Source organism: Physella acuta, unplaced genomic scaffold (assembly GCF_028476545.2).
Source record: "Physella acuta isolate Inbredline_101_S28 unplaced genomic scaffold, ASM2847654v3 ptg000575l, whole genome shotgun sequence".
NCBI lineage: Eukaryota > Metazoa > Mollusca > Gastropoda > Physidae > Physella > Physella acuta.
In genome coordinates, this window is record NW_026732094.1 from 269,847 (window position 1) to 405,135 (window position 135,289).

Genomic DNA, 135,289 nt, shown 5'->3' on the forward strand with positions numbered 1-135,289 from the left:
AAGGGACTAGATATTTACAAATTTTTTTTAAAACAAGTATGGCAATCCATGTTTTTCGGTTTTTTTTATCAACAAGTAGAGCACTATGTCTACAGATTACAAATTATTTAACTAAAAGTAGAATTGCTGTAAAAACCAATAGCAAATATCTGTGTGAGTAGCTTTCTTTTTCAACTATTGCTTCATGTTATGGCATCAAAATAACATGGCAACTTCATAATGAAAAAAGTTTTGTAAAAAATATTTTGCTAAATAGCATGGTTAAGTCTATGTGCATGAGACAATCAGATTAACAATGTAAGCAAGTGAAATAAAGAAATAAAAACAAACTGGAAATAAGGGACGTTTTATTGCACATGTACTTCAATATGAATGATCTTAGCAATAAGATACAATTATCTATAGAACTCTAGCTGTAAAAACAAAACAGTAGCTTAGACAAATGTATCCAATTACATCAAATATGTATAAGTCCGACTACAAATAAGATAAAACATCAAATACTTAAACTAGAAGTGATAATTTTAACTACCATGATAAGCAATCTTTAAGTACAGCCACATAGTGAAACAAATGCACTTCAAATATACAGTTATCACAAAAATTACTTTTACTTAACCAATACTATTTTCTTTCCTTTTGTACCAATGATAAGTTTTCAAAACACAACATGGACCAAACATAGAAGAAATTAAATATAGCAGATTAAGATATGAATAGAGCCTTACTAACAATTTATTCATTTAAATGAGTGTGGTGTATGTGTATACATAAATTACTTTATATATATATATATATATATATATATATATATATATATATATATATATATATATATATATATATATATATATATATATATATATATATATATATATATATATATATATATATATATATATATATATATATACATCCACCTGTTTAAACTAGGTAAGATCAACTTTACCACAAGTTTTATATGATAGTTTAAAATATAGCAAGCAGTAGTAGTAAAAATAACTTGAGCTAGCTAAGGGAGATAACCTTAGTTGTCCCCCTTTATTTTCAGTCAACCCTGAGATACACATCTAGCTAAAACTAAAAGAGCCAACACACTTTAAAAAATTATTTTTTTAAAAGACAAAAAGAAAATTCTCATATCATTTTATCAACCAAGAGAAGTATTTTGTTTAAAACAAAGAGAAACCTAAGTTATAAAACATATTTTCTGAATACCCTGTTAACTCTTGTGTCAATAGCAGAATGAGCTGAGGGTTATTTCTCTGATGATATAAAAACTGAAGCCAATCTAAACTGCAGCCACACTAACTTGGGGTGGCAGAGTAAGGGAAATAACCAATGTTGAATACACTGTGTAATCAGCTGTTTCAAAGTTGACAAGACAAGCAAAGAAAATTATCATCATCATCATCAGTGTAGAGCAAAAATGGAAAACCTGTAAAATCCGTGGATTGAATAAACAAAAACATCAGAAAACAAAAACATGGATTCAATCACTGGTCAAGCTGGATGTCTGAAGTAATGATTGTGCTACTGGATGTCTGAAGTAATGATTGTGCTACTGGATGTCTGAAGTAATGATTGTGCTACTGGATGTCTGAAGTAATGATTGTGCTACTGAATATTGGTAGATCCAGCGTGGGATAGGAAGATGTTCATGGGAACTATTGGCACAGATCACAGAAACATTCACAAGAAAAAAAAATGTGTAGAAAAAATATAATAAAAATAAAATAAGAGACTGACAGTTAAATTGTTTCTGGAGAGTGAAAATTAACACATTTCAAGTCTGGTATAAGATGAAAAGACACTTGGTGCAGTTCATTGTAGCTCAATTTTTGGACAAGAGAGTTTAATTTATTGCATGCTTATACTTTAGAAGCAGTTCACTATTTACTATTTAATAAGCCAAATTAAATAATTTACAATTACTTTTAAATTGGGTAGACGAATAATTTAAGACATTTTAAAATAGTTGGCAACAGATTGAGTCCATTTTTAATATATTTCCTTGAATTGTTAGCGCGAAATATATTTGAAGCAAGTGTAAAATGTGGGTGGAATGTACAGATATGGCATATACGGGATTAAGGAAAAAACAAAAAAAAATAGATCAAACAATTAGGCCATACTTTGAAAATGTTTTTAAATGAATTAAATCTAAAAATGGAATGCAAAACATTTAAAGTCTCTTCCTATTAACTCTTGTCTTAAGAAATTAAAAATCTGAAATTTTAAGAAATAATTTCTGAATATTTTATCAAATAAACAAATATAAAACCAAATCACTAATCACTCATTTATCACACAAATATAGGGAGAAAAAAAATTAGGACAAAAAAAATTATTTCTAAGTGTTTTTCCAAAATAATTATATTGATGTATACATTTTTCTTCAGTAAGTAAAAATTGATTTCTCAACGAGGTGAAGATTGTACACTGATTGCTAATGAGTTCGGCAGGCAAGCTTGAATTGATGAGTTCAAATTTAATTATGGGATCTACACAAGTTAACATAACCTGACATTTGAAGCAGAATACAACATTACAATTGATTTACCACTAAAGCTATGCACAGAATGTCAGTATTTGTAAACCTCTAGACAAAGTGGTTTTTTATGAACAAACAACTGAGAAAATAATACTGACATTGAATATAGATATTAATGTATAAAACTATAAAGTACTAAATACAAACTTGATGTTTCACCTGCATGAGCAGGCATTGGCCTAACTAACATTTAAACATTTTTATTATGGAACAACTGCACAGTCCACTGATCCGTTATTTCTTAACACAAAATTCGTGTTAAAGGGTTGTGTATCCTATCACCATCAAACAGCTGACACTTTTCTGTACCTGCATTCAACATTGTCAATCAGATGTAAGCCCACAGTGCAGGCCATATTTTATGTGGATTCTCATTGAATACATTCAAGTAATGACATAAAAATACCATCATTCAAAAACAACAAATGTCTAATTTAGTGGGATGTTTGGGGACTATATATTTTGATAACTGAAGTACCTTAAAATATTATTTTCTTGACAATTCATCAGCTAAATTAATTTTGTACTTTAATATAATTATTGTATTTATTGTGGCCATAATGTTCAAGCAATGATCATTATGGCTACCCAGCACCCCTAAAAACAATCAGAAGATTTTTAAAATTTAGGAATGAGAAATTTGAAGCTGTTGATTTTGTTGGATAATTTAAAAAATATATAATAAATAAGCCATGTCAATAATTTAACAATATAATTATGCACAAAATTAATACAAATAATATATTAAAATATGAACATATATACACACATTAATAACATTTCCTAAACACACCTTGCAATGAGATTTTTCTCTAAATATCAATAAATATTTAATCTCACTAAAAGTTAACCTTACCAAAGAGGGAATTATTGATTACATTTGTCAAACTCTACTTGACATAAAAATCTTCATATTATGAGAAAACACAATATTATGAGAGAATATATTTTACAAGGATTATGAAAAACGAACATAAAATAAATTGTTATAACTTACAAAGACAAAATTATCATGGAAATTAACGATCTCATAAAAGAAATTCCTGTCTTTTAATTCTATATCAGGATTTAAGGTAACAAAAACAATTACAAAAACTAAATATAAAGAATAAGAAAATAAATATAAAAAATAAGAAAACCTTCCATCCTCAGTGGGTAAGTCACCTTTATAAATTTTGATTAATACACACGTTCTGACTAATAAAGTGTGTTATATAGACAAACTAAAATATATATGTTACATTTCTCAGTTTTAATCAAGGGTTAGTTATATTAAAAAGGGATAAAATACAAACATAAGTTTAGGATATTAATACTGAGTTAGTGATACAGGGAATGTAAATAAAGATTTGATTAAAAATGACTAGAAAGAACAATTCATTAGAATTGCTACCTACTCTTTTAGAAAGACTTAATTTTTACCTGCAAATATCCTCAAGCAATTCTTGCTACATGTAAATAGAACAGATCCAGAACACTTACTTTCTACATGTAAGTAAAAACACCCAGAACATTTCTTTGCTACATGTAAGTAGAACATATTCAGAACATTTTTTGCTACATGTAAGTAGAACATATCCAGAACATTTTTTGCTACATGTAAGTAGAACATATCCAGAACATTTTTTTCGCTACATGTAAGTAGAACATATTCAGAATATAAATCTTGCTACAGGTCAATATATAGCTATACCAGTCCATGTTTTCAATTCTTCCCACTAGGGGCACATTTATAACAAACACATCGTTGTGAGTTGATTCAAGGGGAAGTACCTTGTTCTCAAATATATATGCGAGAACATACACTTTATAGATGAATATCAAAGCATTAAAAAAATTGTTTTTTCAACGAACACTGACTCTGCCTGCAATCAACTGGAATTATAGAACAGTTTAAAATCAATAGCTACAGGCAAACGCTCTCATCATCAACTAGCACACACAAGCAAACATTTTTTTACTTCTAACAAGGGTGTGTTAAAACAATCTGGTGCAGCTCTAAACAGTGACTAAACAGGATACAAAACTGGTCTACTGTTGTCTATTGGGCTGTGATATTTTCAGAGGCTTGATTGACAATGTTATAACACCAAGGCTTGATGGACTTTGACTATGTTATAACATTGAGGCTTGTTGGGCTTTGACAATGTTATAACATTGAGGCTTGTTGGGCTTTGACAATGTTGTAGCATGCCTGACACACTCGCACAGGTTTTAATATCCTCAGCCTTTTGATCTCTGTCTCAAAGCAACTGCACCTGGAGATCATTCAAAACATCAGATCATATTTCACATCAGTCTAAGAAAACATCAAAACATCAGATCATATTTCACACCAGTCTAAGAAAACATCAAAACATTTGTCAAACAAAAGTGCTACTGACCACCTATACAGAAATGAACAAAATTTCAGACATAAATCATTAGGGAGAGGGAGGGGGTGCTTCAAGCTTCATTGATGAGTGAAGAGGTGCAGTGGGATAAAATTTACTATGAACAACACTATAGAGATTTCCATGAAATCAGTTATAACATGATAATTCAAAAATTGAAATTTAGATTTTGGTCAGTCTTAAAAAATAAGAAATCAACTTGGAGAAACCGAGCAAACAGAAATATGCGCAAATACAAACTAACTATTAATAATACACATTTCTTTTGTCATATTTCATTGAAAAATGTTTTATAATGCTACATTTGTCGAGTGGTCATTCTTTGCAAATGTTTATAAAAGCTCAATTTTAGAAAAACCAAAAATGTTCTTTCGCACTTTTTTGTGATGCGAATTTTCCGTTGAGCTGTTTTCCATTACATATCATTTCAGTCACCTACAGTCCCACAGTTCCTAAACAGGGCAGATACTCACTCTGAGCAAAAAGACACCCCAAAGTTCCTAAACAGAGCAGATACTCACTTGGAGCAAAAGACAACCCTAGTTTCTAAACAGAGCAGATACTCACTTGGAGCAAAAGACACCCCCCCCCCCCAAAGTTCCTAAACAGAGCAGATACTCACTTGGAACAAAAGACATTCCCACAGTTCCTACAGTGATGTTTTCTCTCAGAGAATGAAAACTTGACCCCACAAGTTGGACATGATTCAGCTCCATCATCCTTGATCCAGTGGTCAGCAACAACTCTTCCAGGCTGGCTAGTGACGGTCCAGTTCCAGATTCTCCCCTTGATGTCGCCCACATACACTGTTTTATGATCTCTGGGGAAATCAGTTTAAACATGTTAAATCTTACTAAATATTTCTGGCCAAAAATAAAATACATCCAGCATAATACGAAACTATTCATGTTAATCCTAAGTATGATGGCCATCCACTTGCACAAACCTGGACAGTGCAATAGCAGTGACCGCTGCTGGTTCTTTATTGTCCTTTCTCTCAAAAGCTGTGTGCATGGTCAGTTTACTGCGGAACACAAGCTGTCTCTGCCAGCAAAAACCTGGACATTGAAAAAAAATTAAAATAAAATAAAAAGAAGTCCAACATATGCTAGTGTTTTAGTCAGTTCTATATAGTTCATTGTTATAGAACAGGGGTCTCCAAATTTTTCAGCCTGAAGGCTGCATTAACTATCAAATATCAGTTCAGGGGGCCAGAATTTCTTCCAGAGAAGAGCCCCCCCCCCCCCCCCCAACAAAATTTAATTTATATAGAAAAATATACAAATTTCAAGTGCAGCAGGCCGTTGTTTGGGGACCCCTGTTATAGAACAACCAGAATCAGATAATTTAAATATTTTATGTAATGAAATGGCTCCATATCCTGTTTGTATCAGTATTGTATTTCTTAGAAGACTGTATTTTACTGTAAAATTAACAATCAACTACAAAATATTTTAACATCCAAAAACTTCAAACTCTCCTCACCTTCTCTGAGTGAATGTTTTCCAATTGGTTTGTATTTCTTCATGTCCTCTATGGCAGTGTTTGTGGTTTTCTTGGCGTTTGTCTCACTGGTCTCCACCTCAGAGGACTCGCTGTGGCTGAAAACTTTGTCCCCCTCTGTAGAAGCTGTTGAAGGTTTGGGATCTGTAACCTGAAATGTGAAACAAATCCATGACAAATATATCCCTGATGAGGGGACATGGTCAAGCAGGAGAGCATCTGATTGCTTGTTAGCTAGGGGCAGTTCTTTCAGCTTGTCTAATGATCATTTAGTTCTGTGTCTATCATTTTAAAAAGCTCTAGTTTAAATACAATGAACCCAGTCGTCTTCTTAAAAAATATTTTAGGTGACTGGAATTATAAGTCTGATGCATGATACATAACAGGCATTAAAACAAAAAATAACTAAAACTTCAGACACTAGCCTCTAACTAGAAGTCTACTAAACAAAAGACTAAAACTTTAGACACTAACCTCTAACCCAGCCTCACTCTAAACAAAAGACAAAAACTTCAGACACTAACCTCTAACCCAGCCTCACTACAAGTCTAAACAAAAGACTAAAACTTCAGACACTAACCTCTAACCCAGCCTCACTACAAGTCTAAACAAAAGACAAAAACTTCAGACACTAACCTCTAACCCAGCATAACTTTAGACACTAACCTCTAACCCAGCATAACTTAGACACTAACCTCTAACCCAGCATAACTTAGACACTAACCTCTAACCCAGCATAACTTAGACACTAACCTCTAACCCAGCATAACTTAGACACTAACCTCTAACCCAGCATAACTTAGACACTAACCTCTAACCCAGCCTCACTACAAGTCTCATCATAGCCAGAAGTCTGTGACATGAGTTCCCTCCTGCCTTGGTCAGCCATATCAGAATCTGTGTCCACTGAATGGGAGCCAGGTTTAACACAAGAGCTGTCAGTCTCCGCTCTATCACTCACATCCTCCGACCCCTTGTAAAGTTCACTGGAACTACTTGTTGCACTCATAGTAAAGTCAAACCCACTTTTTCGCTTGTCCCATGATGCATCACTGTCCTCATCCCTCAACCGTTTAGCAAAAGGACTGTCCTGTTCCTCAGACGAGCCCAAGTCGCAGTCTCTAGTGGCAAGAAAATCTGGGTCTTTGAAATCTTTGAGCATGTCAACAGCAGGTTTACCATCACTGTAGCTATCACAGGACTCGTGCCTTGAGAGTTTTCTCCTACCCATGTAACCTTCATACGAGCTGTGGCGAGACTTTTTGTTGGAGGCCCTTGAGTTGGGGGAAACAGATTCATCTTTTGAACCATCTGTGGAATCTTTAGCAAACGTGGTGGGTTCTTTTGGAACTTGAACATACTCGACACTCCACATCTAAAGAAAACAATTGTAATGGAATATATGTTATACTGTCCTCTAGAGTCAAATGTAAATGTTAATGATCATCACTGTAACAACTAACTTTAACAATGCATATAAAACATGAACTCACCCTGACTACCCCATCACTGCTTCCGGTTAAAACAACATTTTGGATGTCCCATTCATTCATCTGGAATTTTAAAACATTTTTATCAAATCTTTATTTAAACAGCTAGAAATGTATCTTGGACTTAAGTGTTTTAGGGATTGAAACACTGGCATGCTGAACTTAAAAGGATTGTTATTTTTTAAGAACAATTTTAACTGAAAATAATTTTCAAAGTAAAATGTTCAAAAAGCTGCTGTAAAAGTCTTAAAATTCATTTACATGCAGGTGACCTTGATTTACCTGTGAAAAACAGACACAAAAGATCTGCTGGTTCCTGCCTGTGGATGTGTTGACACTGGCTATAGCCTCCCCATTGACATTCCACACATGGAGAAATGTACCGGCACAAGTTGCGATATCACCCTGGGTTAAACAGACATATTTTTAGCTTTTCAACTAGTCCACATACATGTATTAAACAGAAATTAATAAAAACTGTTTTTTCAGATAAATTAATTTAAAACTAACACAACTTTTTATTTAATGTTGGTCTGAGTCTTTTTACTATATGCAGATTTCCAGCCGAGTTTGAATTTTTCTTTTTCAATTTTTTTTTTTATAAGTACTCACATAACTGCATTTTTTAAACCACATTCAGAGCCTTCTAAACAGTATTTTTTTTATTGCTTGTCTAATTCATAATTTGAGTAGTAAAACTCATGACTTTTCAATGAAAAAAAGTTACTTTCTGCTAACCACAATTTAGAGTATTTTTTTCTTTTGATTAATGAAGCATTACTTTAAAAATTAACCATATTGTTCCATAACTTATGTTACATAAGCTTTCATTTACAATTATTTTCTATATTAAAAGAGGTGAGTCTTTTCACAGCATGGAAACTAAAATTATTCCAGCCAGTAAGTAGCACTTCTTGTGTTGTCATGTTGTGTCTAACAAAGCTAGAACAAGACAGCTGTAATCTTACTGTGAGTTCATTGATTGCCACCGCAGCAACAGGCGCAACGTGTCCCCGCAGCTGGTGCACATACACCAGCCTGCTCAGGTCCCACAGGATGCAGGTCTTGTCACGCGAGCCACTCACAATCAAGCTGTAGGCAGCTGATGATGTCAGGCAGGTCACTGGTTCTGTATGGCCGTACAGCGGCTGCTTCAGTGTGGCTTTACGTTCTTTGTTGGAATACTCCCACACATTGACCACCTGAAAAGTAAACCATTTCAAATGCAAGTCAGACAAAACATAGGAACTCTCCTTGATGTATCTACAGATCATAAGGTGTGAACGAAAAGTTCTTACACAGCTGGTTCCTCCAGTAATAAAAATTTTATCATTGGGACAAGAAGCACATAGAATTTCTCCATTGTCCAGACCTTCAAACACCAGAATTGTCTAAATTTGACAAAAGAAGAAATGTTTTGTTACATTTTGTTTATTTATCAAAAAGAATAATCAGTATGCATTGTATTGACCTTTAAAGGAACTTTGAAAATTTAAATTTTACATAACAATATACAAGTCCTTTTTTTTTTAGAAATAAGAGCAGGTGGATATAATACTAATAAGCAAAACCACAAGGCAAATTAGCTTTGAAACAAATATCTAATTGAAAATCTCACCTTCTCAGATTCATAGGATCCAATTCTAATGCTGAGATCAGAGAAGCCCCACGCCAGGTAGCGGGTGTGGCCAGGTGATATGAGAACTTTATTTTGTTCCACAGCTAACAGGTATTTGTCCAGGTGGTGAATCTGTCCTACTGCACCCTTCAGTTCTAGGTGAAAGAAGAAATTCATGTTTAGTACCTACAGTTCTAGATAAAATATTTACATAAATTAATTTTTATGGCATGGGAGATTGCTTAAGCTCGTTAAAGTAAAATGTTACACAGAAAATACAAACCTTTAATTGGTTGCATTGTTGGTTTGAGGTTGTCAACATGATGGAAGAATAAGGTGTTGATCGGAATGTTATTTCTCTTTTGTGGATGTGGTCGCTTGAACAACTTTAAAGAAAATAATTGTTGGAATTCCAAATTATAAAAATGTTAATCAACAAATTACATCTTAAAAATGTAAATATAAAGACCTAATTTTATTTATTTAGTCCTTTTAAAAACTCAAGTATATGTTCATAACTCTTTTTAAGTGTCAGAAATTAATATAAAAAACTAACCTGTTTTGGAATCTGACCAAAATTATTGATGAATCCAATGGTGGCATTTTTCTTGAGTGGGTCATCAATGCTGTAGATATCAACATTGCCTTCATAGAACAAATGATGGAAAACATTGACAGCTTCCACGGCAGGCTGGCCACATTGCTTGTATCCAAATATAAGGTCAATCCACTCATGGAGGTGTGCACTGACGTAGTCACACTCTAAAGCCTGAATACATGGGAGATTTTTATTGGATTGGAATATCAAGAACACTCTAAAGCCTGAATACATGGGAGATTTTTATTGGATTGGAATATCAAGAACACTCTAAAGCCTGAATACATGGGAGATTTTTTTGTATTGGAATATCAAGAACATTCTAAATCCTGAATACATGGGAGATTTTTATTGGATTGGAATATCAAGAACACTCTAAAGCCTGAATACATGGGAGATTTTTTTGTATTGGAATATCAAGAACATTCTAAAGCCTTAATATATGGGATATTTTTCTTTTATTGGTGCTAATCGCAAGAACATTTTAAAGCTTGAATTTGTGAGATTTTTATTCTAATCTAAAAAAAGTTATTGTTTTAAAAAGGTAATAAAAATTTGCTTGAGTTAATTTGGAAGTTTCCATAGAATGGCAAGCAGTGGGTGATTTTTATCAGAATTTACTATACTTAATTTTTCCTGACATTTTTTTCTTTTTGTGTATAAAGCACACTATACCTGTCTATGGACTCTGATGAATTCTCTTGGATCCCCTTTTGCCCAAGGAGGAAGTAAAACATCACCCAGAGAAACTCCATTTTGTTTTACTCCTGGACACAAAACAAAGACATGAAAAGTTAACAAACGATATATTACACCAAAATAACAATTTCTAAACATCTTTAGGATTGTAAATAGAATGTTGTTTTCTTTAACTAACCTAAATCAAAATTGTTTTTGTTTAGGAGAAAATCTGGAAGATAAAAAAATTCTGGGATCAATTCTTTCACATCTGCCATGTTATTTTTAGATGCTGATAACCAGTTTTCTTTGACACTGTGAAACATTCTGTCAGCCAAATCAAAGTGTCCACCCTGAAAATAAATCACAGTTACAATATTAAAATATTTAGAATATTCAATAGAATACCAAAATGCTAATTGTTTTGCAATAAAATGTATCTGTTCACTTAGTACCTTTTTAAGGTGACAAACTAATCAAAGAGTAAATAAAATAGACTTGCCTGGAGTTTGAGAAAATGCTGAGTGAAAGGTTCCATGCGTACAAGATAAGATGCAACAATCATAGCAGATGAGTAGTGTGTTCCATAGTGGTATGGTGGTGTTTCACCTGAGATAATCATTTTACATTAAAACTCTGCACACTCAAAGAGATTCAAAAGTTTTTTTTATCTTATCATTTTGCTTTTCATTGATACATTAATGTAAGTAAACATCACAAGTATCAAGCATGGCTAACAGAAGTATTTGTTTATAATTAATATTTAGAAACAGTAATATATGATGAAGATATTGCACGCATCTAATGCTACTTTAAAATAATATTAATTGTAAACATTTCTTACTTGTATATTTATATATCCATTAAATACTTATTTATCCATAAATTTTAATTTACTTATAAAATTCAACTTTTAGAAACTACAGAATTCATACATCACTTGTAAAAATAAAATAGAAAGAGTTAACTGAATTAATTTACTGCTGTTGTTAAATAGTAGTTGCTTGAATTAAACACAAATATTTAATTCCTCAACCACATATTTTAAAAAATAAACAGTAAACATAAAATTGCTGTACCTTGAGGATCATCCCATTCATTGTATCTCTTCTGAAACTGCTGCAGCCGTACAGGAGTTTGAGCTCCCATTGGTTTAGAAAGGTCACGAAAGTTTGAAGCTTTTGACAGGTCAAGTTCCTGAACAAGTTGGATACACATCAACATTTGAAAGCTTCAAATGGATTTTTTTAATATAATCCAAAACTAGACAAAGTTTCTAAATTATTATTTGGTCAAGTTTATGTTGATGTAGACCATATGTTGAACAAGAAATGTTTAAAAATTTGCTTTTAAATAATAAAGTGTTAAAATTTGTTTACAAAATTACCTCTGCATCATAGTTAGCAATAATCCAAGGAAAAACAGGATACTGCATAAGGTCATTGTAAGATCTGCCTGCTAATGTGTTTAAATGCATCAGGTACTGGAAATTGCTTATTTCTCCTTTCTGGATGTCAGGAAATAAAATAATTATGAAAATAATTAATAAAACTAAGTTAAAAAAGAGCAACAGGAAGAAAAATACTGCTAATATTGTAATTTTATTTTTATTAAAAAAAAAGAAAAATGTTCATGTGTCCTTACTTCCCATCTCTGTGTGACTGATTTCTCTCCAATTAAATTGCTGATGATTCCACCTCTATAAAGAGACAAATGTAGTTTGTAATCAAGTTCTAGATAGGTATGTAATTCAGTTCTACATATACAATAAATCAATCAGTTACTTAAGATATGTCAATGATTTTATAATTATAGGTGCATTAGCCACTGGATGTTTAATTTTTCTAGCTGAAATTATACAAACTGGTGTAGCCAAAAAAGGGTTAAATCACTTATATGAAGCAAAGTTGGCAAATGATGAAAGTGCTTAGAAAAACAAGAAAATAAATGCTATCAAAGTGAAATAATCTATAAGTTTTGAAGAGCAACCAAAATATAGAATATGCCATGGTTGTCAATAATTCATATTTGTGAAATGAATTTTGTGAGCCATCAAAAAGTTGAACCAGTTCATAAAACTGAAGCCAACCTGGCATTCATAAACTAACATTTGTAGCCCCAGCTGCTCTGGCTAATGTGCCCAAAACAATATAAAGCAAATAAATTGTATTCACCCAGTTTCAACTTTAGCATTTTGTCTTTGGCCAGACACTGAGTGCTGGGCATTATCCGTCATAGCTGTGGCAACAGACAGAAATCTGAAACAATAGAAATTTTTATGAATAAAAATAATTCACGCATGCAGTCTACTACAAGAATCTAAAAAAATTACTTTAGCCAATATCATATAATACTATAAAAGTAAAAAAAAGTAAATGAATTGAACATGTTCAGCATGATGCGGAACAAATCCTTACTTGGTCATGACTTTATTTCTGATTTTCCTAGGGAATGCCAGCAGGTGGTTTCTGCCATCACCAGAGAAAACCTCTATAGCTATGGGCTGTAACAGGTAGCGTCTCTTATGGACTTCTCTGATGTCATCATAGGCAAATCTGCTGTACCTATTATAATAAAAAGGAAAATGTTGCCTTAAATAATCATTTCTTAAAGAAAAAGAAAAACTTACACCCACTTAGGGGCAACATAGATCTACTTTAATAAAAAGAAAATGTATTTATATAAAATGAAATTAGTGGAAGAAAAATACCATACAAAGAATCAGAACTTACATTCGCTTTAGATAACTTCCTGTGCCCATTGTAGATTTTGGAATAATTGGATCATGAATTCTGTTTAAAAAAAATCAAATATTTCCATTTTGTTCAGATTTTTTTAAAGACAAAAAAACATTTACTGAATAGCTTAAATTAGCAGTAACAATGTAGAGAGCATTTAAGAACTCATTTCTAAGGAATTATTCATAGCAGGTTTATCTAATATAACATCAAACTTTCTGCAAAAAGATAGAAATTGTTAGATAAATATGAAACTATTATAATCATAAATCTTAAGTTTTGACGTACTCGTATGGCAATGAGTCTATATCTTTTATTTCTTTGGTTCTGAGAAGGGTAAAGCCATCTATGACATAGAAATGTTCTTTGCCAAACAACAACAATCCCTCTGCAGTATCTAGTCCTTGAATCCTTGCACACCTGAACATATGACTGATCTGAAATGATGATCAACAAATAGAAATTAGTTAATGAATTACGAAAGCAATACATAAATATAAATAAATTTTAAAAACAAATGAGAAACTTTGAAGCTCTTAGCCTAAATATTTTATTTTAAATATTTTCTAGTTTAGCCTAAGTGTTTCTGGAGTTCCAAATAGCTACATTCCTATGTTAGAATATTTGTGTAGGTTTTTTAACATTGTTTCCGTTTATGCAAACTTCCTTTAAATTATTAACTTTATGTAATTAATATTACATTTTATGATGTTCACATTACAAGCTGAGGTGAGTTTGTTTTGGTCGGATAAAACACAACAAAAAGGGAATTGTTACTTACAAAATATTTTTAATTTAAGTTTTTAATTTTACTTAGAACTAATGAAAAAAAAAAGGACACTGGAAGCCAGTAAAAATATAGATGGACAGAAAAACAAAAGATAACTCAGACAAAAAAGTATTTACCCTTTCTTTTTCACCAATAAAGTGGAGAATGGTTTGGTTGTCAGCTTTAGTAGTGGGTGAAGATGGAACATCCAAGCTGGTATCATTCTGGCTGTCACCTTGACCTTCACTCTCTGAATGCTCCACTGTGTTCTCTGATCTTTCAGCAGTTTCCTCCAACCTTTCCAGATCAGGATTGTTCAAGTCATCTGTGTCATCATCATCACCAACACTTTTAAAACCTTTTGCCTTTGGAAGTAACTTTTTAAGGCTGTTCACATCTGTAAAGGAAAGAAAATAAATTAATACAAGTGTCTTTATGTGAAGTTGTTGCGATTTACATTTTAAATAAAATAATTTATGACCAAATCTCCTAATGACAATCATAGTATCATAATTTATCAACGTATTTTTAGTTCATCAAATAATTAAACATGGTTTTTTTTCAAGATCTGAAATTATAGAATACATTTATTAAAAGAAATTTGCAGATGTAATTAAATTCTCCCATTTGATGTTCATTTATAATTAATCTAATTTAAGCCTTTCCAGATGTTATTTATTTATTATGAATTTACTTCTCTAGAAATCTGATAAAATAACGTAAACTTCCTTTTCTAACCGTGTGATACCTAATGTGGATATTGCCAGTTCATAGTATTAGCAAATTCTTAACCTTTCATAAAGTAAAGTATAAAAAAGACTAACCATCAGGTGAGCTGTTGCTGTAGTCTGTGCAGTTATTCATTAAATCCACATCTGATGTTTTCTGAATGGGTACTTCCTCCTTACACAAAATACCTTGAGGCCAAAAATGTTCATAATACTTTTTGCTGTCATTGCTTATAGCAACCTTGTATTTCAATGGCTGTAAAAATAGTGCAGTACAATTAGTTTAACAAACACCCTTTGATGATAATTTAAATCCTAACGATCCCCTTTTGTAAAACAATATTTTTTAAACATTGATCAGTCCATTTCAATTATTGTACAGTAGTGTAGAGCTGAATGGCAACATGTGATGTAATCCCATCTTATTCAGTGAGTTTAATGAATTAATTGATGTTTTCTTGAATGACCAAGATTTGAGCTCATGTTAATTGCAGCAACTTTTCTGTGTGTTTCTAGGCAGTAGGTTAGTGTTATATCATTTTTGTGATTTAATATTTTTAAATTTTATAAACAATCTAAGCTCTTATTTACAACAAAAAAACAACAACATAAAACTTACACTGTCTTCCAGATTTGGTCTGTATGGATAGTGAACATAAAACACATCATTTTTCATCATCTTTTTGCGCATTCTAAATGGACCTGTAGTAACACAAAGTATGTTGGTTAAACACAGAAAGAGATGAACAGTTGTTACTTTCTTATGTCTTTTTTATATGCCATACACAATTGTAAAAATGTTTTCTTGTAATATCCAGCCAGCAAAACCCACAAAGCAAGTCTTACCTTCTGTGACGTCCAGCACCATTTTGTCAAGCTTTGACCCAGTCTGGGGTCCCCACAAACTTCTAACTCTGAGCAGCTCTTTCTCAACTTGCTTCCAGTCATCCAGTAAATATTTTTCAAAGTGCTTTTGGGTCTGCAATAAATCAAGTTCCAGTTTACTTATTTTTATTTCAATATTATTTACATATTATTGTGACATATTATCAAGTTTTTATACCAGAAACAAATCTGATCATATTCAGCTTACCACAGAATAGGAAGTGGTTTTTAAACTTCTCTTGTATTACATTTCATTAGGATAACTTAAAAAATTACAACTACATGAATTTGAATTGAGTTTTGCATATAGAAAGTTTTTACCTGTAAATATTGCTCATGCTGGAATAGCACAACATTTTTTACAAGGACCACATGGCTAATGGTGGCTTGAAGGAAGTCCTGCATTAAAAGTCAAAGGTTATATTTTTAAAGTTTTATAATGGCATCCACTTGTTCATCCAACAAACAGACCAGATAACATACAAAGATACAAAGACATATTAACTACAAACCTTCAGATCTTCAAACATACCATAAAACAGTCTATATTTAATGCTCTTAGATTAAAATAGGAAACAATATATATGAAAGTATTATAGAGGTCCACAATTTATTGTATTTATTTTGGGATAAGTAAATTAGTTCCATATTTTGTGGTTTTAATTTTGTTCTGAAAAATACTGCAAATACCAACATCATATGTACATTTTCAATTAAAAATGGACTTACATTAACATGAACATTGGAAATTGGTGATGACTTCAAAGGCAAATCCTTCTTACTTTTCCTGGATGCTAAACGCAAAACTCCGCTGACTCCACTTCCAACTTTTTGAAGTTTCTTCAAAAAAATTTAAGATTATATTTTCAGCCCACTTTTTGTGCTGGATTCTATTTTGATACAACAGGTACCACTTTACACAAAATCAATGTTAAGTCTTTACGTATTTTCTATGGTTTAGCTAAAAAAAAAAACTTTAACTAGAATTTTAGAATATTTTCTCTTTATACTCCATTGTTTTGCTGAATCCAAGTTTTTATTCATATATCTATATCTAGGTCAGGATATTGCCAGAGCTGCTATTTTTAGTTGTGTTGTAAAAAGCCTAGGCATCAGAGTTAAAAAAAGCAAAAAAATAGTGGCTTGTAAAACAGCCTTTTCTAAAATTAAGGAACACCATTCAGTGGCTGCATTAAACAATAGCATCAGCAATTGAAAGAATTGTGGTTGAATGTAATAATAATTCTTGACTTGAGTTAAACAAATATGCAACAAGTACTTACAGACTGAATTTGGTTCTGTAGTTTTTCTATCTGGAGGAAAGAGGATTTACGCTCATTTTCAGCATAACTAACCCAAATCTTTGATGCACTCTCTTGGATTAACAACCTGAAATATAAGTTTCAAAGCTTTTACTCTAATGCATAAGTAACAAATCTTAATAACAGTTAATTTATCAACAATTATTTTGAAATATTTTTTTTATAAAAACAAAATTTCTCACTAGTATCTAGTATTTATGAATTTACATAACTTCCCAAATATTTAATATTTTAAATAATATGATTAAATTCCTGATTTTTTTTTCTATTGCAGGTTAGGAATTTAATATAAATATTATAATGATAATTTTTTAATTTAATATAGCTTAGGAATAAGAATTTTAAAAATGTTTTCTTCAAAGTAATAAAAACATTTTTAAGAAAAAAACTTAGTAAGCTGCTGAAAGCAGTTTAATTTTCAAATAAAATTAAGTTATAATTGTTGTCTAAAAAAATCTGCCCTTAATGTTAGCTTAGTAAAGTAATTGACTATTACTTTCGTACATCAAAACTAATTGTAAAATAAAAAAACAGAGGACTCAATAAAAAAGATGATTAAAACTAGAGCTATTTACCACTGCACACATTAGGCTAGATTAAACATGCTTGTCTTTACATGTGACTACAGTCCAATAACTTATTTTTTATCTTGTATATTATTAAATTAAAATCATGATACATGATAATTTGGTTTAATGATTGCTCCAAAAAAATAGTGTTGCCTGTCAAATTACTTGAAGTAGCTATTTCTTTCACAAAAGATTAAATTCTTTCCAGGTTTACCTGACAGCATTGATATCAGGTGACACAATGGTTTTTGAAGGGGCACTGTTGTTGAGCTGAGTTCTAAACAGTTCTTCCAAAGCCTGGAAAAGACAAAGAAAAAAATAACAGTATACTGTAACTATTAATAAATAACACATAACATCAAATAAACATGAACATTTTTTTTTTCTCATCAAAAACAGCAATTGTCCTTTTAATGAAACAAAAAAAAAGTTTTAGAAAAAAATACAAACCGGTTTCTTGAAAACGTAGAGCTCATCCCACACTCTTTTAGCAGCAGAAGAAACCAGATGCATACCCTGCTTGAGATCAGGGTTGAATGTGCCAGATTTGCTATCTAGTCCCTCACTCTGAGTGCCTAAGATGTCTATTCCTTGGGTCATTTCTGGATTGACATGCCAGGTTGTGGTCCTTGGCTTGGTTTCACTCAAGTTAGCACCACTGTATAAAGGTTTGAGAAAAATAAAATGCCTTCAATGTATATGGAAAGAATATAGTATTAAGTCAAGATGAAGTTACAACTATGTTAAGGAATCATACCTTGATTCAGGATCCTCTGTCAACTGAAGCAAGCAATAGCATAGGCATCCTAAAAACTCATTGTCGTGGTTACCAGGACCAAAGATCAAATTTCTATTATTTGTGAGTAAGTGGAGTGCATCAAGAACACTTGCTTGGCTTGCTAGAGAATCTATGGGTCGGGACAACTGGAACAGAATGGTCCGATTCAAGCATTTGTAGATTGGATCTAATGAGATGCCTGTAGCTGATAAAGAAAGAAAAAGAATTCATTGAATGGTCATCAAAATATAAAGCGATAATGAAAATTTTAAAAAATTGTTATAGAAATCTAAACTGCAGTTTAAGTTTACTTTCATTTACTTCTAATTTCAACTTGAGACTAAAATAAATAACCTGCTAATCTTGTGTAATTTTTAAGAATTAGAAAATTGGGAATAAAAATTGACATTTCAAACTATAACAAAATTTTGGTTTATAAGGATGCTTACATTTTCTCTTTGCTTGAGAAATCAGTTTGCTTAAGAAATCAAACACATCCTGTGGTTCTCTTGTAAATACACCTGGAAATAAAGCATGCTCGAAGTGAAATAAAAATGTACAATAAAGTTTTTTACCAATATACGTGACCATATTATCTGTTTAACAAATAAAAGACTTAACTTGGCAGTGAAATCTGTTTAAAGGTCAGGACTGGTAAAACATGGCAATCTGAAAGCAAATCTTACCATGCCACATCTTGTCAACAACACGACTAGCAAAGTAAAAGACATTTGTAGCCATGTGGCTGTAGCTGCTCCCAGACATCAAAGGCAGTGCTGCTTGGTCACCTAACAGAATGTCTGCAGCAAGCAGGTGATCCATCAAAATTTTTAGCATTTCAGTTTGAAATTCTTTCTGCTGGGCTCGACTGGCATGTTCTGGAGTAGCCTGGAGAAAATCAATAAAAAATGTTACTTGTAAATTGAAACATGTTCCCTTATCTTATACAAAGATATTTTCTAAAAATACTTAACTTTTTTAAGGGATTGTTAAACTTATTTAATAAATAAATCTATTAAATGGAAAGCGTTATGTTAATATCACTTTGATTAAGGTTTTGATATTTAAATTAAATGAACAGTGTTATTATTATGTTTCCATTTGCTTTCTTTATTCATTTTTTTATAAATTTGATATAACAAAATTTATGCTTAAAAAATACTATGAAAAATATAATTTTCTATGTGCTCCAATAATAAATTGTAGGAATTAGAAGATGTAAAAAAAAGTTTGACTAACATCCAACACAAGATCAAGGACAGAGGCAGATTTTCCACTTGGCATTTGAGACAAGCTGTCAATGACTATGGTACGGATAAAGTCAATAATGAGCCTGCGAACAGGGTGGCCAGTAAGGAAGCCTGTAAGATTGAAAAAAAATTTATTATAATACTGTATCATTGCATTATTTTTTATCACATTTTTTTACACCATGCACTTTTCAGCATAGCTACTACCGGCATTTAATTTTACATACTACCTATATACTGATAAATTAATTAGCTTTTGTTTTAATTGTAAAATGCACATGAACAAATGTTTAAAAATACCTGAACATTCTTTGTTAGGAAGCTTGACAACCACTAAGGAGTCAGATTCAGGGAATGGCTAAAATAAATAAATGAAACAATAACTTAATTAACGTTACTAAAGTTCATTTTTTAAAGAATACTTAAATTAATGTATCTACCTATTGAGGGAACAACAAACACAGCTACCTTGAACTCTTCATTAGGTGTGGTGACATCACTGTCAATGTCCCCTATGGAGGTAGGAAACAGAGTGGCCACCAAAGCTGTGACAAAGTCAGAGGAGGAGCATACAGACTGGAACTCAGATAAGTTGTGGTACAAAAACATCAGGAACTGGATCACTGTCACTGGGTAATCATTCTCTATGCTGGAAGGTAGGCTTGAAGAATCCATCTAAACAGTTTAATAGATAAATAATTTAAAGATTGGGAGAAAATTATATATATATTTTGATTAAAATTAAATTTCTACTTAAAAGATTTTTAAAATCACACTTTAAATACTTCTTTTTAATTTTAACATATATATATATTGAGTTTAGTGCAAGTAATCAACTTTTAAAGTACAAAAAAAAACAATACTTGTAATAATAAGTGAAAATGTGTTTAGCGATTCTGAAGGGTTAAGATGAACCTCTGGTAATAGCCTATGAGCTGTGTGGCTATTTTTTTCATGTTTTTTTACTAGATTTATGAGTAAACTTAGGCAACACTAGCAGTTTTTGTCATTTATTCTATACAAGCCATTATTTGTTTAGAAAAACTATTGTTACTGAAACAAACCTCATTGATCATGCATCTGATCATTGCCAAAAGCACCAGAGCAGCATCTGGACACAAGTCTATTGCCTCTCTAGACAAAATATGCATTGGTTTACTTGATGACACTCCAAATATCACAGTCCAAACAGCATCTACGTTTAGTGGCTGAAATATTTCCATGAAGATTGTCCTTACATTGTTTTTTTGAAAAAATGTAATTGTAAAACCACAATATTAACAATAATTCACAGCCTAATTTTAAGTTTAAGCTTAAAGAACTCACAACACAAAACTTTAAAATGAAAAATGTTTTTGCTATTTTGGGAGCCTATTTTTCTTGCAGAACCACATTTTTTAAAGTCTTTGGTGTTTGCAGAAAACTGAAATCTGTAAGTCAATCTGCTAATGCATAATAAAGAATAAAAGACTACCTGTATAATAACTGCAGTAATGATTGTATAATATAAATTTTCAAAAACAACCCAAAGACTTGAAAATACAGATCCTCAAATTATTTTGCATGTTTAAAGAGTAGTGTAAATAAAGTCTTGTATAATAACAACATGAACAAACCTGTCCATTCATCATGAGAGACCTGTTCTGTTGCCCCAGCAGTAAAGCCATTAAAAGATAGTACACATCAGGAACATCATTGTGCTTAGACAGCAGCCACTGGAGTGCCTGGAATCCTGGCACATGACACACTTCATGGTTTATTTCATTCTCATTGCGTGTGTGAGCACCAACATTGAAGCCTACCAAAAAGAAATAAAAGCTTGAGGTTGTTTTTTTTTAAATAAGTTCAGTACAAATAATGTAACGGCGAAATTGGTACAATATTTGGTATTAAAACATTAATACATTTAAAAGATTTGTTTTATTTTCAATATTAAAGCTATATCTAGAACATCTTTATACTGCTAACACTAAAAATATACTAGCTTTACAAGGATTTGAAGTAAAAGCAAGCGTGTAGCCTGATTTGTTCTTACCTAACATCACAGACATTTGATTTTTCAAAACCAGCTCAGTTCCTCCCATCCATCCTCCTCCGTAACTCCCTTCTCGAAATCTCTTCACATTGTCATTGTTGCGAAACATGACCAGCAGAATTCTTAAAGCCAACACCACAGAGCTTGAGTGAATATGGCTTTGCATGAACAGAAGCAGCCAGTCATAGCCCAAACGTTTTGCAATGTCATCACATGTCCTAAAAAATAGTTTTCTTTGCAACATTACTAAGAAAATCCAGAAATTATTTAATCTAGATTTATAGCACTGAATGACCTACCAAAAAAGACCTACACTAACTGAAAACTGTTTATAATTTGTTAAAATTTGTAATTATGGTAAACTTCTACTCACTGCAAATTAACCCCAGCACAGTTATTTTGTGGTTTGACCAACTTTAGAATAACATCCAGCAGGATGTTGCGCATGTTGATATTGTGTACCATCTGGGGAAGGCTACAATCAGCTGAAATGTTTGAAAAGTTCATGTTTTATGCAACTAACTACACACAAAAACTGATTAGAAAATAATAATTTTGTATAAGAAATAAGAATCTTCTAGTTTTATTTTTGAATTACAACTTACTTAATCCATTTGACTGTTCTGATTCTGTAGTTCCATCCATTTTTTGGTTCTGTATATCCACATTTTTCTCACTAAATGATGCTACTGGAAATGTTGAAACTAAATGCTGGCCAAATCTAAAATAACATTGAAAACTCACTTAATATACATACAGATATTTATATATATATATATATAAATACAACATCAAATTATTTGGATATAATATAAGGTTATTTGGAGCCTCTTACCTCAGTAAACCAGAATGGTCTGATGGCCCAGCCAAAATCTCTCCCAGCACATTTCCCACTGACTGGACTGTGGGTATGGGTAGTCTTGGATCTTTTAAAATGTGGAGCAGTTTTGTGGTCAGGTCCATGCTTTTCATAATACTTTGATTGGTCTTTAATTCACTGTTTGAAAAGGTTTGACAATAATACAAATTGAATCATTCTTTACACAATGAGCATATATTATATTTTAAAATTTAAAATGCATATTAAAATTCATAACTAATTTTAAAGTAGAATTTTTAAAAAAGCATAAATAATTAAATGCCTAAAGAAGTTTCTTTATGTTAGAACTAAATAAAATATTGTATTTCTCCTTTTACAAATGTTATGTTCAAATAATTGCATGAATGGATGCTGTTTTAAAAATTGTTTAGATTAGCACACTATTTTATTAAATGGAATAGAAAACTACAAAATTTTATTGAAAAACATACAACTAACCTGGAATCAGTAAGGAGCTCATAGAAGTGCTCATACAATGAGCGCTGCAAATCACCAGGAGCTTCATGCCAGATCTAAATAAACAACACATTAAAATTATATCACTATTAATAGTACAGCTACATAAAGAAAAAAAATATTAAAATTTACTAAAAAATGGGATGTATTTCATCATAAGAACTTATTTTAAGGTTACAAATGTATCAACAATTTCAGATCAAAATAATCTTTATTCCTTTTTTTATTTGTGTTCGTAATTACCTCTAAATCACAAAGGAGATCTTGGAATGCAGAGATGTTTGGAATGGTTGAAGATTCTCTCCCGCTATCCAAGGTACCAACAAGAGAGAATGTCAAGTGAAGGATATGACTGTTAAGAAGATTGCGCTTTTTCTTGTAGAGCATGGCAAGCAGCTATGGAGGACAAATACACCATGAATAAATCCAGGGTTATAAAAAAGTTTGTTATGTATACAAACAATATAAAAAATAGTGTATCTTACCTGATATCCATGAATTCTGTCCATATCCCACTTTGATGAGTTATTGCTCCTTACAACACATACCAGTGCCTTTACAGCAGCATACAAACTTTCCACATCTTTAGCCATAGCAATAAGTCCAAGCAACACAGAAGTGCCTCCAACATTATCCAGCATCCGTGCTACAGGCTGTGGGCAGAAGGTACGGACACCTGAAAAGAAGTTCCTCAAGATTTTAAACTGCAAGATTTTAACAAAAACAATTAATTTAAATTGAGTTCAGGACAAGCAAACAAAACCTTAATATTTCTAGTTAGAATAAGGAAATGTTACCTAGGTAACCCATCAGAACAGCACCAAGACTTCTGGCTGAGCCTGCCAAATGAGCAGCTGAGTTGTGGATTATTCTAATGGGGGTGGCATTTTCATGTGCTGACATTGCTAACTGGAAAAGTTGTTTAAGTTGCTTAAAAATATACTGTTGTTTTTATTTTTAATACTAACAAATGATACAGTGTTTAAAACATACAAAGTCATATGAGAAAGAGGAAAATAGCAGATCGTAATAAATATCAAATATGACAGTTTTGTTTTAAACGTTTTCTATAACAACAAATACAACAAATCATAATGATATATCATCTTTTAAAAAAGGAAACCTACCTGTTTAGCAATGGACTTGCTGTCCACTTTGTTGTAGACTTTCCTAATCTTTGCAATGGTCATCTGTGACATGGCATGTGCAAATACCCCAAACATGACTCTCTCTTCCCCAATGTATGGTGCACTCACTTCTCCATCCTCTGAAATTTAAAATTTTATTTTTACAATTTAATAATTATCCCATATTGTATTGTTAACCCTACAGAATTATAAATATGTCCATCTATTAAGTTAAGTGAATGTTACTGATTCAACTTGACTTCTAAATACCAACTGCACAAAAAAATATGATTCATTTTTTAGTTAACAAAGTTCAGCTTGACTTGAATTTTAAAATGAGCATTACATTATAAACAAATATATCAGTACCTGCAATAGGAGCTTGCAAACTTCCAACATAAGTAGGTCCAAGCTGGTACAAATTTTTGACAATGGAGGCTGTAACTATATCTTCAAGCATAAAACATGGTCCTTGCCTCCACAGTAAACGTGACTGTCTGCGTAGCTGTGGTGGTGTTCCAATATAGGCAAATACTGATGTAAAGGCAGTTGGACTGGCAGTGCCTCCACCACCAAGATTGGGAGATATGTAGTGAAGCTGAAATGTTTTTTAATTGTAAGTTTTTAGCTTAGTGTTATATTGATTTAGTACTCTTAAATAGCTGTGTGGGATTATGTGAATTGTGGATCTGAGATTAAAAAATTAAATACCTGTATTTTTAAAAAAAAGTACATAAATTTTATGTAATTTTATAAATGTTTTTTCTTATTTCTTCAACCAGCACTACATTTAATTGACTCATTTAAACTGTAAAAACCAACCTTTTGAGGGGACATCAACTCTCCATCAACAAAAAGGCTGATGTTACTGTTTTTCATGATGCCAGCTCTGTGGAGCACCAAAACCAGGTGATGCCACTGGCCTTCCTGGGTTAGCTCAGGACACCAGAAGCGCACAGTGTTGTCATTTAGAGGGGGCTCTTGTTCTATTTCACAGCCATTCCCTAAATTATAAAATTTAAAGTTTTACACATTTCCTAGTTTGGTTCCTATCGAACTTGTTGATTAAACTATTACTTATCTTATTCTATGAAGTATGAAATGTTTTATTTTTTACATAAGGTAACTGAAAACTAAAGTCTTTTCACAAGTCTAATTTTTTTTTTAAATGGGGATTTCTAATTTAATGTCATTGGGACAAAAAAAGATAAAGGGGGAAAAAATCCAACCTGTAGAAGGAACATATAGGTCCTCACCAGCATTTGGCATGTAGTTCTCCTGGGTTGTAACAATCAGGGCCCTGTCTTTTGACATGATGGAAACACTTAAGCAAATGAGATTTTCCTCGCGCCCCTGCAGGTTGCGAACTATAGTCAGTAGTCTCACAGGATGGGCATCTAGACCAAATGTACTGAATTTGTCTACACAAAACCAAGTGGAGTATGTCAAACCAGATTGTGGTGGGAACACACGTTCTCCTTTGACAAAAACAAAATGGCAAATTTTACTTTCAGGATATGTTACCTTCCTAACTATATTATTAATCAATTGAGAATGTCAAATATTTAGGTGTAAAACAAAAAAAGACATCACTTTTTCAAAACCAAGTTATTTTTAAGTTAGGTACCTGTTCCTATTCCACCAATTACAACAGGCTCTGAGGTTCCAACAACACCACCCACTACTGATGGGGTTGGTGGGCCTTGAGGTGCTATACTGGGCAAATATAAACAAGAAAAGCCCTCTGCACTCATGTCAAATTCAACAAAAGCTGGAGTAACTGATGATCCATGCATTCGACTATCACGAGGAGTTGTCATTGAGACTAAACACTTGACTCGTGTAAGAGGAACTGTACCACCTAAAGACAATTATAAAAGTACACATTGATATTCATTGAAATAGAACTCCAAGATAAGCTTACAAAAAATAAAGATATAAATACACTTACAAAACCTGTACAAAAAAGATGATTCACTAATATTTTAATAAATATAAGTAAATGATGAATCAATGCGTTTGAAAATTTAAATTGCAGCTTGTAAATTACTAATGTTGGCGAGAGCAGAAACACTACAATAATAAACCGGTAGTGATCTCCCCTAAACTTTCTCGAATATTCTTATATAAAACAACAGGGGATGGTAACTGGGGATATAGTTATGATTTTTAATCCATTTTAAATACTTAAACTTTTAAAAATAGAATAGAATCTCATAAAAAAAACATTGCGCACCAAGCAAACGCCGAATAAAAACGCGTATAATAGTGCGCAATATTATTAGTACTTTAAAAATTTACATTAGTTTTTTGAGAAATCGGAAGTAGCGTAAATTACTACTTCCAGTCAACGGAAATTACTCAAAATTTAACAGAAGGTAGAGAATTAGATCTTTTACTTACATGTGAAATTTCATTTATCTATCTGAAATAGTACTCAAGTTATAGGCTTTTAAAAAATTCAAAGTAGGAAAAGTACCACTTCCGGTTATCGGAAATCGCTCAAAAGTTGATACGGATCTACGATTTTGATAAAATACTTATATATGAAATTTCATCAACCTAGCTGTAACGGTACTCAAGTTATCGTGTTTACACACGGACAGACACACACACACACAGACACACACACACACAGACATACGGACAAGATTGCAAAATTATGTTTTTCCGTATCAGTGAGGTGTAAAACGTCGAGATTTGTAAAAATCTCGATTTTTTTTTTTTGCACGATTACAATACTTTCTCTATACTACGTATATACGAGAAAGAAAAAATGATGTATACAGGGTAACTGAATGATAAGACCAACACAACATTCTTCTAAATAATGAAAACCCACACTTTAGTAATAAAATGGGAACTCAAAACAAATCTGCATGTAAACATGTGAAGTCAAACCAGATGAATCAGTAAAGCCTTAATGAACAATAAAATAAAAATAATTTCCAACCTAAGATAATAAAACTCTTCTAATGTTAAATACTCTACCTGCTGAGTTTAGCTTCTTTTCTGTTTCCACTGTTGCTGGTTTTTCTTCCAAATCCAAAGATGAGGACATACCATCTGGGTCAGTAATGGCTAAAGACTGGTCTTCAATGTCTTCTTCTTCAACAGATCGACAGCTCAGTGGAGAGCCAAGACGAAGAAAATCCCTTAAGAACGAAATTAAATTAAATCCTGTAATGTAAAAAGGTTTAAAACAATACAATTAAGTTGTCAATAAAAGTTTATAAATGTACCTTAAATCCCTAGAGGTCAAAGATTGGGATGCAAGCCTCTCAAACATGTACTGCATGTATGTGTGAAGTGGATGAGATTCATCTGCTAGTGCAGCACTACCATGGCTAAGCAATTCATGTGGAAATCTGAATATAATTCAAAAAAATATACTTTTAGTGAGAAAGAATTTAAAGATTCAAATATCTCTTTTAAGATTATATACTTAATCATCTAATATTATCTAATGTCTTATCTAATTTTTTTTTACCTAGCATCACACATAATTTGTTGATTCCTTTCATTTCTCACAAGAGATTTTAACAGATCAGCAATGAATATCTTAAGATCCCAGGAAGCCTATTTAAAGAAAAAATGTATTGTCAATTAAAAAAAATTTGAGAGCCAAAAAGGATTCAAAGTACTTCCATGTCATCAAAGATTTAATAATATTCTCACATTGCACAAGCGTACAGTGTAAATAGTAAAACAAAAGATTTTCATATTTTTTTTTATTATTAGGATTTTTTTTAGTCACTGTGTTATGAAAATAAAAAAAGTGTTTTACTTTCTATAAAATATAACCGTGATGTTTTGAATAGTAATAAGTAAGTTTACCACTAATTAAAGTTAGGTTAAAAAACATGTGCCAAAAGAGTTTAGGCAAATACCTGAAGGTAATCCTCAACTTCAATTGCAGGTAACAAGTGAAATATGGATAAAATTGCCCCAGAATGAATAATGATGGAATCGGATCCTCCACTGCTGAAGTTGATTAACAGACTGCCAGTACTTCCACTTTTTGGTCGCATATTAGAGGAATGTGCTTGTGGTGATGCTTGGCTCTCCTCAATCACAGATGTGTGTTTTTTTAAACAGGGTGAATCTGCTGGTTTAATCTGATTTGGCCTGAAACATTTTTAATTACATTGTTTGGAATCATTTATTGTGCTTGTATGCATTATGAAATATCATGAAAGTTATATACAATAAAACATTTAATATGATAACAGATTCCGCAGCATTATTTTTTAAGAACAACAGAACCAGCACCACTTACTTGTCAAAAGCATCCAAAGCCATGTCGTATAAATATCTCAGAATAATGCATGCAGACAACAAAATCTTTGGAATTGATGCAGGGGCCCTGAAGAAATGCAAAGAGTTACTATTCGGAATTTCATTGCTAAATTAAAAAAAACATTATTTTACATGTAGTTTTAAGGACGTTGGTAAAGTCTTTGTAAAATACTTACTTTTCCTCCTTACTGTGGATAAAAACTGCTCCAAAACACTCCAGCAAATCAGAAAGAACAACTCCATCTGAAGCAGTGGGAATGTCAACTGTGTTTGAAAAACAGCCCAACAGTCTCACGGCTTCGGTCAAGCTATCATAACGTACCTAGTCAGCAAAGAAAATATTTTTATATATTGCTTCAGATGGATATTTTGACAAGTGTTATTACTTGTAATGGAGAAAACGAAAGGTAGATCAATATTAATAACTGTATTTATAAGCAATAAATATTTATGCATCATTAAGAATGATCATAAACTAATGTTTATTGTTTAAGCATTACATTAAACATAATCATTAGGTAGACCTATACAGTGGTTAACTCTAAACCTGTTTTTAAGATTGATAATTATACTGTTTTAAAAATTAATAATTATATTTATTAGAATTTAATAACAAGCTGCTTGGTAAAAGATACTAGATGAGGAAAGTACGAATGTTGTTGCTGATGATCTTTCTTAGGAGTAAACTGAGCAGGATATTATGAACATTATTTTGTATGCAAACCTCTGTAGCAAAAAATTTAGCGTTGGCTGGTTCATATCTCATGGCAACAGTCAAGGTGCTGAACACTGTTTTCAGCATTACTAAAACCTCTTTTTTCTCAACTGAAATAATTTAACAAAAATTGTTTGCATTAAGAACAGAGATTATACATCAAACATTGACAAAATTATAGTAGGATTAAATATAGGAATCTGCATACATTTGTACCCTGCCCACTTATAAATAAGTCTACCAGTAGGTGCTACCTGCATATCTATTGTCACAGCTAGGGTGAAAAAGAAGATGGATACTACAGCCTTTGTACTGCTGTTACAAATATTTTAGTTTTTATGCTAACAAGAACAAAAAATAAATATACCTGAATCCCATGGGGCTTTAGGAGGGTCTGACAAACATCCTTCCATAGAAACTAATACGGACATGACGTACACAAAACCTCCAACTTTTCTAAACACTGTTCTGGTGCGGTGGCTTTCCCGAAGCACATTAAGTAAGGACTGAAATGAAAGTAACATTTTTCAACTTTATTCACCGTGAAGTGCAGAGAAACTTAATTTTATTTGGAAAATTACAAAACAATATAAATGTAATGTGTAATTTCAAATACCAACTATAAGTTTTAAGTGGACAATTGAAAATAATGACAAGTCACAGAAAATTATACAGTGCTAAATGTTTATCACACATTAGTAACAAATATAACTAAGGCATAAATCTGCTGGAAAATCAAAAAAGTTGGTAAAATTTTCCATGTACTCACTTTCAGTATGTGAGTTTTTAGTTCCAAATCAGTGACAGATGCAGTGGGCATAAGTCCTAACAGTGTGCCCATGTCATCGTCACCTCCAGGTGACAAAACCAGCTGTTGAACAATGTGCAGAGACTGTTGTCTACACTCTGGAAATGGTACCATATTATGGGCACAGCGAGCACCTCCACATTCCCTAAATACACCTGTATATCATAAAATTTATAATTAATACTCAAGTTTCAGAGAAATGACCTTTTTTTAAATAATTGCAACTAATTTTTTTTTTTAATTTTTTTATTTCTAGATAATGAATTTCAAAACAAACCAACCTGCATTAGCACCATTACCAGACAGCAGAACTGATAAAGCTTCCATTACCAGTAAACCAAGTTCTTGCTGTTCTTCTTCAATTGGAACTGATTCTGTTAAATCAAAGAGGATCAAGATCTTAAATTTTAGCCAAACATTTTTAACAAATGGAAAAAATTTATAAGGGGTAATAACAAACACAAATTATTTTTAAGATGGTCTTATTATTTAAATAAAAATGATCAATAGTCCATAAATATTATGTATAAATAGATGGGTTTTTTTATACTTAATTTTCTTTTATTTTTTACAAATTTACTTTATTACTAATTTACTTTAACACTATTACCACAAATTAGAATCTTAAATCATTTCAGAAGGATTCAAACCTGTGCTGCTGCTCTGTTCTTTTAAAAGAGCAGCATATCTATGGAGACAAGTTACCATTACTTCCAACATCCCAACTTCTCTGAAAACATCCCTGTAAACACTGTGATACCGCAGAATTCGCAGCATGGATTTCATACACAAAATACTGCATTCGATGGAACTAGACAAAAGAAAAGTTCCCTATCAAAACCTAAAATTACATTAAACAATAAATATTTTATAAATATTACAAAAAAATTATGATTTAGAATAAGAAAGTATGAATAACTAAATCAATAAATTAATAAATCATCAATAATACTGATTCAGGTGTAAAATGTACTTACTGTTGAGATTTAATGAGTATACTGACACTAATCAGTTCTTTACATGGCACAAAGTTAAGATTGAAGACTAGAAACTCCAACATCTCAAAAAATTTGATCTAAACAAAAAATTGAAACAATTTAGAATTAGCTGTTTTTTTTTTCTTAATATGTGTATGAAATATGGTTTAAAACATTATTAATACCTGAATATCTTCAGGTTTAAGATAAATCTTTTCAGCAAATTGAGATAGAGTGTGCTGTGTTTCTAGAATGAAGTAATTAGCATTGTCTTGATGATATATGCTGCTGATGACATCAAGAATAGTACTGCAAAGGTGACTTGTACTAGACTGAAATTATAAGAAAGTTATGAACACATTAAATTTTTAAAAATAACAAAGATATTTATCTAAACCTAACTATAAATACTCTCTATAACTTACTTTCAGAAAGACTGATTGCAACACCTGAAAAGCTTGTAAGTTTCTAACACTAACACCTAAAAGAAAGAAATGAGCACCACAATGTGTAAATAGCATAAAACAAATAGCTTAAATGTGTTAGAAACAAGACTTACTAAAAAGAAAAGCATAATTAAGTATTTGGGAAGCTTTTCAAACAATAATTAAAGAATGTAGTCATTAAGTTAAACATGGACAGAAATTTACTTTGAAGTTTTACATCTTTTTTTTTAAAAAGTAACCTTATACTTATAAAGAAAATAAATGTTGAATCTACCAGTGAAGTCAAGAGTTAGCTACCAACCTTTTCCAGAAGGACTTGGAATGATGAACCCTGGCATTTGAAATAAAGAACCTGTGTTGCTGTAACTTGGTTTCATTTCTGAAAACCCACAGGTGGTAAGAGAGCCCACTAGGAGAACTAAATTTCTTAATGCTTGAATAGATTCTTCAGCCAAATCCAGCTCTAGCCTGTAAGATTGCAAGTTGAAAAATAAGGCACTTTTTTTAATAGAAATTTGTAAAACTTGCAGAATACAAAAAAAAAAAACTTTGTATAAAACAAAAAAGATATTGCCTTCACACAATAACTTACTTCAATAAAAACTCTGAAAGAAAAACATAGCCTTGGCAAGAACGAAAATCATCCAGTAGTAACTGAGATACTTCACTTGAGTCTTTTAAGAAACAAAATACTGTAACAAACATTTCTACTAGTTCTAGTGGAGACAGGTCTTGTGCCCGTTGCATATTTTCAATACAATGCCGAACACATCCTTTTTCTGAAAAAAATGTAATATTTTTCAAATTTTATTTATCATGTCCTAAAATTGTTTTTGTATTTAAAAAAAAATACAAAATTGATAACATGTCATATCTAAAAAAAAATGTTATGGTTGATCTATAACTTACCATGAATGTAGTTGACCACGTGTGGTGTAAGCCCATGACGTGACAAAGTTACCAGTACTTCTCCGGCACTTTGTCTCCACATTATATTATGTTTTGGGCACCAGCTAGTTATAGCACTGAATAAAAGACTCAAATCATCTTTCCTGGCAAGTTCTTCTGCAGGTGATGTGTGATTACACAATCTGACCAAAACCTAAAAAAATAAGATTGATTCTTTTAGAAAATTAAAAGTATTAGCAAAATAATTCACTTTCAGCTTGAAAGTAAATAACATTTAATGTAATCCAAATAACTACATTAAAAATTATGTATTATTAAAAATTAATTTTAAAAAATTAAGAAATAAAAAAATTAAAAATATAAATTATCCTTTGTTATAGCGTGTAAATTAACTATTTTTGCTAATCTCTTTTAAGGATATTTTTCCCTTTAACTCAGAATTTCTTCAGACTTCCACCAATAGGACTCTAAATAATTTCTAGTAGTGCATGAGGTTTATAAGTAACACTTTTTCAGTAATTTACTGCATACTACTTTTTTCACTGTGGCTTAATTTACCTGAACAAATATCTTCTGCAATAATATTCTTTTTTCTTTAGGAGTAAACTGGCAACCAGGCAGCAACTTATCATCATTTTCTATTGGTGGTAGGTCAAAGAATAGGTACAAACACTTTACAAGAGTAGATGGCAGTGAGGCAGCAGTCATACAGTCAATAAGTGTATTGCCACCCAGCGATAGAAGATTGATGGCTGTTAGCAGCATCCAACCGTTTTCATTTTCTACTTGTGATTCCATTTCAAGCAGTTGAACAATAGCACAGCTTGCTGCCTCTGTATCAAATAGCAACCATAGTAACTCAAATCATAATAATTCTCTCTTGGTATGATAAATTACTTATATTTTTCCTAGCTTTTGCTTATGTTATAAACATATTATTAAAGGACAACTTTTGAAAGTTAAAGCTCTATCAAGGGTCAGTCAAATTTTCACTCTGAACATTATTTAAAGAAGAATTTAGTTTAATCACACAATCACTAAACTTAACCAAAAATTAAAGTCAGATTGTCTATGATATCAGACTTATTCAACAATTAGTGAACAGCCATATATACCACCAGCAGTAATATGAAATTTTCCAAATATGATTTTAATGATTTACCAGTAGATTGATTTGATGCTCTTCTCCTTATCTCTGTCACCATTAATTTAGACACATGACTGCAGAACTGAAGAATATCACTCCATTTATCTGTCATTTCACTGGACTGAGTGTTCTCAAAAACCTTTACAATATAAAAATATTGTGTCAAATAAAACACAGTGATGTGTAAAGCAAGATGATATACAACAATGTACGGTAAACTTGGTAAAGATGTTCTGAAAGTTAAGTCAATTTAAAATACTAAAATACTTAAAAATACTAAAATACATAACTTTATAAAATGCTGTTCAAATTATATAGAACGAGCCAACCCGCAGCATCTATTTAGTTGTTTTATTTTCTACTTTTCAGTAATTCATAATTTGTGAATTCGATAGTACCAACGCTGCCAGTGAAAATATTTGCTTTAAAACACTATCAGTAGCTCGTTAAGGACGATAACCCCCCCCCCCCCCCCCCCCCCAATGAAAGCAGCCTACTCTTAGTTACCTCCCCTAAGTTTAAAATAGTTTCAACCTAAATTATCTGCCCCTAATAGCCGTCACTAAACCCGGCTCTACGATTGTAAACATTTAGCGTGAACCACAGCTCACCAGACCATGGAGGGTTGGGGGGGGGGGGTCGTAGGGAGCGCGCTTACAGCTTGGTGTTTTCTATTGTCTCCAAGAAGAGAATTATATAATATATATATAGATAATTTATTTCAAACTATCGAAGTAATAAATATATCTTAATAATAATTGATATCTACAATCTTTTAGATATGTGAGAATCTTATGTAGTCTGCTCTTCCTGCATAGATTTTAGGGAATTTTGTATTAATTAGTTGACTGAAATAATTAACATTGATAGAGAGATACAGTAGCCTGAAAATTGAAAAAAAAATATTAAAATTATGTTATGTGCATATTGTTTGATTCTCTATTATCAAAATTTTAAAAATTATTTTTTTAGGTTTCTGCAATTTTATTAATACTAGGTTAAACCAGCAGATTATAAAGTGCTCAAAAGCAGAAAGCATGATACTAGAAGTCTAAGGGCTTTTTTTAGTTTTAGAAGCTCTCTAGGATATTATGGAATTTCCTGAGGATGCATGAACTCTATCTTTTAAATGCAGTTTATTATTTGGTTCAAGAAAATTTAAATTAACCATTTTTTGTAAATTTGTCAATACAACATGAGTTTCTATAACACTTTAACAGTTAGGCCTAATAAACAAAATAGGTTTTGATTAGTTTACTTCCAGTAAGATAAAAGATTAAGATTATTATTTTGACTTTACATTTACCTTAATGAAAAGAGGAAGCATACTGTACAACTTCTCTTCCTGATTCTTCTGGGAAGGTTTTAATTGCGGGTGTCTAAACTCTGTAAAAAGTTTCCGCAAATGCATAAGACCTAAGTTGCTGTCCTGGGAAGACTGAGATGAATCACTAATGGCCCGCTGGCCAAGCATTTTCTTGACAAAGCTCATGATGCTTTTACTCTGAAAACAATACATAGTTTTATTAAATTTCATTAAAAAAAATTTAAAATCATTTTTAAATTTATAAATATGTAAGGTTAGCTATGAATGAAAAATCTTTTAAATTTTAAATACAGTTGAGTACACTCAATGATCCCATGACTATGTAACAGATTTATAATAATGTATATAGATCTAGACCTATACACACATTCAGTTATTTCATAATTTTATGAGAGTATGGTTAGTACAGTTTATACATTAATTGAAGAAATTTTTTTCCTACCTAATTTGATTGCTCCTCTAATGAATCATGAGCTCATTAGTTTCTTTTAAAAAGCTTCTGTTAGCTTAAAAGTGTAGGCTAATAGAGCCTTTCAGTATCCTCGAGGTCTTGCATTGCTATTATTTTTGTCTTTAAAGAATGGTAGTTACTAGTAGTTAGGTCTTTTGTCCCTGGTATTTTTAACTAGTAATTAATGATATTTTTATTAGACATAGAACCTAGATCTAGGCCCTATTGATATTGTTGTGGCTATTCAACTTATTCAAAGTATTCATTATTCATAGACCTACTACTAGATCTACTACTGACTACTACTACTATTAAATAAAAATTTATTAAGAAAGTAGGGCCTAGAGACTTAAATTTTTAAGTAAGCCTACAAAAAAGTTGGGTATTCCATAATTTTAAAGAAATAGGCCTAGTTTAGGACTCTATTAAGACTATTATTATATCTACATATTTGCCACGGCTTATTATTATTTACACTAGTAACTAACTGAACTGTGACTAACAGACTGAGACTGAACACAAGCAGTAAAACAATACAGCTGAACTCAGTCAGAACTGGTGTTTTTGATTGACAGACTGTGACTGGCAACTTGCAGTTACATTGTAATGAAAAGCTTTCTACAGAAAATGCATTTTAGAATAGTATGGTTAAGAATTAAGAAAATCTTAGAGCTTAATACATATTTTACTATTTAATCATTGTCTTAGCAACAAAAGTAAAGTAAAATCATTGAATCACTTTACATTAAAACACTACGGATTATATTAATCGATTACATCCTCCATTGAACTTCCTGTGTAGATGGGTTTCCTAAACGTAAAAAGCGTAAAGGCGATTTTGTTCAAAGCAACCAGGGTAATGGTTAAAATAATAAAAATAAACAGTAGGCCTAAAGTTAAAAGAAAACAAGAAATAAATTAGTTATCAGTTATAGAGGAGAACTATATTTAGAATCTATATTTATTGAGACAAGAATTTTCTAAATATATAGGGCCTGTCTAAGTCGATATATGCATGTGTTTCTTTAGTTTGCGTGTTATTTTTATTGTAGTTAGTATGAGATCAGCCGAATGAGATCTGCAAATCTAGATTCCAATGTGAATGTAATAAAGGTCTAGATCTAGATCTACATATATATCTAGTCTATAATATCATAATATGCTTACATATTTTCCCTGTCCGGGGTGGGGGGGGGGACAGTAATGCATAATTTTTATTTTCCGTATAGAGAAAATATTGTAATCGTGCTAAAATTGAGACCGAGATTTTCACAAATCTCAACGTTTCGATCAAGACATAGCCCAAGCCAATGTTCAGTAGAACGTTCCAACTAAGATGTTTAAAACATGATGATGACGTGATGCGCTTTTTTCTGTTTGCGCTTTTTTCCGTTAGCGCTTTTTTCCGTTGCGCTTCTTTCTGGTCACCGTTTGTAAGCGAGGATTACAAAGGAAAAGAACGAAAAATTAACGATACTTGATGGGAATGATGGATTTAAGTGTTAGATTATTAAAGTGCTCATGGTCTAAATTTATGATTTAAAAAATTACTATTGAAAGTCTTTCAAAACAATTTTCATTTTATATACTTAGAATAATAATTTTCAATTACGAACATTACATTAAAAAAAAAATTTAAAGTGTATCAACGTTTATAAACTTTCTAAAATTGTGTCTGAAATGTTTTTGCATTTTGTCCTTTAGTTCTCATAACGTCCCTTGATTTGGAAAACACAGTCACTTCCCTTTTAAAAAAAACATTAAGTTAAATCGGGGGAAGAAAGAATTTACTTTTTATTACTTTGTTTTGGTGTTAGGGAAAAAAATAATTACATAATTAGCGGGGATTGATTAAGTGCAATGTCGTTGGTATTTTTAATACTGCCTTTTATTTATTCTATACATTGAACATACTGTTTACTAATTATTTTTTTTAATCAATAACATTTAATAAGCCAGGTCCTACAAATCCTATATGTTTATTTCTTTCCATTTACGGATAAGCTTGGAGTATTATAATTTTGTTCACTAAATTGAAACAGGCGCTTCCACCGGCGCACATGCACGGTTCGATTTGGCGCCCTGGGCTATCATGTGAGCGCTATGCTGCATAATTTCGTTTTAAACAGTGCACTAGACTCACTAGACTATGGGTAAGAAAGGTTATTATAGTCTTTAAGTTAATCAAATCCGGGCGTCCTCCGGCATCCCGACAGGGTGCTATTTGGCGCCCCGGGTCTTCCCGTGTTCGCTATTGTACCTACGTTCGCATAGTCGAGTTCAAAAGACTATGAATAAGTTGGGTACTATAGTCGTTTACTAAGTTGAATCAGGCGGTTACGTCGCACGTCGTCATGGTGCGATTTGGCGCCCTGGGCTAGACTGTGGATACTTTGAGTTTATCTTTGCGTTTGTGTTTTCTTTGTGTTTGAGTTTGGGTTTGTGGTTGTGTTTGCGTTTGGATTTGGGTTTGTTTTCGTTCGCTTTTTTTCTTTGCGTTTGTGTTTTTGTTTGCTTTTTTTGCGTTTGTGTTTTCTTTGTGTTTGTGGTTGTGTTTCTGTTTGTGTTTGTATTTGTGTTATGTTTGCGATGTTTTTTATGTGTTTTGGTTTTGTTTGGTTGTGGTTGGGTTTGTGTTTGCGTTTGGATTTGTTTTCGTTTGCTCTTTTGTTTGCGTTAGTGTTTGTGTTTTCTGTGTGTTTGTGTTTGTGGTTGGGTTTGTCTTTGCGTTTGTTTTTGTGTTTTCGTTTGTGTTTGTTTTGTTTTAGTGTTATGTTTGCGTTTTTTGTGTGTTTTGGTTGGTTGTGGTTAGGGTGGGCAATGCCGGGTAAATGCTGATTACTTAATTTAACACACAAGTTATGGTCCTTTACAGATACGTTTTTCAGATGCCAGTGCAGGGCCTGGCCGGCTAGTGTATATATATATATATATATATATATATATATATATATATATATATATATATATATATATATATATATATATATATATATATATATATATATATATATCAGTGTTTCTTCGAGGTATCTCATTGGTAGAAAGTCTACCGCCCCCCCCCCCCCCCCCCCCCCGAACGAAATGGAATTTTTATATAAAACATATACTTTTACCAGTGTCCGCCTCCCCCCCCCCCCTCCCGAAAATATCAAGCACCCCCCTTGCATGGAGAAAAAAAGTCTGGAAGAAACACACACACAACTATATATATATATATATATATATATATATATATATATATATATATATATATATATATATATATATCTTCGGGAGGGGGGAGGTGAAGGAAATATCTCCCCCCCCCTTCCCGCGGACGAAATGGAATTTATAAAGAAAATATATACTTTTAACAGTGTCCGACCCCCCCCCCCCCCCCCCCGTCATAAAATTAGTCTATGTGAACATTTGCTAGTGTCCATTATAACATTTACAAGTCCTTTATTATCTGTAAGATTACACTTACAAACTAGGAAATTTTCCCGTGTTTTATTTTTTATCGTTATCATAGTAGCGAACACATAACGGAAGTTTAGTACAATATTAAAAATCGTAACTAAGATCTACATGCAATTCTCATCACAGTGGTATACATTTCTAGAGGCTTAAGTGTTACGTGTTTAAGCCCTGAATGATAGGGATACAAGTCAGTATTTGGGGGGGGGGTATAAATAAAGCCCCCCCCCCCCTCTAAACTGCTTCACAACAGCCTTTTCTAAACATGGCATCAAATGGGCCAGTCAGAAAGGTCTTTGGTGCAAGTACAGTATCGATACAGCTCTCTGCTATAGGTCCCCAATCCAATGGCATGCGGCATAATGAATGATAATGGCTTCAACTTGACTACCGACATAATTCACATTAACCGTCCCGAAAGGGTTTTCGACAAAAGCTGTCGTCGCTCACTAATCTCGGGACGCAGAGTAATCAAACCGTCGTTGTTCAATAAGCGCTCATCAATAATCGCCCGCCGAAAATTAAGCTCCTTTCCAAATTAAATCAAGCTCTTCTTTTCTTATTAGACTCACTTTTCAAGTTTGTTTTATTTTAACTTCACGTTGATGTCAGTGGCCACCACGAGCGGGAGGGGGGGGGGGGAAGAAACAAGTCTGGCAGAAACACTGGTCGAGTTGAGTGCGGTATCAACGTACTCAGGGTTTTCATACAGCACATCCTTTGGCGTCAAGGCAATGTGGACAAACCCTAGCCCCAACAAATAAGATCATGATGCATTGCCGACATTGTTCATTTTTAATAACTTTGTAATCAGCCGAAAATGTTGATTTGTTATATGTAGTTGATCGTGCAAAAAATTGACTAATCCGAATGTTATCAAATTCAATTTTGATAACTGCCACATTTCTTACAGCACATAGATCTAGATCTAATATTAAATGAGTCTAATTTAGGATATTTTGCCCTGATGCCACAGGAATTTTACTAATCCTGAATCTATACTTTGTAAATTGCTAATCAGGTTTATCAAATTTTAAAAAAAAAAAAAACCTGTTCTCAGTATATGATCAAGGGTAATCTATTAAGTTTGAGAGCTTTCATGTAAAGCATAAATAGGTGTTAAATACCAATGAAGACCTGGATATTCTAGATAATCTAGATATTAAAACCTTTTGCGAATAGCCAAGTACCACTACTGTACAAATGTTAGTTTAAAGTGTAGGACCACTATTTTTAAAAATATAAAATATAGCAAAGTGTCACATATTACTCTGTTTATTGCATGATTTTAAGTAGAAAAAATATTCTCGAAGTAGACATTCATTCTCAAGCACCCAAAATAATAAAGACAACTTTACACTGGGGGAAAAATTTTTTAAAAATAAATGCCAGCTGGAATAAACATATTCAATGGACAGTAAATGCAGTGGAGATTCAAAAAGGCTAAAATGTACGTACAAAAATGTAAACAAAAATATTTTAATTTATTAACAGCTAAAACTCATTCTTTTAAAAATTTTACTGCACTGAAACAGACCACTTGCATTTTCACTTAACACATGCACTGGTTTCCAGGTTACTCAAAAAGCCATTTGTACACTTTAAAAAAAATCTCCAGTAAATGCTAATCTAGAAACAATTATCAGAAATATTTTCAATATAATACTACTGTGAATTGTACCCATGGGCATGGTATTGATCTGTACTAATTTATTGAAAGCTTCAAATTAAAATTACAATTTAAAGCAACAACACAATGTAAACATTATAAAAGTATATAAAATATGCAGAAATAAACCTTAAAGTGGCTGACTAAGTAGCAAATAAACATTTGCTATCTTACAATTTATACAAGGGAATGTTTCAAAAATCTTACATGTATACAATTTCAAGTGTAGGATAAAATTAAAACAGCAATGAAATTTTAACTTTACAACAAAGGATGGTCATGATTTATTTCCTGCATAGCTGTTACCTTGTATTTTAGATAGCACTTTACACTAATCAATGCCGACCAAAACACTGAGCATGTCAATGCATCTTATACTAAACTTTTGACCCAAAATAGTTGTAGAATTTTTAAGGGGGAGTAGTAGTTCAGGATAATTTTAGACCTAAAGATGACTAGACCATAGAAATTTACAATGAAAACAAACTTGAGATTCAATTATGCTTGAATAATGATAGCTAGAAAGAAAAAATCTGAGCAGGTCGACAAATATAAATCATTGACAATAAACAATTCATACGGGTATACACTGACTGCCCTCTGTAAATTAGGAGTATATCTGGAGCTAATTATTTAAAAAATTTAAGAACATGGAAACAAAGTCCCAACAGGCAAAACTTGTCCGAATGCTCCATGTGGTGAAAGCACAAATTAGTAATCACAATTTCTTATGAACAATCAGAAAATTTCAGTGAAAAATTGGTAAATTGTTGTGAAAATAGTAAAAAACCAGACCATGAATTCTTTCAGCAGGATGCAGCTAATGGTGAACAGACAAGTTAAAGCCCTAGTTTTCAAAGAAATTTTTAGATGTCTTAATGGACAGGATAGCTTATAATTAACATCTGACAGAAATTAAGTTTAGTTTTGTGCAAATGTACATTTTAAGACAATCTAATACCAAACATCCACAGAAGTTCACAAAAATTTGGTAAGGCTAAAAACACTAAAAAGCATAGCAGCTGTTAAGGACACAGAAAGTGGCAAGCTGTCTGCCTTGTTGCATACTTCATCAGTTTCACTTTTGCAGTGGCAGTACCATGATTTATAACGATATGTTCCAGTTCGTTCCAGACAATCTCCTAAACTTCCAAGAGTGGCACACTGACGAAAGACCCTTGTCTGATCAGCACCGTTGTAGTAAACTGTAAAAATAAAAAATTTAATTTCAAGTCTTCTAAAGGCTGAAATTTCAAGTCTTCTAAAGACTGAAATTTCAAGTCTTCTAAAGACTGAAATTTCAAGTCTTCTAAAGACTGAAATTTCAAGTCTTCTAAAGACTAAAATTTCAAGTCTTCTAAAGACTAAAATTTCAAGTTTTCTAAAGACTAAAATTTCAAGTCTTCTAAAGACAGAAATTTCAAGTCTTCTAAAGACAGAAATTTCAAGTCTTCTAAAGACAGAAATTTCAAGTCTTCTAAAGACAGAAATTTCAAGTCTTCTAAAGACAGAAATTTCAAGTCTTCTAAAGACAGAAATTTCAAGTCTTCTAAAGACAGAAATTTCAAGTCTTCTAAAGACAGAAATTTCAAGTCTTCTAAAGACAGAAATTTCAAGTTTTCTAAAGACAGAAATTTCAAGTTTTCTAAAGACAGAAATTACAAATTTTCTAAAGACTAAAATTTCAAGTTTTCTATAGACTGAAATTTCAAGTTTTCTAAAGACTAAAATTTCAAGGTTTCTAAAGACTTGAAATTTCAAGGTTTCTAAAGTTTTAACTATTATGATCAGCCCAAAATACAAACAGCACATATGTTGCTTACTCTGTTGCTCAATTTTCCTGCACATAGTTTGATTAGCCTCACATTCTACTATAGGTGTGGTTGGCCCAGGTGTGATACAAGATTGTGTTTTATTGAAACTGTTACAGCTGTAACATTTCAAAGATGCACCTAAAAAAAGAAATTTGTGAATGAAACCAAAATTAAAATATATCAATTGCACTAACTCCAACATCACTGCTAGGGTCATAATGGATTGGTTAAATGTCAGAAATCTGAAGTGTGATAGATTAATACAAAAGCAATCAAAGTAACAATTTATACAATTTCAGTACTAACCCTATATGTATATTGGTCCTAGATCTAATAAATTTAGAGACTAACTCGTTATTCATAAACAATTAAGGCTTAAAGACTACTTGAATTTAAAATGTGAATCAAGTCCAATCCGAACAAATTATACACCAATACATGGTTACCTAACTTTGACATAGCTAGACAGGGTCATAATTCACTAAACCATGTACAGTAATTGAAGGATATGCTTATGACTTTGAAAAAGGTGATGCTGTCCTTGAACAGAAAGTATAGACCACCTGTATAGTTTGATTGACTGCAACAGGAAACAGCTAATTTAATTAGCTTATTTTGGTGTTTGCCCTACCCTTTAGTACTATTTGTTGGTCCTTTATGAAATTAGTGAAGGTCTAGACAATGCTGAAGTAATACTTTAATGTTGAACTGAAAACTCAACATAGGTGAACAAAACTAAACATCTAGCCTACCATACATAATTTTTTAAGATCTAGATCTAGTTGTGTGTAGTGTGGTGTGTGTGTGTACAGCTCAATACTCAACAAACTTTGGAGTGGAAGCATTTTATTTAAAGGGCTGTTACTGTTAGTTATTTAAAAAGTGAATTCTAAAAATTGGTTTAGCATTTTTAGTGTTTAAGTGTTTAACAAATCCATCAATAATTGGATTAATTTGTCGGTGCTGGATGTTCTACACAACTGTTACTAAGCACTGAAGCAGCACTAAAATGATAAAATCATACGAGAAGTCTAAAATGTGTATGATATGCCTAGGCCTATAGATTTATAAATTGTTATAACTAAATCTATGTTGTATGGCTTGGATCTAATTTCTACATTCTAGATATTAGTCTATGAGTAGATATTAAGGACTAGAATAGTAGAGCTTAACAAAAGCACAACTTCTCACTTACTTTCACTACTCATCACAAGGGTAACAAGTTAGGATTAGACCTCTAGGTTACGAGGGTAAACGAGGGCTGATAAGTGAAGATACTTACATTCACCGACCATTAAAACAACCACGAGCAGCGTGGAAAGAACAAGTTGCTGTAGTTTCATGGTTAGGCCTGGGTCTTCTACACGTTCCACTACTTGTTGAAGTCCGGATTGACACTAAAAAGGGCCTAATGGAGAAGATAGGTCACCTTCAGTTGGTTATTCTTTCCTGCCAGGAGCGCCGTCTAAAGATCCTATTTATAGTCCGTTTTATGTTATTTTAACTGGGTTAGAAAGGTTGTTAGGCTGGAAACTAAAAATTGTAAAACATCTGAATCCAAAAAATAATATTTATCTATAAAATATTTCATTAAGCTTACTGATTACTGATTGTATAGTAAGTCAGATGGGTTTAATAATATAAGAATATAAACTGATTTACATTTTATAAAATCATTCGTTAAACAGGCTATAGCTAAATATGTCCTTCACCTACTTACCTAATCTCCTCCTCATTGGGTAAGCGCCGGGTAACAGTTTTTGTTGTAGCCTAGGAGAAAGAAGTTCGGTAGGATTAGGCTTGTCATCATAGTCAACAACCTGGGACTGACTTGATAGTGCATTGCTCAGACGAGAATCTGAAAATTGCGCATCATTGAAAGTGGCATTTCTTAAGTCATTAATGGGAGCAAGACATGCGCCATTCAACTACGGGCTACCCAGAGTTTCTTCAAGGCATCCCTTCGGGGGGGGGGGGGGGGGGGGGGGGGGGGGGGAGAAGCCGGGAGGGAGGAAAGCCCCCCCACCCCCCAAGAAAGTCTACAGCCCCCCCCCCAGTGCCGGCGCCAGGTTATTTAGCGCCCTAGGCAAAACTTATTAAAAACGCCCCCCCCCCCATACCCACCCCCGCAATTGGTTTTCGGGCCCCCTTATATATATATATATATATATATATATATATATATATATATATATATATATATATATATATATATATGTGTGTGTGTGTGTGTGTGTATGCTACTTTGTCGTTTATGTATTACTTCAAAATTCATCCGATTGCCACGAAACTTCCACGAAGTACACAACGACATATTTTAATTTTAAAAATCTGAGCGTCAGCGCCCTTGAAGTAGCGTGCAGTTGGGCGCCCCGAGTTGCCCCGCGGCTACTTTACTATCTGTGATCCGCTGACGGAGCGTCCTTCCCAGATGCTCAGGGGTAGTCTACTACTTGAATCAACGGTCAAATTGAACTATGGCAATGGCATTCGCTTTAAGAAGCGATCTACACTAGGGACTGTGTGGGCTACTACATTCAGTGACCAAACTTAAACAGAGGCGGTGCGTGATGTCTCCGCGGTAGTAAGTTAAACTGTTGGCTCCCACGAGCACAACGCCCCTGAACCAATTCAAGGCGGTCGCCGAGGGGTGTTCTTCATCAATGGCCGATGGGGGTGACACCAAGTTGAAAAGGTACTAAAATGTACTAAAAAACAATGCTATTTATAGTTCGATTAGAGTTTAACTATATATCCAATCCGTTCATACCCCAGACAAGGGAATGGGGGGTGACACAAAGACGAAAAGCCTAAATTCCTAAATACAACGAAGACACTGTACATTTCGTTGGATTGTGTGAAAACACAAAATTATTGTTTGTGTCCTCTTTTTGTGAGTGACCAGCTGATTAGGATCCTCATTTTACAGAGAGAGAGAGAGAATAATTGTTTTCAATACGCGGGTTGTTGTTGTTTGTTTCTTTTAAACTAATACGCATTTTGGTTTCATCAAAATAAAATAAACGTATCTAGCGAGCTGTGTTGCTAACAGTTTGTACTAGTCTGCTATAAAATACATCAGTGACGTCAACATTTTTGGACGCTATTCAGCGAACGCAGTCAAGCATCGCGGACTGGCAAAGGATGTGTGGCCTATACTTTGTTTCCTCCAAGGTTCTTTTTAATATTGACGTCAATAGAAATCTCCTCAGACTCAGTGTTTAAAAAACGTATTTCACAAAACTCTTATAACTAGGTCAGTGATAAAAAAAAAAAAAAATTTTCCACTCTAGAAACAGTGCATCTCAAAATGTAGGCTATGCGGTAGGCCTTTTGATAGAAATTTCATCGACTTTTCATCTTAGGGGGTTGTCGTCCATAAATGACGGGGGGGGGGGGGGGGGGGGGGGGGGGGGGGGAGAAGAGGGAGGGGGGGAGGGGTGACGGTGTGTTTCTTCCAGACTTTTTTATCGGGGGGGGGGGGGGCACTTGATATTTTCGGGGGGGGGGGGGTCAACATTTTTCGGGGTGGGGGGCGGACACTAGTAAAATTATATGTTTACTATATAAATCCCATCTCGTTCGCCCCCCCCCCCCCCGAAGAGATGCCTGAAAGAAACTCTGGTTGGGTGTGTGAGGAGGGGAGGGAAGTTCAGATGGTGTGACGTCACTTTTTTTTGCTGCATTATAAAAAAAAACAAGTTTTAGACGTTATTTCGCGTTTTAGAAAACGGTTTTAATAAATTGTAAGTGGTCATCTATAAATGACGTCACGCTTTTTTGACAATTTTTACCTCCCCTTGGGGGAAAATGCACGAGCAGTGTTTCTTCAAGGCCTCTCTTCGGGGGGGGGGGGGGGGGGGAAGGACGGGGGGGACACACGCACCTCTACCGTCCCCTTGCCCCCCCCCCCCCCCCGAACGAAATAGAATTTATACAGAAAATATGTACTTTTACCACTGTCCCCACCCTCCGAAAATTTAAAGCCCCCCCCCCCCCCCCGGGGGAAAAAGTCTGGCAGAAACAATGTGTACGAGGTGGTAGATAATCTAAGCGAGACAAGATCTTCAACTCTTCTACGTTAAAAGAGAAAAAAAACCAAATAAATAATATGTTGAAAATTACACGATGTTGGCGTTAATGAAAAGACACCCGCGATTTTTGAAGCTGGTTAATAACGTGCAATTTCAATTATCGCATTTATGTAAAATATATTTAAATAAAACAAAACTAAACTCTATTTTGTCGTTGTTTTTTCCTTTATTAAAATGTTTTTTTATTGGGGGGGGGGGGGGGGTGTCCCAAGTAACTTGACCAATAAAAAGGGTCACCATTCGAAAAAGTTTGAGAATCTGTTACCTAGACAAACCCACCAGATAAATATTGGGACGGCTGCTCTGATTGGTCTTACGAGTGTGTGAAATATGATCGCTGCGTATGTTGCTGGTGCTGTTCTTTATAAATTATATTGACATTTCCAATCGTTTATTGACATTTCCAATAGTTTATTTTCTACACACTACTAACGAAGCCAATTTATAATATGTTTATACTGACGAATGAATGACATCACTAAGCTGGTTATAAAGACAATACTACAACTGCAAACTGATAACATTAAATACACCCTAAACAGTTTAAACAACATAAACATCTGTAGTAGTTCAGCAATGTAGATCGCAACGACGTAAAAAGCGTCTGTGTTGTGGAAGAATTGCAGGCTATCATAGACAGTGTGAGATCTTCGCCAACAGATCATTGAACCGTTGAAGATCCTATGTCGACCTTTCAGTTTTAACTGTGGCGTCCTAGCTTCTAGATTATATGTGGTTTCAAGTTCAAGAAAGAAGTAATAGCTTACGCTATACACTAGATATATTGAAAGTCTAATTTAGAAAGTAAATTAGTTTTATTTTCTTACTTTTTAGTGCATTTAACAGCTTGTTGCTATGAAGGTTTTTAATGTTTGTTTTATTTTCTACTTTTTAGTGGTTCCTAATTTATGATGTCGACACGACTAAACAAAAATAATTGCTTTAAAACATCAATAGCTCGCGATATCTAAAAGACGATTATCTGCCCCGTGAAAAGGATATTTCTTAATCTTGTTACCTCAAGTTAGTTTCAAATCATTTAAAAACTATACTATCTCTGCCCCTAATAGCCTTCACTAGATCGACGGGGTCTACCACTGTAAACACTCTCGTGAACCACAGCTCAACAGACTATTAGGGTGATCGCCTCTTGCCTGTTATCTCCCCTACTGTTATTGAACATAGTAATCTATCAAGTGATTTAATTTGGTTACATCCAGAGGCGTAGCTAGGGGAGGGCGGGTGGAGCGGTAGCCGACCTTAAGGGGGCGCCAAAAGGGGTAGAGAAATTAATTTGGAAGCTCATTTTAAGCTGAAGCATCGAAGTATACACTGTCAAAGCTACGAAAAATAAACGACTACAAGGCTTCACACACTGATTTAGCAACTTTGTGACACCGAAATAGAAATTGTTTCAGGATTGTAACTGGTAAAAAGCGCCACAAATCTTTTCAACTAGGGGGGGGGGGGGCTTTTTCACAGATAGGAATAACTATATATAGATATGAGGTGGGGTGTGAAATTGATAGTCCGCCCGGGCGCCGTATTAGGTCGCTACGCCTCTGGTTATATCCCCTTAGTTTCGAAACTGTTTATCTAATTTTTAAAGATACCTGGAAAGAAACTGCAGTTCAATCGAACAACTGCTTTAAAATAAATTGTGCAGAGTTAAAGTCACGATGTTCATCAATAAAAGGTTATTAATACTAATAGTACAGATTTAGCATGGTTTTCAGTTTCTTATAGTCATTATCAGAGTTTCTTTCCAAGCATCTCGTCTGGAAGAAACACTGGTCACTATGTCACCTACCCCGTCAAGATTTGTCAGTTTGTAGTTGTAGGCCTACTTAATAGACTAATTAACCCTAATTAATCATTAATTGAACTGGTATAAAGCATGTTGTTCTTTATATTGCTTGTTGTCGCAGCTATAGACCTAAACGACATTACCTGCCCCTTACCTTTCGCAGATTTTAAAAAATTACTTTTAAGCGAAGAACGGCCGGACAGATGTCACATGGATGATTGAGAGATCGTGTGTAGCTTAGTTTGTCGTCTTCTCTCACTTTAGTTATTAAAAAGTTTAATTGCATTTTTAGTTTACTCACAAGTTTAATAATTAGAAGAACAATTGCGGTGTCATCGGGAATTTAGTTTTAGCAGCTTATTTAGAATGTAATTATTGTAATGTGAATCCAGGGTTTTCTTTCAATTTCGAAGTGGTTTTATAAGCAGTTAGGTAAATCATATTGCCTCTTCATGAATAGGAAGCTTCTTTCTGCTTATTGGGCAAGTGGTCATCGCCTACTCAGAAATTAATCTGGCATTGTAAGTTTGATTTATCATGCTCTTCTGGTATTTTTTTTTACAAGTGTAAGCCTTCATTAGCATACTATCTGCAACGTTAGTGTGCTTACATAGCATCTCTTTTAATGTAACTTACCTTCAGTTACAACTAGGTCTATACTTTTCTAAAAGCAAAATTAGCTTGGGTAGTCAATATTACCATGCCAGGATATGTTATTCCAATCAGTGTGTAAAAGATAAAACAACCTTCAAGATACTTCTACCAGCTTTAGTAGCTGTTCCAGGCTAAAACTAGTTAAAGAAAGATTTAAGTATACATTAATGGAAGAGAAATATACAGCATGACAGTTTGTCGCACAATGACTGTTAGCACTGGTTACATAGCCAACTTGTTCTTAAAAATTGCAACATTGCATTATTTGTATGGGCCTGACTTGTTAGCAGCACTGTCGTGACTAACCTGTAGATTTTTTAAAAATTTAAACTCTTTATACAACACTTGATTTTCTATTATAGTATAGTGTGTAAGTGCAACACAGACTTTATACAGCAGCTGTCCAGGAGTTTTTAAAATTAGTTTTACTTGGTCATTTAAGTAAATAAATTATAGGCCAGCTTTTAAAAAAATAAATTGTAGTCATAATATAAAAACAAACCTGAATAAACCGGGAGTGATCTCCCCTAAACTTTCTCGAATATTCTTATATAAAATAACAGGGAATGGGAACTCGGGCTATAGACATGATTTTTAATCCATTTTAAATACTTAAAGTTTTAAAAATAGAATAAAATCTCGTAGACAAATTAATTGCACACCAAGTGAACGCGAAATAAAAAAGCGCATAATAGTGCGCAATATTATTATTACTTTTAAAATTTACATTAGTTTTTTGAGAAATCGGAAGTAGCGTAAAGTACTACTTCCAGTCAACGGAAATGACTCAAAATTTAATAGAAGGTAGAGAATTAGATCTTTTACTTACGTATGAAATTTCATTTATCTATCTGAAATAGTACTCAAGTTATAGGCTTTTGAAAAATTCAAAGTAGGAAAAGTACCACTTCCGGTTATCGGAAATCGCTCAAAAGTTGATACGGATCTACGATTTTGATTAAATACTTATATATGAAATTTCATCAACCTAGCTGTAACGGTACTCAAGTTATCGTGTTTACACACGGACACACACACAGACATACGGACAAGATTGCAAAATTATGTTTTTCCGTATCAGTGAGATGCAAAACGTCGAGATTTGCAAAAATCTCGATTTTTTTTTTTGCACGATTACAAGACTTTCTCTATACTTCGTATATACGAGAAAGTAAAAATGTGAGTCCTTCTGTTAGCTAATATTTAGCTCTAATACTAAATTAGCACCCAATCACAAGTTGAACACATATGATACTAGATCTAAGCATAGATAGAGCTTTACCAGGTAGTTTCCTTTAAATAAATTAGATTTATAAATCAGACAGAAGATTAACTTTGAAAAAAATGTACACAAAACAGTTGCAAATTTCAAGGTATTAGTTTTACTTAAACACATGGATAAAGAAAAGAAGGCTGAGACAGTAAGGGAGAAGTCTCAGTGAATATATTTTTACTGTAAGTAGATAATACATAGAAATTTCAAGATGAGCAATGTCCATTAAAAAAATATTAAATGACAGAACTGTCAAATACTGAAACTGAGTGAATTACTAAATCCTATTTCAATGGTTAAAATTACTAGAATCAGTTTATAAAATAAAAAGTAAGTTATACCCTGAAGGCAAAACAACACTTTAGTTTACTTTCTGGAAATGAAATTCTTTTTAACAGTGCATCATTAGCATCCATCCTTACAAAAATAAGGTCAAGTGACTAAGCAAAAGAAATGTGATTTAATAAATTTTTAACACAAAATTTACAATTATGGATACATGCATGATATACAACAATGTTAGACATCTGACAAAATGATGGAAAAAGGTCAATTATTGAATAATTTCAGGGGGAAAATAAATAAAAAGAAAATCTATACAAGGCCAATATGACATAATGGTGCATTAACTACAATAAATCTGTACACAAAGCAGGTGCTTTTAATGACAGTTAACCCTTTTTTTTAATTATTTGAATATTAAATATAACTTTGGGAAAATAAAAAAAGCATTCACACTCACACATCCATTAAGGTCCAAGGGGGTGAAAAATTTAGGTATGGAGGAAATAAATGCAAATATTGAACTTTGAACATTACAAATATTTGAAGACCATGTTGGTTGTTGAAAAAAAAGTAGATCAACCCAAATTTTATTTATTTATTGAAAGAATGTATATATTTACACAATTTTTAATAAAGGCTATATTTTTGCAAGTATCTTATATTCTGGTTCTGAACTTGTATAGAATATTACAAAACTGTCATAAACAGCAAAAGTAATTGTTTTAAAAACTGTTAGCAAAACTGATGGCATATTAAGAAGTATTTTTATTAAAAGCATTTTCTAAATGTAAGTCTTAGATTGAAGAAAAACTTCAAGAATATTTTTTAAAAACTAATTATCATAAGCATAATGCAATTTATTTATTTATAAATTTTTTAACTTTATAAAAGCAAGCAAATTTTGAAACAGGTTTAGGCAACCTTCTTTATGAAGTATGATTAATATCACCAGTTTTGCATAAATATTTGTTCTCTACACAACAGGCTATTTTTTTGTTAGAACAAGCCATCCTCAATTAAGAAAAGCATTTCTTTAAAAAGTATCCTGAGATTTTCAAAAGCCTTTTTCTCCATTGTGCTGTACAAAGAAAACACTTAATTTATGAACCAAAACACATTCTCATCTTAATGACTTCAAATATGAATAAACACAAGTACAAGGGAATGTAGTGTATGATTAAAAATAAATACAGGTATTAAAATTGCACTCAAATTGTGTCTTACCAACTTTCACTTTGTAATTTAATATTGGTGAAGTTTTCTGATTAAAAAATGTATTTATACATGTCCACTTGTATTATAAAAAATAAAATGATCACTGTTCTGTATTTGTAATCTAACTAGTAGGTAAATAGTAATAAATAGTTACAAATACAATTTATTTAAAATTATATCAACATACACAATTGTAAAATATTTTGTAGCATTCCTCCATATTCTTTTACAAGAATATGTTAAAAATGTATGTGGTTGTCCATTATTTAAAATTGTACTCAACATTTGCTTTATTCCTAACTTAAACACTAGAAAATTAAAACAGGGAACAACATACTGTTATGGTATACATTGTATGTTCAGGAAAAACATTTATAAAAACTATAAGATGAATGTATTAATTTGTAATAGGGAGAGAAAAAGTTAAATAAAACACTACCGCTGACTATAAAAACGTATATTATAGGAAAAAGTGAACAAGAAAAATTTGGTTTACACAAGTGTAAGAGTAGAAGTACTAGCCACTGAAATAAAATGTAGTATGAAAATTGGAGGAAAAAAGGGGAGAGCAATACAACAGCACATGAGGTATATCACATTAGAAAATAAAAGCTAGATTGATTATGCATTAGCAATTCTATTGTTAAGATGCATTGTGTCTGTGTGTTTAAAAAAAAATACAACACAAGATATAGCAACAAGTTTTTCCCATTTATAAATATTTTAAACATGGACAGGTGAGGAGATACAACAGGAGTGCATAATTGTAAAAAGAAGAAATGGAGAATATCACATAATAACGCCTTCATAGGCAGAAAATCTGCTATTACATTAACAATACTTGCACACATAAGTTTTAAGATGGAAAATGTATTTTTAAAAAAACCAATCAACAACCATTTTATGCATGTAAAATCAATTACTTCTTCTGAAACAATGGTGATATCAGCAAAGATAATCAGCTTTCTGAAGCTACAATGGCATAAATAATTTTCTTTGCAATAGAAAAATGTGTGACATGAACTTTAAAAAGAAATTATTTTAAAAATAATTCCTGTCAACTCATATATTCTTAGATCACACTAAGCATTTAGTTTCATACCTTCAGTAGCCCCTCTACTAACTGTAAACTCTTTTTAAGATAAAATAGTTCAATTGGTTGATTGAAAATTATAGTGATGTTATAACTTTGTTTATAGTTTTACCAATGGATATTATCACATGAGATCATTTAATTTAATATCTTAAAAAAATAAATACCTATTGCCTAGACCCACCAACTTGCACATTGAAAAAAACAAAGAATCTTGAAGAGACAAGAATAGATAATGTAATCTCATTTATATCTGTAAAGTAATTTAAACATTTCAAGCAGAGAGAATTTAAAACTTAATAAAACAGATACAGTTAGAAAAGGGACTACTTCAAAACACTATTACAATTAAAGAAAAGAAAAACAGCTGACAAAAAATAAAAAGAAAAGAACCTTATGTTTACAACTGACTAGATTAAAAAATGCAAAATAATCTATTTATATATTGCTAATTACATGATCAGATCTAAATTATGTAAAACAAAACCAATTCATAAAACTTCAAAGATACCTTAGAACTTTAATTCCTCAATTTGTTTTCTTAGATAAGTTGTTTAATAGTAAACTAATCACTTACAGAAAGGGAAAGAAGTAATAGTTTTTAAAATTTGCTTAAGACTCCTACTGTATCGGACACTTAAAACTCTTTGCAATATAGAAAAATGGATATAAAAATAATTCCACACAAATAAAGCGATAGCAACTGACAAAAATATCTTTACACCACGTTAAAATAGTTACATTTTATTCACACATTTTTTGTAACTCTTCAACAATCATAGAAAATTATCTGCTTTTCTTTTACTTTAGCATAAAATATAATGTGAGAATCACCAAGAAATTGTAACACATAATTTAGTAACATGATTAGTTGGATAGGCCTACTTCATTGATAAAAGTTCATTATACTGCTTATACAAAACCTATTTGAAAAACCAAGATGCAGCTTCATTTACAGATGCAAATTAATTTTTGTTACTGAACAAAAGTAGGAGATGATGACAAAATGGAAATAATTTCTATTAAATGTTGACCTTCATTTTCAAGCTAAAATAGTCATGCACCATTAGTGTGATAGTAATACTTAACTTTTCATACCTTTGAAACTACTTTTCACCATTGAACTAATAAAACAGCTACATTTCTTTTTGACAAAATGTAACTGTTTTCAACTATCACACATTATAAATGTGCATGGAACCTTTCTATGATCACCAAAAGTATTCTTTAAATTGTAACTTTTAAGGCTTAAAATACTTTTATATAAAAGCCAGATCTTAGTGCAAACAATCATTTCATTTTATCATTGCAGTTAAATGACAAGTTAAGAAAACACTCATTCTTTCACAATATCATGATCAAGCAGAACAAAAACATCACAATAATTATTTAAAAAGATAAATTTGAGGGTGTAAAACAGTAGTTAAGACTTTGAATGTTCTTTGTTATTTGAATTGACAGCATCTTTTCTAGGGGGCATTCTTTCATTCATCTTATCTAGGCATTTAGCTTCCTCAAAACCACTAATTTTGTGATTGGGTGAAAATCCACTCAGTGCTGAAAAGACAAACATGTAGAATGCAGATTTGTATAACAAAACTGAACAGTTCTTAAAATTACTAACACCAGAGGTGAAAACACATTTTAGGAAGATAGTTTTAAATTGTCACTACCATTTTTAAAATCTAAGAAACACAAGCTTACCACTGCTAAGTGTATCTTTGCCACCAGACAAAGCTCCTAAAGGAAGAAGTCCATTGGGAGTCAAACCTTTTAGCTGCAGTACACTTTCACTTTCCTCTCTAATTTGTGGTAGAGAGCAAAAACAAAGTAAATTAACTTCATGTACAAAAAGAAAGAAAACCTATTTGGGATAAGAAAACCCTGAAAACAAAAAACCTATTGCAAAGTAAAATGCTTTTCAGTTGATTGGAAAATATTCTAAAATGTTCAATGCAATATAATAGTTTAAATAAAGATTAAAAACAAGTTAATAAAAAGTCTAGTGACAATTTAAGCGTAATTTCCTTAATTTTTTGTGACCGAACGAAAGGATATGTTTGAAAACTTTCTTCGGCAATATTGTTCTAAATTATGGCAGGAATCGATTGGTAAATGTTTCAAGTCGCTAAGTGGTCTGGTTGCCGAGATATGGGCCAAAAACTGCATTTTTTTCGAGGTTTTTTGGCTTTTCCGGGAAATTCAGGAAGGAATTCCGGGAATTTTTTTGGCCCACAATCATCCTCGGAACTTGCTTAACATATTTGCTTTAGGAACTAGTCCTCGATATTGCTTCGTTGAGGAGGAGATACGACTTAAAGCTGCGGACACACATCCATACATCCAGAAATAACGAATTAATAATAGCAATTGTCAGTATGGAAATTGCGCTAAAAAACGGGAGTCACATTTTAGAAATGTTATACGGTTGTCTATTAACCCAACTTCAACTTATTTCCCATTTTATAATTAGTAAAAGCTTAGTGTAAATTTCATCAGTCAATAGTATAGTTATCATATTTCCTTTCAATTCCTCATATTTAGTAATCTGGTATACTTTTTTTTAAAGTTCAAAAGGAAATTTGATTGAAGTAATAAAAAGGCCTACACATGAAACATAAGTTCATGCATCAAAATCTAGTCCTTATGATTCATCTAAAGGTGACCCAGTTACAAATCTAATAGTTGTGCTACACTGGGTGAGTATACAATTGTTACTGATGCCTTCTACTACTTTGGTGAAAGAAGATTTAGGTTAATGATGAAACAGTCCATTCAGTATGAAAGATTATCAGCTTTCTAAATTTATTGCAAAAAAAAATATGAATAAATAAAAAAAAAATGAATAAATAAAATAAAAACAATTTTAAGTCCAATAACAATAATAATAAAAGCAAAGTTGGATTTAAAAGTTTGTTCTACCTCAACAAAAAGGCTTTCATGCTTATGATTAATGCAAAAACTGCTTTAAAGAAATTTAATGACAGTGCCAAGGCGATGCGATATCTTCCAATACTTCACTATACATTTTTAAATCAAGGTATTTTGAGTATTAATAGCTCTTCTTGATAATTTAAAAAAAAAACTACTAATATGAATTTAAAGCAATTATAAAGCTGAATACCTCAAAACTGTGAACACTCTTGCCATTTTCCCAATAGCTCTGATTTTGTTCCGAATCACTTCCTTCCTTGCAGCTACTGAAATAAATACAAAAATGAATTATACAAACCTGAAACGTTCGAACATATTTTCTCTTAGATATACAATTGAGTATGAAAATGATCATGTTGACATTATGATCTTTGTAAGCTTATTTGAATATCAATACTATTTAAAATAAAAGTCACATTTTTCAAAACATCTTAAAATGTGATCAAATGATGACTTAGTTTGAATATGCAGAGACCAACTTAGCACAGTTACTTTAAATTTTTAAGTGTGCGTAACCTAAGTTTAATTTTACCAATGTCAATCAACTTTTAACCTCAATTATTCTTAATAATAATAATAAGAATATATTAAAAATTATTCTGATTATTGCCAACAAAGAACTACATTTCCATTTATAGGTTAGAGACTTCTGAAAGCGTAAAGGAAAAGTAAAACCTAGACAACTTAGATTTTAAAAATTTAATCACATAAATGGTATCAGAGACAATTTTTGCCTTCCATATACAAATGCTGTTTAAAATGTTACATGCTAAGTAGCTTATAATATACTTGTTATAGATATCATGCTTAATTGAATTAAACAGTAGTACAAAAGAGCAATGGCCAATTTAGTATTTTAACTGCAACTGTAAATTACACATTATGTGAAAGACCCAAATAATTTAGATCAATTTTTTAAAAAGCATAATACGCATAACTGCTAATACACAAATTCTTTCATCAGAAAGCAAAATGCCTCAAAAATATGTCTTCACCTAAAACTAAACAACAAAAAAAAAAAAAAATTTTATTGTACTGCTGTGAAAATGGAAATAAATTAACAATAGTGGGAACCATAAATAAAAGACAAAAACCATACATTTAACAAATAAATATTACACATATACTAAGTATGCAACAATTTTTAAAAATTGCAATAAAACTTTCTAGAACTAAAACACTATAAGACATTTAGATTGCTGGTCAAATAACTAAAACTGATTTTTTCTTGGGCGAATTATTTCTTAGAAAGCAAATACTGTTAGCTAAGAAATTGAAAATCAAATGTTATTCATTTTAAGAAAATAATGTGTCAATTTTTAACTGATTTATCTACCCAAGATACGACAATTTTTGTACCATTTTAAGGGTAATAGCAAAAATGATATACTTAAAAAATGAAAATACAAAATGCTGACATTGTGTGACATAATCACCTCATAATAGTAATAATGAAATGATTGTGATGAATGTAAATATTAACTGTTAATGAATGCTGTAGTTCTGCTAAGACAAAATATTTCAAAAGACAAAATTTACTTAAGAGTAACACCCAAACACTATTTTATAAATGTTATTGTAGCTTCAAAAAGTCTCAAAAGAGGAGTTGTAAACAATGGTACTTGAATCTGTCACTTAAGTTTTTATTACAAAGCAAAGTTAAGGTTTTTAAAACATGGTTAAGCATCACAATGAATCTGTGATTAACACATTCAATGTATCTGCTCTAGAAAAAAATAATAAAATAATTGGTAATAAGAGACTTTGGATATTTAAAGGAGGCCCTACGTTCCTGGAAAAATGATCATATAGTTTTATAAAACAAATAGTTGTACTAATAAACAAATATAAAATTTAAAAAAATTAACAAAATAAAGATAACAAAAGTAGCTAAATCCAAAACTTTATTAGCATGTTTTTTAGCATAGCTTTATTAAAAGAGTGTTGAAATTAACTTGCAACTGCAATTCGAAAATATTTCCATTCATCTGCTGGTAGATGCAGCAAGAAAAATCTTGTTGTGTACAAAAACTCAGAAACTTATCCACTTCCTGGCAAATTTTGGAAATTAATGTCTCAGTAAGCAGTAGTTTGGTCAACATTTAAATAGACTAGAGTCATTACCAATGTTTAAAATAAAAGTGATGGACATAAGTGTTATAGAGAGGTTTTCTGCACATGAAAGCTAAGTAGGTTTATTGAAAAAAATAATTTGGGTGTAATTTGAATCAGCAAGTTGTAAAATATCTGCTGCCAAATGGCTCTTGTTCCAAAGGTAAGTAGTGAATTTTTAATTTATTTATTAGTTTTGTTTTTTTCATGACTTCTTTTCCATTTACTTGCTTACATTTTGAAAATATAAACATATAAGAATACATCTGGTAAAAGAATAATTTTTAACTCAAAATATTTGTGACGAATTAATGAGTTAATTTTGTTGACCTGATTTGAAATATTTTATGAGAATGATATTAAAGGGGTAGGCTCCAGTAAAAAAACCCCACTTTTAATACTAGAGAGCAAAAATTGGTGGGAAAATTTTGGTACCCATGACAACATCTTCAGAGGATTTCCACTATTCATATAGTAGGCCTATACCATATTTTTGGGTACTCAGCTTAAAAAATTAAAGTGCAGATCTACAAACTAATTTATTATGAATTTTCAAATTGTGGGCCCACTAAAAATGCTAACTTTAATACCCCAAAATTCCCCAAATTTTAGTGTTTTTAACACAATCAAAATTTGAAAATTCATAGTAAATTTAAAGATATACACTTAAGACTTTTTGCATAGTATCCCAAAATATGGTAGAAGATTGTGAATTCATTGTTTATTGGGCTTAAAATACAATATTTTATGAATGCTGGAAATCATATGAAGAAGTTAATTTATCAAGATGGCAGCCGTTGTCATAGTTACCAAAATTTTCCCACCAATTATTAAAATGGAAACACGTACGCGGATAGAGAAATTATTGTTTGCTCATGAGTATTAAACGTTTTTTTTTAAACAGAGCTTACCCCCTCAAGCAGGAAAACTGCATTAGATTTAGTACAGAATAATGGCTGGGCTAAAACACCTTGAAAAAAAAAGAGGAAAGAACCATAAATTATCTGGACATACTGCTTGCTTCAAATGTTAAAAATGTCAGCTAAGTTCTAAGACTTAAAAATAAACAAAATAAAAATAGTCCTTCAAACACAAGCCCTTTGCAAAGAAAAGGTGGTCTTGGAATTATAGGAAAATCTTTTCATGACTCATGATTATGAGTTGTTTTCTGCTTGATCACCCAATTTTGATGCAAAGATTTTTTTATTTTCAAGAAGGTCCCAGTAATAAGTGGAAAGCACTGGCTCAGGCTGAACTCAAAAAAGTGTTTCTTTTAAACCAGCTGCATTTTTAAAATTAGTAATGGATAACTGATTTTGAACAAAATTATTCCAATCAACATGATGACCATCTGTGCTTGTCCACTTCAAAAAGCCATGGTACAACATATACTCATATTTTGATTTCATATTATTGTTAAAAGATAATTAACTTGAAAAATACCATGACTGGTACAAATGGAAAGGATAAATCTTAAAATTTAAGTCTTATTATAGTTATACAAGTACACAATATACCAAGTTGCTGGATTGATCAATAAAGAGGTCATGTAAGCTAGATAGTTTCAAAGACATCAAAAATAAAAATACATCTCAAGCTACAATTATTCAAAATTTACTAGTAAGAAACTAATTTTTTCTTTTGTTGTTTAATCTATCGATATATATATACGAGAAAAATGGCCCGTTGAGGAAGGATACAACGGGCGCTAGGCTGATAGTGCTGTCTCTTTTCTCTAAACTAAAACCACCCCACCCCCCAAACACACCGCCCCCCCACCCCACCCCCCAAAAAACATGTCTACCGTCCCATTCAACGAAATATAATTATATACTTTTTCCAGTGTCCGCCCCCTCCCCGAAAATTTCAAGTACCCCCACCCCTCTCCGGGGAGGAAAAAGTCTGAAAGAAACACTGGTGTCGCGCTTAGCCACTACCCGAAGAATTGCATTAAAGAAATTGCAAGAAAACCACTTTTTAGATTAGACACATTAATTAGGCGGTAATTTTATTATAGAGTATCGATGAAGAAATTTCTTTTGAATTAGGGATGGGGGGCCTCAGACGTTCTTACGCGGGGGTGGGGCTTCGCCCCTACCCGAAGAATTGTATGAAAGAAACTCTTCACGCAAACCACTTAGATAAGACAAAATTTCCTTTTTATTCAATGTTTACTCGAGAATCAATGACGTCATATTACTGTGTGCACTCTCCGGTGTGAGATTATTTTCTACTCTGTGCTAAATGTGACGACGTCATACTTCGTTTTTCGTTTCACTGTGAAAGTTTTTAATTTCCTTGTGTTTTCTCCAGAGCGTTCTTGTCAGATAGACAGACAGAGCGTTCTTGTCAGATAGATACACAGACAGCGAAACTATTATTATAGATATAAAGCAATGTATTCCTTTCATCTGATTGCCATAAAACTTTGGGAAGTTGTTAAAAACACTCCTGGGGAGGTTTCTGCCATTTTTTCTTCAAATTTGCAGGGGTGACGCCCCTGCAGGACACGATTTGTTTTTTCTATATATATGATATATAAAAATTAAGCCTATTGCAGTTTGACACCATTCATCCGATCGCCATCAAACTTTGGGCAGTTGATTAGAACACCCCAGGGGAGGTTTCTATAAAAAAAATCTTTTTAATTTTGCAAGACAGCGCCTGGGAGGGTGCGATTTTTCTCTATATATGGTACATTAAAAAAATGAAAGTCTGATGCGATTCAAAACAGTTTATCCAAGTGCGATGAAACTTTGGGGAGTTGATGATAATACTCCCGAGGAAAAAAATTCAATTTTGTACTGGCAGCCCCCGGCAGGGTGCAAATTGGCGCCTGGTCTTTCCCTTGGGTGCTATGGCACCTACGTTAATTTTTAACAGTGAGATAGACTATGGATAAGATGTGGGGTTATAGCTATTTACTTTATTGGATCGGGTACGTTTGACGGCGCCCTGGGCTAGCCTGTGAGCGCTAAGGTTCCTACGTTCCTTTCAAACATTGCGAAAGACTATGCATAAGATTGGGTTGGATTTTAGAGTCATTCACTATAACATTATTAGGCGTGCCCCCCCCCCCCCCGACTTTTTTAGGTGGTAGTGTAGGTAAATCCGTGCCCCGATAAATATGATCTAAGTGGAGGCATTGCTTACATTTAAATAACTCACCACCAGGGTGCAATTTGGCGCTCTGGGTTATAATGTGAGCGCTATGGTACCTACGTACGTTTTAAATAGTGCGATAGACTATGACTAAGATGAGGCGTTTAGTCGTTCACTAAGTTGAATCAGGCATGTTCGCAGGCGAACGACAGGGTGCAATTTGGCACCCCAGGCTATCCCGGTAGAACTATGGCGCATGTTTGTTTTAAAGAGTGTGATGGAATATGGATAAGAAGCAGTATTATAGTCATTCACTATAGTGAATCAGGCTTTCCTGGGACTTTTTAAAACCCTGTAGCAACGTGCTAGGACAGGCACGCTAGTTTTTTAAAAAATAAGAATTATAGGACAGGCACGCTAGTTTTTAAAAAAATAGGAATTAGAATAATGTAAAAAAAAAAACAACCTAGTATATGTCATTTTAAAATGTGAATAAGTATTTAATCATATAAACCTACTAAGTTTAAAAATCTTGACAATGGATCAACACATGTACATAACAATCTGGCCTACTTCAGGCAAATTAACAATACTAAGAAAACTGATAATTAAGAGATCAGGGGAAAAAATAATTGGAGTATATAATGAATTTTTTAAAAAGTGATCTGAAAAGCCACTCATGAGAGATTCTTAACTTATCTGGTATCAAAAACTTGTCCTTACTAGTTTTAACTTTGTAGCAAATCAGTTAATAGTTTCAAAATAGTTGCACACAAATAAAACTAGAGAATAGAATTGTACAGAATATATGGATAGTCTGCAAATTAATAAAACAATCCAAAATAAATCTACATCAGTAGACCAACTACACAATTAAAAGCTAAAGCTATTAAGTTAACTGGAGATTAAAATAAAAACTAATTTTAAAAAAATCTAAAATGTGTCCAACAATAGCACGACTTATTAGGAAATAATGGGGGAAAAAGGTAACAGCTACTCTAAGACTGCTATAAAACAATAAGAAAGCACTCTACTCACACTGTTAAATTTGTTACTGGTCAAGTTTTTTTTTAAAATGCTGATCTAGTTTTTAGAAGTGTACTATTCTCATATTTTAATTATATTATCATATAAAACAAGAGGCACCGACGGATACAAAATTTATCTAATTACTGCTGATGAAATGTTATTTCCAAGACATAATTAACTTTAAACATGCTTTTCCCCCCTCCATATAAATTGCTTACAGCCATGCAGTTATTTTTTTAAAAATTGGCTTTGCTACATAAAGTAGCTCTGTTAAGTAAGCATTAAAAACTATACTATGACACAAAAAGCCATTCCCTTCAACAATTTCAAACCAACATATTGCACACTGTAATTATTTGTCACATCTGAAGAAAATAATACTTTAAACTTAATTGTTATGCATTTTTTTGTTATCTAGTAATGTAAAATGCTGCACTGTATGTTTAACTAATATATTATGATTTTAAAATGTTACTGTAATTAGAAAATTAACCATGGCCTGAAAGCACCACAAATGGACAACATGTCAATCGAATCAAGATGCCATAAGGAAGACTTAAAACAAAACTTATACTGTTAATTACACAAGTACATTAGTAGCAGCGTAAGTATTTTTAAAAAAATCTACACTATAACCACAGGGGCCATTAACAATATGCACACTAGTTTAGAGGGAGGAAAAACAGCTGGCACACGACAGATTAGAAGTTTAGAATATACTGTTTTCAACTCCTTAAATTTAAGCAATTTGATTTCTTGGTGAGTGGAGCAACCCCACACCACCATCTTTATAATTAAAGCATGATTAATACTAAAATTAGACAGTATTAATCAAAAATAAGGAAGGAGCTGGTACAGTCACAAGAGGCGTGCACCAACAAATTTTGCTTACTAAGGTCAAAATTTGCCTGAGATTTGCTCTTGTTTGCACCGTCACCTTTGGAAGCAATACAAAAACAAAAAGAAGATATGTATCAGTGAAAGACCTTGGATAAAAGAAAACATCTCTTTTTTTCAATTGTTGATTAAAAAAAAATAATTCATTTATCATAAATGGCTTACTATTTGCAGAAGCACTTACAAGATGTAGAAAAATTTTGTAATAATTTAAAAAGACAAGTTGGAGCTGTTTTCTTTAAGTGCTGCAAAACAATGTGGGCATAAAGTACTTTTGTAACAAAAATATGGACAATTTATGAACAAATATGGAAATAGGCAACCCCTTCAAGTAATAAAATACTAAAAGCAACAAAATGCCCAGGTGTACATGCTGTCTAATAGTGTACACAAATGCAGCTGACTTAAAATGCTTTTATTATAGGTAGTGTGAGCTTCTTCACAGACAAAAAACCCTACCAAATGGATGAGTCAAAGCATAGTGTTATTGATACAAAAATGATACAAGATTAGTTTATACTTTAATACCATACAAACATACATATTAAGAATGTATAAAAGTAGGTATATGTACACAAATTATGTGAACATACATACATTTTATACATACTTATTTAAGTGGATTTCTTTTATTATAGAAAGAAAATTTTGGTTCAATGGCTAGAACTGTCATTAGTAAAATAGAATGTAAAAAGCTTCAAACATGACAATGGTTTTAATACTTTAAAAAAAAAACATAACATGAACCAAATAGTAACTTTCATGCAGAAATCAACTCTTAAATTATGTAACTGAAAAAAATTTAATTCCACAAAAGAAACAATATTTAAAACAAATCTTAAGCTTAAAAAATCCTGAATGATTGAACGATCTACACATTATTTTCTTAAAAGCTTTTGTAACGGAAACACAATTTTACTGTAAACTGAGAGTTATAATTAAAAAACAAAAAACAACCTAGTATAAATGTTTCGCCCTAGAGAAATTTACAACACAATAAAGCTAACAACCTGTGATTTTCAACAAAGGATAAGAATACTTGGAAAGAGAATGTCTATTATGTATTTACTAATACTAAGGAACCATGCATTATAAATGAATTCCAAGACAAGGTTAATTATCACTTTTTCCATGGTCTATGTAATCAGTATAGGTTACACAAGTGTCATTAAAAACTTAATTTAGTTTTTTCTATAGATTATTTTTTTACCCACAATGCAATATTTTTGGTTTCTCAAGGGGGTATACTGTTTTGATCTTGATTTATTAAGCACTTGATGTTGAAAAAGTATATTTTTAACATAACAAGGCATAGTGGAGAACTGGCGAATAGAGGATTGATGTTTATTAACAAAGAAAAGCATTTACTTTAATCCAACAACATGGAAAACATTCTCTACCAAATGAAAAATTTCCTCTAAATGTAAGAGGAAGGGAAAGAAGAAGAAACAAGGTTTAAGTCTTCAAAATAAAGCACAAAAAAAAAATAAAAAATAAAAAAATAGAATGCTGATCTACAGTATTATATTTCAACCACACTTACCTTCCATAGAGTCCTGTTCTCCTTCAGCAACAAGTTCATCATCAGAGCATATGTTGAGTATATTCACCAGCATTTCAGTGACTGAAAAAAAAAACAACAGCCATTTCTTTTTAAATAAGCAAAAGCTATAGTTAACACTAAAGTTCACTGAAATTCAAAAGCTACTTTAAATACGATTTTTAAAATAAACAATTGTACTTTGTTCATAGCTTACTAGCATAACACTACTGACTCAGTTTCAGGCAAAAAGGCTAAGGCAATATTTTAATAGGCTATCATCAATGTGTTTCATGTCATTTCATACACGCCACCTTTTTTCTCAGTCTGGGTTACTTAAATGTAAAAAAAACAGGCACTAAATTTGTTAGATCATAGTGTTGTAGTGCAGGTTTGTCCACACTATTGACTAGTCACTCTTGGGCATGCGGTATGAAAGCCATGAGTGCACTTTATATCACCCTCTGTAATAGTGAATGTTGTATGCTGTTGAGTATGTCCCCAATATTAGGTGGTTTTTACAACAAACATAGGAACAACAGTGCTCATAGGGGAGCCTGGGACACCAAATCACATCTTGCCTGGGTGCCCCTTTAAATTAAACTTTTCCCCCTACAGAAACCTTCAAGGAGTATTCTCAACTTCCCAAAGTTTCATGCTGCTCATTTGAAAGATGTAGTAAGGCATAAAGAACATTTAAACATATATAGATATTAATTTAGATTTTTACCTTTTTCACCCACAAAAGGTAAGGACCAAGTAAACACATCCATGAAATTCGGTAGCCAATATGGGTGTGGAGAGCAATTAAACTGTCTAATATTCATCACATTATTTTCATATTTCAGAATAGCAGCTAAAATAAAAGATAAATAACAAAATTGAATATGTCAAGTTAAAAACAGTAACTATAAAAACACGTATAGGGGAGAAAACTAACTTGTAAAAACATTTAAAGAATTAAAATGTACCTTTATTGTTGTAAACATCTAGGTAATTAGGTGCTGAAAAAATTGTTATCAAAGATGGAAAACCTGTAGTTTGACTTTTTCTATACATCCTATACCTGTAGACAATGGTAAAAAAAATAAATGTGTAATACTGATAGCACTGACTAAAACTTATTTTTTTTTACAAAGAACTTAAGCCAATTGTATTATTCACAAAACCATCCAGAAAACTACGATAATGCTGAAGCGACAGTTTGCGCGAAAACAATTGTAAAAATTTGTCCAAAACTTGAATTGGTAAAAAAATCTTGCACATTCTTGTACTATATTTGCATTAGTAGCGAGGGGGGTGTGTGTGTTGCATTTGGTCACATTAGCAGTAAATGAGTAAAATGTACATTTTTAAAAATATGGTGGAAAATTATTGAATGTTCTTTTAGAAATGGCAGATCTTATCTTCAGGATTCAACAATACAAAGGGTCTATATACTGAGAAGTGGTACTAAGTGATCTTATATCTTATAGTAAAGCGTTTGGCTTCTCACTTCTGACTAGTAACTGTAGGATGTCCTGGAATCCACCTAGATTTGATGGGTACCTGACTTAGATGGGGAAAGTGAAGGTGGCTGGGCATAATCCCTTACTATGCAGACATAAAAAAATGAATGGACTAAAGAAGAACTTTACTTATTTATTAAGAAGTAATCTAACCATCTTCAGTTGGTCCCATCACTATAGAGTAACTCTATCTACAATAATGTCTTAATAAAATGATTATTAAATCTATCGTATAAAAATGTAAATAATTTTCATATGTGGTAACAATTGGATTTTAAAAAAAAAAGAATTAATGAAAATATTCAATTTACCCTGCATCTTGTGCTTCATGTGCCCGTATTATGGACAACAAATTATTCTGTTGCAAGAAATCACAACATGCTGCATAGCTGTAAAATATAATTAATATCATATAATATAATTAATATCAAATAGCAGAAAATGTTAGATGTTACCCATTAGAGTATTTCCAAAAATAACTGAAATGTGTACTTTAATATTTAGATATAATTGGGGAATATTTACATTAATTACAGTATCACACATAATTAAAGATCGCGGCTATAGTGGGTGAGCATGGATAATTATAGAAAAAATTGTTTATGAAGCCTCTGAACAACAGCTGTATTTTTTAATAGGATAATTTTTATGGGCTCTAATTTTAAACAGCATTATGTCCTAACCCTAACTGCTTATGTTAAAAAGACAGGTGTTTGGCTAAAATTATTATGGCCTTATATTAATTTAAGAGGTGAAAAAAATTCATGACTATCACATGAACTATCTAAAACTAAGACCGCAAGAAGAGAAATCCCCTAATTCAAAAGGGTAGCGCTAAATGTATCATTTGTCATGGCGTTTGGCATTAAAATCTTACATTTAGCCAATATGACACTTAACCAACTTAATTTGTGGCTATTTTTTTTACATTTACACCATGAAAATCAAGCCTCCCCTTTTTCTGTGTACTTCATCCCTCAGAAATATAGCTAACATTTTTTTAAAAATTGTTACTTTAAAATAACACTGAAAGTGCTTTTCAAATGCAATGTTGTTTAACAGTTTTTTTTAAAAAGTTACCGTCATATTTAAAAAAAAAAGTACTTTGTGCAGTTGTTTAACTCTTATTTACTAACTAATGATTGTGTAATTTGACATGGCATCTAAATTTTTTCCTGTAGAATACATAATAGCTTAGAAATTAATTAACTTTGGTACAGGGAGGGGCAGTCTAGTCCTCATAGTCACATTTAGAGAGGATTTCAAAATAAATTTTAAGCAGAAAGCAGGGAAAAACAGTCGGAGGGGTAGCTAACAATGGTAGTTTAACCAAAAGTGAATTAAAAATACAAGATTTAAAATTCAAATTTTGAAAAGTTTGGAAATCCGCAGAAATTTGGAAGTCACATTCCTGCAAGATGTATCTAAAAATCTATATACGAAGAACTGAAGCAATTATGTTGTGCAAGTTAAATATTATAGACAGAAATTTTCAAAGTTCTTGACAGATAAGTAGAACAAAGTTGAGTAAAGTTATACTATCAGTGATGTTTTTTTTATCAATACAAAAATTACATAAACAACAATTAGTCATTGCAATAATACAAGGTACTATTTACCTGTAGAAATATGAGCAACCTCTAACAGTGTTGTGCGTAAAGTGTTCTGAAGACTTTTCATTACCAAAATCCTCCAAAGGATCAGACCATAACAAATCACACATAGGCCCAAATGCTGGTGGCTCCTTAAATCTATCCAGCTAAAGAGAACAATTAAAAGTACCATTGTCATAAATGCAAATAAGTAAATTGAATTGAGCACTTTAAAAATATATATTTCTTCAATGAATATGGTGAGTTACCAAAAAGTCAAACCAGTTTATAAAACTGAAGTCAAATAGGCTTGAAAAGTCTATATAATCATACAAAATATTTGAAAAAAATCTTTTTAAAAATATGGTAAGCATAAATTTTTAGTTACAATTGTAAAAATTAAAGTCATTTGGGAACCATCGATTACACTCATTTTTATTTTTGAATTGAATACAAGTTGTTGAAAAGCAGTTTAGAATTATTTAATCAATTTAAATATTTTTAAAAACCATCATCAAACTCTACTAGAAGTCAACCGGAATGGACAGGGAGGGTAAAACCAAGAAAGTCAAAATAATTGTTTTCTGTGATAAAATACACAATAGTGGTCTATGGTGCAGACATGCGACAATTTTTTATTTTAACATTAAGCTAATTTAAACTCTAATCTAGTCTAGTTGTACTCTTGTTTTCAATTTTAAATCACACCTTATATTCTTTTAAAGATTGGCAAGGTAAAAAATGTTAGTCTTCAACTGTTAAGTGCCTAGATTTAGATTAATTGTAATTTGAAAGTTTTGATAGAAAATGAAGTCACACCTCAGCCAACAAACAACAGCCCCATAAATGTTATAAAATAGAAAAAAAAAGTTTCTTTTACATTGGATGTAAATAAACTGGGGGGGGGGGGGGGGGGGGAAAGAAGAGGAAGAAGAGGGAGGAAAGAAGGAAGAGAGGTGTGGTTTTTATAGGCTACTGTTAACTTTAAAAAAAAGTAAGCTGATATTAAGCAGTATTTAGATGTAGCCTAGAGACTAGTTATATATAACTAGAGTCCTATTAAACACTAAACCTATGCTTGTAGGTATGATACTGTGTACACTGTCAATGGACATTTTGATTATTTTTTACTTAGTAAAGTAGCATCTTTTTGGCTTCAAATTCTTTTTTTAGGTTTGACTGTTTATATACAGTTTATGTGCTGGTAGGATGGGCGGCTGCTAACAGTATAACTTTCTGTACTCATTGAATGTATTTTAATGTGATTAATAAGTCGCAAGGTCTACTTGGGTTCATGACTTTTATTTCTGTTTATTTAATCACTCCAGAAGAGTTGCTATTTTTGTTAGAGTTCATCCATAAAGGACGTCACGCCGTTAGAAACAGAATTTAAGCCGTTGCTTAGTAGATTTTTTTTGTGTGGGAACCCTGTAAACTATACATTTTAGAAAAAAAATGAGCACTGTTGTGACAATTTCACATTTTACATGCAGGATACGAGTTTTATGTCAGTTTTAAGATGCAAACACTTCAATGTTAAAATAAACTTGGACATCCATATGGACATCTCCCCACATCCATAAAAGTCATTTTTCTCAACCCTCCCCCCTCTGTGTGGATGCTTTAAATAGATGACCCCTTGATAAAACCGGAAGTACTTATTGCACAAATGTTATAAAATATTCAATGTTTGTTGAAAAATAGTTTTCTTGCAACAAAAATTAGGAACCAGCTTTTCAAGCCTATTGCACACAATTTAGTTACAAGATTTGCATGCAGAAATTGTAAACTAAATTAAAAATCCACCAAGCTTCAGAAAAGATTCAAAACAGTGCAAAAATTCAAAGCACTACAGTTGACAGGAATATTTGTTTAAAAATTACTAAATCATATACCTTACGAATATCATCTAAAGTGTGAATTTCAGGCGAAAGTCCTCCGTGGACACATAGAAACTGTTGATTCATCAGAGCAGACAGTGGCAGACAATCAAAGGCCTCCATGCAAGCATCATATACCCTTTCTGTGTATTTTATTTTACCTGAAATTAACCAATGTGGAATTTAGAAGAGTGTATTTACCCATTGCTATATTACAATGTACATGATATAACCATTGTGTTAATAAACAAGCAAGCAGCAAACAAGAAATGTACTTACATTCTTGCTTAAATGTAAAATACTCAGTAAGATGCCTACATTCATGATTGCCTCTTAACAGGAAGAATGTGGTTGGATACAAGATTTTTAAAGCCCACAAGTAAAGTACACACTGAAAAATAGTTTGTGTAGTTTTCAATGTATAACATAATTCTCAACTTCTAATATAAATTCTTGTGGTAAGGAAGTTAACAAAAAAATTGTAAAAATATGATGCACACTAAACACACCTCTATGCTAAAATAACCTCTGTCTACATAGTCTCCCAAAAAAAGGTATCTGGTAGATGCAGGAGGACCACCGACTTCAAACAGCTTCATCAAATCAAAGAACTGTCCATGAATGTCACCACATACTGAAATTGAAAATAAGGTTAATATTTTTAGAATACAATAATTTCTAGGCTTTTAATAAAAGTAGCGACTTAAGCACCGATACACTGTTCTGCAACATCTCCCTGTTTAAAAAGTTTTTTTATAGGTCAAAATGTCAACAGTAAATAACTAGTTGACCCAGGTGATCTGCTTTTCATGTCAAATCAGTGTCAGAGACTGAGTCAACTGCGTTTCAATCAGCAGATTTTAATTCTATATAAAAATATTTTCATTCTGTTTGGTGGCTTCCGTCAAATTTTCACAAAAAAAAAAACAAATTGTACAACATAATCAATGTGAAGACATACTGTAATATTGATAAGATAAAATAGTTTTTTAATTAACAAGTATTTGAGTTCTCTATAGCTTTTGCCTGTTTAGAAATGCTAAAATGTGTTATTGCTTTAAGAAATCAGATCCTACATAAATGTACAGGCAGCCAACATTTTCAAAACAAAAAGTTTAACACAAGTTAATGATAATTAAAATTTCATGTTTTGTAGTTTTTTTAAATCATTGGAAAAAAGCCTTTATTCTTCTGTGACTAAAGCTGTACAATGTTTTAGTATGTGTATGTATATATATAAATATAAATATATATATATAGTAGTGAATGTTATATAAAATATGAAAACTTAAAAAAATTGTGCTTTCACTTGATGGATAGGGCAATTTAATTACTGTTATCATTTTCAACAAGAACACATTTTTTAAAATTAATAATTTGTAATAATTTGTTTAAAACAATAGGTGTGAGTTGAAAAAAGTTTTTAGAAGTTTTGAGAAAAAGTTTCTTAGGTATGCTTATAATAGAAAAAACTCTAGTCCTAAAATGTAAAATTTCTAGAGCAGAATACTGTTTTCACAATTATTATAACTGTTTTCAGTAAGTACTTTTTAAAATTTGTTACTTAAGTTTTTTTTATATAGGCCTAGAAGTTTTATTTTTAAAAATTAGTTAATCTATTTAATTACTACACCACATTTCACGTGAGACTGCCAAAAAGAGATATTTTATAAGTAACATATACAAGGATGAGAAAAATGCTTTAACTCAACTAAACTCTTACCAGTCACAGGTGCTTCTATGTCAATCATGGTCTTCTCCTGTCGCAAAAGAGCTGCACCTTCATTGATAATACGTAAAGCTACATCCTCTGTTACACGTCCTTCTAAGATAAAATGTTGCTTAAGAATATCTGGTCTTGGTTTTCCTTTGGCATCAAATGCTTCACTCATACTAACCCTATGACTTGGTGGAAAAGGAACACCTGAAGTATTTTTAAAAACAAAAATCAAAACAGATATAAATGACAGCACATATTCTGGGGTAGAAAAAACTGAAATCTGTATTGTATTATCCAGCATTTATTAAAAATCTTATGTACAGGGTTCGTACTACTTTTTGAAAATGAAATTCCAGACTTTTCCCAGACATTTTCCAGACTTTTTTGGAAAACTTCCACACTTTATACAGATAATGTGTTCGCGAATAATTTATAAAAATGATGCAACATTTGTACTCTCCTTGTAATTACTTATACTAAATTGACATTTATTTTAGGCAGTTGAGCTATATTCATATTGAACTTTCTTTAGCCAAATTGACAGAAAATCACTTTTCCTACTCCACTCCACCTAAAATTTTAATAATTAAAATAATTGATTAAAATGATGCAACTATTTTGTTTCCAACATTAGACATATAATCTGTTCATGATCTCATTGCCAATGTTTTCAATTGGTCTTGCATAATAGTGAGAGTTAATTACTTTTAATAATAATAATGATGTAATGTATTAATTAACTCCGCCATTGTCTGGTCCCAAGTCCAGAATGGGAAAGAGGAGGGTTTTGGGTTTGGGCTAGCAACCCACCATGTAAAAACAAACAAAAACGCTACAGAAACGGCAACAGATCTAAATCAAACCATCATGGGAGAGAAACCGAGGATCGAGGCAGCTTTGCCTGATAGGCTACTGGCAAAACCTGGCATAAACTAAAGTGGCTCGCCCAAGACAGGGTGGAATGGCGGAGATTTGTTGCTGCCCTATACTCCACAGGGAGTGTTGAGGATTAAGTAAGTAAGTAAGTAATGTATTAATTTAGCTCTGCTCTTGTTGAGTAGCCTAATATAGGCTACTTGTAAAGAAATATTTGGACAAAAAAGAAAAAAAAAACATTCTGCAGGCTGTAACCACATCATTCACTGTTTATGCTTATAGCTAAGAAGCGGGTCTGCAATAAAAACAAAATGCCGGTATCCTCCTCCCCCTCACAACCACAAGACACGGTGTAGGGGTCACTATGAGGTCATGGTAGTCAAGACTTCAGTATGCCTGTTTAATAGCATGAATTGTGACGTGACTTACACCCCCCTCCCTCACCCTCCTTACCAAGCAGTACCAACTACGCACTTGAGGTCACGGTGAGTTCATTCAAGTGACCGTAATTACAAGGAGGGGCAGGGTACTCAAGCTTTAATCGTCAGCATTTGCAAAGATTTCAAAAACAGTTTAACAGAAGGGGTCATCCATTTATGAGGTCCACATGGGGGAGGGGGGTGGGGGTGTGTGTGTGTGTAAAATAAAAAAAAGACTTTTGTGGACTGGGGCCCATGCGGACATCCTCAGGTTACACTTAACATCGAAGTGCTTACATTCTAAAACAAACATAAAACGTGTATCCTGTGTATAGAAAGTAAAATTAAGACGACTGTGCTGCAGAGTTTCTTCCAGGCATCTCGAAATGAAATTTATATAGGAAAATACACCCCCCCTCCCCGGAGAGTCTGGAAGAAACACTGCTGTGCTGGTGTTTTAAAAACCCATCACATCGTGTAAACAAAACACTGTATTTAGGTGTACCCTAACATTATTGCAAGAGCGTGTCGTCACACTTTCTGAAACGCTCCTCCCGACTTTCCGGAGTGTTGTTACGTCATTTATGGACGACTCCTAAATATAAATAGAGTGGTCTAGCAGTAGAGAGAGGGACTGCTAACCTGTAAGTCTCGAGTTCGAAATCCGGGTTCAAGTCAGTACACCGTCCCTGACTCAACCAACTCTGATGGGTACCTCACTCACGTTAGGGAGAGTAAAGGCGGCTGGGCATAGTGCTGACCACACTATCTCTTCACCTTCATATTCCGAGGTTACAGAAACAAGTGAACTCTACTTCACTTGCCCCATAGACCGTCAGGTTTGAAAGGGAAACCTTTTAATACAAATAGTACCTCTTTGGTAAGCGACCATCCAACGAAAGTGAACGTGTGTGGATGGGGTGGGTGGGGGGGGGGGGGGGTCTAAAATCTGAATTTTTTTTTGGACGTCATAAATGGATGACCCTTAACCCACGAACTGTCAAGTGCAACTGTTCTGTGGCGTTCGGGCATTTTTAGAGTTTTTTGTATGCTTGATAAAATTGTCAAAATTTAATATTGAATGAAATCAGAGACCCCTACATGTATACATTTTCTGAAAGTATATTGGACAAGGAATCTTTTGATACACAAATAGTTTGTTTTTATTTTGTGTATGTTGATAGTGACCTTGACATTTACAAGAAGAGTAAAATTTGACTACTCAACTTCTGTATTCAACCCTCCCTAAAACCCCCCAAAAAAATTCCAAGTCTCATAGAAACTACATTTTTAGATACTAGAAGTCATTAGTTTTAGATAATACATAGTTTTATAAACTAATGTTGAAAAGCGATTTTGTATGAATTATTTCATTCATGACTTTTACTTTGCGATCATTCAAAGAATTACAGTAAAAAGGCATGCATTTTCATTATTATCTAGTTTTTTATTAAAATATCTTATTACTGAAATGAAGACCACAAACATGAATGTCTAGTCATCTCTTTATTTTCTCACTGTATTTAATCATATAAAGAAGATCTAAGGCTATTTTCTAATCTAGATTGACGATCTGCGGCTTTAGACCAACATTTTCATAGTAAAAATACTGAGAAAATATTCACTCCCGTTTTTAATACGAAAATCAAACTTCATGTACAAACAGAAAGCATTCCAATACCGGAAACAGGAAGGAAATTCATTTTTTAATAGTTACTTCCCCTTAACCAACGTACATTTATTCATCCGCATTTTTAACCTCGATTTTAATAACGGCCGATTTAGTCGGCCGTAACACCACAGAAAGGGGAATTACGGCCGATCATCGGCCGTAATGACAGTTCGTGGGTTAACTGATAATTTATATCTGAACTACCACTCACACACCTCCCCCATAATTTCTGTTATGACTGCCTGCATGTAAACTCAATAAAAAATGGGAAAATCAAGTCTTTTAGTCTAACAATTCTGAAGGCGACAATTCTTTCATTAAATGGCAATTTTAAATACTCGCACACAATCACACGGTCAGTCGCGCCACAAAATATCTCTTCCCTTCCCCTCCTCTCCTTTTGTCGTAGCAACTGAACATCCTTTTTTTTTCCTGCAAACTAACGAAAAATGTCACAACAGTGTAGATTATGTAAATTTTTAAAATTTAAAGTACTGAAAAAAAAAAAATGTGCTAATTGATTTGATAAAGAGCAATATGGTAGGTAAAACACAGATATTTTAAATACTGGCTATTATTTATTGTATACACTGAACCTACTGTTTACTAATTATTATTCTATCTTTCGGTTTGCATACAAGCTGGGGGTATTATAGTCGTTCACTGAATCGGGCGCGTCCGCCAGTGCTCGTGCACAGTGCGATTTGGCGCTACGGGCTAGGCTGTGAGCACTATGCGTTTATTTTTGCATTTTAGTTGTGTTTGTTATGAGTGTTGTGTTTATGTTTTCATTTGTATTTTTATTAGGCCCTATCGTTTGTTTTTTCTTTTGTGTTAATATGTTGCGTTTGTGTTTTCATTTGTATTGTGTTTGTTTTCTTTTGGATTTGTGTTTTCTTTTGGGGTTGTGTTTTGTTGTTTTGTGTTGTTCTGTTCCCAAGTTGGTATATTTAAAAAAAGTGTTACTGTGGCGGAGCATGGGTATGCAGCTAGTGGACTTATAAATGGACATATTTGCTACCAATTCTAATGTTTCTGTATAAAACATTTAAATAACAGTTCAATTACTATTCAAAGTGAGAGTTAGGGAGGTTTCAGGTCGAGGCGCATAGTCGGGCCAGGCAGAGTTACTCTATCTCTCTTGAGTCTACTTTAACTTTACTTTAGGATTTAGGACACACTAGTCAAGATCTAGACATCTAAATCTAGATTTTTAATTTTAAAGCTAGAGTTACAATCTCATCTCTATATTTTAGAACTAATCGAATTTCTAGATGTCTCCGTCTTACTTCAAAGATCTAGAATCTAGATTCTAGAATCTGTTACTTTTAATTCTAAATTTATTTATTTTGATTTTTCGATTGCGATTTAGCAAAACCCAATGTAATCTCTGAACTAAGTGAGGTTATTTCCAAAATATAAGCATGCATTTTTAATAATAATAACAAAGGCATATATCTTAAGGTCAATAGTAGTGTCTAGCTTGTGAGCGGTCAACCGTACGATATGTTACATGGAAATTCTCACAATCTAACAAGCACTGATATGCTAATGATGGCTGACATAACATAACATAAAATGGCGGTTTTAAGATGGCTTCGGTATAAGGGAGCGAAACCACTTACTTTTGATGATCCTTTCGGTTGTAGACATTTTACTATCTGTTGTGGCCATCTTAAGGCTCACGAGCACCTAATATTATTAATAGTGCCTCCGATGGCACCGATATATTGCGATTGGAACCGATAGTTTTTCTATATTCAGACCTCAATATGGCGTACACAACACAACATTTGCATATTGTCAGGGTCTTTTGCGCATTGTTTTGCGCAACCGTGCCATCGCCCTGGGAATCTTCGAAGGAGGAAATGACCTCCTACAACAAGCAGCAGTAGCTAACAGCACCTGGTAAATTCGAAGAATAAAGCCTAGAATATTTTCTTTACAAAATATATAAGCCCTGTGAATACAGATGGGATATCTCCATAGCCCACTTCTTTCCCCTCTCTGTCATAGGTATAAGTTCCTCAATTTATCCTAAAAAAATTATCACCCTCAGTGTAGCCTACTTTTCAAATAGAGCGTTAACAAGTAGGCCTATACGGGTTACGTTAACGTAAGTCCGTGTCTCTACTGCAATCCCCTCCTCCCAGTTTGGAAATTAACTGCCATAAGTATATTATGTGAAAGGCCTTACAAGTTTAATACCGCGTTTACATTAGGGTGCTAAAATGTAGATCCATATTTACAAGAAATAAATAATTAACAGCAGTGGCGTAGCAAGGTCGGGTGCGTCACTTAAGGGTTCACCCCCCCCCCGGAAAAAAATTATATATATATATATATATATATATATATATATATATATATATATATATATATATATATATATATATATATATATATATATATATATTAATATATATAAGCCCTATATATATTTTATATATATATATGTATATATATATATATATATATATATATTAATATATATAAGCCCTATATATATTATATATATATATATATATATATATATATATATATATATATATATATATATATATATATATATAACGATTTTTATCTCTAGTCTGTTATAAATACAGCTTGATGTAGCATGTTTTCTCTATCACTAGCATGTTTACGTCATGGTGTCCGATGTGTGTCCGCAGCTTTAAGTCGTATCTCCTCCTCAACGAAGCAATATCGAGGACTAGTTCCTAAGCAAATATGTTAAGCAAGTTCCGAGGATGATTGTGGGCCAAAAAAAATCCCGGAATTCCTTCCTGGATTTCCCGGAAAAGCCAAAAAACCTCGAAAAAATGCAGTTTTTGGTCCATATCTCGGCAACCAGACCACTTAGCGACTTGAAACATTTACCAATCGATTCCTGCCATAATTTAGAACAATATTGCCGAAGAAAGTTTTCAAAAATATCCTTTCGTTCGGTCACAAAAAATTAATTAAGGAAATTGCGCTTAAATTGTCACTAGACTTTTTATTAACTTGTTTTTTGGTGAACTGTCTCTATTTTTAAACATTTGCATTAGAATTAAATCTCTCACTAATGACTAAATTAATGGAGATTTCAACAACAAATTTGATGAAAATCCTATCAAAGTTGTCTTACAATCAGATATGAAATTGAGAATTTGAAGCTCACTTGCTTTTTTTATTTTTTTAGAGACTTTAATAGAGATTCAGCAACAAACCCAACTTCAATTGAATGACTTGTCAATGTCAAGAGATAATCAGAATCAGTGACATTAAATGACAGTATGTCGCTAGTTGTTTTTAAGTCATCTAGCTTACTTTCCTTCACAAAATGCTGGAGAATTCCAAATGTCAAGTGATGTAGGTCATTATACATAAAAGGAAGCATTGGTTCGTCTGTCTGATAGTCCTTTAAAAAGGACTCTGCACACATATAGAAAAAAAAAACCTAGCTATGCTTGTAGAAATTATCCTGCTTAATGTCGTAAATGACCTCACGCTTTTTAAAAGATTTTTACCTCCCTCCTCCCCTCCGTCACACATCATCACAAAAAGCCAGACCCCGCCCTCTAAAATGACGTCACACCTCAGCCTATACCCCCCCCCCTCATAATTGCAGTTGAATTTTTCTTAGAATACGATTTTTTCCCAAAATCTTATCTGAACTCTGTCGAAATAGAGTATTTTAATCCAGTGGCGTAGCGAGGTCGGGTGTCACCCGGTGCGGCACTTAATAGTGTCACCCCCCAGAGGCGTAGCGACCCTTCCCGGGGACAAATTTCCGATTTGCACCCCCCCCCCTCAAACTTTCGATTTGCACCCCCGTCACGTTTTTCTCTTTATATTTTGCTATTTTTTGCCTTGGTGTCACCCCCCTAAATGGTGTCACCCGGTGCGGTCCGCACCCCCGCCCCCCCCCCTCGCTACGCCCCTGTTTTAATCAATTCCTTTTACAATTTATTAAAACAGTTTTCTAAAACGCTAAAATTCGTTTTCTAACATAGCTTTTAAATAATGCCAAAGTGTGATGTCACACCATCTGACCCCCCCCCTCCCCTCATCACACACCGTCAGACAATAACGGATCCCCCTCCCCTTACGAGTGTGACGTCATTTACGGGATGACCCCCAATGTCCCCACCTATGATTTACATGATGACGTAAAGAAATATCGTGGAAGTATAAAGTAAGTTCATATCGCGGAATAACAGAATTAAGTTGTTTTTTTAAACTATTTCACAAGTAACCACGCAGGTAATACTCATGTCAGAGATGTAGCCGCCCGACAAAGTGAAAAGCGGATTTTTTTTTTACAAGCGGATGGGAGGGGGCAGTGACAGCGGCAATTTTCTCAAACACGGTACTCCGAGGCTTCTTAAACATTTCAAGAACGTTTTACTCATTACCACAGTAAAAAAAAACAATCAGATCTAGACCCTGCTAGATGGTGTAATTAAATTATAGCAGACCTACATATTTTGTTCAATGGCCTAAAACGACGCAGATCTAGTTTTTGTTTTCTCTTAAATCTAGCAGTAAGCCCAATATTAAAGACGAGCCGATCCGCAGCGTATCATACGCCGCTATTTAGTTGTTTTATTTTCTACTTTTCAGTAATTCATAATTTGTAAATTCGACAGTACCAATGCTGCCACTGAAAATATTTGCTTTAAAACACTACCCCCCCCCCCCACTTTCCCCTAACCCCGACCCTACACCCCCCCCCCCCCCCGTGAAGTGAAAGCAGCCTCCTCTTAGTTATTTCTTAGTTACCTCCTGTAAGTTTAAAATCGAACTAAATTATCTGCCCCTAATAGAAACCCGGCTGTACGGCTCTTCGATTTGTAAACATTTAGCTTTGTAAAAATTTAGAGTGAACACCGCTCACCAGACAATGTTGGGGTGGGGTGGGGGGTGGTAGTGATAGTGATAGAGAGAAAGAGAGGGGACTGCAAGGAGGCGCTTGCAGCTTGTTTTCTAACTGATCCCAGAAGAGAATTATATATACGAGCCGACCCGCTGCGTAACATACGCCGCTATTTAGTTGTTTTTTTTCTACTTTTCAGTAATTTATAATTTGTGAATTCGACAGTACCAATGCTGCCATTGAAAATATTTGCTTAAAAACACTAACCCCTCCCCCCCCCCCCCCCCCACGTGAAAGCAGCCTCCTCTTAGTTACCTCCTCTAAGTTTAAAATCGTTTCAAACTCAATTATCTGCCCCTAATAGCCGTCACCAAACCCGTCTCTATGATTGTAAAATGTAAACAGAGTGAACACCGCTCTGTCCGCTCACCAGATCATGTGGGGGTGGGGGTGGTAGTGATAGTGATAGAGAGGAAGAGAGGGGACTGCAAAGGCGCGCTTGCAGCTTGTTTTCTAACGGCTCCCAGAAGAGAATTATATATATAGATAGATAACCACGTTAAATAAAATTAGATAACAGTGCTTGTAGAACTGCCTTGACCGTGAGACACGACTGTGCTCGTGTGGTCTCGTGCCGTAGGTCTTACTGTCAGCGCGACCTTGAAGAAGCGGGTGAAAGGTGGTAAAAAGTGTCCGTAAAGTTGAGTGAAAACAGCACAATTCTGTGTCATAAATAAAATAGTCCTTCAAATTATTTTTCTTTTCTTTTGATAATGCAAATTTTTTTTTTTACATCGGTGCAAAATCTTTCCTTTTTACTTTCTCGTATATACGAAGTATAGAGAAAGTATTGTAATCATGCACAAAAATCACTTGAAATTTTAACTATTTTCACCGTATTATACCTCAGTCCTTCATCACATCCGAAGTATAAAGGACTTATTTTAATCGGGCAAAAATTATCAATCCAGATTTATCAAAATTAAGAGGTTTTATGCGTAATCCAGTCTGAAAAACTGGGCTTTGCAATTCTGTCCGTATGTCTGTGTGTCTGTCTGTCTGTGTGTGTATCCGTGTGTAAACACGATAACTTGAGTACCGTTACAGCTAGGTTGATGAAATTTCATATATAATATTTTATAAAAATCGTAGATCCGTATCAACTTTTGAGCAATTTCCGATAACCTGTTTATTTATTTTTTTGCACGATTACAAGACTTTCTCTATACTACGTATATAAAGTAAAAAGAAGAAAAATTAAAAGAGCTTAGAGCAATGGTTCTTAACCTGGGTTCGATCGAACCCAAGTGTTCGGTATGTAAGTCTCAGAGCTTCGGCGGAGACACACCCGATATATGCTTAAGAGTGTAGTTAGTATAAGGTGCAAGCTTATTTAGTCTACTTTTGGTTGTGTCTTTGGATCAATTTCGATAATAGTGTATTATAGTTTTAAATTATCAGTTAGGTTGAACAAAGTGAAAAAGCATCACCTGTTTTCGTGTTGTACCATTTTTTACATCGTTTAGGAGTTCAAGTGGCCTCAACTATATGAAAATTGCAATATTGTTATGAAACAAGCAATTAAAAAATTATCTACTCGGTACAATATACTAATGTTTTTAGCTCTTAAAATTTCGGCAAGAGTATCGTCTTCCGCCCACCCGCTCCGACCCAGTGTTTTTATTCCAGACTTTTTTCTCCGGGGGGGGGGGGGGGGGCGGTGGGCGATGAACATTTCCCGGGGTGGGGGGGGCGGACCAGAGTTTCTTCCAGGCATCTCTTCGGGGTAAGCCCCCCCCCCCCCCCCCCCGAAATTTTTTTACCCGCCCCCCCCCCCCCGAACGAAATGAAGTTTATATAATTTATATAGAAAATATATACTTTTAACAGTGTCCGCCCCCCGAAGAAAGTCTACCGCCCCCCCCCCCCCCGAAAATTTCAAGTGCCCCCCCCCCCCCCCTGAGAAAAAAGTCTGGAAGAAACACTGGGGCGGACACTATTAAAAGTATATGTTTGCTATATAAATTTCATCTCGTTCGGGGGGGGGGGGGGTTGCGTAGACCCTTCCCCACCCTTCCCCCCCCCCCCCCCCCGAAGAGATGCCTGGAAGAAACTCTGCTCCGACCGTATATTATTTTACTGATCGGATAGCGATTCAAGAATCCACGATATTTATTTCTTATTAATACAGTGATCCTGGCAAGATGTAATGCAATCAAGTAAAAGTATCTGATCTCTAACGATGAAGATGAGAGAATCGTACAATTTTTTAAAAAAGAACGTCGCGTAATTTCTCAATAAAACTGTACATTACGCGTTAATACACTTGGTTTATATTCTAAGTGTTAAAAGAGTTATCTACTCATCAATCAAGTACAAATACTTTGCGATTTTTGTTCGCGCAAAAAGCGCCCCCCCCCCCCCCCCCCCTCGCACACCTCCCACCCATCTTGGACAATGTTTGTAGAGCGGGTTTTAACGAAACTATCTTTCTAACTTTTTAAAAAAAAATGTTACACAATCGTACAATGCACTTTAGAACAATTAGTTTCTTTTCTAAGTGCTAAAGGTTGTTTACTCAAAATCCAGTGTAATTTTGCGATTTTAGTTAGCCTAAAAGCGCACACGCCCCCCCCCCCCCCCCCGCACCATCTTGATAATAGTCACTAACGTATTTTACGGTTAAACAATCGTAAATAACGTTTTAATACAATTGGTTGTTTTTATAAGCGGTAACGTTTATCGACTCACCAATCTTGTGTAAACTATTCCGATTTTAGTCTCTCTCCCCCCCCCCCCCATCTAGGAAAAGATGGAAAGCGGTTTTGCCGGTCACTGTTTCTTAAGAGTATATGTTTTACAGTTAATAATCAAGGTAGAAAACAGTTCAATCATTATGTAAGGGCGTGTAACCATTACATTTCTTAACTTAGACTGTTTATAATTCAAAACTGAAGCATAAAATCAGCTTTTAAATTTTTCCCCCACCCCTTTTGGTGGACGCCCCCCCCCAGCTACGCCTCTGGAACCGACATTGCTGACATTAAGGAAGATGGTTTCTTGGGGATGGACTTCCTAATGAAACACGAGTTTCAATTTTCTGCCAAAAAATGGTTTATACCTCAATGGTAGATGGGTCCCGACACAGACCAGAGGCAGAGAAAAGATGTTCAAAGTACAAGACCATCAATGGCGGCCCAACTTCTACAACCTAAACGACGCAGTTCCAAGAAGCACACAAAATACACATAGAGTCGCACCAGTTGCAGCAATATTGAAAGCTTCTATTACAGACCAGAAACATGATTGACTCTATCTGCGGAAAGGTTTACAGTTCTCCCAGCAGGGAATTCGGAAGGCACAAAATGGTGATCGTATTTTGAAGAAGTGTATTTCCTGGGTGCAGAACGAACAGAGACCTGAACAGATGGAGTTAGCCGCTGAAGGCCGAGAACTCCGTTATTACTGGCTGAATTTTAACAGACTGACACTTTTAGAGGGGACATTATGCTGGAAGTGGGGGGACAAAAGAACGGAAGACAGATTTTAAAGGTGATTGTGCCACATCTAATGTCCAAGGTTCTAGGCAATGTCACAATAACAAGGGCGTCAGGCATGTTGACATTCAAAACACATTACCCAAGGTACAAGAACTTTGTTTTTGGTTTAGAATGAAACATGAAGTCACCAACTGGGTGAGCTGTTGCGAGAGATGTCAAGTTAGGCAACAACCTCTCGAGAAGACAGGAGGCATACACGAGAGGAACAAAAGAGACTACGACCGCAACATTGTCTCCAATAACTACAATGTTGGAGGTGCAGTGCTGTGTCTAAAGGAGGCAAGGAAAGTAGGCGTGAGTAGGAAGCTTGCTCCCAGACACTGAAAGATCCATACGTCATCATAAGGAAACTGAGTGACCTTCTCTTTGAGATAGAGTACAAGGACAAAAATGCAAAAGTCGTGCACCACGACAAATTAAAACCATTTTACCAGCGGGAACCAACGAAATAGATCATTGACTTACAACTCAAACTTCATCACGATGGAGATTCACTGTCGGAATACTCACCGGACGATGAGACAAGCGACGAAGGTCAAGACACAGAGATTCAGCTGTCAGAGAGAGGCAATGATCATGGGGCTGCTGAAACATGCTCAAACTAACGGATACTTTACAAAACGACTCGAGGAGAAATACGAGACCCCGACGAGAAATCAAACTACCTCGTCGACTGTTGGATTTACAAAAATAGTGCGTTTTAAAATGATAAGTAGAGACTGTGTTCTGAATTATTTGGATACCAAATGAATTCTTAAATTAAACTAATGTTCTGAATTACTTAAATACCGTGTGAATTCTTAAATAACGATCTGGATTAGCAATACGCCTGGCCGACTTGGATTCCAGTTAGAGTTTCTTCCAGGCATCTCTTCGGGGGGGCTCTGCCCCCCCCCAAGAAAGTCTACCGCCCCCCCCCCCCAACGAAACGAAAGTTATATAGAACATATATACTTTTAAAAGTGTCCGCTTCCTTCCCCCCCCCCCCCCCCCCGAAAAAAGTCTACCCCCCCCCCCCGAAAATTTCAAGTGCCCCCCCCCCCCCCCGAGCAAAATGTCTGGAAGAAACACTGATTCCATTATGTAAGTCGGGTACCCATCAGAGCTGTTGGGACGTCCTACAAACTCGAGCCCGGGATTCGAACTCGAGTCTTTCAGGGCAGTCAGGGCATTAAGATACATTGTGAATTTTTAAAATCGGATGTTTTTCATAATTTCCTGGATGTGAATTTATTCTAACGAAATGTAAATAGATACAGTTTAGCTTTGCGTTATGACCATATAGAGAGCATTTAGGGGGGGGTGACACCAAGGCAAAAAATAGCAAAATATATAGAGATAAACTTGAGGCGGGGGGTGCAAATCGAAAGTTTGAGGGGGGGGGGGTGCAAATCGAAAACTTGAAAGTTCGTCCCCGGGAAGGGTCGCTACGCCTCTGGGGGGTGACACCATTAAGTGCCGCACCGTGTGACACCCGACCTCGCTACGCCACTGGTAAGCCTGTAATATTTTTACAAAACTACATACTAATATACTATAAATATACAATCCGGACTGTGTGTGGGGGGGGGGGGGGGGTAGACTTTCTTCGTGGAGGGGGGCGGACACTGTTAAAAGTATATATTTTCTATATAAATTTCATTTTGTTCGGGGGGGGGGGGGCGGTAGACTTTCTTCGGGAAGAAACTGCACGTTGAACGATATTGTTGACAAAGCAAAAAAAAATGACTAAATAGCTAAAAATCCGACATATTTAAAGTAACACAGGCTACCAATACCTATTAGTAAAACCAAATTATATACATTATTAGTCAACACAATACCATCCTAATATATAAAAGCCTCTGTGCGCACTTCTCTCTCTCTGTCTGTCCGCAAAATATTTTCGCCGGACATCACATCAGAAACTGCAGCGATATATGAAGATGTTTTAAATGTATAACCACAATTTTATTTAAAGAAGAAAAATAAAAAATAAAGGCGTATTCGAATGTAGAAAAACAATTTTAATTATGCAACCGGAAAAGTGTTTAAACTTGGGACAAGAACGCATTTAACAATGACGTCGCTTATTGTTTACACTAAACAAACAAAGAGCACGGAACTGATGACGTCACCTTCCGAGTTTAGAATAAAAAAAAGGAATAAACTATTTCATTCAAATATGATTTAGAGCTATGTACGCTATGAAATGTATACAATACAATTTTCTCGGCCTAAACTTAAAAAAAATTATTTTATCTATTTGGATTCTAGATTTAGATGATCTAGATCTACGGAAAAGCTAGACTTACACAGATGTAGACCCTAACTAGATCTAGAATCTATTCAAATAATACATTTCTATACTAAAGTATTTCAGGCCTTAATTACTTTATTGAAATCTTTGTTTATCTATGCAATTTGCTAATCTCTATAATATATACAGCTAAGTTGTCGGGTGCCCGATAGGGCACTTCCCGGCGCCGCAGGCGCTTCAAATTTGGCAGGATCTTGCCTTGGGGCGACAGAACACGGGGACCGGTTGGCCGAAAAGTCTACGATGAGGGGGTCAAAACTGACCTCGACTGACCGGCGCATTGTATGGGCGAATTAATTAAGCATTCAAATTCTCAATGTTTTCGAAAGCCTAGGCGAAGCTGGGCAGCATGCCTAGTTTTAAATAAACACACTGATTAAGAGACTTAAATGATTTCGTTAAAGACCCGGCTGTTCAATGGTATTATTATTAATGTTGTTTACCTTCTCGTATATGAAGTTTAGAGTAATATTGTTGTCGTGCAAAAAAAATATCATAAAAAACGTTTTAAAAACGTTTTAAAAACAAGCTTTTTTTTGTAACATTGCAATAAAAAGTAGAAAATAATGTATACACTACTATTTAAATAACTATTTTTAAAAAAGCGTGGGTCTCTTGCTAAATATTAGTAAAGGTATTCAAGAGATACTAGATCTAGAGAGACCCGCGCTTTTCTTTATGGTTATTTAAATAGTTGTGTAGGACTATAATTTATTTTTTTACTTTTTAGTGCATTATTACATAAAAGCTTGTTATTAAAACGTTTTTTATGAATTTTTTTTTAGTACTTTAAATGTTTTAAATTTACAATAGAGTTGCATGGCTAAAAAAGTTTAAGTAATTTAAAAAAAACCGGGAGTGTCGAATTCACAAAACATGAATTACTGAAAAAAAGAAAATAAAACAACTAAAAAGCGGCGTATGCTATGCCGCGGGTCGACTAGTATATTTAACTGACGAAGAAAATGCGAGGAAGTTTACGGCTTAGGGGAGATCACTCTCGCTTTATTTTTGTATCTACTCAATAATAAACGTTGTGTGTGAACTAGGCCCACTAGTGACCTAGTCTAGTACTGTGCACTTTACTAATAAAAATATTATACTTAGGCCTATACTCTATACTATATAGATCACTCATTAGTCTAGAATCTGCGTTCTACTTTACCCACGCTGAAGTTAAAATGGCCTTGACAAAAAATTGTTTGGATCTTCCTATTTTCATTGTTGATGCATTTACAAACAGTAGGCCGTTCGATTCACAGCTTCCGGGTTTGTTGTTTTGAAGCCATCTCACGGCTCATGCGCTTACTCAAAATGGCGACCAGTTTCGCTTTCACTAAACGGTAGAGGGATAAAACTAATAATAACGAGGCCATCGTTAATTTTAGACATCGGAACTATCCGTTTCTATTTCAGTCTGTTATTTAAGAATTCCCAGATGTACTTTTGACCTAATTTCTTTATTTGTATTTAACGAGGCCGTCGAGAGAAAGTCACGCTTACTTAGCTTGCGTTTCAAGTCGAATAAACTAAAGCAGGTGCGTTATCCAATAACTTTTTTATTAGACCCAATTTTTATAACATTTTTACTATCAAATAAAAATAGAATTGTTTAATATAATTAGGCTGACAACAATGCTTTTCATGCTGTAAGTAATAATGCCATTTTATTATATTCTTGTTTGGTGAAAACGAGGCGCGGGAAAATGTGTGCCGCGTAAGAATCCAATCATTTGGCTAGATTTATGACTGTTTTTTATGTCACACCTAAAAATAGAATGTTTACGCTTTCTTCGTTGATGATCGTTTTTATTATTTTTTAAATTGAAAGTATGAATTATTAGTTAGATTGCAGATTTTGTAACTTGGTATACTTACCCTTTATCAATTTTAAAAACATAGCATGCTGATTGTAAACAAATATAGTCATAAAACACAGAAATATAAAGTTATAATTGCGATGTGCCACACCCGGGCCACACCCCCTCAAGAAAGCATGTGTTTATTAAGCTGTTTATCTTACTTTACAACTGTAATTAAAATTAATTTTCAAATTTTTATCACTTATTGGGTAAGAATAAGCACATGTTTACCAAAAATAAAAAAAAATAAAAAAGCAAATTCTGTTTTAATGAAGGTCACGGGTGAAGTTTTTTTTTCCTTCTGTCACGTTCAGTGGAGGGTGCCACAGGCTGACCTGACTTTGGAATTTTTTTCAGTAATAATGACTTTGCACAGAAAGTTAAAATATGCTAAATTTGCTTAGTTTACTAGTGTTCTAGCTATTATTGATACATTTTTAATAAAAAAAATCATTCTGTAATTCTCATCAAAAAGCCTACAAACAGACAGTTTTCTGGAAACCCAGCAGCTGTTTGCTTGTTATCTAAAATTAAAACTAACATTGGATGTGATGTGGTAAGTCGATTGAAAATACAATTGAATTATTGAATTATTATAATTAAACAATATTGATTAGGCCTAAGGTCGCCTAAGCCTAAGAAGGGGTTCTAGGTTAAAGCTCCGTTTATGGTCAAAGCCCCGCTGTGGTCAAACCCCCTATCTATATCTATGGTCAAAGCACACCCGTTGACAAACCACCTGTGATCAAAGACCCTCTGCTGCGAAAACACCTATGGTCAAACCCCCTATGGTCAAAGTTCCGTTATGGTCAAAGCCCCGCTGTGGTCAAAACCCCCTGTGGTCAAACCCCCTATGGTCAAACCCCCTATGGTCAAAGCACCTGTGGTCAAAGGTCCGCGCACCGCCTAAGGATGATATTTAATATAATATTATTTATTTAAATCAACCAAAATTATTAGGCCTACTTCTTATTTACAACTTACCAATACTTAGTCAGTGAGTTTAGTTTGTTAGTAATTGTTAGTCTTAGTTTAGTTGAGTTTAGCTTTAGTTAGTGGCTCTGCCCTTTGCCCTTTGGGCCTTTAGCCTCAACCATGGCGGGCTTGACTCCAGTGTACTGTTTAATAGTGTAAGAAGTAGATCCAGATCTAATCTAGAATAGATTATAGTAGTAGGAGCCAGTAAAACTCCATTTTAGCATATTTTATTCACTGCTTCATGTTCACCTCTGGTTGAGCATATTTTATGATAAACACAATCTAAACACAAAAATATAAATAATATTAAAATAAACATCAGGCCCTACAGTTCTAATTAAATAGCCTGTGATCACCGGTTCACAATTTTTCGTCAGCGGGAGAAAAATCCCTACACTGTCGAGGGTTTACAGTGACTTGAATAATCAGCATTGTCACATATTGGGCAATAGCTATTTGAAATTGTGGTGGTGTTTGTTTTGGGGTTATTGTGAGTTTACTGTTAGACTTAACAGCCTTGCATTTATGAGTTGCATACGTTACCCATCGCCACAAAATCTAAATTGACATAAACATAGATCTAAACATTGCACATGTAATATTTTATATTTGGATTTTTCTCAAGTTTTGACAAAAAAAGTAAGTTATTGAAAACTTAAACCAAAAACAAAATTCACAAAGAAATAAGCTTAGTGTTTTCCTCACATTTTTGTGCATTTTGTTTGTGTTTATAATAAATTACGCCCAACTGGAAGTGAACCTCAAACAGGGAATAAAATGTGCTATAGATACTAAAGTGGAGTTGTACCGTAGGAGCCTACTAGTACTGCTAACTACTTAGTACTACCTAATATTTAATAAATTAATAACTATTGACTTGACTATTATGTATTAACAAGTGCTACACTAGTAACTAGTAGTAACTACTGATGAGAAGCCAATATCTGATGCTCTTCAAAGGTACTTTTTAAAAAAAACAGCAATAACCAGCTTTTAATTTTAAAGTAAAATGTTGAAAATCATGTTGCCAATTTGTTTATATTTCAATAAAACTATCTAAAATTAAAGAAGATGCAAAGTTTTAGAAATTTCATTGCAACTGAGCTTGGTAGTAAGTTAAAGGATCTAGAACATTACCTCCCTGTCAATTACTCCCCAGTCAAGATAGACCTGTAGATATTTAATATTTTTATTTTTACAAATCTATAGACATTGACGGATGAACAAATGCAAATGATTGGCAGAGAAATGAATCTTTCTGAAACAGCATTTGTTAGTCCGAAGGAAGGAGATTTTATCTCTGGTTGGTATATATATATATATATAATATAATTCTCTTCATGGATACCATACAAAACACCAAGCAGTAAGCGCGCCTATCAGCCCTCTCTCTTCCTCTCTAAGCATATCCCTACCACCCCTACCCACACATGGTCTGGTGAGCTGTGGTTCATGCCAAATGTTTACAATCGTAGAGTCTGGTTTAGTGATGGCTATTAGGGATAGATAATTTAGTTTGAATCGATTTTAAACTTAGGGGAGGTAACTAAGAAGAGGCTGCTTTCATGGGGGGGGGGGATGTAGGGTAGGGGTTGGGGGAAAGGAGGGTGGGGGGGGGGGGGTATCGCCCTTAACGATCTACTGATAGTGTTTTAAAACAAATATTTTCAGTGGCAGCATTGGTACTGTCGATTTCACAAATTATGAATTACTGAAAAGTAGAAAATAAAGCAACTAAATAGTGGCGTTTGATACGCCGCGGGTGGGCTCGTTGTAAATAATCTTAAAGTCATACAAGGTCATCCTTTTATTAATGAAAATTTAAAAAATTGTTTTCTCATTTTTCTTATGTTTGTTTACAACCATATAATTATAATAGTTGTATTACAACATATTCATTAATTTTAATAAACTTATTAATAAACATGCATTGTGTAAGTGTAAATTGCTATGCTAGTAATTTATATTGTGATTTGTTCGTAATGAAAATATCTGATAGTTAAGATAAAAAGTTAAGTAGGGTTTGCCTGCCGCTCCTCCTGGTACATAGGCCACAAGAGCTTTTCATGCATCTCTGTCCTGGGTTAGTCTCACCAACTGTCCCCAGGTGTATCCAATCTTCTTGTTGTCTTCTTCCAGGTCTTTCTTGGTCTGCCTCTTTTCCTTTTGCCCTGTGGATTCCAGGTGAAGGCCTGTCTTGTTATGCTGGATACAGGCTTCCTGACTGTGTGGTCAATCCATTTCCATTTTCTCTGGAGGATCTCTCCTTCAGCTGACACTGGAGTTGTCCACTGCCATAATACCTAATGTCTGATGGTTTTATTTGTAGAATATGTTGAGAGAAAAAATAAAGTTTTATAAGAATAAATCATATGATATGTATGGGACAGCATGGTTGGGCAGGAATACTAACTCCCAAGGCTGAGTTGGGCCCCTGGCAGATGAGGCTCATTAGCTGGGGATAGCAATCAAACAACTCCTGTCTTTCAGGTCATTCTTGGCTGGACAAATGCTATGGTAGCAAATCTGGTGTATAACATGACTAGGAAATCCCAGCAAATGTATTACTATAAAGAACACAGTAGAAGAATATGATGTATTTTTGTTTCAGTTAGCTGTTATTTTTTCTTTCCAAAATCAAATAGAAACTTATTGTAAAATAATAAATGTGTGTGTGTTGTAAAAACAAGTTAAAAATAAAAATATTGTCTGCAATGTAACTAAAATGCTTTCTTTACTGCAGACAATTGCAAAGACATACTAATTTCATTGTTTGGAAGTTCTTTTGAATTAGCATAAGTTTACTGTTTTAAAATGTTGATAAACATATATTTACTGGTTAATTATTTTCTACTTCATATTTCTCTTTCCTAGCTACTGAATTTTTTTTGAGGTGGTTTACACCAACTACTGAAGTTGACCTTTGTGGGCATGCTACTCTTGCCACCTCTGCTGTGCTGTTTCATGAACTAGGTGACACTAAGATTTCATTTACATTTAAATTTTTTAATTTTTTAATGGATTCAAATGACAAAAGAATCTATGGTGAAAATCCCCATACTTAAAAATAACACAATACCTGATTGTTAATTAATGTATACTTAATTCAAATTTGTTCTAAACTAGCATGGATGCAGATTCTAACAATGCACAATGATTAATGGTTTTTGGTGATCTGCTGCTAGATTTAGAAATACCAACAAAAAAAATGCTGTATTCAAAAACATTAAATATCAATACTCACCATAATTTTTTTCTTGTGGATCCTTTATAGAGGGTAGGGACACAACCACACCTCTACCATACTGGGTTAAAGTCAATACTGTTATGTCCTAAATATTTAAAAAGTTCCTTCTAGGTAAAAACACAGTTGTAGTATAATTATATTGACGTATACTTAAACAAACATACCGCACTCAAGCCTCTTAGTACTTGGTAAAATACCTTCCATACATCACATTTTTATTTACTTGGCAGCAAATTAAAAAGTTATTTGTATAAAATTGATGACACACCTAGTGTGTAGTGCTATTTAAAATGAATGTTGGCATCAGAGGCGTATCCAGGTTTTCGTTGTAGGGGGAGCGAAAAGAGCAAAAAAAGGCGCCGAATTTTTAACACGTTCTATATACGTCTATTATATATATATATATATATATATATATATATATATATATATATATATATATATATATATATATATATATATATATATATATAGCTGTATGTCATTACTTTGCTATGATGTAAAGGAAATTGAAAATGGCACTCTGAAGAAATAAGAAAAACACACAATATAGGCCGACAAAACAAAAAATTGTATCTATCTAAAATATATATATATATACACACACTACAACCAAAAACAATGAACGTAACACAATCTGTTTTGTAATTCTTGTAAAAAAATTTCATACATAATAATTCCTGGGAAATTATTTAAGACAAGTGAAATAGGGGAAATAATCACTCTCTTAATATAAATATGTATATATCTACACATTTAATTATAAATGTCAAAACAAATAAATAATTACTTTAGAATATAATGAAATTGTTTAAAACTATTCGTGTGTACAAAATGTTTTTGTCTATAATCAGAATTTAATATATCGTCATCATAAATGCTAAAGTATTACAGCATAATGAAAGTTTTTAAAATCAGAGTTGGTATAAAACCACGCTTTTCGATATAATAAATACATACTCGGAATATCAGCACACAATTAACAAATCATTAGTCTTTTAGTTCAGATCATATATTTTAATTAACTACTGCTTCTTCGTGTTTTTAAAGATAATTTTTTAACATAGTGATAGGTGTGGGTTAGATCACTGTATTGATCACATACCTTTTTACTGGAAATTGCAAAAACAATATTCACAGAGTTTTAACTTTTAAAAGCTAATTTTCTGGCGGCATGGCACTATGATACATCATTACGCCTTTTTCTGCATGTACTTAACAGATCAGTTCGGGGTGGGTTAGAGGGGGGTGGGTTCAACTTTATTCACCACTGACCGGTCACTTTAGGTCAATTATCCAACCCAATGTATACCTAGGTGTGACATTAATGCTCATAAGTAAATTTAAATGGAGGTGCCAAATCAGTTGTATTAATTTCTGTATTGTAATTTTTTTTAATTAATCACACGATTCAAACTGTATATATAAAGTAATTATGTGTGAAGTTTTATTTATAACATTTTCTAATTTAATTATTCGTAAGCAAATACATTATACAGTTGCCTTAAACTTAACACCCCTCTTGCCAAGTGGTACTACCCGTAGAGGTTTTTTAAACATTGCACTGCATCGTAATGGTTATTTTTAGAATGGCAAACTGATGCAGCTGTTAATACATGTTGTAAACGTAGACACTACTAGACTAGTACAATAATGCTTAATTGCTGCATGAAAAGAAATCTTGTGATTTACATAGATGTGCCGACCAAAAATATTTTTTTAACAAATATCATTGTTTAAAACTTTGAGTTTAAAAAGTCTCCAAAAAGGCGCCACTTTGCTGAAAATGGCCAGAGGGGGAGCGGCTGCTCCCCCTGCTCCCCCCCTGCGTACGCTACTGGTTGGCATCATAGTCGTATGTCGGACCCCGGGGTTCACTGTATCATCCAACCGGAAGTGGGTGGGCCTGGTGCAGTTTGACCATGGAATTAAATAGCAGTTTGACCATTGAATTAAACAGTACCCAGGATGATCAATCAACAGATCCCAGGTGTTAAGATAGTTGTTTAGGGACTCTGGGTGGCAAATCGCACTCTACTACCAGCCCGACATAAAAAATTTATATTGCTTCCCATGAGTATTTTCAACAGCTTGACAAAGTTTCATTGCTTAATTATTTTTCTCACTTTGTGATTTAGGTAACCCTGCTGGTCAATTAACATTCTCTACTAAAAGTGGAGATCTGTCAGTAAATAAATCTGAGGATAGAGAAATTTCCTTGAATTTTCCTCTTAATCAACCTTTTCCCAAGGTAAGATTTCTATTCCCAAAGTAGCGTAATCATAGAATGTAATGTGCCACCTTCTCCCTATGGTAGGGTGCTCTTTACAAGTGCTATAATGCACCCTGTGTGCCCAGGGTACTGCAGGTCACCTGACTGATGGGGTGCTAGGGGATGTGCATGATACAATTTAATCTATTATAATAGCCCACCATACCTGTAGCGTGTAGCACTCTTTAATGCTAATGTAGGTACCATAGTGCTCACAGGGTAGCCCAAGGCACCAAATTCACATTGTTGGGGCACTACAGGATGCGCTTGATTCAATTTAGTCAACGATAGTAGCCTACCTTTAAGTTTAAAACATATATAGGCAACTTAGTGCTCACTGGAGAGCTCTGGGTGTTCTGTGTCACACAAGGGCCTGGTGCAGTTTGACAGGTGAATCAAGAAATACCCCTGACCCCTATGCAGGATGCCTTATCAACAGATCCCATGTGCTAAGATAGCTGCTGGGGAATTCTGGTTGCCTAATCACACCCTGCCTGGGTACTCTTCTTCAAAATAAAAAATCCTTCCTAGGAGTATTGTCAACAACTTTTCATGGTGTTTGGATGCATATATGTAGATAGATATATAGATTCAATGTTAACACAAATTAAAATCCATAATTAAATTTCTATTACAGTATTAACTCTCAACTTTATATCTTTTCAGAGCTCAGAGGAATTCAGTAGACTTATTGAAGTATGTATATATTTGCTTTTTGTGTAAATTAATTTTTCTTGATTGTTGTTGTTTGGCGGGGACCGTCCGTGCAAAATTAAATTTACCCCCCCCCCCCCCCCTTCTTGGGAGTATTCTCATTAACTCCCCAAAGTTTTAAGGCACTCAGATAAACAGTGTTGAACCGCATCAGACTTTCATTTTTTTAAATATACTGTATATAGAGTAGAATTGCACCCTCCTGGCGTGCCGCCCTTTCAAGTTAAAAAAGATGTTTTTTACAGAAACATCCCATGGAGTGTTCTAATCAGTTCCTCAAAGTTGGATGGTGATCAGATGAACAGTGTCAAGCGACAATATTTTTATATATCATATATAGAGAAAAAACAAATCGTGCCCAGCCGGGGTGCCACCCCTGCAAATTAAAAAAAAAATTTTTCACAGAAACCTCCCCAGGAGTATTCTCAACAACTTCCCAAAGATTCATGGCGATCAGATGAAAGGTGTAGTAATGCATAAAAGACAGACAAACAAATAAACAAACACATATACATTGCTTATCATATATATATATATTAAATAAAATTGTAATAAAAAAATAAAAAGAATAGGTAGAAGTGATTACGCAGGTTATACCTGAGTCTTAAAAGCATTATTTTATTGAATTTATTCAGGTTTGTTTGGGCGATGCTGCTCTTATTGTTAAAGATGTTCAGTTAAGTGCCACAGGGAAACTTTTGTTGCGTCTTTCAGATGAAACTACAAGGTTTGAACTTTCATTCTTTTTGTTGGTTACTGAGTTAGTTAATTTTAAAATAATATTTAGTTCATGAATGTTTTTATATTTAAAATATAAATAGTTTATTAAGAATACTATCTTATATAATATATTTATTTGACCTTGTAATTTAATTTCTTTAAATACATGTGTGTTACTGTTATTTATTTTGTTTGTTTATTAGACCACTTATAGGTTTCTTATCCATTCAAAAATATATTTGTATAAATAAAATTTCTTTATAAAATATTTTCAGAGATCAGTTGGAAAAGTTGAAGCCCAATTTGGATGTAATGGCTCGAGTTGAATCTACTGGACTGGTTAAAGGTGTTGGCATTACAGTTAAGGGCAGTTTGGAAAATAACTGTGTTGATAGCGAAGGCAAGAAGTATGACTTTGTTTCAAGATACTTTGCTCCATGGTTAGGAGTTAATGAGGATCCAGTTACAGGTATTTTAAAACCTAGAATGTTTGTTTATGTTACTTACTTTTTAGTATATTATCTATTTTAAAACTTTAGTTTGAGGTTTTTCTTTGAGCAATAAAGATGATATTTTTAAGAATAGTTAATTAACTTATAATTTTTAAAAAGTGTATTGTCATAAGCAAATTTAATGAAGCTAAAGTACTTAGATTTATGGTATAAATTATATTATAATTTATTTATAATGTAAGTAATAATCACCAAAATTTAAATCGTGGAGGCTGGAAAATAATATTCATTGTCAATTTTGTTTAAGCTGAGCTATATTTGTTTGAATCCAGAACTCCATATTTGAAGAGTATTTTCATTTGACGTCTCTTTTTTAAACTTTTAATTATAGGTGCATGGCACACAGTTGTTGCACCATACTGGGCTAAAGAACTGAATAAAAACAGTTTATATGGTGTGTATTTTTAGATGATTATATATTCTGAGTTTATAATCTAACATTTGAAAAAGCTGTTTTATTTAACTGCTTTGGTGGTGTCCAGAGACTAATAATTATTGGACAAAAAATATTTTAAAAGCTATGGTTATTCTGTATTTTGATATAGCCAAGATTTACTGTAGGTGTCATAATTTATTTTATGATATAATTTTTTGAAAAGACACATTTTTGACTGATTGTGAACCTCTGCACTCTTCTGATAAAACGTTTTTAAAATGTACATGTTATAGGCATACAGGTCACTTAAATTCAAAGAAGCGTTTCCCTACATTTTGATATATTTATCATGTATGCTCTTTCATTAGAAAATTTTTTATTGATTTTTTTTTTATATGTACAAAATCTATATATATAATTCTCTTCTGGGAGCCGTTAGAAAACAAGCTGCAGGCGCGCCTTACAGTCCCCTCTCTTCCTCTCTATCGCTACCACCCCCACCCCCTCACATGGTATGGTGAGCTGTGCTCACGCTGTTTACATTTTACAATCATAGAGACGGGTTTGGTGACGGCTATTAGGGGCAGATAATTTAGTTTGAAACGATTTTAAACTTAGAGGAGGTAACTAAGAGAAGGCTGCTTTCAAGTGGGGGAGGGGGGGAAAGGGGGGTTTAGTGTTTTTAAGCAAATATTTTCAGTGGCAGCATTGGTACTGTCGAATTCACAAATTATAAATTACTGAAAAGTAGGAAAAAAAACAACAACTAAATAGCGGCGTATGATACGCAGCGGGTCGGCTCGTATTTTTTACTTCCTTTTTTAAATTTTATCAAAAAGCGAGAAAAGCCAATTTCAGTGCAATTAATTTAAATGACGTTCATATTTTTGAGGTTTGAAAAATTGAGTCTCTTCTCCTTGTGTCTTTATGTTGAATTCAAAAGATTGAGTTGGTGTCACATTTTTTAACATGGCACTTTTTAGGATGTCAAAAGTAAATAAATTTTAAATGTCAACATTTTCACTACTTGAGATAAATGAACAAATTTGGTATCCACTATCTTAGAATCTTGAGTTCTTGACATACCATTTTTCAAAAAGGTTCTGGGACATTTAAAAAAAAAATCAGTTTGACATACCTACAATTAGTATGTTTATATTTTTGACAAGTGCTGAAAAAGTACATTTTGACATTGCAGCTCGCCAATGTTCAACCAGAGGTGGAGACTTGAGACTTCAGGTGGAAGACAAGCGTGTTATTATATCTGGGAAAGCAGTTGTCAATTTACGTGGAACCTTTACAGTGCAGCTGTGAAAAAGAAATATATTATTTATATTGTGAATATCTAAGTCATTTTGTGGAATTGATTGGTAAAAAAGCTTTAATTTCAAGACCAAGGAACCTTGATCTTTTAAGAAGATAATAGTATTAATATGTTGATAAATGCTACTAAATATTTGCAATGTTATTCATATTAAAAATTGTTATTGTAGCCTTATTGCTCATATTAAACTTAAACCTAAAATGTTTTAAATAAATATTTTGTTAAAGGTGATTTCCACTTAATTCTTTATTAATTTTTTTCTTTAATAGATAGAATTGCATTGAAAAAAGAATTGCACATTGAACACAAACAATGATTATATAAATAAATAATGCAAAATATTAATAAAGGAACAATTTTTTAATTTTTAAAAATTAATTAAATATATAATTAAGTCACACTTTATGTCATAATATATTCTCATCGAGTCTTGACCTATATGAAAAGTTTCCACCCATGACGGCCCATGGACAGACGAATTCAATTTTTAAAAAATTTGTATCTTTTTTTTTTTTTTTTTTATATAAAATCGTAAAGTACTACTTCTGGTCACCAGAATACACTAAAAAATTAAAAGAAACCAGTGAATAAGATCTTAACCTAATTGAAAAGGTACTAATGTTATCTGTATTTTAGAAACCAGTAATAAAGTACCACTTCCAAACATCGGAGGTCTCTCAAAAAAATTAAAAGCAATCTAAGTATAAGATCTCATACTTTAAAGGCCTGCCTATAAATGAAATTCCGTTCACCAAAATGAAACAGCACTCCAGTACAGTAGCACTACCGGTCACCAGAAAGAGCTCAAAATTTGATAAAAACATGTGCATACAATTTAATACTATTTGAAATTTCGTCCGCTTAACTTAAACGGTACTCAAATTATTGGCTTATGGGAAACCATAAGTAGAATAAATACCATTTCCGGTTACCGGAAATCGATAAAACAGTAACAATAGAACTACACATTTGAAATAATACTTACATTTGAATTTTCTTCAACATAACTGAAACGTTAAGTTATCGTGTTGACAGACTGACATACACACACAATTTCAAATAGTTTTTCCGACTCTGGGAGGTGTGCAGTAAAGCGTTGAGATTTGTCAAAATCTTGATTTCAGTTTTTTGCACGATTACAATACTTCCTCTATACTTCTTATACAAAAAAGTAATACAGAAAGACTTTCTTTATTAGTTAATTTGTCTAACATGATCTGGAAAAAGACAATTTTGGATTAATGTAAATACGAAAACACCTAAAACGTAACTATTTTTTTAGACAAACAAGGCTGGCTTTCACTTCTTAGATGGATTAACCCCCCCCCCCCCCCCCCCCCGCAAAATAAAACCGGATTTTTAATAACAAGAACAACCAAATACTGTTTATGAAGGTGATAACTATTTAGAAAATTAGACATGGTTTATCTAAGAGCATAATAATGATTTTTTTAAAACTAAAATGTACCCCTTTAGTTCAGCTAATAAAAAACACTGCTAGCAATTTTAAAACAAACACTAAACATTAAATAGCTCATTTTCTCAGCAGTAGCCTACCTAGGTTTCTTGTAAACTTTACACAATCGATGTTAATTAAGAAAATATAGTGTTGTATTATTACTGGTTTAACTGCTTCAAATTCAAAGAGAATCTGTAACCGGCAGAAAGCTTCAGGGATCGGGGGACCACGACTTTTTCACCAACGAAAATCGGAGGTAAAGAAACCAAAGAACAGTATATAACTAAATTGTACAAGTGTAAAAGTATGTTTTATCCATGCAGTGTCGTTAACAATTGGTACGATTAGTTCGTTAGTTAACTGTCTTTGGTTTGACTGCTGCATCAGAGAAATACGCACCATAGAGTCTGGCGTGGTTACTCAAACAGAGTAGGTGGGAGGGGTATAAAGTATAGTATTAATTCTCCTATAGACCGTCAGGTTTGGAAGTATTAATCCCACTTCCAAACATGACGGTCTATATAGTGCAAGTGAATTATAGAGCTCACCTATGTCTGTGACCTCTGTATGGTGTGGTTAACACTAGGCCCAGCCTAACGTGAGTTAGGTACTCATCAGAGCTGGGTGGACTCAGGGACGGTCTACTGACTTGAACCCGGATTCGAACTCGAGACTTACGGTTAGCAGTCTAGCTCTCTACCGCTAGGTCGTCCCCTGGTAAGGTATAGTTTTGTTAAAATAAAAATCCAAGAAAAATACAGTCGGGATTTCTATTTTTAAATGTATAATAATTATACCTTTTTACAACAAGACATACAAAACATTTTACCAATGGTATCTGAGTAGGCCTTAGGGTTAATAAAAAAAACGGCACGCCTTTGGACGATTCCCCCCCCCCTCATCGTCACAAAAAGCCATCCCCCCAAATGACGTAACACCTGAGGCTACAACCTTCCCCCCCCCCCCCCGAAAATTGCAGTTTATATTTTTTTTTTAAACTTCGATTTTTTTTTTCTTAAAAAATATTGACTGAGCTTCGGTCAACATAGAGTATTCTAATCAATTTCTATTAAAGGTTTTTTTTTTTTTTTAAGTCGTGAAGTAACGGCTACAATTCAGTTTATAACATTATTTAAAAAAAAACGCAAACGTGTGACGTACTTCACACTATCCGACCCCCCCCCCCTCTTCCGCATCTCACTACGTCATAAAACTACACACCCCACCCCTTACGAGTGTGACGTCATTTATGGACAACCCCCTTAGTAGCAAGATCTAGTTTTGTGCCAACAAGTTAAGCCAAAACTCTCCAGGGACTATATCATTTTAGAATAACCAATTCCGCTGTGACAGCTCGCCCAGGATTCAGGCTAGCCTTCATCAACGATAAAATTAAAACTCACTCAGCACAGAGTAGTGGGAATTTGATTGCTTGTTTGATAGGCCTAACAATGTTAACTTTGCCTAGTGTGTATATTTTTAAAACCACTACATGCATATTTATGCCTACTAAACGAGGTATAACTTCTGACGATAGTGCTACTGCTCTGAGATTATAATCAAACTTAACAATATAGACCTACTAACAATTTTCGAGACGAGCTGACCCGCGGCGTATCATACGCAGCTATTTAGTTGTTTTATTTTCTACTTTTCAGTACTTCATAATTAGTGAATTCGACACTACCCTCCCTTCCACCCCCCTCCCCCGGCCACCGTGAAAGCAGCCGTCCGTAACAACAGTATACAGATGACAATGAAAAGATCAAGCAGAACTTGTTACCTCTCCTTGATTTCAAATCGCTTAAAAGCTCAATCATCTGCCCCTAATAGCCATAATTCGACAGTGCTCTACGATTGTAAACATTCGGGGTGAACCTTAGCTCACCAGTATTATGGGGGTGGGGGTGGTTGCTGTATGTATGCCTATAGAGCGTTAGAGTTACGGCGTGCGTTTACGTGGTGTCTCGCATGGTCCCCAGTCCCCATGAAGAGAATTATATATATATAGATTGTTCTAAAGATACGAAGAAATAAAGCGGGAGTGATCTCTCCTAAACTCTCTCGAATATTCTTATATAACACTACGCGGGATGGCAACTCGGGATATAGACATAATTTTTATTCCATGTTTTATTTCTTAAACTTTTTAAAAAAGAATTGCGCACCAAGTGAACAGGAAACAATGTGCGCATAATAATGCAGAACATTAGCACTATATAAATTCTTATCCGTTTATTTTAGAAATCGATATCTATATATATAAAGCAAAGTGGTCGGGTGCCCGATAGGGCACTTCCCGGCGCCGCAGGCGCGTCAAATTTGGCACGATGGTGCCTTGGGGCGATAGAACACGAGGGCCGGTGACGGTTGGCCGAAAAGTCTACCGAGAGGGGGTCAAAACTGACCTCGACTGACCGGCGCCTTATATGTGCTATATTACGAAAAAAAAATTCCTCCGACGACCCCCCTTGAAATTTTGTGAGGTGGTAGGAGAACGCCTTGGGGTGTCACAAAAAACTCGCCATGTCCGGGAAAAATCGGGAAATGGGTCAAAACTGACCAGTCGTATTTCCCTATATAATCTTTGTATTTTATGGGAAAAACAGAGGGTCATTTCAAAACGGATTTTAGGGCACTTACCCTCTTTACATCTGGCTAATTTTTGGCATGTTTATGGGTAAATGGCTTGACCGTAGGGCAGACCTGTCGGTCTCACTCAAAGCCCTCGACGAGGGCTAAAAAGTGACCGCGAGTGAAATTCTCTTTATATGAGCTTTATTACGAAAAAAAATTTCCTCCGACGACCCCCCTTGATATTTTGTGGGGTGGTAGGAGAACACCTAGGGGTGTCACAAAAAACTCGGCATATCTGGGAAAACTTCGTAAAGGGGTCAAAACTGACCAGTTGTATTTCCCTATATAATCTTTGTATTTTATGGGAAAAACAGAGGGTCATTTCAACGCAGACTTTAGGGTACTTAAACTCAGTATATGTGGCTAATTTTTGGCATGCATATAGGGAAATGGCTTGACCTTTAGGGAAAACTGTCGGTTTCACTCAAAGCCCTCGACGAGGGCTAAAAAGTGACCGCGAGTGAAATTCTCTTTATATGAGCTCTATTACGAAAAAAAATTTCCTCCGACGACCCCCCTTGATATTTTGTGGGGTGGTAGGAGAACACCTAGGGGTGTCACAAAAAACTCGGCATATCTGGGAAAACTTCGTAAAGGGGTCAAAACTGACCAGTTGTATTTCCCTATATAATCTTTGTATTTTATGGGAAAAATAGAGGGTCATTTCAACGTAGACTTTAGAGTACTTAAACGCAGTATATCTGGCTAATTTTTGGCATGCATATAGGGAAATGGCTTGACCTTTAGGGAAAACTGTCGGTTTCACTCAAAGCCCTCGACGAGGGCTAAAAAGTGACCGCGAGTGAAATTTTCTTTATATGAGCTCTATTACGAAAAAAAATTTCCTCCGACGACCCCCCCTTGATATTTTGTGGGGTGGTAGGAGAACACCTAGGGGTGTCACAAAAAACTCGGCATATCTGGGAAAACTTCGTAAAGGGGTCAAAACTGACCAGTTGTATTTCCCTATATAATCTTTGTATTTTATGGGAAAAACAGAGGGTCATTTCAACGCAGACTTTAGGGTACTTAAACTCAGTATATCTGGCTAATTTTTGGCATGCATATAGGGAAATGGCTTGACCTTCAGGGAAAACTGTCGGTTTCACTCAAAGCCCTCGACGAGGGCTAAAAAGTGACCGCGAGTGAAATTCTCTTTATATGAGCTCTATTACGAAAAAAAATTTCCTCCGACGACCCCCCTTGATATTTTGTGAGGTGGTAGGAGAACACCTAGGGGTGTCACAAAAAACTCGGCATATCTGGGAAAACTTCGTAAAGGGGTCAAAACTGACCAGTTGTATTTCCCTATATAATCTTTGTATTTTATGGGAAAAACAGAGGGTCATTTCAACGCAGACTTTAGGGTACTTAAACTCAGTATATCTGGCTAATTTTTGGCATGCATATAGGGAAATGGCTTGACCTTTAGAGAAAACTGTCGGTTTCACTCAAAGCCCTCGACGAGGGCTAAAAAGTGACCGCGAGTGAAATTCTCTTTATATGAGCTCTATTACGAAAAAATTTTTCCTCCGACGACCCCCCTTGATATTTTGTGGGGTGGTAGGAGAACACCTAGGGGTGTCACAAAAAACTCGGCATATCTGGGAAAACTTCGTAAAGGGGTCAAAACTGACCAGTTGTATTTCCCTATATAATCTTTGTATTTTATGGGAAAAACAGAGGGTCATTTCAACGCAGACTTTAGGGTACTTAAACTCAGTATATGTGGCTAATTTTTGGCATGCATATAGGGAAACGGCTTGACCTTTAGAGAAAACTGTCGGTTTCACTCAAAGCCCTCGACGAGGGCTAAAAAGTGACCGCGAGTGAAATTCTCTTTATATGAGCTCTATTACGAAAAAATTTTTCCTCCGACGACCCCCCTTGATATTTTGTGGGGTGGTAGGAGAACACCTAGGGGTGTCACAAAAAACTCGGCATATCTGGGAAAACTTCGTAAAGGGGTCAAAACTGACCAGTTGTATTTCCCTATATAATCTTTGTATTTTATGGGAAAAACAGAGGGTCATTTCAACGTAGACTTTAGAGTACTTAAACGCAGTATATCTGGCTAATTTTTGGCATGCATATAGGGAAATGGCTTGACCTTTAGGGAAAACTGTCGGTTTCACTCAAAGCCCTCTACGAGGGCTAAAAAGTGACCGCGAGTGAAATTTTCTTTATATGAGCTCTATTACGAAAAAAAATTTCCTCCGACGACCCCCCTTGATATTTTGTGGGGTGGTAGGAGAACACCTAGGGGTGTCACAAAAAACTCGGCATATCTGGGAAAACTTCGTAAAGGGGTCAAAACTGACCAGTTGTATTTCCCTATATAATCTTTGTATTTTATGGGAAAAACAGAAGGTCATTTCAACGCAGACTTTAGGGTACTTAAACTCAGTATATCTGGCTAATTTTTGGCATGCATATAGGGAAATGGCTTGACCTTTAGGGAAAACTGTCGGTTTCACTCAAAGCCCTCGACGAGGGCTAAAAAGTGACCGCGAGTGAAATTCTCTTTATATGAGCTCTATTACGAAAAAAAATTTCCTCCGACGACCCCCCCTTTATATTTTGTGAGGTGGTAGGAGAACACCTTGGGGTGTCACAAAAAACTCGGCATATCTGGGAAAACTTCGTAAAGGGGTCAAAACTGACCAGTTGTATTTCCCTATATAATCTTTGTATTTTATGGGAAAAACAGAGGGTCATTTCAACGCAGACTTTAGGGTACTTAAACTCAGTATATCTGGCTAATTTTTGGCATGCATATAGGGAAATGGCTTGACCTTTAGGGAAAACTGTCGGTTTCACTCAAAGCCCTCGACGAGGGCTAAAAAGTGACCGCGAGTGAAATTCTCTTTATATGAGCTCTATTACGAAAAAAAATTTCCTCCGACGACCCCCCCTTTATATTTTGTGAGGTGGTAGGAGAACACCTTGGGGTGTCACAAAAAACTCGGCATATCTGGGAAAACTTCGTAAAGGGGTCAAAACTGACCAGTTGTATTTCCCTATATAATCTTTGTATTTTATGGGAAAAACAGGGAAATTTTAACACAATTTTTAGGTTACTTAATGTCTGTACATCATGCTAAGTTTGTGCATACACTACTATAGATGACTAGGCCGTATGGAAAAACTGTTGGTCAGACTCAAAGCCCTCGATGAGGGCTAAAAGATGATCTTGAGTGAAATTCTCCTTATATGAGATATATATATATAAATAAATTGACGAACGATCCCCTTTATATTTTGTGACGTCGTAGACCGACCCTGGAGGGTAACAAAAAAACTTTATTCCCGTCGGAAACAGCCATTATAGTCGTTAAATATGTTCATATAACGTAATTTCTTATATAAGCAAACAATATAAGTAAACAATGACATACGTCATACGTTCAGTTTTCAAGGGAGGTAACGTTTTTAAAATTATTGTATAATTGTATACTATTTTAAACAGAAACAGAAAATGAAGAAGTATAGCATTTGTTTTAGTACAAAATTAAGTTGTTTATTTAGTTAAGTATCCTAATTAAATAAATAAATTAATTTCAAAAGGCAATGTAATATAAACTATGAGATATACTGTTCATGAAACCTGTGTAGTTCTAATTCCATTTTAGTTATACATTGCGTAATTCTCTGCGAACGGCATGTAAATGACGAACAAAAACATTTTTTTCTAAAGTTAGCATTACTGTTTAAATTAAACTTATTAAAGCACTCCACACCCAATCCATCGCTAAATAATTAAGTATTCAAATTCTCAAATGTTATTTAAAAACCTAAGCGAAGCTAGGCAGTATGCCTAGTTTTTCCATAATTTTGTCTGAACTCTGTCAAAATAAAGTATTTTAATCAATTCCTATTACAGTTTATTAAAACAGTTTTTCTAAGACGCGAAATAACGGCTAAAATTCGTTTTCTAACATTGCTTTTTTTTTTATAATGCAAAAGTGTGTCGTCGCACCACCTGAACCCCCTCCCCTCCCCCTCATCACACACCGTCACAAAATTACGTACCCCCCTCCTCCCTAAGAGTGTGACGTCATTTATGGACGACCCCCTATAATTATAATAAACTCAACGCTGACCGTATTCGGTAGATCTAGATCTATCGGCTATCGGCTAGGATATAGATCTAGATCTATCTTAATTTTAGTTATGTACTAAGAAATCGCAGTTTTGAACGTTGCAATTTTGAGGGGGTGATGTGTGACGTCAAGGTAAGGGGTGAGGTGTAACTGTTGGGGGAGGGGTGCGGAGTAAGTTGTAAAAAATAACGTGGCCTACCCTTAGTCTTACTGTAATGTCAAATTAATGCAAATTAAAAAAAAAACAAAAAAAAAAAAAACGATGCTGTGTCGTCAGTGCAAGGGAAACTCTCTTATAAAGAAAAATAGAAATTTTCTAATTGTATGTTTTAATAGAGAAAATGACCGATGACGATGTCATATTTTTTAATCGGTGTTTATTATTGGCCAAGCTATGATTGATCAAGCATACTAATCCATTGTAGATCAAGCTACTCGATCTAAATGTCAATTTACCAGAGTAGGCCTAGATTTATATACATTTAGTACAAAGATCTAGCTATATAACCCAACATTATAAAGTACGTAATGAGTCGTAATGTCACAACTGTCACAACAGTAACTCGGAACTCCACAACAAAAATCATTAAAAATGACAACAAATTGAGATAATCTAATTCTAAATCTATCGTTTTAGGTGCGTAAAATTGTCAGAGGCTAGTAATGTGCGGAAAAGTTGCCTAATTGTTAAGGCTTTAATAGAAGTATATTGTGATATATTTGTGTCAAATATTATAGAATATAGAATATAGAATAATATAGATGAATAGAATAATAATAATAATAAACCAAAATCAATGGCTAAATTTATCAATAATTTGGGATATAGTCCGATATACTGATAAAGACAAGAAATTAACTTTAAACAGCAGTGTTTGCAAGCAGGATTTGCTATATAAAAAGTGACCATCTGTAATTAAGAGTGGTTTCCCCTGAATCTCTAACTATAATTTTACCAAAAAGAAAAAACTTAAGATGGCTACTAAAGTAAATGAGCTTGGTTGCATCTGATGAAAACATCGCTTGTCTTTATTTTTTACTGAAAAGTTTTAATACAATTGTTTAAAAACAGGTACATGAATGAGACTGAAACATTTTTGTAACTTTCAAAACATAAATCCTCCTAAAAATGTGAAATAATTAATAAAATTTAATGAGTCACCTTTTTTCACATTACTAATCTCGGCCGATTTTACTTACCTAAAACGATAGATTACCCAAATTGAAATGGCCAAGCAAGACTATTCCCAGCCAGTTGGAAACTATATTGGGGCTATTCCCCGCTGACTGTGAATAGCCCCATTATGGCTATTCCTAGTCGGCTGTCATTTCATGCTTAATACGACTGGGAATAATATCTTACGATAACAAAAGCATTTTATTGTGACTGGGGAGTGAGGTATTATTTACGGTATTATAGATTAAGAGAGTTTAAAGAGAGCAGTGCTATTTTTTTTATTGTGTTATATTTTCATTAAAAAAATATTATGGTTTAAGTTTAGCTTTTAGGCTCATATCTGCTACGTCGGTTGTAGATGAACTGACTATTTAATGCCAATTATCATTATACATTCTAATTAAATCTATACTAGTCTGATTAGTAGTTCACCTTCATTGTTATTGAACTGTCAATTAGCCTACCATTTAAAATTTGCATAGAACAAATATCAGGTGAAATAGTATTTGAAATAGGATGATTGTCCTTTTTAATCAACTATAATTCACAGTTTCCATCACACTTTTCCCCAAGTTGTTTTTCTCTTAGCAAAAATCTAAGGGACAGGTTTTTTTTTTTTTTTGCAGATATGCCATTAATCACGTAGATCTAACCCTTTCATGAACAAAGGGAAAAAAATAGAATTTAGATAATAAGGGGCATAAATTGTCAAAAGACATGGCATCTGATGGGTTTGAATTAATAGCTAATTAAGGGGTGTGGCACTGTTCTATAGGATGATTTGCAGACTGCACTGCTAGGTTGCTATTCCATATACCATCATGAAACTTTTCATATTAGGACTAGAGAATGTAAAAAATACTAACATGCAAGTAAAATAAACATAGCCAGAGGAAAACTATAAATATTTAACTTGAATAATGGTGCAGCGCTTGATTTAAAACCCACACATACTGATATTAATTAATTGTAATTGAATGCACTACACACTAATATTAATTTTAAGGAATTACTTATTTATTGAAATTGAAGAAAGATAATTACTTAGTTTTAAGGAAGAAAAACAATAAAAATTTGATTTTTTGGGAAAAAATATGCTTCTGTTGGGAAAATTAATGACCACAGTTATTTTGTATAAGTTCTTACTCATAGATAGTGAAAGTTCGTCCATTTTATAACAAAAAATAACTTCTATTAATCTGTTTCTGTCATATGCCAGGTTCAACTTTAACACAGATTTTTCAGTAGTTTGATTATCAATATTAAATGATCTATAACTTGTGTCATACTGAAGGGGTGAGGGTGTTGAAGTATGATGATGGTTTGAGGTGTCATTAAGAGAGTGTTTGTTTATTTTCATTTGAACTATTGATTATTTTGGGGTTTGGTGCTTAGTATCTTTTCAAAATGTCATTTTAAGGCGGCGGTCTGGGCTTTTTTGTGTTTTTTGCAAAAGCTTAATGTTAATAATGGACCATCCTGTAGGCCAAGATGGATGAAAATCTAGCTTCAAACCCATTTGCTGCACTTTTCTCATGTATTGAGCAAGCTAAAGCTTTTCAAGAACAAAATTCAGTCAATAATGAAAACCCTAATGGTAATGATAATTCAGGTAATTCATTTAAAAAGTTGTAGTATTAATTATAGACTACTAGTTAGCACTTATTTATTTATATTTATAAATTTTCCCCACCAGATTTATTGCTCAACAATTAATTAATTAATTTTTTTATGCAAAAAATCGCTCATTGACAAATAAGGCCTAAATATACTTTTGTCACTTAAGAAACATACTCAGATTTAATATTCAATTTTTTATTTTAACCGTTTCCAGAATTGAATTCTCCAATAGAGACTGTCAAAGATGAAACACAAGAGATCAATAAGCTTGCAGAAAATATATTCAGAATATCTTTACAGCCAGGTATGGTGCGATTTGTGTAGGACAGGCTTAATTTGAATGTGTACACTTTCCTTATTGACGTGTATAATGTAGTGTTCTTCTTAGATTGTTTTTAAAATAATTGATGTTATATAAACATATGTTATATTTTGTTTGTGTAGAATCTACCAAACAGGGTAGAAACATCAGATATTCACCTGAAATAGCCAGTATCTACAACAAGAACCCATTCATCAACAGTAACAATTTAAAACATGTAGGTGTTGTTTTGTAAAACACAAATATCAGATGCATAACTAGACATCAAAATATGATTTAGTATTATCATTAAAAAAGGTATATACACTAACATATTAAAGTTTCACCACCAAATGCCTTTCTTTCTCACACATATGCCAGGCAGAAAGCGACTAATAAAGAATTGAGCATTTCTCTCTCAGTTTGCTTGTATTTCTCCCCCGCCCCTCACTTAGCATTACACCACCTGGTTTGAAAATGTGGGGCAGTGACAATCTATAACTTAAGCCTGGATACTCAAGTTGTGACTTGTGGGTTAACATGCACACATTCTACTTCTAGACCACACTGTCTCCTTAATGACACTAGACAGATTAGACTTCTAACAAGAAAAACAAAAAAATCCTTTGAAAAGTAAAAGATTCAATGCTCATTTGTCTTATTTAAATTTGATTCAGGTTGTATTTGAAGTGTTAATGATGGATGAGGATGTTGAAGAGTTTGAGATAAAACACGAACTGGATGATGAACGTGAGCAGGTGTTTGACAACCACATTATTGAAAATTCAGAAGTTTTGTCCTTTTTGTATTCTTCTTACAGGCGGCTTTTAATGCAAAATGAAGTTTTTGAGGTGTGTATTCAAATAAAATAACTTTTCTTTACTTAAATTTAGTTGGATGTGCCTGAATACCCATCATTAACGTAAAATAAGCACATCTAATCCCTGTTTATCATTTGAACTAGATCTTTCTTTCAGTCTCTAGATAAGTGAAAATTTTAATTTTCCTAATTAAAAAGTGCTATATTTTAAAATAATGTGTTTATAGGTCAGTTACATTTGTTTTAAACACTATTGTAGAAAACTGGTTCAGCAATTACCTTGGAGTTTTTGAAAGAATGCAGAGATGTCATTTTGCAAAATGCCAGTATGTGCTTTCAACAGCCTGAAGTTTATCAGAACCAAGATTTTGTCAGCCAGTTTATAAATCTTTGTTTAGAAGAAGATTTACCATTGCAAGGTATTAAACTTAAGTTTATCTTATCATTTACTTGTACATTTTTATAAAGTCATATACATTTTAACATTAAATAGTAGATTATAGCTTTGAATAATATTAATTATTTGCAGACCCAAACAACATACCCTGTCAGTTTCTACGAGAAGTTTCTGAAGCAATAGAAAGTAACAGTGAACAAGGATCACTCATGCATTCATTCTGGCCAATATTACAAGAAGTTCAAATGAGGTTAATTAAAGATAACATGACTATTGTTCACAAACATGCTACCAAGTATGTGAAAGTTCTACACTTTTTTACAGGCACACCAGCATTAGCAAAGGTAATAAGCTATTATGCTACTTTATGTTAATTATTATGTTACTTTTGTATGTATATAAGGTATGGAAGAATGACACTTTACCTATACTTGCTTATAGTATACATTTTTTGTGTAGTTTTTTTTTTTTTTTTTTAAAAGAAGCTTTTTCCTTAATAATATAAAAAAAAAGATGATAATTGTTTTTTTTAACCAATATCAAACCATCATCCAGTGTGTTGATTCAAAAATGTATATTCTGTTTCTTTCTGTAGTCAAAATTTATTTTCTAAAAAACAACAAGCTTTGCTTTCTTTGTCGGAAGGATTAAATCCAGCAACATGTTTAATATGTTCCCTATTTTAAATCGTTTTTTTAATTGTGATTTCAGTTTTTTTTGTCTGCTAACACTCCAGAACTTACTCAAAACTTGAGTGGAAAAGCATTTGAGATGACACCAATAGGGGCAGTGTTGAGCCTAAGCATTCTACCACGAGGGGAAAATGAGCCTTTTAAATTTTTTTCAAAGCCCTCGAATCAAAGCAAAAAAGAGGTGGACATGGTGGAACAAAGTGTTTGGAGGGTAAATCTTATTTGTTGTACATAATGATCATGCTAAATAATATGTGAAACAAAATGAGTATGCAGTTGGGATTTGTCAATATTAATATCTAATTAAACATCAACAGAAATGTTAAAGTTTCTGTTTTATAGTTTTTTTCTATTGAATTTAAATCACCTAGTGTTAAAAGCTATGAATATTAAACCATCAAGTTATAGCTTATTGAGTTTTTGAAAAATATTATTTTTCATTAGTGGTCAGCCTTACTCAATTTTTAATTTTTTTTTTGCGTTAGCCTATGAGTAGCCAAAACTTTTCAAAAATGGCTATTGGTTAAGTCTTAAAATGTATATTATAAATAAAAATTTGTTAACAGGCAACTGAAGGATTAGTCAATGGCATTCATAAGATATTTGTAGATCTCATGAAAATAACACCTGAACTAAAACACAACACATTGTGCTGGTTGGGACAGTGTCTTCACAGAAATTCTGGTAATATCATACTTAAATGCTTTTATAACATTTAATCTATTTCATCTTTCCTATTCTGGGCTATTTTTCTTAACTATTCTTTAGTTTGTACCTGGAAAATTGTTAAGAAAAACAGTTGACAAAATTTACATTATTTGACCATTTACACCAACTACAATATGCAAAGGAAAAAAAATGTTAAAGTGTGGACATTTAAAGCTAATTTAAATTTATATTTTAAAAAAAAATTATTTTCTGTTATCTATCTTAAAATGAACTATAATCACAAAACTTGTTTTCACAGGTCGAGCAAAATTGTGGGCCAGTAACCTTCCTGTAGATCTGTTTGTTAGTGATGCATTTGCAGTGAATATCACCCATGTGCTCTTGTTGTTCTGCAAACCCTTTTCTAATCCAAGTTCATCCAAGTTGCTAAAAATACAACCCTCTTACACCACAGTTGTTGTGACTAATGACGAAGAAATGATGCGCAGATCTGTTCATCTTATTGGTAATTGCAATGTTCTTGGAATATTAACAAGAAAATATTACTTTCCCGTGACAAAATGATTTGATACTGATTTGAAGCAGATCATATTGAAGATTTTTTATTACATTTAACAAATTCTTCTTTGTCAACTTGTTCTAGGAATGACAAAAGAAACATTTCTGATTCCTCCACAAGATGTACAGAGAGTAGAAGAAGATGACACTTTTACATTTATTACTGAATGTTTTTTTATTGCTCACAAAGCTATCCAGGTATGTGCTATTGCAGGGGCTTAGTTAGGATTTCTATAAAAGTTAAAAGCTTATAGATCTTACTGTTAAGTTACATCTGGGAATTTTACTCTGTAGGTTTTTCTTCAACCTGTGCTTAGTCGTCTGTTGACTGTCAATAGGGATCTCCATCAAATACAAAGGTTGTACAATGAAGTAATACAGCAGTCTTCAGGGAATGAAGAGCCTGTACTCAATATCAAAGCCAGAATGGAAAAAGGTCATTTTTTATTTTCATTTTTATGGATAATTGTATTATTGCTAAAGCACTGAGAATAACATTGTAACATTCTTTTTTTGCATTACAGCAATGTCATTTTACCTAAATCGCAAAGCTGCACTGACACAACCAGATCTGTTGTCTGAAGCCTTCAGTTTTCAAATAGCATCAGCCTCCTGGCTTTGTCTTGTTGCTACAATTGAGTTGCCTAAAGCTTCTGAAGTGGATTTAAAAATGAAAGTAAGTTATACATCTTACAACAGTTGAGTTAGTTTGTCTCTGTGTTAAGTTATAGATGGCGGTTATATCTTGTGATGTAGCAAAAGCTAGCATAGCTTAGGCTTATAATAAATTAAAAAAAATAAATTAAAAATGTATATATATATATATATATATATATATATATATATATATATATATATATATATATATATATATAATATTTGTATACTGATATATTGATATATATGTAATAGATAAACTTGTTTTCCTTGTTCACCAGCTACCAGAGCTGACATTTCCACTCTCTGAGGCTGTGCCCAGTACATTATCCTGTATACCTGAGTGTATTGCTGAAAACATTTGCCATCTCATTAACCATATCTACAGATACGATGATAGGATCTTAGAGTCAAAAGAGAAAAAGTAATTAAATTTTCTTTAAACAGACATTTTAAAATGATCAACATTACAGCACACAGCCTAGCTAACTGCAACTTTAAAAAAAAACATTATTTTATCTCTGGGGTAAAAATATACATTACTTTTGGCCTTTTCTCTCTTAAACATAATATTTTGTCATTAAAATTTACAATACTCATCACTTGACACAATTTTTGTTTCAGTATTGAGCATCTCTTGTCTTTCATACTGGTGTTTATGCGTTCATCAAAAAGAATGAAAAACCCCCACCTTAGAGCTGAACTAGCCGAAATGCTTGCTTCACTTATGCCTCTACAGCCTAATGAAGTTCACCCTGACAGACTCACTGGATCTCAGTAAAAAAAATTTCTACTTTAGATTGTATCACTTTCAGATCATACCTGTGCATTTCTGTTGAGGTTTCAAAACAACGTAATTTTTTTTACAGCATTGAGTGATCACAGACATAATTTTAAAGTTGCTTGCTATTTATTTCCTAAGGCTTTTCAGAGGAGAACTTTTTGAAAGCCACCCCCATGTGGCCTACATACCAGAGACCTTGCTGCATGTGTTTGTCAGCATTGAAATGACTGGTGAAAGTGTTGCCTTCGAGCAGAAGTTCAACTACAGAAGACCCATGTACAACATTTTGAAATATTTATGGAACATTCCTAAGCACAGGCAAAAGTTGAAGGTAAGTTTCATTGTAAAACATTCTTATAAATATTCTTACTAAAACCCTGTTTTAGTTTTAGGCTAATTTAACAAGGAGAATCATCCGTTGCTAATTTCTTGGTTTACTTCCAGAGCCTGGCTGATGATGCAGAAAAGAATATCATGTGTTCAGAACCTCCTTTGTTCCTGAGATTTATTAATTTACTTGTCAACGATGCAACTTATTTATTAGATGAAGCTCTTATAGTAAGTAGACCTATCTAACAAAATACTTGTAAATATCTGACTTCCGAATTATTAAATTATTTAATTGCAATAAATAAAAAATAAAAACTTCGACTCACTTATTTAGTAATTTACTTATAAATCTGATTTTTGTTTGTTTAAATAATGCTTAAAATTGCAGATGAAAAAGTTTTGTAAAAACAGAGGTAAACTTTAAAAAAAATAGATTGTTTAGCTAGTTGTACACTATGTGTTTAATATGTTCCTTTAACTTGTGTTGTATTATATTTTAGTGTATGGGTCAAATAAAAGAAAAACAGATGGAGCGAGACAGAGGAGAATGGAGTCGTTTACCTGAAGCACAGAGGCACCAGGAGGAGGCCAGCCTCCAGCATTTATCACGTTTAGCTCAGTTTCACAATGTCATGGGGAGCTCAACAATCAGCACCCTAAGGATGATAACAGAGGAAATAACATCAATCTTTTGTCATCCAACTTTTGTTGACCGCATAGCGAGCATGCTCAATTATTTTCTCTGTAGATTGGTATGTTGGGTTTCATCAAATACTTATCAGCTCTATTAGATCCTTAGCTAGAATAAAGAATTTAGGTTTTGTTTTATTGTTTAATTGATGCACTACATGTACTACTGGTTCTAAATACTTGTTATAAATGTTACCCATTAATTGTAGATATTACTTTAAGGGACTCTAGCACAACCTCACTATAGAAGGCTACAGATGTTATCAAATGTACTTACATTAACAGTTTTAATGCTAAATAGCAAGAAAATTATTACTTGGTTTCTGAAAGTTTGCACCTCTTTTGCTTTTGATTCAGAAAGATATGAGAATTGAGTATTTTTCCTTTCTTCTAGGTTGGACCAAAACAGAAAAGTTTCACAGTTAAAGACAAAGAGAATTATGAATTCAAACCTCAGGAAACCGTCTCAAATATTTCTGCAATTTACCTTAATCTACAATCAAGTGATGATTTCTGCCAAGCTGTCTTTCAAGACGAAAGATCTTTTTCTCCAGAATTATTTATTCAGGTATAGCAGGTGACTGTATTGTTTGCATACAAACATAAACAGGTGCACATTTTTTATCATGCAAGTTTTAGTAGAATTTTAAAATGCAAACAAAAAATCGATTTGAATCCGTTATTAGAGTTTAAAATTTTTTTTTGACTCATTTAATTACTCTACATGTTGTTAAATTTTCAAGATTTTCATTAACCACAAGACTTACATTATTGTTTATTTTCTCCAGGCCTCCCAAGTAATGGAGAAAATAGGAGAATCTCCACAGGCCATCTATGACTTTATGCAGCTTCAAGACAAACTCAAGGTAAACAATCTTGTTGCTTCTCCTGTCACCATTTCTTCTATAGTGAAAAAAATAAATTGAATCCCACTAAATTATTTTTTTAGATTTCTCTCTATATGTAGTACATGTTTTTGTGAACTGAATGTATGTTGATAAGCACCATACGCTGTTTAAATGTGTATTTAAAAAAATGTTAATTTCCTTTTCTGTCATAGACAATGCAGACAACAAAATTATCTGAAGAGCAGGCACTAGCAGATGCTCCTGAAGAGTTCCTTGATCCTATAATGGGGACTCTAATGACAGATCCAGTCATGCTCCCTTCATCACACAACATTGTTGATAGAAATGTTATTGCTCGCCATATTTTAAGGTACTTTCTCTATTTTACCATTGAAGCTTAATTACACTAAAATTTCTTGGGGGTCGGCGTGGTCGAGTCGGTAAAGCTCATGGCTGCTAAACCAAAAAAGTCTCGAGTTCGAACCCTCTGGCAGATGAGGCTCGTTAGCTGGGGACAGCCACTCTTCTAGGAGAGAAGAAAATGAAAACAACTGCTGTCTTGTAGTTTGTTCTTGGTTGGACAAAGGCTATGGAAGCAAATCCAAAAAGAAAAGCAGGCTGAAATCTGAGTCAATGTCCTCAATGACGCATAACCAGTTGACACGTATACTTAATTGTGCTGGAGGGGGATCCTTTCCAACACTTAAATTAAGAACAAAGAAGAAGAATATTTCTTATTATTTGATAATAAAATAATGTGTTACCTTGAGAGAAAAGAAATTCAGTGACTTGTTGATGTACATTGAAATGCTGGCTTAAAATGAAAGGTAATTTTGCTTTAAAATCTATTTCCTTAGTGACCAGACAGATCCTTTCAACAGACAGCCACTATCCTTGGACATGGTCATACCACAAGCAGAACTTAAAGCTAAAATTCAGGCCTGGGTAGCTGAAAGGATGAAAAGTTTATAATCAAACATGATATATATCTATATATACAGACATTTACGTCAAGAGTAATTTATCTGGTGCAGAGTTCCGAGGTTATTAAAATGTTCGATGTTGTTTGGTTGTTTTAATGAACTTTTATTTTGTTTTTACTCATACATACGATACTTTGCATATTTTCTAAGCTATTTTCTGCCTGTTTACTTTTTCTGCCTTAAAACTTGGTAACTCATTTATCCTGTGTATATCTGTCTGTCAGACCAAGCTGTTGTCAGTGTTCAACCTGCAATCACATACTCAGATTTGGCAGATAGAAAAAAATAACTTTCTTCATTTTCAAAGTGTCACAGACAGCCTGAAGGTTTTTTAAATAGATTAATGGTTTAGTTTTTATCTCTGCTGGCTGCACTTTGAAATTATAATGGCCATTATTTAGCCTGTTTACTTATTGTCATTAGATAGGTAAATATTGGAGAGTTGTTAGTCAGTTCCTTCCTAGAAGTTAGTTTAAAGATTTACCTAGCCTCAAAATGTTTCTATTTCTAGTTGATGGCATTTTATTTTTCTTTAGATTTCCTCTAATATTCCACCCACACCTTTATTCCTATTATCAAAAGCTCTTCAGTTTTATACATTTTTACCTGATCTTTCTTGATGGCATAAAAACTAATTCTTACATTAGCTTCATCATTTCTGTTGATGAAGTAAATTTAATTGGAACTCTAGTCGCAAACTAATCATTTAAATGAAAGAAAGTTTAGAAGACTTCAATGAAGTAACTTTGTTCAAGAAGTATTTCTCATTGTTTGACTGAACACTTGATCTGTTTTAAAAATCAGTTTTGAGAAGCTACGATAGGATTATGTTTACATTATAAAACAAACACAAGTGAGCCATGTACTGTATATGATTCATGGACTATAAAACATTTAAGACTTAATTTTTTTAAATCCAAAAAATTCTGTGATGTTTTATTTAATTTACAGTTAATGCCATGAACATGTTATAATTGTATTGTGTGTGTTGGATACAGGAGAGTTCAGCCTGGTGGAGCTTGTCTTTTTTTTGTTTTAATTTAAACAAATGTATTTAATTTTGATTCAGTTGTCAGAATTAAAAATAAGTGAAATCAATACAAGTTCTCCTAGTCTTCCTGTTCTAATTCCTAATTTTACCAAAATCAGAAGGAAAAACATTAGCTCTAACTTTAGTATTATAAGTATTATGAATAACTAAGTCAATCAACGACCGGGTGAGGGGGGTAGGGTGTGACACCGAAATGGAATAATTTATGAAGGAAATGATGCTTTTTCATCATGAATGAATTGATGGATTAATATAATGTGCGCACAAATTTACGACATAAGGCAAAATTGGAGGGGTTGACGCCAACTGCAACTATATATATATATATATATATATATATATAATTTTTTCTTTGGGGTGGGGAGATTACACCATGAGGTGCCGCACCGGGTGACATCCGACATAGCGACTATATGTATATATATATATATATATATATATATATAGCGCCTATATTTATAGACTGATATAAAAGTAAATATATCTGATCATGTATAACTAAATATTTATTTTAACGTGTGTACAAATATTTGTGTTTGAGTGTATGTGAACGATGTTTTAAAAAAAAAACGCCGCTATCAACACCGTAGACCCAGATCGTTGCCGCCGTCAATAGATTATTGTGTGACACCTGGGGATTTAATTAGCGCACGTGCAATCTGTGGCTGGATCAAATTTGAGCCTAGGATGGAACATAAATAATGCACACCCCATCATACGTTTACAGCATGGGACACGCCACTCGCGACACGAACCTGCAGGGAGTTTTGATTGATCTGGTACATGTAGCAGCAATATGTGCGACAGATTATGGCTGATTGATCTGGTACAAGTAGCAGCAATATGTGCGACAGATTATGGCAGGGACATAAATAATGATACTGGTGTCACGACATGTAATTTTCGGGAATTGAGATCTCATACAGGCCTTAGAATAGATCATACGTATATTCTAAAACACACTGGAGACCATTTAGTTATATTATACAGACCAGTGGTGTAGCCAGGATCGTCTCAAGGGGGGGGGGGGGGGGGGTCCAATTTTTACCCCGGGACAAACTTTCGATTTGCACCCCCCCTCAAACTTTCGATTTGCACCCCCCCTCAAACTTTCGATTTGCACCCCCCCTCAAACTTTCGATTTGCACCCCCCCCCCCTCAAACTTTCGATTTGCACCCCCCTCAAACTTTCGATTTGCACCCCCTCATACTTTATATATATATACCGAGAGGTCTATGGGGGGGGGTTATGACCCCCCTAACCCCCCCTGCCTACACCACTGATACAGACATTCTAAAACACACTGAAGACCATTTGGTATATCATATAGACATTTTAAAACATACTATAGGTCTTTGAATGTCTCATATAGAACAGTGGTTCTTAAGCTTTTAGGACGTACCGAACCCCACCAGTATCAGATGTGCATTCACCGAACCCTTTTTAATAGTTCTATCGTCCGCACTGACAAAACTCATATCGTGAATCACATGAGACGCCTGAGACTCTCTCAGCGAACCCCCATGGTTCGATCGAACCCAGGTTAAGAACCACTGATATAGGCATTCTAACACAGACCTATAATAAGTACACCGTTTAAACCAGCGGCGTGACCAAGTCAGGTTTCACTCGGTGCGGTAACACATGGATAGCAAAACAGTTCAATTTGCAAATACACTAGATCTGGTCATGTTTTTATGGGGACGTATGGTTGGCTTGGTAGATTTCCTACCGCTGGAAGAGCAAGTCTCTGTGTGTGTGTGTGTGGTGGTGGTGGGTGGGGGGGGGGGAATTCCCTTACGGCCAAGACGTCCAGCCGACTGGAGGAAAATGTGTGCTCAATATTCAGATGATTTAACCTATAGATTACATTAGATTACAATCAATCAGCATTACACATAACACACCGGTTATTGGCAATAAAAAGTAGAACCACGCCATTCTTAACTGAAACAAATCTTGCTCTGGAAAAAAACAACAGTGAAGCAATGGAAACGTCAGTGGCCTGAATCTATGCATTACAACTAATATCCATTAAAATGTTTCGCATATAGGCCCATATTCTCTCAATACTAAATGATTGTTTCGGTTCAAGTTTGTGATTCAGATCATTTTGTTTGATCTATCGATAGGCAATAATTTAGTCATTTTTGTTTGCATTGTTGTTACCCTTAAGTGTGGATTATTCTATAAAGAAAAAAAAAAAAGAAATAGACTATTTTACTTTCCGGATAGATATTGTAAAAAATATTTTTAAAACCAAAAAGACTAAATAATTTTTAGAAAAATTGAAATAATTTTTGGAAAATTCATTTAGATCTAGATCTATATGTTTCTTAATGAAAGTTTTAAAAAATAAATAAATTAAGTTCCATTGGTAAATTGGCGAAACGACTCATTCCGCCGAACTCATGATTTTGAAGCCCATATATTGTGTCTCTCATATGGTCGGCGTGTCAACCTTACTCCCACTCGCACATAAGTTAGCGAGTCAACATAAAGACCATAGGAGTCATCTCAATGACGTAAAATGTAGGCTACTATGATGGGCACTATCTCATATTCAGTGTTTCTTCCAGACTTTTTTCTCCGGGGGGGGGGGGGGGCACTTGAAATTTTCGGGGGGGGGGGGGGGGGGGCGGTAGACTTTCTTCGGGGGCGGGGTTGGGGGGCAGACACTGTTAAGAGTATATATTATCTATATAATTTTCATTTCGTTCGGGGGGGGGGGGGGGGGTAAATCTATATATTGACGACAACGTTAACGACAGTAGCGTACGCAGGGGGGGGGGGGAGCAGGGGGAGCAGCCGCTCCCCCTCTGGCCATTTTCAGCAAAGCGGCGCCTTTTTGGAAACGTTTTAAACTCAAAGTTTTAAACAATGATATTTATAAAAAAAATATTTTTGGTCGACACATCTATGTAAATCACAAGATTTCATTTCATGCAGCAATTAAGCATTATTGTACTAGTCTAGTAGTGTCTACGTTTACAACATGTATTAACAGCTGCATCAGTTTGCCATTCTAAAAATAACCATTACGATGCATTGCAATGTTTAGAAAACCTCTGCGGGTGGGTAGTACCACTTGGCAAGAGGGGTGTTAAGTTTAAGGCAACTGTATAATGTATTTGCTTACGAATATTTGAATTAGAAAATGTTATACATAAAACTTCACATTACTTTATATATACAGTTTGAATCGTGTGATTAATTAAAAAAAATTACAATACAGAAACAAATACAACTGATGTGGCACCTCTATTTAAATTTACTTATGAGCAAACTGCGTAGTGGTGGGGACATTTTGACAAGGTCAAAAACGTCATCACGATGAAGTAGTAGTATTCTTACAGTTTGGGCGATAGTGATTACGATTACAAATTATATGAAACAGTTACAACCCCCCAACCCCCCTCTGTAAAAAAAATATTGTCGTAATACCACTGCTACTTATTTAAATCTATTTCTGTAATAAATATTTGTGTAATATATATTTGTCAAATATATATGTATGTTTAGAACAGTCATCTAAAAAACTGACACTATGTTCACTCTGAGTTGGTTATCTCTCCCCCCCCCCACACACACACACCTCACCACCACAATTGTGTAGAGCGACATTAATGTCACACCTAGGTATACACTGGGTTGGATAATTGACCTAAATTGACCGGACAGTGGTGAATGAAGTTGAACCGACCCCCCTCCCCCCCACCCCACCCAACCACCCCGAACTGATCTGTTAAGTACATGTAGAAAAACGCGTAATGGTGTACCAAAGTACCATGCCGCCAGAAAATTAGCTTTTTTTAACGTAAAACTCTGTGAATATTGTTTTTGCAATTACCAGTAAAAAGGTGTGTGACCAATACAGTGATCTAACCCACACCTATCACTATGTTAAAAAATGATCTTTAAAGAGCATAAAGAAGCAGTAGTTAATTAAAAATATATGATCTGAACTAAAAGACCGATACTTAGTTAAATGTAGGCTGTTATTTGGAATATTTTCTATGTTATCGAAAAGCGTGGTTTTTTACGAACTCTGATTTTAAAAACTTTTATTATGCTGTGATACTTTAGCATTTATGATGACGATATATTAAATTCTGTTTATAGACAAAAACATTTTGTAAACACGAATAGTGTTAAACAATTTCATTATATTCTAAAGTAATTATTTATTTGTTTTGACATTTGTAATTAAATGTGTAGATATATACATATTTATATTAAGAGAGGGATTATTTCCCCCATTTCACTTGTCTTAAATAATTTCCCAGGAATTATTATGTAAGACTTTTTTTTTTACAAGAATTACAAAACAGATTGTGTTACGTTCATGGCTTTTGGTTGTAGTGTGTGTATATGTTTTTTTTTTTGTTTAGATTGATACCATTTTTTTTTGTCGGCCTATATTTTGTGTTTTTTCTTATTTCTTCAGAGTGCTACTTTCAATTTATTTTACATCATAGCGAAGTAATGACATACAGCTAGTAATTATATATATATATATATATATATATATATATATATATATATATATATATATATATATAATATAGTGAGACTTGTGAAGTCAAGGGAACTCACTCTTCTTGTATTAGTATTATATTTATACTGTTATCTTGAGTGATGTCCCTTATATATTTGTCTCTCGTCACTTCCGCCCTCTCTCGTTTCCATCATGTAGTTGAGGCCAATAAACGTTTTATATACAATCACATGCTTCTATCGTCAATCTATTACATCTGGCGACGAGGATAAATAATCCACTAGAAAGAGCATATGCTTACTTAAAAAGGAGCTTGCTAGAGCATATTGGCTAAGTATTTCTAGAATAATGGCGCTATATGGCCAAATAAAAGAATTTGATTCGAATGATGAAACCATTCATGATTATCTAGATAGGTTAAGCTTTTACCTTGAAGCTAACGACGTGATGATAGAAGCCAAAAAGAGAGCTGTTTTGTTAACAGTCATAGGGCCTCAACAATTTAGGCTACTAAAGGACTTATGCGCACCAGCTAGTCCAGATACCAAGAGCTTTAACGAGCTGAGCAAACTGCTAACAGACCACCATGCGCCTGTACCATCAAAGTTTCTGTGTAGAGCTAGATTTGACAGTAGGACTCGTCAACCAAACGAGTCAATATCAGAATATGTTGCTGCTTTACGTCATTTAAGTGAATTTTGTGAATTCGGAGACACGCTGTCTGACAGACTATGTGAAAAGTTTGTGACAGGTGTAAACAGCCCTGATGTTCAAAGAAAGTTGCTGCTCGAGTCAGATCTAACATTGGAAAAAGCAATACAACTAGCAACTTCATTCCAGCAGTCATCCGATGCGGCGAGATCTCTAGCACCCTCAGGGATCCATGCAGTAAACAGCAGGTTAGTCAACAAACACCAACCCCATCAGAGCATTTCAACTTATGCTAAACAGCCTGCACGTTCAAATCCTAGATCTAAATCTAGTAATAATGATCAAAAATGTCATCGATGCAAAGGTCCCCATGCATCTCATCGATGCAAGTTCAGGTCAGCTACTTGTTATAAGTGCAGTAAGCAAGGTCACATTGCCAAGGCCTGCTTTGCAAAGTCTTCGTCTGTTGCTAAATCTAGCCAGTCAAGACAGTACTGCAACCAAAGGCAGCACTATGTTAACTCTCACCAAGACTACCTAACCCAACCAATGAACCACTCTACCTGTGAAAAGCTCAAACTGATTCGCAGCCGGATTTCAACCTGTTCTCTGTGAAATCAATAAGTCATGCTCCCATCAATGTACTAGTTTATATCAACGGTAAGAGCATCAGCTTCCAACTTGACACTGGAGCATCTCTAACAGTCATCACAAAGAAGGACTTTGACGCTGTCACAGGAGGATCAGTGCCTCTACAACCATGTCACAAGTGTCTAACAACATACACTGTTGACAATGTTCCAGTAATAGGAGAGTGTATGGTTCATGTAAGTTATAATGGTCAAAGTGTTAAACTTCCTCTTCTTGTGGTTGAAGGAAATGGACCACATTACTAGGTAGGAACTGGTTAGTTGATCTTAAGTTAAATTGGGAGAGTATATTGTCAGTGATCAATGCAAGAGAATCTAGTTTTACTTCAATAGATAAAGTTATATCTGAAAATAAAGGTGTTTTTGGTAATTCAGGATTACTAAATGATAGAACAGTGAAGATAAACATTAAAGACACAAATCCAAGATACTGCAAAGCTAGAGTTCCACCTTATGCAATGAGGGATAAAATTGAAAATGAGCTAAGTAGATTGGAATCTAATGGCATCATAAAGAAGGTAGACTATTCCGATTGGGCAACGCCCATTGTGCCAGTGTTAAAGAAGGATGGTTCTGTAAGAATTTGTGGAGACTATAAAGCCACACTGAATAAGCAAATAGAGCTAAATAGGTACCCTATTCCTAACATTGAGGAAATTTCTTTAAATTTGGCAGGAGGAGACAAATTCACTGAATTGGACTTTAGTCATGCTTACACTCAACTAGAACTGCATCCAGATTCAAAAGTCTATACGACAATAAACACACATAAAGGACTCTACCAATATGAAAGACTATGTTTTGGTATATCATCCAGCCCTGGAATTTTCCAAGCTGTCATGGACAGTATTTTTAAGGACATTCCAAATGTTTGTGTTTACTTTGACAATGTGTACATAACTGGTAAGAATGACACTGAACATCTTAATACACTTGATAAAGTCTTGAAAATAGTTGGTGAAAAAGGTTTAAAGATAAACAAAGATAAATGTCAATTCATGCTGACAGAAATTAGTTTTCTTGGTTATAATTTAAGCAAGCAAGGCATCAGACCTCAACCTCAGAAAACAAAAGCCATTAAAGAAGCACCCAAACCTGAAAATACCTAACAACTAAGAGCTTTTTTGGGCTTGATAAATTACTATGCAAAGTTCATAGGGAATCTGTCTGGTAAACTATCACCACTGTACAAGCTGCTGCAGAAAAATGCAACTTGGCACTGGGGTAAACAACAAGATGCTGCTTTTAATACAGCAAAAGAAGCTTTGTCTTCTGACACCTTACTAACTCACTATGACCCAGGGAAAAGACTTAATTTAACATGTGATGCTTCACCAGATGGTGTAGGAGCAGTCTTATCCCACATAGATAAAAAGGGTGACAGACCCATTGCTTTTGCCAGTAGATCTTTGAACCAGGCTGAGAAAAATTATTCTCAGTTAGATAGGGAAGGCTTAGGCATCATTTTTGGTGTTAAGAAATTTCATAAGTTTCTGTTTGGTAGGAAGTTCACCATCTTTACAGATCATAAACCATTGCTAGGTTTATTTGGGGAAAACAAACCCCTACCTGAGCATGCCTCACCAAGAATTCAAAGATGGGCTATCACACTAACTGCATACAATTATGAATTGAAATACAAACCTGGATCTGAGAATAGTGCAGATAGTCTTAGTAGATTACCTTTAAAAAACCAAAGCCTTAGTTATGTACCAGAAGATGTATTTGTTCTTTTCACTATCATGGATAACTCCAATATAAATGTGAATGATATTAAAAGAGAAGCACAAAAAGATGAGTGCTTAATAAAAGTATATGAGTACTGTAAAAATGGTTGGCCTGAAGAGTCAGTGAATGATGACTTAAAGCCATATAAAATAAGAAAAATGGAATTAAGTCTAAAAGATGGAGAAGATGCAGTCCATTATCAGTCAGAGTTACCTAAACAAAGTATTTGTAACTTAATAAATGATTATGGTGATATGGCAATTCCAAATGCTTTTAAAGAGAATACATTAGTAAGAAGGAATGTGATCATCAAACAACTTTGCTTACATCATTAGCACTTACAGAAACTAAAAGGGTAACATCAAAAGAAAAAAAAGATTTTTGCCATTTAATACACCCACTTCAAATACTGGATCACAGTTGCAAATTGATATGGTCCAGGATAGTACTTTTAAACAGTATTTTTGGTTACCAAAAAGCACTATCAGATTACCTGAGAAAATTGATCAATCAAAGAAATCTATGTCAGTTAAGGATCTGAATAATAGCATAATACTTTCAGATGCCAATTAAAAAATAGTTCCATTAAATCATGACAAACATCCATTGAAAGAGAATTTGGATTTAATGATAATGTGTATCTGAGAAATTATGGGAGAAGGGAAAAATGGATACCAGGTCAAATTGTTCAATGTACAGGACCTGTGTCTTATAAAGTAAAAACAAATGATGGACTTATTGTCCGTAGACATGCAGACCAGTTAAAAATAACTTGTGCAGATAATAAGTGTGAATCTATCAATCCCACCAAATCTGATCAGTTCACACCAACTCAGTTTGTTCCACAACCAAGTTCTGTTGATATGAGTGAACCAAGTTGTCTAGAGTCAGAAAATGTAAATTCTGGAATTAATGATTTAGATCCTAGACCTCCTGCGATAGAGAATCCATATGGTCAGAATCTTGAGTCACCAAATCGAAAGCCACTGAGAAGGTCAAGCAGGACAATCAAAGTCCCAAATAAGTTAGACCTATGATTTTAAAGGTCAAAAGGACTTTGACATCATTGTTTTGTATTTTAATTATGTTGTAACATATTGTGCATTGTTTGTAAGGATGTAATCTACCATAGTGTTCATGTTACAATATAATTGGTGATTTTAAGATACTGTCGATTGTTCAATTGAGAGATGTGTTGTGTTTACTAAGGGTAAAGGGATGTAATATAGTGAGACTTGTGAAGTCAAGGGAACTCACTCTTCTTGTATTAGTATTATATTTATACTGTTATCTTGAGTGATGTCCCTTATATATTTGTCTCTCGTCACTTCCGCCCTCTCTCGTTTCCATCATGTAGTTGAGGCCAATAAACGTTTTATATACAATCACATGCTTCTATCGTCAATCTATTACAATATATATATATATATATATATATATATATATATATATATATATATATATATATATATATATATATATATATATATATAATACACCAATATAGAACGTGTTAAAAATTCGGCGCCTTTTTTTGCTCTTTTCGCTCCCCCTACAACGAAAACCTGGATACGCCTCTGGTTAACGATTCCCTGTTTACAAAAAAAATATATAGGCCTATCTAAGTCTTGATTTTCGTTTTTATATATATCTTTCCGCTAGCAATTTTAAAATTCTTAATATTATGTTTTGAAAAAAAGGATATTAGTATTTGATTAACTTATCCTTATCCTTGATTAACTTATCCTTTTTTCGAATCAGATTATAGAATCTGTAAGAAAGAAAATAATTGTCCTGATGTAAATTTTTGCGTGTGAAAGGATTTTCACGCATGTTGAGGAGAAAAACAGAATTTAACAGATTGTTGAAACCGTCTAAATTATGAATGCACTAGCGAAATCCAATCACCGTGATGAATGTATTTCGACATTTCCGAATGTGGAGGACCAAACGAATGGGATTATGGGTATCTTGTTGATGGAAGGAAATGGTTTCAAATGCGATTGTTAATGCGAGAAAAATGAGATCTTAATTTTACTTGGTGATTTCAAAGTTTAGTCGGAACAAACACATGAAATATGAAATGTTTATGGCTTTCCTTTTTTATAGAGCCACAACAGACATTTTTCGATTAGAAATAAGTTGGTATAATTAGGCAACACACGTACGCATATATATATATATATATATATATATATATATATATATATATATATATATATATATATATATATGGCCTTTAAATAAATTAAAAGTCGCTTCTTGGGAAACTTGGCCTTGTGGCATGGCCCAGGAGAATACAGAGCACGTCTTTCAGGACTACCCCTTGTACAACCAGGCGCGATCTAAACACTGGCCCCTATACACCCCACTCAAAGAAAAACTATAGGGCACCTGCAGATCTGGAGATCACAGTCCAGTTCATCTACGACGTTGGACTGTTTGTTAAATCCTCCAACATAAACTCAATTAAGAACGCAGAAGAAGAAGGGCCTATAAATCAAGCCCCCCCCCCCATTGTAATGTTGATCTATCACCAGATTTCTACCTGTGTAGATCTAGAGCCTAGCATGTTTTATACTCAATCGTGCAGACGTTGAAGACTGACAAATACACGGACACAGGACGTTAGTCCTGTCAGGTCCACACCAAGCTCAGTGGCAACTGCTGGTGTGTTTGTGATACCACCTCCTCCACACGCTTTTGGGTAAAATTGGATTTCGACCAGCTTTTTTCTTACTTAATTCTCTTTCTAGAAGTAAAGCTACAAAAAAGTTTCGCTTATATCAATTTAGCAAGAAAATGTGCAGTTTTACGCCGTTTTACTACATTTTAATAGATGAAAGCTTTTTAATATAGTAAAAGAGCTAGGACAACTCTTTGAACATTTATATTGTAAAAATATTGCAAATAAATTGAGTCACGGATGCTATTCGTGTGGCCAGAATCAACAAGGCATAGTTTTTGTAGAATTCTTTCCTCTCTTGCTAATAAATTATTTATTTTGCTTTTTAAGATGACGTTTAAAACCCAATAAGAGCTAACAAATAAGCCGTTGTTACAACAAGCTTCATAACTGCATATTTGACAAATAATTCTAAAATTACGAGGCGTCAACGAATGACCTACTCTCACAGTTCAAATATATAAAAAAAAATGTCGCTAGCTGTTCGAGTTGTAAAGTAGAGGTAAATAAAGCTCTATACAAACACAATTACCCACCGCCACAAGCCACTGGGCAGGGTACATTGAAAAGATTAGCCCACCATTAGAGCCCTAATCTAATACAATGTGGCGGCAGACATTCCAGAAGACTCCCTTGAGCGCACTGATAGAGAAAATAGATCCATCTTGCCACAGTTTCGCCTCCTCCCCGGGGAAATACGCACCAACATTCCCACGCTTGCAGTCGCGGTGCCATAATGCACGGCTATTGAAACAAGTTATGACCAAAGTACATTAGCTGGTGTCTACGTGTTTAGGTTGATCGATCCCATAGAGGCCCCCCCCCCCGTCCCCGGGTCCTAAACGGGAATGTCCCCAGGTCTTTAACTTGTATCCGACAACTGACAAAGGACCCTCGTTAGTGATAATTATTTTGAGGGCCAGCTCTTAATCGTTAGATAAAACACTGAAAGGCATTAGGGGGGGGGGGGTTCATGTGTTCACTTAATGAGTTTTGATAGCTTATTCGGCATACTCATGTCCTACGTTTAAGCGTGTTGCAAAGCTCCAAGTTCGGTAATCTGGTTAGGAGCATGGTAAAATGTTTACAACAATCGGGAGAATGGTAAATTTTACAACAATATGGATGATAAAAGCTTTCGCAACGATTGTCCATTTTTACAATAATCTAGAATAAACCATATTTAACTTTTACAACAATCTACACGATTTTCAACTTTTACAAAGCTTTCGATGCTAACCAGCATTCATAACGCTTTTAATGCTAGCTACATTTTTACATTCTTACGATCCTTTTCCTTGCAAATTTTTACAATTCTCTTGATGCTAACACGTATTCTTAACACTTTTAATGTTAGCTAAATTTTTACATTATTACGATCCTTTTCCTTGCAAAGTTTTACAATTCTCTTGATGTTAACAAGTATTCTAAACACTTTTAATGCTAGGTAAATTTTTACATTATTACTACCCTTTTCCTTGCAAAGTTTTACAATTCTTTTGATGCTAATTAACATTTACACCCACAAAGTTTTACAATAATAATAATAATACATATTTCAGCGCGTGGTTTAAAAAAAATCCTTCCTTTATCCTACTATCAAACGTAAAGGTCTACACTTTTATTTAAGAAGAACGAATTATAATTACAAAAAAACATTTTGAAACAATAAATAACAGTATATAAAAAAAAACTTGTTTTGTGAAAGCTTTTCCAACATTAAAAATTCAAACATAATTTCAGCATCTAAATTTGGAAGTTTTTATAATTAGCTTATCGATACATTGATTGCTGCATTCCTCCCTCGCTCACCTTCTTCTTCTGTAAACAAAAGAATTTATCAGATAATCGTCGTCTGCACCCCCATCCCCCCTTCCCCAACGAGCCGCCTGCTATTGATAAAATCATCCACTTCCTTTTGCTAGTTCAAATGTCAACTAAACGCTCGTGTATCATTCCTGTTATGGTGTTCATTCTTAGTTCTTAGATGTACGGAAAGTAACCAATTTTTTAAAATTTTAAAGTAGCAGATAGTTCATAAATATGCAAATATTTCACTCCAATACGGTTAAAAGATATTTTAATTAGGAGATTACTCCGTGTTATCTAATCGGTGTGCAGGGGTTCGGGTTTGAGAATATCCGAGGTACTGGTGGGTGGCTTGCGGGTGTTTTAGTTTGAGAACATCTGAGACATCGACACAGTGGGTACAGGTGCTCAGGTTTGAGAACATCTGATGTCTTGACACAGTGAGTGCAGGGGCTCAGGTTTGAGAACATCTGAGGCAACGACACAGTGGGTGTAGGGACTCAGGTTTGAGAACATCTGAGGTGTTAAAAGACTGGGTGTAGGGGCTCAGGTTTGAGAACATCTGAGGTGTTAAAAGACTGGGTGTAGGGGCTCAGGTTTGAGAATATCTGATGTGTTGACACAGTGGGTGCAAGGGCTCAGGTTTGAGAATATCTGATGTGTTGACACAGTGGTGTAGGGACTCAGGTTTGAGAACATCTGAGGTGTTGACACAGTGGGTGTAAGGGCTCAGGTTTGAGAACATCTGAGGTACTGTTGGTTGCAGGGGTTCAGGTTTGAGAACATCTGAAAGACTGGCAGAGCAGATTGATTGCCAGCAAGCCCCCAATCGTTCTGGGCGCGAGACCCCACTGGGTAAATAGCTCTACTTTCTTTGGGCATCAGCCAGCGCTCATTATTCTTGGTAAATATATAGACATAGATATGTAGCTCCTTAACCCTTGTTGGGCCGTGTAAATGGACAACCAGAGCCAGACAATCAGACACGCAAACATACACTCACACTTTTTCTCTAGTCCGTACATTAGCTCCCTCTTACACAAACACGCACACATACACACTTTTTCTCTAGTCCATGCATTAGCTCCCTATTACACAAACACACACACAGACATACACACACACACATATACTAACACACATATAACACCAGGTGTCTGATTAAAGAATACGTTTTAGAAATTTTGAATGGGGCATTGTGAACGATAGGGTGGTTATTGACTGGATATTGCAGTAGTCTAACTGATGCGGTGGTTATTGACAGTATATTGGAGTAGTCCTATACGACTGATAAGGTGGGTATTGACTGGACATTGGAGTAGTCCTATACGGCCGATAAGGTGGTTATTGACTGTATATTGCAGAAGTCCAACTAATAAGGTGGTTATTGATTGGATATTGGAGTAGTCCTATACGACTGATAAGGTGGATATTGACTGGATATTGCAGTAGTCCAACGTGACCGATACGGTGGTTAATGACTGGATATTGCAGTAGTCCTACACGACTGATAAGGTGGTTAATGACGACTCGCTTGAGTGGCATCCCCTTGTCATCTAGCCCATGTTTAAAAAATTAATTTTACCCCTTGTAATTTGATCGTCTGATAGTCGCGGACCCCGAGTCGACGTCAGCATATCAAATGATGTCACGTGACTAGGTCATTCTAGTATAGTGTCGTTCTATAAACCCAGTTCTCTGGGTGTTGTGACAGCATCATTCTTTTGTGCTATAGCTATCTCCAACAGCACCATTCTTTTGTTCTGGTTATCTTTAACAGCACCATTCTTTTGTTCTATCTTCAACAGCACCATTCTTTTGTTCTATCTTCAACAGCACCATTTTTATCTGACTATCTTCAACAGCACCAATCTTTTGTTCTATCTTCAACAGCACCATTCTTTTATCTGACTATCTTCAACAGCACCATTCTTTTATCTGACTATCTTCAACAGCACCATTCTTTTGTTCTATCTTCAACAGCACCATTCTTTTGTTCTATCTTCAACAGCACCATTTTTATCTGACTATCTTCAACAGCACCAATCTTTTGTTCTATCTTCAACAGCACCATTCTTTTATCTGACTATCTTCAACAGCACCATTCTTTTATCTGACTATCTTCAACAGCACCATTCTTTTGTTCCATCTTCAACAGCACCATTCTTTTGTTCTATCTTCAACAGCACCATTCTTTTGTTCTATCTTCAACAGCACCATTCTTTTGTTCTATCTTCAACAGCACCATTCTTTTGTTCTATCTTCAACAGCACCATTCTTTTGTTCCATCTTCAACAGCACCATTCTTTTGTTCTATCTTCAACAGCACCATTTTTTATCTGACTATCTTCAACAGCACCATTCTTTTGTTCTATCTTCAACAGCACCATTCTTTTGTTCTATCTTCAACAGCACCATTCTTTTGTTCTATCTTCAACAGCACCATTCTTTTATCTGACTATCTTCAACAGCACCATTCTTTTATCTGACTATCTTCAACAGCACCATTCTTTTGTTCCATCTTCAACAGCACCATTCTTTTGTTCTATCTTCAACAGCACCATTCTTTTGTTCTATCTTCAACAGCACCATTCTTTTGTTCTATCTTCAACAGCACCATTCTTTTGTTCTATCTTCAACAGCACCATTCTTTTGTTCTATCTTCAACAGCACCATTCTTTTGTTCAGACTATCTCCAACAGCACCATCCCTTTGTTCTGATATCCCAATTACCAGGTTCGAAGCTCCGGAAACCCAGTGTTTTACAAGTTCCCGAGCCATCTTAATGAAATTAATTCCACTCAAGCAGATAAACCGTGCCAGAGGCCTAGCAGCGATAAGCCTACATGATCTTGACACAAATCTCCTATGATACTCCCATTTTTATTTTAGCTTGAACATTTCTGATTCTATTCATTATCACCGTCTTGCCGGGGATAGTGATTCATTTAAAGGGGAACAAACCATCACTGTTTTCACTCCACCTTTTTTTTTAATATGAAAGGGAAGTAACCGGTCTCGCAACGTTAAAAGGTCGCGGCTAATTTCATCAGTATAGCCTGTCCAGTTTAACGAGCAAGGTAATTCTAGACACCCACTCTAATGGCGGCTAGTGCTCACTCCACCCCCTCCCCCACCCCCTCCCCCACCCCCAACGTCTCGCCCGAGGCCAGATTGTGAGTGTGATTGTTATCTTATTGGCGAAGCCTGGTGTAATACGGCCCTTTTTTTGGACCTGTTACCGTTTTTTCTTGTCTAGCATGGCTATCGATTTGAGAGAGGTCAGCGTTGAACTGTTGATCAAGTCACTATGTCAAAGTCCGAAAATTAATATCGATTTTCACAAAGCACTTGCATTTGACCATTTGTGTAACCCATGCATCGATGTTACGGAGTATATGTTACCGGCAAAGTAGGAAAACCAGACATTCGATAGAATGCCTAGGCAATGTATACAATCTCTGGCGTTTTCAGGCAAAATATGAAATATCGCGCGTTGTTATATACTTTTCCTAGACTATATAAAACGGACAGGGATTATACAGTATGACAAGAACTGCTCAGGCAAAGTGCGAAATGTCCACATTGCAAAGTTCTTTAGAAACAGACAGTCAAACATTGAAAGAAGAAAAAACACAAAACGAATAACAGCAAATCTATATTACATAAAATATCTAAGAATGATTGAAAAAGTCTTTAGTAACGAACAGTTATATTGAGGGATTGTGAAAGATTGAAGAAAAACTGATACGGCTACTATATTACTCTTATGTATCCATGTACAGTGGCGTAGGCAAGGGGGGGGGGGGGGTTCGAGGGGGGTCATAACCCCCCCCCCCCCATAGACCCCTCGGTATATATATATAAAGTATGAGGGGGTGTAAATCGAAAGTTTGAGGGGGGGTGCAAATCGAAAGTTTGAGGGGTGGGGGGGGGGGGGGTGCAAATCGAAAGTTTGAGGGGGGGGGGGGTGCAATCGAAAGTTTGAGGGGGGGGTGCAAATCGAAAGTTTGAGGGGTGGGGGGGGGGGGGTGCAAATCGAAAGTTTGAGGGGGGGGGGTGCAAATCGAAAGTTTGAGGGGTGGGGGGGGGGGGGGTGCAAATCGAAAGTTTGAGGGGGGGGTGCAAATCGAAAGTTTGAGGGGGGGGGTGCAAATCGAGAGTTTGTCCCCGGGTAAAAATTGGAACCCCCCCCCCATTGAGGCGATCCTGGTTACGCCACTGTCCATGTATGTTGCAGACACATGAATCAATCAAAAGAAAATTGTGCCTATTTAACTTCTAAGAAATCAGCTGTCACAATCTAAATGCATGGATCGCATCTGAGGATCTCAAGCGCAACAAGTTTACATTGTCCCAGGTAATGAATGATCAGGCAGACTTGACTACAATGCTTGTGGACTTGTGGTCTACCGATAATTCCTGGATTCTAATTATTTGGGCAACAGTCTTGTTTGTAATAAAACCATGTGTAGACATCAGAAATATTTTCACATACATGTTTTCAATTCCAGTTTGCACCTACGGGCAGGTGACACTTTAGCAATAATAATTGATTGGTGAAATTCGGCTACAGAAGGTTTATTTTATTCAAGCGCGGTTTGAACAAACTGAAATTTAGTTCTTGGTCAGAGTTTCTTCCAGGCATCTCCCGAAAATTTTTTACCGCCCTCCCGAACGAAATGAAATGTATATAATTTATATAGAAAATATTTACTTTTAACAGTGTCCGCCACCCCGAAGAAAGTCTACCGCCCCCCGAAAATTTCAAGTGCCCCCCCGGAGAAAAAAGTCTGGAAGAAACACTGTTCTTGGTTATCTTTGTACGTGTACGCGTACGTGTATTATGCGTGAACGTGTACGTGAACGTGTGCGTAGTCGTGTGCCATATTTTGTGTTTGCATATGCGTGTACTTTTGCGTGTACGTATACGTGTACGTGTGTAGTCTGTTTACATGTGTTGATTCGTGATTTATTTTCATGTGTTTAAGTGTGATTGATTTTCATACGTTTATTTGTGATTCCTTTTCTTAAAATTGTTTTTGATTTACTGACAATGTTTTGCAACAGAAACTTTTTGTGACTCCATCTTTAGCTCCGCGTGTAGGTTGGAGCGACTGCGCATGTCAGCAGGAGAATCAATCACCGGAAATAATTCGAAAATGATACACAAACAAAAAAATTCACAACAGCAATTTTAGCATGCATCTGACGAGATTTCTTATTAGATAAGACGGGTGTTATCTGGGAGAATGAAAGCGTCTGGCCGTTTCTTGTGCAACGTCTACTCTGCTGCACCCACCATAACTGAATCACTTGTATAAGGCGATTTCCCATGGCAGCTATTTTACTTACTGTTTTTTTTTTAAAGTTTTATTTGAAAGTTTTAATCAAAGCTTTCCGCACTCTTAAAGCAAACTATTTTCGACATGCTTCAAACCAGAGTTTCTTCCAGGCGAAGCCCCCCCCCCCCCCGAAAAAAAATCTACCGCCTCCCCCCGAACGAAATGAAATTTATATAATTTATATAGAAAATATATACTTTTAAAGGTGTCCGCCCCCCGAAAATTTCAAGAAAAAAGTCTGGAAGACTTCAAACAGCGGCAATGAGGAAGAAAACAAATTAAAGATTCTTAACAAGCACTCGTTTTAAGCTATACCAGAGTTTCTTACAGGCATCTCTTCTCTGTGTGTGTGTGTGGGGGGGGGGGGGGGGCGGTTAGGGGGGCGAAGCACATCTACCACCCTTTTCCCAAACGAAATAGAATTTATATCGAGAATATATACTTTTACCAGTGTCCGCCCCAGAAAATTTAGTCCCCCCCCTCCCTCCGCGAGATTTTCAAAAAAGTCTGAAACACAGAACTATATAGGTTATATTTGTCCAGTAAAATTTTAGCACCCGGAATTACTTTTATATGTGTTTCTCCTTACAGAAAGGGCGTATTACTTGAAGGTGCTCCATCCTATTTTTCTATGAATTCATGCCCAGTGTTCCTTTCAGACGTTTTTCTCCCATGCGGGGAGGGGGGGAGGGCACTTGAAATATTCGGGGGGGGGGGGGGGGGGGGGGACGCACACTGGTAAAAGTATATATTTTCTAAATGAAATTCAAAGAATTCTATTGCGTTCGTGGGGAGAGCGGTAGACACCCCCCTCCCCCACCAGAGATGCCTGGAAGAAACTCTGTTCATGTCCGTAGATTACTTGCCACAGTAATGTGGACATACTTTTACACCGGCACTTCTCTTCATCAAATGTACTGCAAGAATCTCTACGAGTTTCCGTCGTCTTGTTGGCAACATTCCATAAACATTTCGCAATCTTTCAGCCTCTGATTATAATTGCTAATTAATCGAATACAAAATTGCCACCGTGTTTAAAAATAGTTTTGACATTGATATGACGGAACCGCTTTCAGAGAAGTTATTTCGAACCCTACCCCTCCCCCCCACACTCTTGTATAATTACCCCACCACCACCCACCCACACACCCTGCCGTTGACGAAACTGTTTTCGAACAGCTCGCCGATGAGATTTAAAACAACTTCCTGCCTACTTCCTCTGCAGCCCCGCAAGTCCAGTGTTCCACATGCAAGTGCCCTTCTAAATTGCTTCGCTGTGTCCATTGCTGCTTTGAATATAGACGATGATTACATCAAGGGGTAGCA

The 135,289-nt window shown here is 34.1% G+C and overlaps 5 protein-coding genes and 1 long non-coding RNA gene across 11 annotated transcripts; 2 read left to right on the forward strand and 4 right to left on the reverse strand.

Annotated features, from left to right (window-relative positions):
* Nucleotides 1–330: 330 nt before the first annotated feature.
* On the reverse strand, nucleotides 331–36,250 carry LOC131946907 (WD repeat and FYVE domain-containing protein 3). 2 transcript variants are annotated; one of them, XM_059307915.1, is made up of 74 exons: nucleotides 36,195–36,250; nucleotides 35,442–35,624; nucleotides 34,979–35,176; nucleotides 33,688–33,811; nucleotides 33,084–33,358; nucleotides 32,526–32,718; nucleotides 32,209–32,395; nucleotides 31,918–32,084; nucleotides 31,596–31,651; nucleotides 31,356–31,502; nucleotides 31,171–31,268; nucleotides 30,844–31,004; nucleotides 30,475–30,567; nucleotides 30,155–30,348; nucleotides 29,753–29,891; nucleotides 29,395–29,495; nucleotides 28,847–28,992; nucleotides 28,651–28,737; nucleotides 28,262–28,499; nucleotides 27,862–27,950; nucleotides 27,614–27,739; nucleotides 27,363–27,526; nucleotides 25,999–26,232; nucleotides 25,601–25,849; nucleotides 25,194–25,375; nucleotides 24,741–24,969; nucleotides 24,372–24,511; nucleotides 24,042–24,153; nucleotides 23,730–23,920; nucleotides 23,488–23,640; nucleotides 23,227–23,300; nucleotides 22,744–22,905; nucleotides 22,514–22,629; nucleotides 22,282–22,393; nucleotides 21,909–22,126; nucleotides 21,490–21,671; nucleotides 20,938–21,081; nucleotides 20,342–20,548; nucleotides 20,174–20,231; nucleotides 19,863–19,984; nucleotides 19,310–19,511; nucleotides 19,073–19,144; nucleotides 18,603–18,828; nucleotides 18,296–18,503; nucleotides 18,060–18,142; nucleotides 17,238–17,343; nucleotides 16,684–16,794; nucleotides 16,276–16,353; nucleotides 15,916–16,048; nucleotides 15,689–15,771; nucleotides 15,166–15,325; nucleotides 14,479–14,738; nucleotides 13,861–14,009; nucleotides 13,567–13,626; nucleotides 13,252–13,398; nucleotides 13,009–13,092; nucleotides 12,479–12,533; nucleotides 12,222–12,341; nucleotides 11,914–12,031; nucleotides 11,337–11,443; nucleotides 11,034–11,187; nucleotides 10,832–10,923; nucleotides 10,115–10,327; nucleotides 9,842–9,944; nucleotides 9,559–9,713; nucleotides 9,239–9,331; nucleotides 8,909–9,142; nucleotides 8,223–8,345; nucleotides 7,944–8,003; nucleotides 7,262–7,825; nucleotides 6,433–6,601; nucleotides 5,894–6,005; nucleotides 5,570–5,767; nucleotides 331–4,812 (listed from the first exon to the last, which is right to left on the reverse strand). In XM_059307915.1, the coding sequence occupies exons 3-74, from the start codon at nucleotides 35,162–35,164 to the stop codon at nucleotides 4,704–4,706; spliced, it is 10,797 nt and encodes a 3,598-aa protein (XP_059163898.1). In that variant the 5' UTR covers nucleotides 35,165–35,176; nucleotides 35,442–35,624; nucleotides 36,195–36,250; the 3' UTR covers nucleotides 331–4,703. The 2 variants fall into 2 exon arrangements, with proteins under 2 accessions (XP_059163898.1, XP_059163899.1); XM_059307916.1 differs by lacking the exon at nucleotides 36,195–36,250 and having other exon boundaries at nucleotides 25,628–25,849; nucleotides 35,442–35,641.
* A 3,918-nt stretch (nucleotides 36,251–40,168) lies between these two features.
* On the reverse strand, nucleotides 40,169–43,848 carry LOC131946926 (uncharacterized). Its single transcript, XM_059307974.1, has 3 exons — nucleotides 43,675–43,848; nucleotides 42,402–42,530; nucleotides 40,169–41,783 (listed from the first exon to the last, which is right to left on the reverse strand). Exons 1-3 carry the CDS (start codon nucleotides 43,733–43,735, stop codon nucleotides 41,557–41,559), a joined length of 417 nt encoding a protein of 138 aa, XP_059163957.1. The 5' UTR covers nucleotides 43,736–43,848; the 3' UTR covers nucleotides 40,169–41,556.
* A 6,813-nt stretch (nucleotides 43,849–50,661) lies between these two features.
* Nucleotides 50,662–75,936, reverse strand: LOC131946905 (protein phosphatase 3 catalytic subunit alpha). Of its 4 annotated transcripts, none has more exons than XM_059307907.1 (14): nucleotides 75,720–75,936; nucleotides 71,131–71,331; nucleotides 69,917–70,041; nucleotides 69,687–69,798; nucleotides 69,423–69,568; nucleotides 67,555–67,694; nucleotides 66,247–66,324; nucleotides 65,399–65,493; nucleotides 65,158–65,283; nucleotides 64,431–64,511; nucleotides 62,883–62,927; nucleotides 55,938–56,010; nucleotides 54,518–54,615; nucleotides 50,662–54,370 (listed from the first exon to the last, which is right to left on the reverse strand). In XM_059307907.1, exons 1-14 carry the CDS (start codon nucleotides 75,766–75,768, stop codon nucleotides 54,237–54,239), a joined length of 1,503 nt encoding a protein of 500 aa, XP_059163890.1. In that variant the 5' UTR covers nucleotides 75,769–75,936; the 3' UTR covers nucleotides 50,662–54,236. The 4 variants fall into 4 exon arrangements, with proteins under 4 accessions (XP_059163890.1, XP_059163889.1, XP_059163892.1 ...); XM_059307906.1 differs by having other exon boundaries at nucleotides 55,938–56,013; XM_059307909.1 differs by lacking the exon at nucleotides 62,883–62,927 and having other exon boundaries at nucleotides 75,720–75,935.
* A 9,897-nt stretch (nucleotides 75,937–85,833) lies between these two features.
* LOC131946933 (phenazine biosynthesis-like domain-containing protein 1) lies at nucleotides 85,834–97,039 on the forward strand. Its single transcript, XM_059307981.1, has 10 exons — nucleotides 85,834–86,048; nucleotides 87,154–87,232; nucleotides 88,864–88,957; nucleotides 90,529–90,627; nucleotides 93,040–93,152; nucleotides 93,840–93,869; nucleotides 94,523–94,614; nucleotides 94,883–95,076; nucleotides 95,451–95,513; nucleotides 96,694–97,039. The coding sequence occupies exons 1-10, from the start codon at nucleotides 85,996–85,998 to the stop codon at nucleotides 96,807–96,809; spliced, it is 933 nt and encodes a 310-aa protein (XP_059163964.1). The 5' UTR covers nucleotides 85,834–85,995; the 3' UTR covers nucleotides 96,810–97,039.
* Nucleotides 97,040–97,810: 771 nt separating this feature from the next.
* LOC131946927 (uncharacterized) lies at nucleotides 97,811–105,301 on the reverse strand. The gene is made up of 3 exons (XR_009387806.1): nucleotides 105,218–105,301; nucleotides 98,827–98,992; nucleotides 97,811–98,036 (listed from the first exon to the last, which is right to left on the reverse strand). It is a non-coding gene; the product is annotated as an uncharacterized LOC131946927 (long non-coding RNA).
* A 47-nt stretch (nucleotides 105,302–105,348) lies between these two features.
* Nucleotides 105,349–116,637, forward strand: LOC131946929 (ubiquitin conjugation factor E4 A). 2 transcript variants are annotated; one of them, XM_059307975.1, is made up of 22 exons: nucleotides 105,349–105,539; nucleotides 107,681–107,807; nucleotides 108,030–108,119; nucleotides 108,260–108,354; nucleotides 108,794–108,967; nucleotides 109,196–109,355; nucleotides 109,466–109,677; nucleotides 110,045–110,236; nucleotides 110,592–110,709; nucleotides 110,993–111,199; nucleotides 111,338–111,450; nucleotides 111,547–111,688; nucleotides 111,777–111,928; nucleotides 112,191–112,333; nucleotides 112,534–112,686; nucleotides 112,832–113,024; nucleotides 113,138–113,251; nucleotides 113,524–113,775; nucleotides 114,108–114,281; nucleotides 114,502–114,579; nucleotides 114,774–114,931; nucleotides 115,419–116,637. In XM_059307975.1, exons 2-22 carry the CDS (start codon nucleotides 107,687–107,689, stop codon nucleotides 115,531–115,533), a joined length of 3,156 nt encoding a protein of 1,051 aa, XP_059163958.1. In that variant the 5' UTR covers nucleotides 105,349–105,539; nucleotides 107,681–107,686; the 3' UTR covers nucleotides 115,534–116,637. The 2 variants fall into 2 exon arrangements, with proteins under 2 accessions (XP_059163958.1, XP_059163959.1); XM_059307976.1 differs by having other exon boundaries at nucleotides 105,349–105,478.
* Nucleotides 116,638–135,289: the final 18,652 nt, after the last annotated feature.

Excerpts from the sequence above, each read along its gene's own strand:
- LOC131946907 (XM_059307915.1), bottom strand. The coding sequence starts at position 35,164 with ATGAGCTTTGTCAAGAAAATGCTTGGCCAGCGGGCCATTAGTGATTCA. Across the intron at positions 27,740-27,861 it reads CAAATTATGTGTGATGCTAG|ATTTCCACATGAATTGCTTA; the intron begins GTAAAAAAAAAT and ends AATTATATTCAG. Across the intron at positions 20,549-20,937 it reads TCAGATGCATGATCAATGAG|ATGGATTCTTCAAGCCTACC; the intron begins GTTTGTTTCAGT and ends TAAACTGTTTAG.
- LOC131946926 (XM_059307974.1), bottom strand. The coding sequence starts at position 43,735 with ATGAAACTACAGCAACTTGTTCTTTCCACGCTGCTCGTGGTTGTTTTA. Across the intron at positions 42,531-43,674 it reads TGTTTTAATGGTCGGTGAAT|GTGCATCTTTGAAATGTTAC; the intron begins GTAAGTATCTTC and ends TTCTTTTTTTAG. Across the intron at positions 41,784-42,401 it reads CAGGAAAATTGAGCAACAGA|TTTACTACAACGGTGCTGAT; the intron begins GTAAGCAACATA and ends TTATTTTTACAG.
- LOC131946905 (XM_059307906.1), bottom strand. The coding sequence starts at position 75,768 with ATGGCCACAACAGATAGTAAAATGTCTACAACCGAAAGGATCATCAAA. Across the intron at positions 65,494-66,246 it reads CATGAAGCACAAGATGCAGG|GTATAGGATGTATAGAAAAA; the intron begins GTAAATTGAATA and ends CATTGTCTACAG. Across the intron at positions 56,014-62,882 it reads TCAGGCAAATTTTGACCTTA|TAGCTGCAAGGAAGGAAGTG; the intron begins GTAAGCAAAATT and ends TATTTATTTCAG.
- LOC131946933 (XM_059307981.1), top strand. The coding sequence starts at position 85,996 with ATGGCCTTGACAAAAAATTGTTTGGATCTTCCTATTTTCATTGTTGAT. Across the intron at positions 87,233-88,863 it reads CTAACATTGGATGTGATGTG|ACATTGACGGATGAACAAAT; the intron begins GTAAGTCGATTG and ends ACAAATCTATAG. Across the intron at positions 90,628-93,039 it reads TGTGCTGTTTCATGAACTAG|GTAACCCTGCTGGTCAATTA; the intron begins GTGACACTAAGA and ends TTTGTGATTTAG.
- LOC131946929 (XM_059307975.1), top strand. The coding sequence starts at position 107,687 with ATGGATGAAAATCTAGCTTCAAACCCATTTGCTGCACTTTTCTCATGT. Across the intron at positions 112,687-112,831 it reads GACAGACTCACTGGATCTCA|GCTTTTCAGAGGAGAACTTT; the intron begins GTAAAAAAAATT and ends TTATTTCCTAAG. Across the intron at positions 114,580-114,773 it reads AGCTTCAAGACAAACTCAAG|ACAATGCAGACAACAAAATT; the intron begins GTAAACAATCTT and ends TTTCTGTCATAG.